Source organism: Schistocerca piceifrons, chromosome 5 (assembly GCF_021461385.2).
Source record: "Schistocerca piceifrons isolate TAMUIC-IGC-003096 chromosome 5, iqSchPice1.1, whole genome shotgun sequence".
Lineage (NCBI taxonomy): Eukaryota > Metazoa > Arthropoda > Insecta > Orthoptera > Acrididae > Schistocerca > Schistocerca piceifrons.
This window is the reverse complement of record NC_060142.1, coordinates 62,433,985-62,567,392: the sequence shown is the minus strand read 5'-3', so window position 1 is coordinate 62,567,392 and position 133,408 is coordinate 62,433,985. Positions and strand designations below refer to the sequence as shown.

General features: G+C 39.8%; 1 protein-coding gene across 3 annotated transcripts; it reads left to right on the top strand.

Moving 5' to 3' along the window:
* The first annotated feature begins 81,364 nt into the window (after window positions 1-81,364).
* On the top strand, window positions 81,365-131,111 carry LOC124798293 (thioredoxin domain-containing protein 12-like). 3 transcript variants are annotated; one of them, XM_047261619.1, is made up of 4 exons: window positions 81,365-81,512; window positions 91,997-92,110; window positions 130,482-130,625; window positions 130,793-131,111. In XM_047261619.1, the coding sequence occupies exons 1-4, from the start codon at window positions 81,380-81,382 to the stop codon at window positions 130,948-130,950; spliced, it is 549 nt and encodes a 182-aa protein (XP_047117575.1). In that variant the 5' UTR covers window positions 81,365-81,379; the 3' UTR covers window positions 130,951-131,111. The 3 variants fall into 3 exon arrangements, with proteins under 3 accessions (XP_047117575.1, XP_047117576.1, XP_047117577.1); XM_047261620.1 differs by lacking the exon at window positions 81,365-81,512 and adding an exon at window positions 83,509-83,606; XM_047261621.1 differs by lacking the exon at window positions 81,365-81,512 and adding an exon at window positions 121,648-121,879.
* The last annotated feature ends 2,297 nt before the right edge of the window (window positions 131,112-133,408 follow it).

The following is a 133,408-nucleotide window of genomic DNA, read 5'->3' as shown; positions in this document are numbered from 1 at the left end:
ATTTAAAAAACCATAGTTTGGTATATGTGGAAGCTCTATTGGATGGTATTATGGAGATTAATTAGAAGTTAAAAACCAAAATTTAGGTAGGCTGTTGTTCACAAAGTGTTCTACAATTACATAAAACAAGTAGCACTTGATTCCCAGTAAATTCATGCCAGTAACTATAGAGAGAAAGGAAGAAGACTTAAATAGTCTGTCCATACTATGCATGTGTGCGAGACATTGCCCACTTCAGAGAAAGGAAGGAATAAAGGTAACAATTCGCCAAATAATTCAGGTACGAAGTCATCAGTATGAACATGAAAAAGACTAAGAACATTGTTAGCTTTCATACCAATCTTCATTCAGAGCTGTGAGTACATAAACTATTTGTTCACTCCTTGAAGACACGGCCACTGTGGGTGATTGGTGCTAGCTCATGCAATAAAGGTCAAAGGTATTGAACCAGCTTTCCTTCATTATGAAACTAGTCCAATTTTGTTAGCATGTGGCACTGAGATTGGCAATCTGATCATGTATACAAAAAGTGAGAATCACAATTGAAGTAAACTAAGCACAATTGCCACAACACTGCTAGTGCAATTGCACTGTCTGCTGGGCTATGGTTGGTTGGCAGTCTGAAAAATGAGTACTGATCCAAAACTGCACACCACCCCGTGGCGTTTGTTGTTTCTATCTCGCACCATGCTGAGTGTGTTCTTGAAGAACACAAATGACAAAAATAAAAACACACACACACACACACACACACACACACACACACACACACACACACACTAGTTACCCAGCCCTGCTTCACACAAGTAGCACTAAGTCGAGCACAATAAAGAGTGTGAAATGCAAAGTAAACAAAGGGCACAGGCCTTTGATTATGTATCCTATGTTCTTCTATAGTGTCTCCTACAGATGCAAAGTTAACAGAAAAACCAGCCCTTAAACTATTCTGATGCCATACCTGCATTCGAAATAGCTCCATAAATTGCAGGAAAATTTAAAATGCCTTTAAACGTTCTTGGGTGTTTGTACTTGCCAATAATATAAGGAGTTAACATGTGATAACCTGAAGCACTGGAACAATAACTGTCAACCAACACACCTCCCTCCCCCCACCCCCCCTTTTCTTTGCCAAAGTAGAACTATGCAAACAATAAAGTAGACCCATGACCCATTTCATTGGCATTGTAGATCTGACTAGGTATGGTATTTTAACTAAATTGCAAAAAGTTTTTGTATTTTTCAGCCGCATTTTTATGTGATGATTAAACTCCCCATGTACACCAAGCTTCCGAATTCCACGAAGAGTTTTGAATCTGCAGAGCCAACTGCAAGAAAAAAACACATTTAGTTTCTGGTAAGCCCAAATAATCATGGAGCTGTTTACATTTTTCCATTATCATAGGCCCAGTTGAAGATTTTCCTTCAGAACTTTTGGCACAGAACTGCTTGAACAAAATTTTATGCAACTGTTCTAGTTTGGGCTTTTTCAAAGTTTCTCATGATTCAGTGTCTTTTAATGTGATTGTCTGTGAGGCAGACTTTTGAAGTTAGCCTTTATTTATTTTTAATGTCATAGATTGTTGATGAACCAACTTCATATTGTTTCATAATCTTATATCTATTCTCACCGAGTTACTGATGTCAGGCTTTTGTCATATTGTGAGTGTAATGTGTGCACATTTGACTTTCCCTTTCTTTTGAGAAGTGCTTGGTTGAGAAGACTCTCCCACAATACACAGCACAATTGTAATTGTAATATGGAACAGCACTAATCGTTCTTCCACTGGAAAACACAATTTTTTAATCATTAGACAACTGATGCATTATAGAAGCTGTCTGACAGGTGACTGAAACAACTGTTGGCACTACAAGACTCAAAATTGTTGACTACTGCCAAGCATGAATGTGTTCTGTCAAATGCATCTGAACTATTAAATAGATATGAAGTGATACTGGATTATGAGGCTTTTACTGTATACTGGGTTTACGTTTCTTTTTAACTTTGTAGTTATTTTAAAACAATGACCTGGAAAAAATATTAGGTTATTTCAAATTGTCTTACATCACAGCCTGATGATGTGATAGTTGTCTTTTTGTTGCTCGTCATATGTATTCAACTCACTGCTGCCCATTCAAAGAATTTGCAGTGAATTAAGAGTGCTGATCAGAAGCAGGCAGAAATTGGCAGTGTGAAGATTTGTTTGATCCCCTCCCCCAAATCAACCAACTGAAAAAAGAATGAAACAGCTGTTAAGATATTAGCTGCTGCACACTTAGTGATTGCTTTTTCCCTGGTGGGCACAGTGTGTCAGGCATGAATGAGGCTCTGATGTGGCCACCAGTGGGGATACGGCATGAGGCTTCACTGAGGCCTTGTGGCAGTCAGTGTGTTAAAGAGGTGGGAATTTCAAGCAACTGATAGCAACGAAATTATTTGCTGGACACAAAGATATAAGAAAAGACAATGAAGACCTACTGGAAGGTAAGTAGACAACATCAAAAAACCTAGCTCTTCATATCTGAAGATACTAGTCTGGAAAAGCCTCAAGTGACACTTTTCATTCACTGAATGTCAAATTTCTAATTTTATTATTCCACTAATATTGCCAGGTTGTTCGGAGATTAGCAGTATTATGAAGATTAGGATTACTGGAATACATAGTTGAATCATCTGCAGAATGAGTGCTGCTGCATTTTGGAATGTCATTCGTGTCAATGTAGAAGATTGGTCCAAGTACCATGGTATGGAAGATGATATTTCAAGAATATTCTTGGTGTTGTTACTTTGTCAAAGATAATTATTAGAAAAAGCTGAATGTTTTATTCCAATTTGAATAATTAAGAAACATTTTTATAGAGTACATTAGTTCTATCTAAACTAACAATGTCTGCTTGTGTCTGTATGTGTGGATGGATATGTGCGTGTGTGCGAGTGTATACCTGTCCTTTTTTCCCCCTAAGGTAAGTCTTTCCGCTCCCGGGATTGGAATGACTCCTTACCCTCTCCCTTAAAACCCACTTCCTTTCGTCTTCCCCTCTCCTTCCCTCTTTCCTGATGAGGCAACAGTTTGTTGCGAAAGCTTGAATTTTGTGTGTATGTTTGTGTTTGTTTGTGTGTCTATCGACCTGCCAACACTTTTGTTCGGTAAGTCACCTCATCTTTGTTTTTATATATAAACTAACAAATGTTGTTACTTAGTAATGAAGCTGTTGCTCTAATTCATGCATCCTCAATTGAGCTTCATGCTCTAGATTTATGTTCTGTCACTTGGGTTCTAATGTTTTTGAAATTTCTGCAGAATGGAAATAATATATTTTCAGAATTTTGCCAAGAAAACTTCAAGTTGAGATGTGTTAATATGTTCGGAGAAAGTGGAATTTCTATTAAGTTGAAGGAGAGTGTTTCTATTTCACAAAAATGGTGTGTGTGTTTAGGTGTGTTTAAACAAGCATTGCAGGAGGAAACTAGAGTGTAGAGGATAACTGAGGGAGGGAAATTTTTAAAATCCAGGGGTTTCATGTCATTAGGATGAGAAATGTCACCAAGAGGTCTGACAAATCTTTGTAGGAAATTTGGAAGCTTCTGCAAGCAAAGAAATGCTTCAGAAACTGTCGGATTGCATTCCGGCAAACAGGAGAAATAGCAGCATAGCTGAATTCAGTAGTGCATGCTGGTTGCAAAATGTGTCCTGAATTTGGATATATTAGTACAGTGACTGTATTTGAAAACTTCCAAAAGAAGTAGGGACCGATAAAGCACTTGACTAGAGAAACAACTGCTTATAATGTTCTTGTATGTAGTGTTGACATCTGACTATACACGTGGGAATCTCATTCATTGCTGAGACACACAAGAGTTAACATCCCAGCAAGCTTAAGATGTGGCAGTACACTTTTACTGTTGTATCAATAGTGTATTTAGGTTCATCTGTTTCTTGTTCTTACTTGCAGCTAACAAATTGCTAATAACAATTGTTTAAGTTGCTGGGAGATTGTTCTCTGTGACTATAGTTGAAATGGAAACTAGGGGTCATCTGTGGCATTGCATCATGGCCATACTATCAAGCCAGTTGTGACTAAGATCTTCATCAACAGTGCAAATTGCAGCCCAGTGTAAGGTGATACTCTTGAAATGTGCTTTGAAGATCACTGTCCACAGAATTGTCAGAGGAAGTAGAACATCATTCATTGCATACCATTGTATGATCTCCAATACACAGCAACCAGCAACATAACTTGAGATGCAGATCACCGTCTTCACAACAGCTTGATGATGATGATGATGATGATGATGATTGTGTGGCATAGATAACTGGAAGTCCTCACCTGGCAAAGTTCAGCCGCCAAGTTTCAAGTCTTTCACTCGGCGCCACATTGGGCAATTCGCATGTCGGTGGTGGTGGTGGTGGTGGTGGTGGTGGTGGTGGTGGTAATAACACAGCACCCAGTGGGCAGCATACTCCAACAGCTGGATCGTAAGCAACTCTTAGGGGAAGTAATGTGTTCCTTAGCAACAGGAAATATGCTAGCAGGGATAATACACAGCAGTTAAGACATGGATCCATATGTTGTATTTGTAGAGGGAGAAAGTTACAAAGTGGAAAAGTTATATCCCTGGGAAGAATGTTGTTTTTTGAAAGTATCAATTTACAACATGAAATTCTTAATATCTCAGCTGTTGGCAGAAGCAGGTACAAAATTGAAACTAAAACTGGGCACTCGGCAAATAAGTTGCAGTTGCTTGATACCTTTGTGCAGAAGAGTGTGAAGGCTTGCATTGCTAATTTTCTCATATAGAGGTGGGGTGTTATTTGAGATGTTGATAATGGGACATTCTTGCCAAAATAGTGTGAATTTTTAGGTACCAAAGTGAGAAGATTCCCAAAGAAAGTGATTTGAAGACAGACAGATGAAATACGTTTTCACACCTAAACACATTGTAACATTGAAATTTCAACCACTTCCCCAATAAATATGTGTTTGTGCCTGCACGCGCGCGCAATATACGCTGTCCAGTTGCACTATATGTTCAATCAGTTTTGCAATGCCGTAATGGCCTTACATATTTCCATTTTAGTATACAATGTCATAGTGGTGCCCACTGTGCCAAGTGTACAGGAGCCTATGAACCTTGAGAGTGCTCGTGTAGTAGAGCAGTCAGGTGTTTGCATTGCAGTGAAATCCTACTCCCACCAACCCGTTTCCCTATTTATTAGCAGCACATGGAAGCCATGTACAGTGAATTTTACAGCACTTCTTACCCATTTGATGTTCCATCCCAGTGTCCATCATTTGTGCAGGTTACTGCCAATGTTCCTACAACTCGAATGCTCTCCCTAGTGAATGGCCTTCGGTATGTGAGAAACCAGGTGGTGTGAATATGATGGAAAAAAGGCTACTGCAGGGGTGTAAGCAAGCAGTTATGTCAATTCCAGCTTCCATGTCTTACAAATATAAACATCACTCGTATTCCATACCAGCATGGCTGTTCTGACATGTTAGATGAATTCCAGGGTCCACTGAGTCCCATATACGAAACTATCCAAATCTTCCCATTCCTCTGGCCAAATTTCAGCCAGACTGAGAAGCTGTTATTAACAGCTTTTGTGCTTTTAATGCTGCAGATCTTTATTTCATTAAAAAACGAAACAGATATGGTAGCATCACAGGCTCGTAAACATAATGCTGTTGAACACTTCTGCAAATCTGACAGGGGCTTTTAAAGTCCTCCACTGGAATGTACAATTGGCTATCTCGGACAGAGAAAGTTTTTATAGGGAACTTAGCAGCAACCGCATATCCATATCTTGTATTTGTGGAACTTGATTTAAGCCATCCCATTGAATATAATTCAAAGGTTATGCACTGTTAAGATGTGACTGAGAGGACGGAAAAGGAAGCGTAGCCATTTTAATTAGGGGCACAGTTCACTTTAAAAAATATGACACCAATCTTAGGACAACAGACTGCCAAGCAGTGGCCACTGTAATTTACCATTATCACCATTTACAAACCTCATTAGTGAAAATTCAGAAACATTGCTCTGGATCAGATTATTGGCCAGCTTGAAACTTTATTTCTCCTTTGTGCAGACTTCCAATGCATACCACTCTGTATAGGGTTGCGAGACAGACAACATAGATGACAGTGAGGAGTACAACACTCTTTTAATGTGCTGGGCTCACTGGGGGATGACTGAGATGGTGACAGGTCCAGGGCAAACACTGTTAAGTTACAAAGAACCTTATTGATTTTGGTACATGTAATAGTGAGATAGGCAAGCTCCCTCGCTGACCCTAGGTAGGGCTGATGGATGGGCAGCAGCTTCCACCTGGTGCTGGTGAGCTGGTGTGACCAGATGTCCCAGTTTTGCCAGGACAGTCCCAGTTTTCACATAAATATCCAGCTGTCCCGAGAAAATCATTGAACATATAATTGTCCTGATTTTTAATCTAGAAACAAAATATGTGCAATAATATTTCTCATTTAATTAAATATTTGTGAGAAACAAATATCATAGAAATAGACTATAGAAATATGTGTTTCCACAATACCTCCCAAAAGTCTGCTGCATTTGGTCTAACTTGTCTTGTGCCTTAAGAAAGAGTTAGAGCTTTATCCCAGCCTACAGTCTGCCAACTTTCCACTTTATGGCCCTAGAGACAAGTGAAATCAAAACCATAGTTTCTAAAGGAACATCACTTAGACTATTTCTTCTAATAGGACTGCCACCATATGCAAGTTAACTGTGTGAAGAATATGAGCAGTGCGATATGTGTTGGCAGTGCTCGTAAAATATTATTTAGCATGTGTGCACACTTGCCCTAACAGTATGCAACCAAACAAAATATTAAATTTTAGTGTGAAATCTATAATTTATATCTGATCAGTAATATTACAAAGATTTTAGGATTAACAAATTTTAGCCAAGTACCTAGTAAGTAACTAAACATTTTAGAAAATAATCCAGGCTATTAGAGTATAAAAGGTATAAAATAGTCTTTTTATGTATTGAGAAAATAGTTTTATTTGTTTGTATGTTCCTACATGTTCCTTTTCAGTTCACAAAATGAAGTTACATTCTTGCTGTGGCATTTTCAGCTGCTGCATCGTCATAGGCCTGTTATTGGTCTCAAAAGTATCAGAATAATTGTCAAGAAAGGTAAGTGAAATTGTAGTAATGTAGTTAGGTATAAAATATAAACACAAGTTTCCCAGGTTTTACTCTTTGAAACCTGGTCAACCCATGCTGAACTGGCACCTCATGGTGCAGAGGCCAGCAGCCTCTGTAGGCTATGGGTGCTAACGTCAATGTCATGTTTTCTGGTGCTGTGATGGTGCCACACTCAGGAGATGGCTCCACATGTGGCCATGATGGCAGCATGTGGAATCAGCTCTGTGCTACTTCTCTCAGTATCATTTAGGGCCGACAGCTCCTCATCCCACTTGGGTTGTCGCAATGGAACGCGAAGACACTTGTGTGTGGGGTACAACTCTCTGTTCTCGGAGGCAGTAGTCAGCCGGTGTTGTGGCACTGAGTCCCACTAGGAACTCAGTGTCAGAGCCGGTAGATCAGCAGGGTTGACATATCAAGTCCAGTGAGTGCAGACAACAGGCACAGCCCAGTCATGGCTGCAGAAGGCGGAGCCCAGTCGTCTCACTGCATGGCATTGTGATGGTGTTGCTGGCTTTTGGCCATGACAAGTGATTCCTACCTTAAATCCAGACTTGTTTCTGTGCCTCCGGTACCTATATGTTTCAGTAAAGTCACATTGCTAAAACGAGACTTGTCCCAGTGTGGTGACACCATCCCACTTGCTACACAGTTATAGCTGTAAAACACTGTTAACCATTGAGCTCAGCTATCCTCATTGCGCAATCCACTGGCATGTCTGTTGTAACTCACATGTTGTCACACAAGCGGCTACTGATCTGTAGCTGTTAAAGCAACATTCTGTGGCAGTTCCATGCTACTTTTCCTTATTTTTGTTAAAGACAATTAAATTTCCAACCAGATATTGGGTCACAACACTACACTGTCCTCTGCTGTGGAGACCTAGTCCCTCTGGTCTTACCCTGGCCCAGAACTCAATTTTAAGTACTTCTACTCTTAATCTCTAAAACAAGTACCTAACGCTAAACAAGCTATTCTTAACTACTACGCAAATTAGTGTGTTCATTCCTGACTCCATAAATCTATCTTTCATCTCCCGCTTGTGGTATCCAGTTTACAGAAACCTGTGTTGGTCTTCTGGACAGTTCTTTGTTTCAAATACCTGAGAGCTGGACAGAACAAATTCAGAGTTGCCACAGCCCTTGGAATTTCAACACTCAGTCACAGTTTCTAGACACCTACCATTCCCATACTGTTGCACATGCTGCAACAATTGCTCCACAGTGATCTGCTCCTCCTGGGCTGCTATTATTCGGCTTAGTGAATGGTCTAGACTAGGTTCCCAGGTGTTGTTAAGGAAGGTAAGGTTTTGTTTGCACTGCATCTCTAAGGGTTTGTGTAGCCAGTACAGCTAAATGTGTCACATTTAGTAGAGTAATCCCTATCATAGTGGCTGGCAAATGAAACCTGAGTCCCAAAACATAGTGCTGTTGATCAGTAATCCAGTGCCTCATAATTCCACATGTCTCATTCATATTAATTTCCCTTGTTCATAACAACTGTCACTATCTCATCGTAAACCAAGTACTCCAATGCAAACATGTTTCCGAAAATATGGTTCCATTTTAATCACACCTTTCAGGCAAGGACATTCCTCTGTTTTACCCCTGAAGAGTTGAATGATACCTGTACTCCTGCTCGTCACAATTTCACACATCAGGCATATAGTGACTACCCCGCTCTGGCATTGCTGGAGTTCCCCTCAGTCATTACCATGTGTTGATCCCCTTCTTCCGCTAAAAGCAGCACCCCTTCCTCTCTTACTTGCATGAATTTCCCACATTCCACTGACTTCATTGGATAAGTGTGCACTGTGTAACCTGTGAACACCGTGTGGTAGCACGCTACCAGTACCTTCATCAATAAGGGCAATCGCACCATGGTGGTAAAATGGAAAATTCTGGCTGCCCAGCTCTACCACTAGCCATCAGTTCAGTGGCAATTCTCCATACACCTTCCTCAATCCTTTCAAATACTATTCAGGTGACTGCAAAACAGGACTTAACTGCCCACTTGATGGATTGTTTCCTGCAGACTCATTAACTCCACCCTGGCGTCCCTGACACTACCCCCAGGGATTGCAGTAGTCCTATTAATGTTAGTCTTGCATCCAGTACCCACAGTCAAGCTTGTACTGCTTCCAAATCTGGGTTAGGAGTGCTATTTGAGGCCCTGGCATGGTCCGCAACTTCCTTAGTTTATGGCAGAATATGTGTGTGTTGTTAAGTACGCAACTTTCTTGAGTTTGTGATCTGCATAGAGTGCCACTCCACAGTTACTTTATTTGCCTCTGCTAATCTCCTTGCGGTCTCTGCTGTTTCACTCAACTTGCTTATGTCACTTGCATCTGCCATCCTGAAGATGGTCTTTAATATTCTATTCCCAGCATCTATCTGTCCCACTTTTACTCTGCTGGATTTGTGCAGAACCACTCCACCTGCACCTGCTCCTTTTATCATCCATATGTCTCAAATTCCCTTGCTCCTTCGAGACGTCTCACAGCCTCCCACTGCTGACCACTAAACACTTCTTTCAACCTCCAAATTTCATTCTGCAACTCCCGCACATTAAACACAAAACCTAATGACTGCTGTGGCTGTATAACACTGTGTCTGGTTACCTGGAAAATGTAACTCTGCCCAGGTGATGATACTGCAGTGTGCTCACTCAACCTCAAGCCAAGAGGTACAGCACTTCCAAAACTAGCATCCTTGTCCTTCACTATCTCCTGTATGGCAAACTGCGGACAGGGCCTAGTATCATCTCTGCTCACCCAGAAGCCTGATGTCTCTGAACAGCAAGTCTCATTATACTTATGATAAAACCGACCGTACACAAACATATAATGTTATCCGAAACAACAGTAATACCCTAGCTATACTAAAGAAAAATGTTCAGTAATTGCAGAAGTCACACCCCATATCAGTTAATTTCTTGGCCTTAAGGCAAATGAGCCTGATGTTTCTGGACCTCTCTCTCCTGTCACTCACTCTTGTACTGCTGCTTTTTTATTTCTCTCCTCGCCTTCATTAATGCCTCTCGTGAAATTGCCTACCACGCACATTTGAATGGTCATAGGCACCCATCATGCACAGTTGTTGCCCTTGTTGGCAGCTGCAGCTTCACATTTACTGGTGATGTAGATTCAGTTTCTTGGTATGGGCACTTGTACCGGGTTACAAATTTCATCATCTTTCCCTTCAGGGTATATAGGCTCGACAACTTTATATTGAAGTAATGTTCCCACCCATTTCACTGCCTTTTCCTCTTTCTCCAATGCCTTACTATTTGCTCAGTGGACTTATCTCCATACTTCCCTTCCCGTTGCAGCAAACTCGCATACTGCCTCTCCTTTCATGCCACCTTCTTCCCATACATCACTTCAAATGCTGACAACCCTGTACTAGTGTGTACTTCGGAGTTGTATGCGCTCATCAAGTAGAATAGATGCATATCTCAGTCCAAATGGTGAGTGTTCACGTAATAACTAAGCATCTTTCCAACTGTTCAGTGAACTCTTTCAGTTCTCCCATTAGCTTGTGTGTGAAGTGGACTGTTTCTCAGATTTTTCACTTTTAGTAACTGACACATTTCTTACATCAGGTCTGACAAGAAGTTCGCCCCTGGTTCGTAATTATCATCTCCGGCATCCTGAACTTCAATAGCCATGTATTTACCAACGCATGTGCACCGTGACTGCCTGTTGGTCCAATATCAACATCATCTCAATGTTGCAAGAAAAATGGTCTGGATGGTCAGCTTAAAACAGTAAACTGCTGGTGTTTCGTTGAATTAAACGGAATAGTTTCATTGCTTCTGGCAGCCTCTGTAACACTACCTGCATGAGATTCAAATCTGCTCACTGTGCACAGTCCATGCAATTCCTGAAATAGTCAAACTCATCTTTCCTTCCCTTCCACCAATATTTTCTCAGTTCATCGCCCTGCATCTCCATGGCCCGATAAAATGTGACCATACATATCATACTCCATTTCTAGTTTGGTCACCACCACCACTTGTGGTCCCAGTTTTCTCTCTACATAATAAGCCAAAAGTTCATGCTAAACCACTGTTGCTTACACTCTTCGTTTGCACTTAGTGCCACTTGCCATTCCGCAAGGCCCCCCAGGGGGGCCACAGTCCTTTTGTGGGTACGTGTGTGGCGCGCACGGGGCCCCGAGCTATTGCAGTCTCCTTTCCTTTCCAGGCTGCATTACCATCGCTGTTCCTCTCCCTCCCTATCCTTACTCCTTTATCCCTGTCCCCTCTTTTCCCTCTTAGTGGACTTCTTTATGTTGGCCTGGCTATCGTCCTGGCTTTTTTTTTTTGTCTGTGCTATTGTTTAGAGTGTTGTTCCCATCTCTTTTTCAGCGTTTTTGGTCCCCTTGGGGTTTGACCTCCATTCCCAAAATTTTCCCTTCAGTATGAGCCATTTGGGGATGAACTCCCTACCTAGCTTCCATCGTGCAGGTTCCTCTACCCCCCACCGCCCCCCCCCACCCCCCCTGTTTCCCTTTGCACCCTGGCCCCCCTCCTGCTAGGTCACCAGCACAGTAGCCAGTCCGTGTGGTGGGGCTGTTACGTACCCACTTGGCTGAGCCACCGGAAACCACAGGGATCACACTGCTAGTACCTGAGCTGTTAATGCCTCGTGTATGCCCAGGAGTCGATGCTCATCACTTTGGGGCACCAGAACTCCCGGCAATGGCCGCCATGCCAGACGGCCCTTGCTGTGGCTGGGTGGCGCCCACGGGGTGAGCCCCTGATTGGAGTGGGTGGTACTAGGGCGGACGCCTCGCGCATGAAGCAACAAAAGCTTCACCATCCTGGCCATTCTGTGGCCGTCTCTAAGAGTGGTAGCAGACGTGACACTCCTTCTGATCCTTCGGCCTTCTCCTCCCTGGCCGCCCCCTGGGAGGAGGGTCAAGCTTGCCAGCTTGGGTTGAAACCTTTCTCTCGGTACCTGGTTTGTACCAGGACGGATGACGGAAGTTTTGCCACGACCAAGCCTTTGTTTTTTGTGGAGACGATTGAAGATACGTATGGCGAAGTGGAATCAATGAGTAAAACGTGGTCCGCTGCTTTGCTCATAAAGACATATTCTGCTGCCCAATCTGACACCCTGCGTGCTTGTGACCGTCTCTGTGACGTCCCAGTCTCTGTCACACCCCACCAATCTTTGAACTCAGTACAGGGCATTATTTTCCATCAAGATCGTCTTCTCCAAACTGACGAGGAGCTCCATCCTCTGAGCGAAGGTCAAGGTAATGGTGTATCGGTGTGATGTAAAACCTTATATTCCACCACCAATGAGATGCTTTAAATGCTTACGGTTTTGACACGTCTTCCTGTTGCAGCACTCTGTGGCTCCCCCTCCCTCGCTGGAGAAGTGCTCCCCTCCTTCGGCGGCCGCTGGTACTGGAGCTCCCTCCAGGGATTCCTCTTCCCGGCACCCCCCCTGAAAGGCGATCTACGGCTCCACATTGGCAGCACGATCCGTGGCCGGCTGGTACCAAGATTGCCCGGTGTAATTCCATGCCCGCCCTTGCTGAAATCTGCCCTTCTGTTCCTTCCCATGAGAAGAAGCAGAAACATAACAACAAGGGCGAGGCACCTCCGGTACCCCCTGAGGTGCAGCCTTCCCCTCCTCCAGTCAGTGAACCATCAGAGTCTGACCCCACCTATATGGATATTACCCCATCCTTATCGGTGATGGATGACAACTCGGCAGCTTGGCCAACTCCGGTCCCTTCGCTTCCCCTTTGGACTCCAGCTTGAGAATCCTCCAGTGGAGTTGTAATGGCTATTTGTGTCACCTCCTGGAGTTACAGCCCCATCTTTCCTTCTACTCTGCCGCTTGTATTGCGCTCCAGGAGACCATTTTGTCAATTCTTACTCAACCGCCCTTTGTGCTTTCCACGCTTTGTCAGAACTGAATTGGCCCTTTGCGGGCTTCTGGTGGTGTTTGCACCTTGACCTGCAAGGACATTGTTAGTAAAAGGGTTCCCCTCCATACCACTCTGGAAGCCATTGCTGTCAGGGTCCATCTGGCCACTCTACTCACAATCTGTGATCTCTACCTCCCACCTGACAGGCCGCCCACATCCCATGCCCTCACCACCCTCCTTCAACAACTCCCTTCCTGTTATTAGGGGACTTTAATGCTCACAACGCTCTTTGGAGTTGATTACTGGCCTGGGCAGGACAGTTGAAGCTGTTCTGGCAGGTCTTGACCTCTGTTTTCTAAAAACAGCCACTCCCACACATTTCAGTGTGGCACACGGCACGTTCTCTACCACTAACCTCACCATCTGCAGTCCTGGCCTTCTTCCCTCCATTCAGTGGTGAGTCCATGATGACTTATGTGACAATGACCATTATCTGATTGTTTTGACCTTCCTTCAGTGTCTCTCACTCCATCCCCACCCAGGTGGGCCATATCTAAGGCTGATTGGGGTGCCTCCTCCTCTGCTCCCATCCCCCCTGTATTGCCACATGGGAGTGTTGATGAATCTACTCAGACTTTGACTGCTGCCATCTTTTCAGCAGCTGTTTTAGCAATCCCTTCTTCCTCAGGTTCCCCACGCCAGAATATGGTCCCTTGGTGGGCTCCGGAAATTGCTGCATCCATAAAAGACCACCACCGTGCTCTTCAACACTTCATGCGGCACCCTTCTACTGCTGTTCTTGTGGTCTTTAAACGACTCCGCGCCCGGGCCCACTACCTAATCAAATTTCAGAAACGGATTTGCTGGGAATATGCAGCTGCCATAGGACCACACACCCCCCCTCTTCACAAGTCTGGATAAAACTCAGGCGAATTTTTGGCCACCGTCCTCCCCCCAGGGTTGCAGGAATTTCTGTGCATAGTGTTGTACTTACCAATCCGGACTTTGTAACAGAAAATTTCGCTCAACACTTTGCTCAAGCTTTGGCATCGGCTCAGTATCCACCCACGTTCCTCCTCCTGAAAGAGCACTCGGAATGACTGCCTTTGTCTTTTGTTTCTTGCTGCTCGGAGCCATATAAAGCTCCATTCAGCGAGTGTGAATTTGCCAGCATCCTAGACCCCATCCACCACTGTGGGGTCCGACTTGCGACTGGTACCTTCCAGACTAGCCCCGTACTTAGCCTTCTGCGAGTTTTGCGCCATTAACAGCTGATATCTTATGTGCTCTGCATTCACTGCACCCCAAAGCACCCTAATTATGGTCTCCTTTATCCAGAAATGGAGATCACCCTGCCGCAGCAGCGGCCACTATATGGGCTTATTCATGGCTGTCCGCATTCAGTCGCTCTTTTCTGTACTCCAGCAATTCCCTTTACCACCTCTCTTCTGTGCACACGCACATACCCCTCCTTGGTGCGTCTCTCGGCCCAGCTCTGTCTTGATCTCTCAATCGATTCAAACGATTCTGTCCCTCCAATGGCTCTTTGACACCAATTCTACTGTCTCCTCAGTACATTCCAGGGTTCAGAAATGATTTATACAGATGGCTCCATGGTTTCTGGACACACTGGTTTTGCTTACACCTATGCACAACGCACAGAACTTCGTTCCTTGCCAGATGGCTGTAGTGTTTTCACTGCAGAATTGGTAAACATCTTGTGTGCACTGGACAATATCTGCTCCTGCTCAGGACCATCCTTCACTATCTGTAGTGACTCATTGAGCAGTTTGCAAAAAAAAAATGGCTCTGAGCACTATGGGACTCAACTGCTGAGGTCATTAGTCCCCTAGAACTTAGAACTAGTTAAACCTAACTAACCTAAGGACATCACAAACATCCATGCCCGAGGCAGGATTCGAACCTGCGACCGTAGCGGTCTTGCGGTTCCAGACTGCAGCGCCTTTAACCGCACGGCCACTTCGGCCGGCTAGCAGTTTGCACACTATCAGCCAGTGCTTCCCTCGCCACCCGTTGGTCATTGCTATTCAGGACTCCCTTTTTCTCCTTGCTCATCGTGGATGCTCGTTGGTTTTCATTTGGACCCCAGGCTATGTTGGGATTCCTAGCAATGAACTTGCTGATCGACTGGCTAAGTTAGCTACTACCAGGCCATCTCTGGCTACTGGCATTCCAGAAATAGACCTCCACTCAGCATTACATCGTCAGGTTTTGGGCCTTTGGGATGCAGAATGGCACACTCTTTCTTCGCCGAACAAGCTCAAGGCGATTAAGGATTCTACAACTCCGTGGCGGTCCTCCTCCTGTGCCTCTCGTAAGGCCTCTGTTGTTCAATACCGACTCCGCATCGGCCATACTTGGCTGGCTCACGGTTATCTCCTCCGTCATGAGGACCCCCCTCTCTGTCGTTGTGGATTGATGTTGACTGTGGCTCACATCTTACTGGACTGCCCCAACTTAGCCACCCTGTGACGGACTTTTAGCTTTCCAGACTCGCTACCCCTGGTGTTGGCTGACAATGCCTAAATGGCAGATCTCGTTTATGTTTTAATCGTGATGGAGGTTTCTATCGCTTTATTTAAGGGAGGGACCTTCCACCTTATCAGTGAGTGGAAGGGATGGCAGGCCCCCTTCGCCACGACTGAATTGGCTTCAACTGGGCTTGGTGGTTCAACCCGACCCTCTGCCTTCCCACTCCTTTCCTTATGGGGTCTGTTACGTCTTGAGCATCTCTCTTGTCTTCTGTGATTCTTCCTTCACGCCCCTGTCATTAGTCACTTTCTTTCCCTCACCTCTTCTTTTGTCCTTTTCCTTTCCTTCCTGTCAATAGTTTATCATTTTGTGGATATTGTAGTTCCCTCTTTTTAATGTGGGATTTTATCGGTTTTAGTTAATCTAACGTCAGAGGGACTGACGACTGCGTAGTTTGGTCCCTTCTCCAACCAACCATTCCCCAAGGTTGTGACCTTGTGCCTGTATAACAGCTGTTTTTGTGCTTAACACATCTGTTTCTTTTCTGGTTTGTGGATTACTTTGTACTCAAATTGACTGAGTTTTAATGCCCACCTTGTCAATCCACTGGATGGGTTCTCCAGACCAAGTGACTACTTCAAGCTGGCATGGTTTGTCACTACTTTGAATTCCTTCCATATGGGTAACTCTGGAAGTACGTCTACATCTACATCTACATGGCTACTCTGCAAATCACACGTAAGTACCTGCCAGAGGGTTCATTGAACCACCTTCACAATAATTCTTTATTATCCCACTCACGAACAGTGCACAGAAATAACAAACACTTGTGTCTTTCCGTGTGTGCTCTGATTTTCCGTATTTTATTATGATGATCATTTCTCCCTGTGCAGGTCAGCATCAACAAAACATTTTCACATTTGGAGGAGACAGTTGCTGACTGAAATTTCGTGAGATCCCGCTGAAATGAAAAACGCTTTTGTTTTAATGATTTCCACCCCAAATCCTGTATCATGCCTATTACACTCACTCTATTATTTCTCAATAATACAAAACGCGCTCCCCTTCTTTGAACTTTCTCAGTGTATTCTGTTAATCCTCCATGGTAATTATCCCACGCTGTGCAGCAGTACTCCAAAAGAGGATGTACAAGTGTATGTAGGCAATCTCTTTACTAGATCTGCAGCATCTTGTAAGTGTTCTGCCAATAAAACATGATCTTTGGTTCATCTTTCCCTACAACATTTTCTTTGTGTTCTTTCCAATTTAAGTATTTAGTTGAATTTGTGGCCTTTAGATTTGACATATTTATTGTGTAATTATTTTTAGCACTCATGTGGATGACCTCACACTATTCATTATTTAGGGTCAGTTGCCAGTTTTCACACCATACAGATATCTTACGTGAATCATTTTGCAATTGGTTTTGATCTTCAGTTGACATTAGTAGACAATAAATGACAGTATCATCTGCAAACAGCTTAAGACAGCTGCTAAGATTTTCTCCTAAATCATATAGAAAAGGAACAGCAGACAGCCTATAACACTGCCTTGGGGAACTCCAGAAATCACTTCTCTTTTACTTGATGACTTTCTATCAATTACTATGAACTGTGACCTCTCTGACAGGAAATCATGAATCTAGGTGCATAACTGAGATGATATTACATAAGCACCCAATTTGATTTCAAGCTGCTTGTGGGGTATGGTGTCAACAGCCTTCTGGAAATCTAGAAGTATCAAGCCAATTTGAAATCTCTTGTCGATAGCCCTAAACACTTCATGTGAGTAAACAGCTAGTTGTTTCACAAGAACAGTGTTCTCTAAATCTGTGTTGACTATGTGTCAATGGACCATTCTCTTTGAGGTAGTTCATAATGTTCAAACACAATATATGTTCCATAGCAACATTATTGACATGAGCCTGTAATTTTGTGGATTATGCCTATTGCCTTTCTTAAATAGTGAAAATAAAACATCAAGTTTTATTGAAATGTGTGTTAGAAACTGTAAAAACTGAGTCTTACTGTGATTTAGCGTTATTTTATTTTCTACAAGCCATGAACTTGGTCTAGAACTGCACTATTTGAAACCGAGCCATTGTTGCACAGAACATCCTTTACTACCAACGTAGTGTCATGAGCAATCAAATGTTTTAGAGTTATCCGTAATAATAGAGGGCATATCATTTATATAAATAAGGAACAGGAGTGGCCCCAACACTGATCCCTCTGATCCCTGGGGCAACCCTCCCCCCCCCCCCCCCCCTCCCAAACACTCTCTTCAACTCGACAAATGCTTCCCCTTCTTTAGAAACTGTGTAAGCAGTCTGGGAATATCAGCAAAACCCTTCATGAATTTTCTATAATAATTTGAGAGACCGATAAAAGATTTTAATTCCCGGGGTGGTATTAGAAACTCTTGTACCAGCTTTGTTAAACTGAGATCAGTCCTAACGCTGTCCCTACTAATGATATGGCCCATATAGTTAACCTCGCCCAGCACAAAGTTACATCTTTCTGTGCTGAGTGTCAGGTGGGCTGTTCGTAATCTTTTGAAACACTTCCCTCAGACATTGTCTGTGCTCTTGCATATCCCTTGAAAAGACAATTTCAATCCCTTCAAGAGTCTGTCCAGCAACTGTGCATTCTTCATCCCATAAGGCATCCACATATTTTGATGCTGAAAATGCCATTTTCAGTCTGTCTCCAGCAGCAACTTCCAACTGATGATAACCAGCCCGTAAGTCCATTGTCAAGAAGTACTGGCTTGGCATTAGGTTATTTATCATATCTGTAATGTTTGAAAATGGGTAAGCATCTGTCATAGTCATACTATTCAAACAACAGTAATCGCAACAAAACTGAGATTTATTTGAGATATCCGTAGCACCATCACAACTCCTGCCCCACAGGGTCTCTTCCATAATTCATCAAAAACTGCTTGCAGTGATCATGGGGTTCTGTAGGGCTTCCAATACAGTTGTACTTCAGTTCCTGTCAGAATCCTGTGTTGTGTTACTGCTGTAGCAGGCAATGACCCTTGTGAGAAAAACAAATCTTGAAATTCTAGCAACAGGTCATCCATCTGTGTCATATCCTTTACCCTTAAATGCTTCAATTTCTCTTGAAATGCAATCCTAGCAGCAGCCTGTGCCTCAATGCCCCCTGTTTGGCAATCATCCACATCTGCTTGGATGGTTGATTTGGGGGAAGGGACCAAACAGTGAGGTCATTGGTCCTGTCAAGTTAGGGAAGGAAGTCAGCCATGCTCTTTCAACGGAACCATCCCAGCATTTTCCTGAAGTGCTTTAGGGAAACCATGGAAAACCTAAATCAGGATGGCCAGATGTGGATTTGAACTGTTGTTCCCCCAAATGCAAGTCCAATATGCTAACCATTGCGCCACCTTCCTCGGTCCCACATCTGGAATCTCTAATGTACCCAGTAATATTCTCTTTAACAACTTAACGTCTTCGCCCCCAAAATTATCCACATTGACTGGTACTACTTTGCCTCTGTCACTCTCTTGTACATGCACAATAATACGTCTCACCGAATAACATGCTGAATCCAATATTTCATTACCCTCTAGTGGTTCTATCACACATAACATATCAACTGATAACCCACACTCCACATTCAACTATAGTGACTTCCTGATGCCTCCTGACACACAATCATACAAATCGAGCGTTAATGTCATTGCTCACAGTTTAACTGGATTCTTTTGTACTTTAGACATTCCCTGTGGCAGATCAACACTGACAACAGTTTCTCCTAGTTGGAATATCTTTCCGCTAAGTTCTACTACACATTGTTGAAGGTTAATTATGGCATGATATTGATGCAGAAACTCCAACCCCAGGATCATGCTGTAGCCCTCACTTACATGAGACACGACTTCTACAAATTGCTTAAAACTCATCACTTTGACTCCAATGGTCGTATATCACTATCTGCTACCCCACATAAATTATAATGTGGGGGGTTCCAGCACCTTCTTACCAGCAGCCCTCTTGGAATGGGTCACCCTCTGGGTCTGCCAAGTGCTGTTGGCAAGCAGGGTGCACTTAGCCCTTGTGAGACCAATTGAGGAGCTGTGACATGGGTCACAAAAACTGACAACGACCGGGCAAGAAGTGTGCTGACCATATGCCCCTACGTATCTGCATCCAGTGATGCCTAAGGGTTGAGGATGATGTGGTGACTGGTCAGTACTGTTGGGACTTCAAGGCCTGTTCAGATGGTGTTTGTTTGTATCACTCCCATGTGGTACATTTCGCCTCTGCATTTGTTTTCACTGCATTTATTTTTACTGGGAACTCCTGCCAGTGGCCGAGCGGTTTTAGGCACTACAGTCTGGAACTGCTACAGTCGCAGGTTCGAATCCTGCTTCGGGCATGGATGTGCGTGATGTCCTTAGGTTAGTTAGGTTTAAGTAGTTCTAAGTTCTGGGGGACTGATGACCTCAGAAGTTAAGTCCCATAGTGCTTAGAGCCATTTGAACCATTTTGAACTCCTGCCAGTGGCCATAGGGTTCCCTCCTAAGTTTAACGGACCCTTTTTTTCCATCTGGACCAGCTGTATTACCACCACCATATTCTTTTTCATGACATACACCTCCCCTACTACCATTCCCATGGTATTGTTGGCCACCTCTATTAGATTCATCTCTCCTTGATTATTGTTAGCACTGTCTCTGCATATGACCTGTTTGTCCCCAACTAAAACAGTTTACATTCAATGCAAATGGATGTCCTTGATTCCTCACCCCCTTTCGATCTATCAGTTTCCTTTTATTCCAGCACTAAGCTAATCCCAGCATGAAGCTCTTTAGGTGCCCCCATATATGCCCTCCAAGACATCTCTTGGTACCAAATCCCTCAGAAAAGCATTGAGTGTTCACTGCTCAGCATCCTGCAGCACCACTTTGTACACTTCATCACTGTAAAATACCTCATAGGGGCGGACACTTAACTTCCTAAGCCTGTCCATGAAATCATCCACTGCCTCATTATCCCTTCTGGACACAGTACCCAACAGCTTTTTTTTATTATTATTTTATTTTTTTTTTAGGAAAAAAAACAACTGCACACTATTCTGCTTCCTGTACCATTGTTCCAACCCTTTTCTCAGTTGATCAAAAGTCCCTGCATCACACACTGATTCTGTGCACCTTATGAACAGCCTCACTCCCCACCCCCCCACCCCTCCATAACCTCGCAGTCTGCAATAACTGCTTATCCAATTTACCCTGAAAGTTAGACGATGACTTGAGATCTTCCACAAATCCTATCACATCCTCTGACACCCTGCCAGAGAAGGGAGGACCAATTCTATTTTATGATCCATCTCTGACAATATATTATTTACAACCACATTATTTGCTCTCAACTGAACTACCTTATTCACTAATGATTGATTGCAAAGCCTCCTAACTGGCAACACCTTCTTTATGTCTTTGACTTGGCCTCTGCCTCAACCATACTTATTTTTGTTACTCAGACAAATACAGAGAAATAACAAAACTAATGTAAACAGAAGAGGTAGTCGCAGAGTATTCTATCAGCCTGCTTCTTCTGTCTACGTGGACTCCCTACTCTCAATTTTTGTGCCCAAAATGATTAATTTTTATAAAAGACTTCTCAATAAAATTTATCCAACTTTACATGTTGGTTTGTGAGCTTTTTGTTATAACATCAAGTTGAACACATATATTTCAAAACAACACAACACATGTAAGTCACTGAGCAAGTTGACAAAGCAAGACATGTGAGCACAGTAACATTTGAATGTGCACTGAGTCAGTCTAGCGGCCGCTGGCTGGCTAGCCGCTTAGGTGGCGTGGCTGCTGCATGGCTGGCAGACAGCGCCGCATGTGGAGGCTGCGCGTAATTGTGCGGCGGCTCTTTGAATGATCAGCGAGTCAAAACACATTTCCCCCCTTTGAAATTTTTGCACTGGTCTTGATGGAGGTGGCCTGCAGATGGCTAACGTCCATAGGTGTTGTTTGACTGGCTGTAAAGTCTCGAGGAGGAGGTTTCCCGTACGGACGGAAGTGTCCCCGATGATAACAGGTCGAGATGACAGGATACGTAGGGGTCAAATCTGCTGGGGCCCCGTGCACCAATCTGCCCATTGCGGCAAGTTCGGTTGATATAACAGGAGACATGGGCGATGTGTCGGCGTCCGTAGGAGAAGGAGGCGAGTAGAGTTGCTCCGACAGATGATGGTCATCTGGTTCCTGCGTGGGCAAGTCTCCTGGTGGCGTCCGTTCTTGGAATGGCCCCGAGATGACGGTGAGAGGGCTGTGTTGTGAGTAGTGAGAGATGCCAAGATCCCGAGTGTCAGGTAGAGCTGAAGGTGGTGTAGCAGCATTTGAAACAGGCGTTGCCAGCACACGAGGCCGAAGCTGGTCCGAATGATGCACTGCAACACCCGTGTCCATCTGGATTTCATACAGGCGTCGGCCACAGTGTCATAAGATGCGGCCTGGACTCCATTTTGGCTGCCTGCCATATCCCCGTACCCATACAAGGTCGTCGACGGTGAACCGGCCAAGCGAAGCCACCCGCGGCCGTAAGGTGGAAGGCCGCAGAAGTTGAAGTAGCGTGCAGGGCTGTTGGCCATGTAAGAGCTCAGCTGGGCTGTGGTTGCCCATGGGGGTGAAACGGTATGAAGCCAGAAATTGGAGAAGCGCATCATCAGCAGCAGAAGAAGTCGGGAGTTTCCTCATCCGAGCCTTAAATGTGCGGACCAGTCATTCAGCCTCGCCGTTTGATTGTGCATGGAACGAAGGGGCCGTGACATGCATGACACCGTGACGAGCACAAAAATCCTCAAATTCGGAAGAGGCAAATTGCGGACCATTATCAGTAACGAGAGTAGAGGGAATATCTTCCAAAGAAAAAATGCGGGCGAGAGCATTTGTGGTTGCCACGGTGTTAAGCAACGTGCAACGGACAATGAAAGGAAAGTTAGAGTAGGCATCAATTACGAGTAGCCAAAAAGTACCTAAAAAAGGTCCCGCGAAGTCGGCATGAATGTGCTCCCAGGGCGTCTCAGGCGAAGGCCACGGTGACAAAGATGACTTCGGGGCGGCGGCCTGTGACGCACGAGGGCCGCAGCCAGCGACCATATGTGCTATTTCAGAGTCGATGCCAGGCCAGTATACATGATGGCGTGCCAGAGATTTTGTGTGAGACACACCCCAGTGCCCTTGGTGAAGGAGGCGCAAGACCAAAGCATGCAAAGACGCAGGTACCACAACACGCGGCGAAGCATTGTCAGTGGAAAGAAGGAAAACACCATCCCTAGCTGTGAGGCGGTAGCGCAAAGTGTAGGAGTTCCGCAGCAGATCAGAAGTCTTAGCGGGCAGATGATCTGGCCAACCCTTCTGAATACAGCGTAAAACCTGGGAGAGGGTAGGGTCAGAACCCGTAGCAGCCGCCAACCGGTCTCCGGTGATGGGGAATCCGTCCACAACCCGCTGCTCGGCAACATCCAGGTGGAAACTCAAAAGTTCATCCCTATCGAATGCCAGATCAGGACCCATGGGAAGGTGAGACAGTGCATCAGCATTCGCATGTCGGGCCGTCGGCCAGAAATGAATTTCATAATTGAAACGAGACAAGTAAAGAGCCCAATGCTGGAGGAGGTGTGCAGCCTTGTCGGGAAGTGATGTTGATGGATGAAACAAGGAAACAAGTGGTTTGTGATCCGTAACAATATGAAATTTGGATCCATAGAGAAAAACACCAAACTTATGAAGAGCATAAATAATGGCCAAAGCTTGTTTTTCAATTTCAGAATACTTTTGTTGGGCAAAATACGGGCAGCTTTCACCTATGTCGTACCTTCCAGAGAATTGGGCATGTTATAATGAAATTTATACTGATTACTCAAAAATGGATGCTGCATCTTATTAAGGGATGCATTTTCTTTTGCCCACAAACTGTGGAAGAATGAAAGTTTTAGCTAGCAGATGCTGATTCCATATTCCTCACTGAAACATTCGCTGTTCTGCAGGTGGTACAAAGCCTAAGCTCTCTCCAAATTTCCATAGCAGTAATAATCACTGACTTGCAAAGCATTCTGAAATCTTTTAGCTACCAGAATCAGAACAAAGGAACTTGTAAATACATCCTCAACCCAGTAGATCACTACTCTCAAATGAAAAAGTCTGGTCACATTATATAATTAGTTCGGATAAAATCACATTCTAGCATTGAATATAATGACAAAGCAGATCAACTAGTGAGAGAAGCAATTACAGTAGCAGTGGAAGGTCTGTGGTCATAAGACTCCCATACACAGGCTACCTTTTGCATGTAAAACAAGTAATACTTTTGTGGCACCAAGAATGGATTGACAGTCATAAAATAAGGGGTAAAAACTACGCAGGTATACAGTCCATCATACCAAGAAAGCTGTGGTCTGTACAGTCCAAATACTCAAGGAAAATAATATTGTTTGTTGTGCGAGTGCGTCTCAATCATGGGTCTTTTCCTGCCGACATACGTCAAATCGGCATATCAGAGACAACCTACTGTCCATGAGGTGATGTCACAATTTGTGATATCAGTCATGTTCTGTTTCAGTGTAAGTATTATTAAACTGACAATGGCAAATTTTCACAGGAGGTTATGAGACTTGCTCACTGCCAACTCCTCTGAACATCGCGAGTTCTTGACGATACAACCAGAATGACATGTGATGCTGTAGCCCAGTTTATAACTCAAGAAGATAAACAAATCTAAAAGGAATGATGACTGTTGGTCTTACTACAAAAACTGAATTACCTGCTTCCTTGCAAAAAGGTGGTTTGCTGTGAACTGTATCTAGTGCTCTCATTGACTACATCTCACCATTATGGAAATTGGTAGAGATGATGTACATGTACAAACGAACAAATTATTACAGTTTCAGAAAAATTGGATGATTTATACAAGAGAAAGAACTTCACAGATTGAACAAGTCAATAATGCATTGGTCCACCTCTGGTTCTTATGCAAGCAGTTATTCAGTTCAGTATTAATTGATAGTATCCCTGAAGGATACGGTGCCAATTTCTGTGTAACTGGCACAATAGATCAAAAAGTCTCAAGCTGGCTGGAGGCCCTGCCAATAATGCTCCAAATGTTCTCAGTTGGGGGGAGATCCATGATCTAGCTGGCCAAGGTAGGGTTTGGCAAGTAAGAAGACAGCAGTAGAAACTCTCACCATGTGTGGGCAGGCATTTTCTTGCTGGAATGGAAGCCCAGGATGGCTTACCATGAAGGGTAACAAAAAGGGAGTCACCAGACATGTCTTTGGCCTGGAATCACATTGATTGGAGTAGAACTGTCTTCAGTGATGAGTCCCGATTTGAATTATGCCCTGATGACCAGCAAAGATATCTCTTGAGATGCCCTTCACTGCAGGGGGACACCAACTTGGCTGTCACACACTACACGGCCCAGCTACCAAGAGTGATGATCTGGTGTGCCAGTTCTTTTCATAGGAGGACCCATTTGGTTCTCATCTGCAGCACCTTTACACCACTGCAGTATGTCAATGATATTCTATGGCCCATTTTGTTGTCTTCATGGTAAGCCATTCTGGGCTTATTTCCACAATATAATGCCTGCCCACACATGGAGAGAGTTTCTACTGCTTGTCTTTATGCTTGCCAAATCCTACCTTGGCCAGCAAGATTGCTTGATATCTCTCCAACTGAGAATGTTAGGAGCATTATGTGCAGAGCCCTCCAACCATCTCAGGATGGTGAAAATCTAATACACCAATTGGACAGAATTGCCATCATATCCTCCAGGAGGACATACAACAACTCTATCAATCAGCTGACTAACTGTTTGCATCTCTGGAATTTCCTGTAAACTGTTATCAGTCAGCCTGCTCCTCAAAACTTGTAAAGTTAATCCTCATATCATTATGTCCCCTTAACTTTGATCCCATTACTATTACCACACAACAGCAAAAGTAATCTCTCTCATTCTAATGATGACACTGGGGGCCATAGCTTGGATGATGCACTGTCCCCCTCCACTGCTAATTAAGACAATGTCAGCCGTCCTGACATCACTGAAGAGTGACTCCACACAATAGTGTGCTGGGAACACTGGGGGATGGGTGATTGGTTATGACAGGATGTGGGACCCAGGGCAAATGCTGTTAACAACTACAAAGAACTGTATTTAACTTGGCACATGATATAGAGAGGCAGGCATGGTTCTCCTTGCTGACTCCGGCTGGGGCTGATGGAAGGGCAGCAGCTTCTGCCTGGTGTTGCTGGGCTGACACATGCTGCTGAAGCCATTAGCCTCTGCAGGCCCTAGACATTGATGTGTCATGTGATGCTGCAATGACACCTGACTTAGAGATGGCCCCTCAGCTCTGGACATGGCCAATGGGGCAGCATGTGGAGTCTGCCCTGTGCTACTTCCCTCAGTGTTGTGTATGCTTGGCTGCCCCATGACCCATTGCATCTCCATCATGGAACTTAGGGGAGGCTGTGCATGGGGTACATCTCATTGCCCTTGGGCTGTAATCAGCTGGTAGCTGGCGTTGTGTTGTCAAGTTTCACTAGGAGCTCAGAGTTGGAGTCAGCAGGCATGGGCAGGAGATCAGCTGGGCTGAGATACCAATTCGCTTGAAAGACTTAGTGTAGATGGCAGGTACAGCCTGGTCTTGGATTCATGGCTGCAGCTGGCAAAGCACAGTTGTCTCACTGTTCGGTGTCGCTTTGGTGTCATGGTGCTACCTCTGTCATTCATGTTCGACCAACATGTAATTAAACTGCTCAATTTGTGAAGCTCTTTCTCTTGAATAAATCATCCTATTTACCTGAAACTGTAATCATGTGTTTGTCTGCACATGTACATCTCGTCTACCAATTTCCATCCCATTTGGATAATTCCTTCATGGTGTTTCCTTGTCTTTGAATGTATTTTTAATCAAGATTAAATATTACCTTTCTATAACTGTCATTTATTAAAGTAACAAATACTAACAAAGAGATAGAGGGGCTGGCCAGTACTTACCTCAGCTCAGTACAGCCGATAGATACACATAAAACAGAACTGAAAATTTACATTCCTAGCTTTCGGAACTTTGTTCCTTCATCAGGGAGGAGAGAGGGGAAAAAAAAGGGAAGAAGGGAAAGTGGATTCAGTTACTCACAACCCAGGTTATGAAGCAACAGGGAAAGGTAAACAGGGAGGGTAGCAAGGATGGAGGCATGGTTGTCAGAGGGAAGCCAAAGATATTCTACTGTAAGTACTGTGCCAGCTTCAAACCAAAGAGGATGCATACAGAAGTAAAGTATAAAGATAAACACAACTATGTAGGATGAAAAGATGCGTGAATGGCTAAAGAGGAAAGGGAAAGAGGAGAAGACTGAAGAGTGAATGGGAGTGAGGTTCTTTAACGTAGGTTCAGTCCAGGGGGATGGCGGGATGAAAGGATGTGTTGGAGTGCAAGTTCCCATCTCCGCAGTTCAGAGGGACTGGTGTTGGGTGGGAGAAGCCAAATGGCACATACGGTGTAGCAGGTTCCTAGGTCCCTAGAATTATGCTGGAGGGCATGCTCCGCTACTGGGTATTGGGCATCTCCTAGGCGGACAGTTCGTCTGTGTCCGTTCATTCGCTCAGCCAACCAAACAACAACCAAACTGGCTGAGCGAATGAACGGACACAGACGAACTGTCCGCCTAGGAGATGCCCAATACCCAGTAGCGGAGCATGCCCTCCAGCATAATTCTAGGGACCTAGGAACCTGCTACACCGTATGTGCCATTTGGCTTCTCCCACCCAACACCAGTCCCTCTGAACTGCGGAGATGGGAACTTGCACTCCAACACATCCTTTCATCCCGCCATCCCCCTGGACTGAACCTACGTTAAAGAACCTCACTCCCATTCACTCTTCAGTCTTCTCCTCTTTCCCTTTCCTCTTTAGCCATTCACGCATCTTTTCATCCTACATAGTTGTGTTTATCTTTATACTTTACTTCTGTATGCATCCTCTTTGGTTTGAAGCTGGCACAGTACTTACAGTAGAATATCTTTGGCTTCCCTCTGACAACCATGCCTCCATCCTTGCTACCCTCCCTGTTTACCTTTCCCTGTTGCTTCATAACCTGGGTTGTGAGTAACTGAATCCACTTTCCCTTCTTCCCTTTTTTTTTTTCCCCTCTCTCCTCCCTGATGAAGGAACAAAGTTCCGAAAGCTAGGAATGTAAATTTTCAGTTCTGTTTTATGTGTATCTATCGGCTGTACTGAGCTGAGGTAAGTACTGGCCAGCCCCTCTATCTCTTTGTTAGTATTTGTTTCACATCTTATATGAGATTTTCCATTAATCATTTATTAAAGTAATGGAGGCTAAATAGTGTAATGCTAGAAGCCAAAACAAAAAATTATTTTAAAAAATGAGAATGTTGTAAGATGCACTCACTTGCTGGATGTGGTCCATGTCCTGCTACTACTATAGGATCAATTATAGGTTGACTTGGATCACCAGAGCGGTTGCAAAGGAGCTGGAGGGGAAGACTATATGAGGGCTGTTCAAAAAAATTCTGGAACATTCATAATTTTGCACCAATGGTGTGTTGAGCCAAATGCGGTTGGCATGAAGAATGAGAGCAGTGGTGTTAAACATTAAAGCATCTATGTGAAATTACAAAAATTTGTTAAAATACCATGGGCAAATATAAAGGCACTGGGTCTGAGCTAAAAAATAGTGATAGGAACACGAAACACATCCAGAGAAACAGCACTATGTTAACTAGATTATCACTACTCTTAATTAAAATGAGTACGTGTAAGACTTGAGGATTATTCTGGTTGTATTGTTTTGCTGCATGGTCTATATTGTTTAGTGCATGTGTATATCAGCAAATAATTTTAAGAGAGCTTTGTTACTAGTGTAAAGACCTGTTTCCACAGGCAGTAGTGGAAACTTGCACATGCCACATGCATCCTCCCCCCCCTCCCCCCCTCCCCCCCCCTCCTCCTGCCCATTCAGCACTACTCAGCCAATCAACTGGCCTGTGGAAACACCCTACTGGCTCACTGTCATCATACCATTTGGGCTGACAATCAGAGAAGTTGAAAGCCTTTTTCACACCATTCAAAAGCTTCAGCAACTACCACTAGATGGTTCTGCTTTCATGCACTGAACAGCATATGTCTTCAATTGTTTGTGTACATGAATAGCAAGCATATGTGCAAAAATGGACTTTGTCCTCAACTAACTAAATAAATGCTTTGCAAAGTAGCAAAGTATTCTTAAACCTTGTGATAGGAGTCTCATTCTAGCCACCAGAAATTCCATAAAATCACTTATTACAATAATGTACCAGAACAATGTTATGAAAAAGGGTAGACTGTTACTCACTGTAAAGGTGACATGTTGAATTTCAGACAGGCACAATGAAAATACTGTTACATATTGAGCTTGCAGCCAAAGATTTCTTCTAAAAGGAGAACACATGCACACACATTCACACAAACAAGCACACCTCATGCACACATGACTGCTGTCTCCAGCCGGAATGAAACTGTGTGTGTGGCATCAACAGAATCAGTAATCCAGAGTGGGGCTGGGAAGGGGGAGGGATGATAGTGTACAAGTGAGAAGGGGGGGGTGGGGGCGGAAGGAAGTCAGGGCTTTGATTATCTGTCATCATGGCCTGATGGCCTGAAATGTGGTACATCCTACCAAAGATCCTTCCCACTCCACCTAAAGTGGTGATATGTTGCCCACCGAATCTCCACAATGTTGTAGTCAGTGCTTATGCCACTTCCAATCCCATCCCTTGACACAGGGATCATATCCCTGTGAGACACGCAGATATGAGATCTGTACAATCCACCCACCCAGTATTTCCCATTTTTTCCTGTCACATGCTTATCCTACCACATTAGAGGCCACGCTACCTGTGAAAGCAGCCATGTCATGTACTAGCTCTGCTGAAATCACTACACAGCTCTTTACACTGGTATGACTGCCAAACTGTGGTCAAGAGCAGAGTGGGTCACCCTGTGGCACAACAAGCAGTTGAACATAACATCCTTGGTTTCAGTAGCTGCTTCACATCCCCAGGCAATATTGATCCTCTCCTCCATCACTAGGTTTTCTGAACTGCACAGTTGGGAATTATCCTTACAACACATTCTCTGCTCCCGAAATCGTCCTGGCCCTAACTTATGGTCTACTGTCCCCACCCCTCTGTCCCATTAACTCCTCCCAATTCACATCCCCTCACCCTCATTGTGTGCCACTCTCTGCCAATACACCCACCAACCTTTTCCCCTTCTCTACTCCTCTCCTTTTCCACTCCTCATTCCCCTCCTGATAATGTGCTCGGTAACCTCACCTTGCGACAATCTAGTTCCTTAACCCTGTATGCTCCACTAGGCTGCTCTGGCTTCTCTCCCACCAGCTGTACCCTTTTATCCCTAACACTTCCCAGCCCCACTCTGGATTGCTGCTTCTGCTGATTCCACACATTTACTTTCTGTCAGTAGAAGGCTTTGGCCAAAAGCTCAATGTAACAGTCTTTTTGTTGTGCCTGTCTGTAACTCAGTGAGTTATCTCTACAATGAGTAACAATCTATCCTTTTCGTAATATTTCTGATATTCCAACCTGGGCTTTCCATTGTTTGAATAAAGTAACACAACCTTATTTTAAGTGATGCAGTATATTCCAAAAGTATTGAACTTAGAGCATGGACCATGAAACCCTTCAGCTCCTAACGTTTCGTCCAGAGCTGCGCTGGACATCTTCAGAGGGGTGTTTCTCCTCCGGTGAGTCTTGCAAGAGTCGGCAAGACTCACCGGGGGAGAAACACCCCTCTGAAGATGTCCAGCGCAGCTCTGGACGAAACATTAGGAGCTGAAGAGTTTCATGGACCACGACCTTACATCCCGGAAGGTTTACCAGAAGCTTTTATACTATGATTAGCGCATGGGCATGCTAAGGTTCATATTTCTGCTGAACAGGCAATATTGTAAAGATGTTTCAGAATAATAAAGATAACTTTTTGCTTTAATTATTAAGCATAAACATTGTGAGGAAGTACAAATAGAAAATTTATTTGTGCATTCTGATATGTGAATCTACTCATGGCCTACTTAAAATTCCATATATATACAATAGTTTAATAAAATATACTTACCTCATATCTGTTTTTATATGTTTTTGTTAAACTATTATTTACAGTGCTTTAAAAATACTGAATCAGTCAAGTACACACAATTCTAAGTAGCGTTCAAAGTGGCTAACATTTAATTTTACTGGGAAAAAATAGGCTGTCTGGTGTGGGACTCATGATGCCACAGGTCCTATAGCATCTGCTATGTGTATAAACTGCCCCTGAATGCCAGTAGACATTTGGCAGGAAATTCTCCAACAATCAAAAACAAAATAACTCATTAGGCACTCCTTCCCCAATTTTTCAGAATGTTTGGACTCAGGGATGTAAATTTCACATGACTCTAATGCTTGTATTGAACAGAAAGTGTTAGTTTAAGGGCAGCTGACAGTGGTCTGTGTATAGTAAATGCTTTGTTTGAAGTATTAGATAAAAACAGCAACTAAGTCATATAAGAGAGGAACTGATGGCTATTTATACATATAAAGTAATCTAGAGCTGCGATAATTATCAGTATGAGTGGAATAGAACTAGTCATAATTTATGGTTGTTATACTTTACAGAAGCAGCTTGGTGTGACTTTTCCTTCCTTTTAAGGTACCACATCACGTAACGCCCTCCTTCATGATGAGATTTACGGAACACAGTGTGTAAGTGGGTCAGAAATTAGGCTTATATGTTCTGTGGATATGTTCATTGGAGCTGTTTATTTTCAATGTATTATAATGACAAATCATGTATTGGACTGAAATTATCCCTGGATGAATGAATGAATGAATGAATAAATAAATAAATAGTCTATGTGCAGCATCTTGAGAAGTCTTTCCAAATTAAATGCATCCATGACATCTATCTATCATTCACTGTTTTGCTTTTTTACTTTTCATGTTGTTTCTGATTTGCCTTTATTGTTCTATTCACTTTAAATGTACTCACATTTTTGTTATTTATTTATTAATTCCAGTATCTCACCTCTTTTCTGTATTCTTCAATACTACAGTGGAACTTCGATTTTATGTTCTCCGATTTTACATATTTCAAGATTCTATACCATAAATTTGTAGCCCCTGTGAAAAACTCATAAGATCAATGCTAAAAATTCCCTGATTTTATATTTCTTCCTAGTAAAGTTTACCTTGATTCTAAGTCCTTATTCGACATCCCATTTTCTTCCTATGGAAATCTAATGTGACTGAACAAATTATAAGTGCCACAAAAGGCAGATGGTTTGCACCATGAGTGATGGTGAAGCCACCATGAGTGGTGGTGAAGCTAAGGGAATATTTTAGCCATTGTGGGGAAAGGAAATGTGAGAGAGGAAATGCTTACATAATCCATGATCGGTGTTGCCAGCACAGCTTGCAACATTTAGCTTTTTAGCTTCACCATGCAGTTATGATACAACTACTGCTAGGTTGCAGTGATAATGGAAAAACAAGACAGATGACATTAAGTGTTCCAGACCGAGCCAATACATGATGAAGGGGCCCAGTCACAACCTTTTCTTGTGTCCCTTATAACTCAATCTCATCTTGTTGCATGTATTTCTGATGTACTGTATTCAACAACAATATCAATCATCAACCTTTTAAATTAAGACTCTGAGTCTTGAAGAATATGCTCACTCATAATCGAGGGAATGTTGCCCATTTTCGGCAAGTCAACTCATATTGGCTGGTGACTTGTTAAGTCACCCAATAGCCAGTGCAGCCACCACACCACACTAACACATGTAAAATGAGCTTGCCTACTGGATGTTTGGGGATGGTGAGTGTCCCCTTGAAGCACAAAATTAAACTATATTAAATTTCCTACAAAAAAGGTCCTATTCATTTTTTCTCTAGAATTAATTGTTTGTGCGCAGAGAGCATGAGAATATTGAAAAACTTGCTCTACGCTGTAGCTTACATAATTTTTGTAGGCCAATTTGAGGTAGTTTCCCGACTTGATAGACCACAAATGTCCCATATCAAACTGTTCGTCTCAACTTGCTACCTCAATATGTTACCTCAAATTGGCCTACAAAAACTACTTAAGCTACAACGCATGAATGTAGAGTGAGTTTTTCAACATCCTCATGCTCTTTTCACACAAACCATTAGTTCTAGAGAAAAATGTGAATAGGACCTTTTTTGTAGGATATAATATAGTTTAATTTTGTACTGCAACACGTTTTTGCTGAAGGGTGCAATTTTTGAGTTATTCAAGAAAAGTATACAAAAGTGGTATTAAATGTGTTCTATTTCAGAATCGATTTGGGGTATGGCATATGTCCATATGAAGATTTTTGTTCAGAATCACTAATACTATCACCCCTCAAAGCATGTACCTTTCCTACTGACTCACCTTGTATATCTGCCAAAGAGACTGATGTACTGTGTGACATTTGTATATGTAAGGACAGTGTACTTTGCTTTTTTTTCGGTCTGTTTTAAGGTATGGGTTAACATTCTCAGAAAACAGCAAAAAAAAGTGAAATTCTGATGACTCAGAAGAAAGCAATCAGAGTAATGGCAAAAGGCAGATAGTAGTACACATTGTAAACCATTGCTCATTAAATATAGAATATTAACAGTTATTAATCTATATATTATTGATACTGTTAACTATATACTTGCTGAACTTCCAATTTAGGTGTAACAAATCAATGGCACGACTACAATACAAGAATCTGTACTTTTCTGTTCTTGCCACAAAATAAATTAGCAAGAACTAACAATAGTCATAAGACACAGTGATTAAAATACGTAACAAATTGTCTAAACATGCCTCAACATGCCAGTCAGATTATTTAAGGGAAAGTTACACAACTTCTTGTTAACTAGCCCTTTATATTCATTTTAGACATACCCAATATCAACTTAAATATGTAAAAATGTATTTTATAAAATTAATAGATTCCCATGAACCATACAGGACTGGAACAGGAAAAGTGGGAAGTATAGTGGTGTACAAAGTACCCTCTGCCAGCCACCATAAGGTGACTGGTGGAGTACAGATGTAGATGTAGATGTAGACAGTCAGCAAGCAGTTATGGCACACTGTGATGTTCTTCTTTATAATATGGTCCGGAGACAACATTTGGATGCCTGCACATGGGGAAGAATCATGGGGAAACTGGAAGAAGGACAAAGTGTCATAACTGTAGCCCTGGAGTTTGATGTTGCTTTGCTCATAGCATTGTTCCATGTCAATGGGGAACATTTAAAACCACAGGCACTGCTGACTGAAGGAGAGGAGGTGGTCAATCATGGTCAACTAGTAGATGAGCGCTACATTGTGCAGCAGGTCAAATAAGACCCGCGTCAAAGAGCAGCTGCAATTGCAAAACACTTTTAACAGGACTGTAAGACATGTAATCTCACACTCCACAGTAGCACAGTGATGACCATAGGTTGTGTTCCATTGATACCTGCAGCAACCAGTTGCAATGGCATCAAGAGCAGAGGGATTGGACCAGCAAGAAGTAGTATCACATGCTCTTCCCAGATGAAACCAGATTCAGGTTTAGTGGTGATTCTCGATATACCCTCACATGGTGAGAGGTGGGAACACACAGTGCACTCAGGAACATTGCCAAATGTGATGGTTTTGGTGGTACAGGTGATATGGTGTTGGGAGGCATAATGTTGCACACAATACATTCACTGGTCAATGTTATTGTGACACTTTACTTCTTCCCCATGTGGATATTTTCTGGATGCTTTCAGTCCTGACTTCATTTTCCTAGATGATAATGCATGAATGCATCAAAGAATGCAGGTGAAAGAGTCACTGGAATGAGAGGATATTCAGTGAATGGACTGGTCAGCACATTCCACTGACTTAAATCCCATTGAGCACATGCGGGATGCATTGGTGAGACATACTGCAAACATCCACACACACCAGTGACCATCCAACAGCTGTCAACTGCACTGGTGGAGGAATGGGACTCCCTACCGCACAAACTCCTCGCCAAACTTGGGGCCAGCATGGGAACATGTTGCAGAGCATGCAGTGCTGTTTGTGTTGATCATATATACTGTTAAGAACCATATCCCTCCATTTGTAACATCCAGGGGACCATCCTAAATCATGTTGATTTAAGAGTAATAATTGTCTTTCAACAAATGTGCCATTCTTGTTTGTCACATGACATACTGACATTTCTTTCAGTTACCTTTTGTACTATACTGTCAGAGTTCTTTCTATGTATGTTCCAAGTTTCATCAAGCTATTTTACTTGGTAATGACACATCATATGAAAGTTACTCTGTCCTTAAGCTTTGTGCACCAACTCATTTCAAGAACCTTAGATAAATGATAAATACTAAATAACAAATAATCGCTGAGGGTTGGGTTTGAAATGGCAACCCACAGTATGTCAGCCACCGTCACTGACCACTATGCCACAACGTACGAACCACAAGTTGCAGCGTTGCCCCCTCTCCATGAGAAACAGCAACCTGCTGTTTTAGTTTTTCAGCATGTTGGAATGGATCTTGTCAATGGTCCTATGTATGGCAGTGCTGGCGCATCCTACCATTCTGTTTGTTGTTACATCCTCTTCACTATAATGAACTACATGAAAGTAGGCTCTCCTGTTGATGCTTCACAATCATTGAATGGATCTTCAGTTTCCTTGAACCTCTCATCAGTGATCAGTGATTCTGAATTGTAGTAGAGCTTCATACAGAGGCATGGACAATGTCTCTGCACTTTTGTCTTCTTGATGAAGGGGTATAATCCTCATTTTCATATGTGAAGTATGACTGTTGTGTATAGCTTTGTACACAATGGTAAGGAGAGGTGGGCTGCAGAGTGGTATGACAACTGTCATCATAGGAAATTTGGACAGAAGCCAAAATGAATAGTGAACAAGTTAACATAATAAACAGAAGATTTGCTTAACTTGTATTTCTCCAAATGTACAAAGACTCATTACAACTTATGCAACAGGAAATAGAGTCCAGCTATCACAATGTCCACGAGGAAAAGTCTTTCTGTGCTAAAGCACAAATGATAAAGACAGAACTGCAACCAGGCAGTGTTTGCATAACACCATGCTGCAAAGCAGCTCCAAGCATGTGTGGGCCATGTTGCTGCCACCGGCTGCCCTATATTGTGGTGGCAGAGGGTGCTCAAAGTACAGAGACACTGTTGGTGTGGCACAGTAGGCATGCACCATTGGGTCTGTCAGATCCCGGGCAACTGCTGTCAGCGTGTCATGGAAACTTGCAATTCCATTGCTATGATGCCCGTGGGGTGGTATAAATATGTGATACCACACTGACAAGCAACAAAGAATGTGATACAGCCCAAAATAGCACCTTAATAACTTTTCCTATAGTCCCGCTCTCTGCACAGATATAAACATTCATAGCAAGTCTCCCAGGTGTATCTCACTCGCCACTGCCTTGCATTATAGTGCTCTCAGTCTTTCTCTTGGGTCTCCAGGGTCCATATGTGAGCCAGTTGCCTTACTTCTTTAGTGCTGGTGATCAAGTATTTCACAGTCATTCTGAATATCATCTGCTTAAAATGGGAACAGTGCATCCATTGCCATACTGGGCACATGACTGTGGAGCAGAAAGAACAGTGTGAAGCTTGTAGTGTTCTGCTTTGCTGTGTTGTATGAAAATGTCACAATGGGCAGTACTGTATCCCAATTTCTCTGTTTGACATTAGTGTACACAAGAACATATCTATCAATGTCTGTGGATGGTAGATAGTTGTCACCCTGTGGGTGAAGTCAGTGTGAAATTATCTCTGATACTAGTTGCATCTGAAAAACTTTTCCACAATCATAGATAATCACACACGATGCTCCATGCTTCAAAATGACTTCTTCTACAAGGGACTATACTGTTTCCAGAGCTTCAGCAGTTAGCATAGCTTTAGTGACAGCATAGCGTGTGAGGTAGTCAGTGCAGATTATTATCCATTGATTCAGTTTATTAACTTTGGGAACCTCCTCAAGTGGTCAATTTCAATTCAGTGGAACGGTGCTGTTGCAAGCAGAATTGGCACCAGGTGCCCCTTAGATAATCATGGCATGTGCTTCTGTTGTTGGCATTCCTTACCATGGCTAAAATAACTTTAAAGTGACCAGACATCCTGATTTGGCCGGGACAGTTCCGGTTTTTGGAGTTTTGTCCTCCTGTCCTGACTGGTTCAGCTAGGTTGCCTAAATGTTCCAGTTTTTACAAATCAAGTCCAAGTTTCAGTCATAGGATGTTTCAACATGTAACTTCTCACATTTTTAGCATTGTAAAAGTGTTTTACACTTTATTTTCATATCATATCCAGAACATAACATACCACATTATAGAATGTGTTTATGCGACCTGTCTGCTGACGCGTTCAAGTTCAAGACCTTCAATAACACTTTCAATGAAGTTGGTATTACTGAGCTGGATTTCCCTAGTGGTAACCCTTTCGTGATTGTTTTGTTGGCATGAGTATTGTAGCATGTACAGATTGTAACCAGCTTTGCAATGCCCAAACAACTCTGCATTTTCAGTTCCGAACTTCACAAGAGGTAAGTAACATATTAATAATTCAGCGTCATAAGCAGTGTGGTAACTCTGCTATTAATGACTATGAATTAACTACTACGGATCAGTTTCTATTGAGATATAGGACACACCCACACAAATGGAAGTAGGCTCTTCCTACTGGATGTGATGCATGGATGTTAGAACTTTAGACTATTACAGCACTTTTTTCCTTCTTAACTGGCGACACGAACAGAGAGGTGTTACATGTTTAAAGTGTGCTTGCCTCTGTATGCCAGTGGCATCATAACTTCCAAACAAAAGGTCTGATTTTAATGCAGTTTTTTTATTTGACATCTGGTTTAATTAAAATGGATCTTAGCTATGCTCCATGAAAGTTTGTACAGCTGTTCAAATTTCACAAGGTAAATTTTAAGTAAAAAAGTTTTATGCTAGCTCCCCTGACAATACACTATATAATATGATTCCCTGCCGCCGTTGGATAAGCAGCTGCAGCAGCAAGTTGTATACTCTTAGCTCACTTATTTGTTACATAGTTTAATTTTTAATTTCTTTGCGTGTTTTTGGTATTTGCGTTGTTTAATTCATAAATTTCTGGCATATTGTAGTATTTGAGAGTTGTAGCATCGCGTTTTAGTACCTGAATAGTGTAAATTCGCGTAGTCGTCTGTCTTCTGTTTTTGTTTTGAACGGCCAGTGTCAGTTGGTCACAGCCAGTGTGCTCCCTGCCGCCGTTGGATAAGCAGCTGCAGCAGCAAGTCATATACTCTTAGCTCACTTATTTGTTACGTAGTTTAATTCTTAATTTCTTTGCATGTTTTTGGTATTTGCGTTGTTTAATTCATAAATTTCGGGCGTATTGTGGTATTTGAGAGTTGTAGCATCGCGTTTTAGTACCTGAATAGTGTAAAATCGTGTAGTCTCCTTCCGCCGCCGAGCAGTGTGTCAGCAGTGCGCAAGTAACAGCATTACTGCATTTACTAGGCAATCTTGTATTTTAATAACCATTTAAATTTTGTGTCGAATTGTTTGTGCTCTCTGTAGATTAGTTCAGACGTTCTTTGCACAACAGTTTTTAGCATGGATAGGGACTGCAACTGCTGTGTTCGGATGCAGGCTGATTTGGAATCCCTTCGCTCCCAGCTTCAGGCAGTGTTGGCTTCGGTCACACAGCTTGAGGCTATTGCCAATGGGCATCACTGTGGGGGTCCGGACGGGGGTTTGTCGGGGATGGCCAACTCGTCCCACGCATCCCCCGACTGGACTATGACTGTGGCTTCCCAGGATACTGCCCACATTGAGGCTGATCCCTCACCTGTGGTAGAGTGGGAGGTCGTCTCGAGGTGTGGCAGGGGGCGAAAGACATTCCGGAGGGCTGAACGGAAGGCCTCTCCAGTTTGTCTGACAAACCGGTTTCAGGCTCTGTCTCAGGCTGATACTGATCTTCGGCCGGACATGGCTGCTTGTCCTGTTCCAGAGGTTGCCCCTCAGTCTGCAAGATCCAGGCGATCGCAGAGGATGGGCTTACTGGTAGTTGGGAGCTCCAACGTCAGGCGCGTAATGGGGCCCCTTAGGGATAGGGCAGCAAGAGAGGGGAAGAAAACCAATGTGCACTCCGTGTGCATACCGGGCGGAGTCAGTCCAGATGTGGAAAGGGTCTTTCTGGATGCCATGAAGGGTACAGGGTGCACCCATCTGCAGGTGGTCGCTCATGTCGGCACCAATGATGTGTGTCGCTATGGATCGGAGGAAATCCTCTCTGGCTTCCGGCGGCTATCTGATTTGGTGAAGACTGCCAGTCTCGCCAGTGGGATGAAAGCAGAGCTCACCATCTGCAGCATCATCGACAGGACTGACTGCGGACCTTTGGTACAGAGCCAAGTGGAGGGTCTGAATCAGAGGCTGAGACGGTTCTGCGACCGTGTGGGCTGCAGATTCCTCGACTTGCGCCATAGGGTGGTGGGGTTTCGGGTTCCGCTGGATAGGTCAGGAGTCCACTACACGCAGCAAGCAGCTACACGGGTAGCAGGGGTTGTGTGGCGTGGACTGGGCGGTTTTTTAGGTTAGATGGCCTCGGGCAAGTACAGGAAGGGCAGCAGCCTCAAAGCGTGCGGGGCAAAGTCAGGACAAGCAGGTGCCAAGCAGCGATCGGTATTGTAATTGTTAACTGTCGAAGCTGCATTGGTAAAGTACCGGAACTTCAAGCACTGATAGAAAGCACTGAAGCTGAAATCGTTATCGGTACAGAAAGCTGGCTGAAGCCAGAGATAAATTCTGCCGAAATTTTTACAAAGGCACAGACGGTGTGTAGAAAGGATAGATTGCATGCAACTGGTGGTGGCATGTTTGTCGCTGTTAGTAGTAGTTTATCCTGTAGTGAAGTAGAAATGGATAGTTCCTGTGAATTATTATGGGTGGAGGTTACACTCAACAACTGAGCTAGGTTAATAGTTGACTCCTTTTACCGACCTCCCGACTCAGCAGCATTAGTGGCAGAACAACTGAGAGAAAATTTGGAATACATTTCACATAAATTTTCTCAGCATGTTATAGTCTTAGGTGGAGATTTCAATTTACCAGATATAGATTGGGACACTCAAATGTTTAGGATGGGTGGTAGGGACAGAGCATCGAGTGACATTATACTGAGTGCACTATCCGAAAATTACCTCGAGCAATTAAACAGAGAACCGACTCGTGGAGATAACATCTTGGACCTACTGATAACAAACAGACCCGAACTTTTCGACTCTGTAAGTGCAGAACAGGGAATCAGTGATCACAAGGCCATTGCAGCATCCCTGAATATAAAAGTTAATAGGAATATAAAAAAGGGAGGAAGGTTTATCTGTTTAGCAAGAGTAATAGAAGGCAGATTTCAGACTACCTAACAGATCAAAACGAAAATTTCTGTTCCAACACTGACAATGTTGTGTGTTTATGAAAAAAGCTCAAGGCAATCGTAAAATGCGTTTTAGACAGGTACGTGCTGAGTAAAACTGTGAGGGACGGGAAAAACCCACCATGGTTCAACAACAAAGTTAGGAAACTACTGCGAAAGCAAAGAGAGCTTAACTCCAAGTGTAAACACAGCCAAAACCTCTCAGACAAACAGAAGCTAAACAATGTCGAAGTTAGCGTAAGGAGGGCTATGCATGAAGCGTTCAGTGAATTCGAAAGTAAAATTCTATGTACCGACTTGACAGAAAATCCTAGGAAGTTCTGGTCTTACGTTACATCAGTAAGTGGCTCGAAACATCATATCCAGACACTCCGGGATGATGATGGCATTGAAACAGAGGATGACGTGCGTAAAGCTGAAATACTAAACACCATTTTCCAAAGCTGTTTCACAGAGGAAAACCGCACTGCGGTTCCTTCTCTAAATCCTCACACAAACGAAAAAATTGCTGACATCGAAATAAGTGTCCAAGGAATAGAAAAGCAACTGGAATCACTCAACAGAGGAAAGTCCACGGGACCTGACGGGATACCAATTCGATTCTACACAGAGTACGCGAAAGAACTTGCCCCCCTTCTAACAGCCGTGTACCGCAAGTCTCTAGAGAAATGGAAGGTTCCAAATGATTGGAAAAGACCACAGGTAGTCCCAGTCTTCAAGAAAGGTCATCAGGCAGATGCGCAAAACTATAGACCTATATCTCTGATGTCGATCTGTTGTAGAATTTTAGAACATGTTTTTTGCTTGCGTATCATGTCGTTTTTGGAAACCCAGAATCTACTCTGTAGGAATCAACATGGATTCCGGAAACAGCGATCGTGTGAGACCCAACTCGCTTTATTTGTTCATGAGACCCAGAAAATATTAGATACAGGCTCCCAGGTAGATGCTATTTTCCTTGACTTCCAGAAGGCATTCGATACGGTTCCGCACTGTCACCTGATAAACAAAGTAAGAGCCTACGGAATATCAGACCAGCTGTGTGGCTGGATTGAAGAGTTTTTAGCAAACAGAACACAGCACGTTGTTATCAATGGGGAGATGTCTACAGACATTAAAGTAACCTCTGGCGTGCCACAGGGGAGTGTTATGGGACCATTGCTTTTCACAATATATATAAATGACCTAGTAGATAGTGTCAGAAGTTCCATGCGGCTTTTCGCGTATGATGCTGTAGTATACAGAGAAGTTGCAGCATTAGAAAATTGTAGCGAAATGCAGGAAGATCTGCAGCGGATAGGCACTTGGTGCAGGGAGTGGCAACTGACCCTTAACATAGACAAATGTAATGTATTGTGAATACATAGAAAGAAGGATCCTTTATTGTATGATTATATGATAGCGGAACAAACACTGGTAGCAGTTACTTCTGTAAAATATCTGGGAGTATGCGTGCGGAACGATTTGAAGTGGAATGATCATATAAAATTAATTGTTGGTAAGGCGAGTGCCCGGTTGAGATTCATTGGGAGAGTCCTTAGAAAATGTAGTACATCAACATGGGAGGTGGCTTACAAAACACTCGTTCAACCTATACTTGAGTATTGCTCATCAGTATGGGATCCGTACCAGATCGGGTTGATGGAGGAGATAGAGAAGACCCAAAGAAGAGCAGCGCGTTTCGTCACAGGGTTATTTGGTAACCGTGATAGCGTTATGGAGATGTTTAGCAAACTCAAGTGGCAGACTCTGCAAGAGGGGCGCTCTGCATCGCGGTGAAGCTTGCTCGCCAGGTTTCGAGAGGGTGCGTTTCTGGATGAGGTATCAAATATATTGCTTCCCCCTACTTACACCTCCCGAGGAGATCATGAATGTAAAATTAGAGAGATTTGAGCACGTATGGAGGCTTTCAGACAGTCGTTCTTCCCGCGAACCATATGTGACTGGAACAGAAAAGGGAGGTAATGACCGTGGCACGTAAAGTGCCCTCCGCCACACACCGTTGGGTGGCTTGCGGAGTATAAATGTAGATGTAGATGTAAATGAACTACATCAAGTAGTGCCAGATTGTAGAGCTTAACATGTTGCCTACAAACTATGAGTTATCTCGTACAAACAAACTGGCCACTGGCGCCAACTGCGAGTTAATTCATAGGAAACAAGTTTCTGCATAAAGCCAGATACGAAAACATTTATAACAAATATGTGTGAGTTACAGGTTTTGGGCAACAGGAACAGGTATAGTAAGTCATCTGGATGTGGTGAAACAGAATTTTTATTTTCACCCTTGGAATAAATTGTTAATGTGTATTAAAGCATAGGTTCCCAATTTTTTTGGTGTGGCCCTTTTTTTTGCCTTCCATTTCTGAGCCAATGAAATTTTTTTTTTTACTATACAGCAGAACATTTGAAAGAGCTACTGCCCCCACTGCTAGTTGTTCTCCTGCCTTTCCACACTGATGCCAACACTTGCGAGAGTACAATCTTTGTCACAGAGGAGATACATTACTGAAGTGCGTGAGCTTTGCATGAGTAAATGTTGTCGGCCCTACTGCATTGCCCCTTCTCCCTCACAGCCTGTGCAGGTGAACTTTTGAAAAAAGCGATTTAGCATTTCAGAGACTGTTATTTTCATATACAGTACTGGTAACAAGCAAAGGATATGAAATTAAATTCAACCTGTTATTGTAACAACACTTTGCCACACAGCTGTATTGCAAAAATTGTTAGATCTAATCATGTTGGCAACAATGAGAAAATGAGCACAGCTGACATGATTAACATTTCTAATTATGCCACCCAGACCCCAGCAGCACTTCTGGAGGCAAAAAGCTCAAATTCTCGTGTGGCTGATAGTGAACCAAATTAGAATTCTTTCTGAAGTCTACACAGTATACAATGTATTGCAAGCATCAAATTTTAACAATAAAATGATAATTACAGTTTAACAGTTTCACAGTTTACTTTAGCTGTCCTCTATTAGTGAGAAGTATGTAGCTCTTTATTTTTAACTATGAATTCCAAATTAGGTTCAAAAGACACTATTTGTATTCTTAGGACTGGTTCAACTTCCAGTCTTTTTATATAAGTCTATTTTTTCAGGGACACCAGTGTTGAAAATCCTGATGTATCGAATCCAGAGACATTAGAAATTTTATTGCTTGTTCTGCTAAAACGGGATCTCTTGACTACAAGATATCGAAAAATCTGTCACATGACAGCACAGTTAATGAGTCAGCATTTGAATCTGACAAATTACAGGATTCCAAATTGACTGAAAATAGGTTCCTTATCCATGTCCAGTTACTGTTGATTGTTGTAAAATATTATTTCAGATTAGTGTCCACTATCCAGTCCCAGCAAATGCTCCTTGATAGGAGTTAATGTATCATGCAGGAATAAACCTATGTTGTACTCTCTTTGAAATTCTCTTAGCTTTGTGAGCCTCAGTGTCAGGCCAAATGCAGGACGATTCATCAGTGAAGCAGTATCTTGATGACGCAGAATTTCATTATTTACTAGAATGAGTACAACTTCTGTGTAACGTAGAACTTTCATACGATTCCCTTCAGAAAATAATTTTTTGAACTGACCTACTATTACTAAAATGCAGTTATTTGATAACATATGCAATTGTAAACTGTCAATTATGACAAGGAGATTTTAGTGCGACTTGGTATTTTATTTTCATGTAGGAACATTTAATAAGTACACAGACATATAGAGCTCATCTGGAAAATGTGTTTTCTCCTTCTGCTCCATTTCTTTAAGGTGTACAATGATATTATCGCGCATCTAAGCTGAACTTTCCACTCTTTACACCAACTATGAGATAATTCACAGGCTCTATTTTCTCATCAATAATTCTTTTTAAAAAATTTTGGGGACAGATGGAGCACAACTGAGATGATGAATCAAACTTTATGAACAGTTTAACATGGATTCTGGGAGCAATTCACTCATTTTGGCCATGGCTGTCAATGTGTTAAAAAGATCTAAATTAAAGTCTTCAAGAATGTATGTCTTTCTTATACGCCTGACCAATGAGGATAATTTCTGTCATTTGAAATTGCTTGTTTCCGTACTTACAATGCAGAAACAAAACAGGAAATCATAAACATGTATATTCACCTGAACAATTGTTTTACATAAAAAAATAAAAAAATAAAAAGGAAGTCTGTTAGACCCCTATGTAGTAATTGCGTTCCTGTAGACATCCATAGATAGTAGATGGGTTAAATCAAATTTAAGCAAACAAACCCTCGTACACTGCCATTTATTTACTTTTAACCCAAGTATCCATTCATAATAAAAAGAGGGAGAACAGACCATGATATCCATTGCACAAAATGTGGAGGAGAGTTTTCTGTTTCTCATGGAGGGAAGTATGATGTAGAGTGTCACTTGAAAATAGCCAAACACAAGTCATCAGATACCAGTGCCGCATCTTCGAGAAGTTTAACAGACTTCTTTCAGCAAGTTGTTCCAAGTAACCATGAACTTAAACTAGCTGCAGTGGAAGGCACATGGGCCTTCCATATAGTACAAGACAACCATAGCTTTCGTTCAAGTGATTGTATGTGTAAACTCATCCAGAAGTGCTTCGAGTCTAAGTATACTTGTGGCCATACAAAATGCAAAGCCATTGTTATTAACATGCTTGCTCTACATTGTTGTGATGAGTTGCAGCGAGAAATGTGCAAAGCAAATTGTGTTACTATTCTTTCTGATGCATCTAATCATGCAATCACAAAGTTCTTCCCTGTACTTGTTTGATATTTCTTGCCTCTTGAAGGCATATATGTGAAAATTCTCCAGTTTAAAGAGCACCGTGGTGAAACAGCAGATATTGTTGGAAACTATCTATGTGATAACCATCACAGAATAAGATTTGAATGATAAGGTTGTAGCTTTCTGCAAGGACAATGCCAACATAAACTTCAGTGGATGGTCTCGAAGAGGGACAAACAATATTTTCCACAAGTTAAAGGGTTAGCTTTGTTGTGACATCATCAGTGTAGGATGTGCAGCACACATAGTGGATAATACTATAACAGGTTGTTTACCAGTCAATCTAGAGTGTGTCATTCACAAGATTTATTATTACTTCAATATATATTCTGAGAGTGTAGAAAGCCTAAAAATATTTTTTACACTTTTAAACACAGAGTACAAACAATTACTTGGTTACAGCAGTACCAGATGGCTGGACTTGATGCCAGCCATTGAGAGAGTTCTACAGCTCTGTGGACCACTAAAATCATATTTTTTTGAGTGAAGAAAAATGCCCAACAATACTAAGGAAATTTTTTGAAAACCTATGCTCTGATGTCCTCCTTATATTTTTACATAATGAAGCATCAACTTTTCATGCAGCAGTTTGAAGATAGAAGGCCAGCATGTTACATATACAGAGGTTGGAGGAACACTGCATGATTTAAAAGTGAACATGACAGAAAAACAAAAAAAACCATATTCGTGTCACACGTTATAAGAAGTGCTTTAAGCAAATTCGAATCTGAGGGAGACATAAACATTATAAATTCACCACAACCATCTCTAAATTTTATGATAGCAGTGCACAATACATTGAGCAGTCGACGATTATTTTAATGTCTTTCTGAACTTCAAATGGGTTCTTTTAAATGATGCACCTACAAGGGCTAAGGTCCAAAAATGCCACAAATCTCTCATAAACACATTGCCAAAGTGTAACATCAATGACAATGAGTTATTTCAAGCGTGTCTTAATATGCAGCAGTTTGTTACCCCTCAGAAGATAGACAAATGTTACGTAGAAAAAATTGACACTAATAAGTGTTGGGTACAGTTGTTTCAGCACTTCACATCAAAACAAATTCCTTAAGAGAATATTTTAAGGATTGTGGAATTTGCATTGCTTCTTCCGAGTACAGATGCAGCAGTTGAGTGTGTCTTTTCTTTGATGAATAAGATATGGAGAATCTGAGAAAACTCAAATGAAAAGCAATTCTGACGGTTAAAATTAATCAGAAGTGCAGTTGTTAAGAATTCTGTGAGTTTCTTAACTTAAAAGAAAGCAAACATTTGTTAAATAAAATTCATTCATCAGAGAAATATGTGGGCATGAGCAACTGAATTTGTAAAAGTTGTCTAGCAAATGTTTTATTAACGTTTAATATTTTGGTGCATCATTATTGTACAGTAACTGTGAATGTGTCTTATGTTTTATATTACATTTGTTATATTGTCATTTGATGCCTGTTACTTATTTCAGTGTAAACTTTAATAAAGTATAACAATTATAGAACACTGTTGTATTCCAAGTAGTGAATAATTACTGTATAAAATTGGTCCCCAGTCTACTACTGTCACTGATAGCACACGTTGTTGACATACCTACCTTACCTCTGAGCAACTGGACTCACCCATTCCAAGTCACCAGTGTGTGCACAGTCAAGGGAAACACAGTCAGTTGTGAGTGAGCGGTCTAATGTAACAGTGTCACTATGATTTCCAAACACGAACAACGCAGTTGGATCAAGATTGAATGTGCCAGAGGTCGTACAGCATGACAGTGTCATCAAGGTCTTCAAGAGGCATGCGGGGAATCGGCATTGCCATACAGAACAGTGGCACATTGGGTAAAAGCCTTCAACAAAGATTGGCAAACTGTGGCAGACACACATTGGGCAGGTCATCCTAGCATCTCTGAAGAAGAAGTGCATGCTGTTGCCACGTCAGTGGACAGTGATTGATGCCATACGATTCATGAGCTCATCCACGAAACCAGATTAGAGCATACGACTGTGCTTTGCATCCTGAAGGAATGCCTAGGCATGCAAAAAATTGCATCACGATGGGTTCCGCATGACTTGACGGAAATGCAGAAATGTATGTGTTACGACGCTGCTCAGATGCATTTGGAGCACTATGAGCATGAAGGAGAGGCTTTCTTATGCCATATTGTAACACTGGATGAGACCTGGGCCACATCGTATGAGCCAAAAATGAAATACCAATCCAACAAATGGCATCATTATGGGTTGCCGCGAAAGTTGAAAGTGTGTCAGAGCCCCAGTATGGTGAAAGTTATGGTGATTCTCATGTACGACTGTGATGGTGTTATCCTAATGCACTACGTTCCTCCACAGCAGACCATCAATGCACAGTATTACTGTTCATTTTTGGAGCATCACCTGCACCCAGCTCTGCGAAAGAAGCGGCGACACTTTCTGCACTACCCACACATCATTTTGGATGACAATGCACAGGCACATACAGCACAAGCTGTGGCTGCTCTGTTTGGTCAATGGGCCTGGAAGTACTGTACCATCCACCATACTCCCTGGAGTTAAGTCCTTGTGACTTTGATTTGATGCCAAAGATGAAGGAACCACTTCATGGCATTCACTTCAGAACTGTTCCAGATATTCGACAGGCAGTAGACCACTCCATTCGCACCAGAAGAGGCTCTGCTAACAGTATACTACACCTTCCACATCGCTGGCAAGGGGTTCTACACAACACTGGTGACTACTTTGAAGGACAGTAACAGGTGCAAACATGTAACTTTATTGTATTGGTTGTTAGTAAATAGTTGCCATTATTTAATTTGCAACCCTCATACAAAACAAACTTTTTAATGAATTTCTTGAACTAAATTCATGTGACTACATCATATTTTTTCCTTTCCTTGGAATATGGGGGGAGGGGGGGGGGATGGGGCTCGTCCTCCCTTGCTCCCCTGTATGGGCACCCATGTTAGTCCCAGCTTCGGTTTCCAAAAATATGGTCACCTTAACATTGTATCTAATGTATCTGTAGATAGAGACATGGACAGTAGTTCCTGCATCTGATCCTGTCTAGAGACATGAATTTCAGGTGACCAGATGTTGGAGCCTCATGGGAATACTTCAGACAGTTAATAAAATTTTCTTGGGCTGCCAGCCATGTCAGGTGGTTAAAATCCCATGAGCTTTTGACCGAGCTCTCCCCAGTCATTTTCAAGTGGTAAGACTGACTGCTGTGTCGCCGTGGTCGCGTTGTTATATAGCCAAACTGCTGGCTGTGACATCACTGGTGCTCTCTTCCTTGCCGTATATGGTAATGTTTTCATCCCGCATCCATCGCCCCCATTGTAACATCGCGATAGCTGGGTCCCGTCCCAGGTTGTGCTGAGCTGCAAACTGCTATCCTTGTTGATGGTGTTTTCAGAGGTTTTTATTTCAATAGCTTCTTTTATGACACTATCCCAAATTTCCTTCAATTTCATAACGACAGATGTTTCGTTGAACAGAATTCGATGTCCATTTTCTAAGTTGTATTCTGCCACGGCTGATTTTTCTGGATAGCATAGGTGTAAGCATCTCTCGTGTTCTGTCTGGCATTGTTCCACAGTGTGTACTGTATGGCCGACGTAGTAACAGCCACACTGACATGGTATCTTGTACACTCCAGGCGTTCTAAGCCATAGATCATCCTTCACAGGCCTCATGAGGTGACAAATTTTTGCTGGGGGCCTCAACACAAATGAAATGTTATATCTCTTCAGGACTCGGCTAATCTTTCCCGACACTGTACCACAGAAAGGCAAAAACACAAGTTTCTTGCTTTCTTCTTTGGTGGTGTTCTCTTCTCTGTTGGTGTTTTTCTTGCACGTCACACCAGATATAGCCTGTGACACCTGTCTGTGGCTGTACCTGTTTTCCTGGAAGACTTTTCAGAGGTGGCTCAGTTCTAGTGGCAGACTTTCTGTGTGTGAGACGACTTTAGCATGATCGACAAGGGTATTCAGAACGCCACGTTTTTGTGTCGGATGGTGGTGACTGAGAGCGTGCAGATGCCGATATGTGTGTGTCGGTTTCCTGTAGACACTGTGGCTGAGGTGCCCATTGGTTTTCCGTCAAACGAGGAAATCAAGGAAGGGCAATGCACCATCTGTCTCGATTTTCATCATAAAATTGATGTAGCCATGAATGCTGTTCAGATGTCCTAAAAATTCTCCAAGTTTTTCACAACCATGGGGCCAGATGATAAAGGTGTCATCGACGTAACGATAAAAGCAACTTGGCTTAGCCGGAGCCACGTCCAAGGCAATGTCTTCAAATTTTTCCATAAAAAGGTTGGCTATGGATGGAGCTAATGGGCTTCCCATAGCCACGCCATCCAACTGCTCGAAATACTGGCAGCCATGTAGGAAGTACGATGATGTCAACATGTGCTTAAACAGTCCCACAATTGTGCTATCAAATAACTGGGAGAGGAGATCTATACAGTCTTTGACTGGAACATGCGTAAACAGGGAGACCACATCAAAACTAACCATTATATCTCCTTGACTAAGATGCACTTGTTTAATTCTGTTGATAAAGTTGTCGGTGTTCTTGATGCGATGTACACAACGACCCACATGTGATGCAAGGAGGCTGGCCAGGTGTTTTGCCAATCTATAAGTGGGGACGCGATGGTGTTCACAATGGGATGAAGAAGAGAATCCAGTTTGTGGATTTTTGGCACTCCATAAAGCATAGGTGGTCTTGGCACCTGAGGGAGGAGATTCTTAATAACACCCTCTTCCAGTGTTGACTGTTTTAGAAGCTATGATGTCTTCCTCATTATTCTTGATGTCGGGTCCCACGGCAGTTCCTGGTATGTATCCTCTTCAAGAATCAACTGAACATTGGCTTCGTAGTCATCTTTATACAGAATGACAGCTGCATTGCCCTTGTCAGCTGGCTGAACCATGATGAGGGGGTCATTGCAGAGTGCGTGAAGACCACTGTGTTCAGCCAAAGTCAAGTTAGACCTCGATGGTTTAGATTTTGAAATGATGTGACACGTTTCGCGACAAATTTCGTCAGCACTCTCACTAGGCATCTTACGGATTGCTTGTTCACCCGCACATAATATCACAGATAGGGATGCTCCAAGGCACTGGTGCGAAGTTAAGACCTTTCTTAAGCGCCAAAATGGCACCTGCATTGATCTCTTTTTCCCTCATGTTGATGCCCGTTCATTGTGTTGATTTCCGTTCTGCACCGTGCTGTTGTTGATATAGCTGCGTGAACTTACCTTTCTGTTTCTCTGTGGTCTTCTTTTGCGATGACACCTGTTGTGCTGTGGTGGCTGCATCAATCCACTCCCAATCTACTTGTGAGTGTACCTCTGTTAATTGCAGACAGATAGTCAGCAGCTCGTGACCATTTAAATGCAGCTGCCTCCTAGTGTAGTGTATCCTTTCCCGCAACTGGGCAGAGCTGCACGATGGTAGATTCTTCTGGCTGCTGAGGTGTTGATGTGATGGCTCACCATGGCAAATCGAGGAATCGTGTTCTCATCTCGGCAGTGTAGCAGGAAGGATAGAGAGCTTAACAGGTTAACCTTCTTAACACGCAGGTCCACCTAGGCGTTTAATGCTGCACCACGTTTCCTCCCCATAGAGGTACATATTAAGAAGGCTAACCTGTTAAGCTCTCTATCCTTCCTGCTACACTGCCGAGATGAGAACATGATTCCTCGATTTGCCATGGTGAGCCATCACATCAACACCTCAGCAGCCAGAAGAATCTACCGTCGTGCAGCTCTGCCCTGTTGCGGGAAAGGATACACTACACTAGGAGGCAGCTGCATTTAAACGGTCACGAGCTGCTGACTATCCATCTGCAATTAACAGAGGTACACTCGCAAGTAGATTGGGAGTGGATTGATGCAGCCACCACAGCACAGCAGGTGTCATAGCAAAAGAAGACCACAGAGAAACAGAAAGGTAAGTTCACGCAGCTATATCGACAACAACACGGTGCAGAACGGAAATCAACACAACGAACGGTCATCAACATGAGGGAAAAAGAGATCAATGCAGGTGCCATTCTGGCGCTTAAGAAAGGTCTTAACTTCGCACCAGTGCCTTGGAGCATCCCTATCTGTGATATTATGTGCGGGTGAACAAGCAATCCGTAAGATGCCTAGTGAGAGTGCTGACGAAATTTGTCGCGAAACGTGTCACATCATTTCAAAATCTAAACCATCGAGGTCTAACTTGACTTTGGCTGAACACAATGGTCTTCACGCACTCTGCAATGACCCCCTCATCATGGTTCAGCCAGCTGACAAGGGCAATGCAGCTGTCATTCTGTATAAAGATGACTACGAAGCCAATGTTCAGTTGATTCTTGAAGAGGATACATACCAGGAACTGCCGTGGGACCCGACATCAAGAATAATGAGGAAGACATCAGAGCTTCCAAAACAGTCAACACTGGAAGAGGGTGTTATTAAGAATCTCCTCCCTCAGGTGCCAAGACCACCTACGCTTTATGGAGTGCCAAAAATCCACAAACTGGATTCTCCTCTTCATCCCATTGTGAACACCATCGCGTCCCCACTTATAGATTGGCAAAACACCTGGCCAGCCTCCTTGCATCACATGTGGGTCGTTGTGTACATCGCATCAAGAACACAGACAACTTTATCAACAGAATTAAACAAGTACATCTTATTCAAGGAGATATAATGGTTAGTTTTGATGCAGTCTCCCTGTTTATGCGTGTTCCAGTCAAAGACTGTATAGATCTCCTCTTCCAGTTACTTGATAGCACAATTGTGGGACTGTTTAAGCACACATTGACATCGTTGAACTTCCTACATGGCTGCCAGTATTTCGACCAGTTGGACGGCGTGGCTACGGGAAGCCCATTAGCTCCATCCATAGCCAACCTTTTTATGGAAAAATTTGAAGACATCTCCTTGGACGTGGCTCCAGCTAAGCCAAGTTGCTTTTATCATTATGTCGATGACACTTCTATCATCTGGCCCCATGCTCGTGAAAAACTTGGAGAATTTTTAGAACACCTGAACAGCATTCATGGCGACATCAAGTTTATGATGGAAGTCGAGACAGATGGTGCATTGCCCTTCCTCGATTTCCTCGTTTGACGGAAAACCAATGGGCACCTCAGCCACAGTGTCTACAGGAAACCGACACACACAGATCTGCACGCTCTCAGTCATCACCATCTGACACAAAAACGTGGCGTTCTGAATACCCTCATCCATCATGCTAAATTTGTCTCAAACGGAGAATGTCTGCCACTAGAACTGAGCCACCTCCGAAACGTCTTCCAGGAAAACGGGTACAGCCACAGACAGGTGTCTCAGAATGTATCTGGAGGGACATGCAAGAAACATACCAACAGAGAAGAGAACACCACCAAAGCAGAAAGCAAGAAACTTGTGTTTTTGCCTTTCTGTGGTACAGTGTCGGGAAAGATTAGCCGAGTCCTGAAGAGATATAACATTTTATTGGTGTTCAGGCCCCCAGCAAATATTCGTCAGCTCATGAGGCCTGTGACGGACGATCTAGGGCTTAGAATGCCTGGAGTGTAAAAGATACCATGTCAGTGTGGCTGTAACTACGTCGGCCAAACAGTACGCACTGTGGAGCAACGGCGGACAGAACAGAAGAGGTGCTTTCACCTATGCTATCCAGAAAAATCAGCCATGGCAGAACACGACTTAGAAAATGTACACCGAATTCTATTCGACGAAACATCTGTCATTATGAAGATGAAGGGATTTTGGGACAGTGTCATAAAAGAAGCTATTGAAATAAAAACCTCTGAAAACACCATCAACAAGGACAGCAGTTTGCAGCTCAGCGCAGCCTGGGACCTGGCTATCGCGATGTTAAAATGGGCGCGACGGATGCGTAATGTAAACATTACCATATATGGCAAGGAAGAGAGCACCAGCACCAGCAGCCAGCAGTTTGGCTATATAATGACGTGGCCATGGTGACACAACAGTCAGTCTTACCACTTGACAATGAGCGGGGAGAGCTCGGTCGAAAGCTCATGGGATTTTAACCACCTGACGCAGCTGGAAGCCCGAGAAAATTTTATTAATTCATATCACCACGAAACCATGCATTCATACTTCAGACAGTTGGTTGTAGATGATCTGGGATGCCAAGTGACCATTTCTATCCCAATAGATCATAGTTCCTCTTATAAAATATTGTATTTATTAACTGGAATTCATATTTGGCCAGTTTCTCCATCTTCAAGTCTTCTGTGATTTTCAACAATGTTGGATCTTCCCTCTGTTAAACAACAATGTCATCTAATGCAGGAATGACTGAGATTTCGTCTACACTGCTGGTTTCCACCAAAGGATTCCTTACGAGGCAGTCAGCATCCGTGTGTTTGCGCCCAATTTTGTATTCCACTGTGAAGATGTTCTCCTGAAGCCTCAGCACCCATCTCACTAGTCAAGTCAACAGATCCTTCATGCAAATCACCCAGCAAAGAAAATGATGGTCCATCACAATGTTGAAAGGTTACTAAGTACACATGGCCATAACTTCCTGAAGTCCCAAACAATTGCAAGGCATTCTTTCTCGGTTGCAGAGTAATTTGTCTTGGACTTCTAGAGTACTCTGGAAGCATAATATATCACCTTTTCAGCACCTTCCTGAATTTACACTAGAACTACACCAAGTATAGTTCTAGTTATGGGTAACTAGAACTATACCTCTCCCATAAATGCTAGTGTCAATTTAAAGTTCTGTCTCAGCTTTCTCATCATACACTACTAGTCCTGGAGAGAAGATGTTATTCTCTCCTTAAAATCAAAGAGAAATCTTTCTTCCATTTCTTTCCAGAAAAATTTGACATCTCTCTGCAGTAGTTCTTGCAAAGGAAATGTCTTGGTACAGAAGTCCTTAATGCCAGTAGAATGAGCACATTTGAAGAAAATTTTCCACGTCAAGAACGAGTCGAGGAGTCAGAAAATCTGTGACTGCTCTTATTTTCTCTGGTTCAGGATGGACTCTACTGCCATTTACTAAATGCCCCAAGATTTTTATTTCTGTGGCTGTGAAGAGGCACTATTTCAGATTCAGGCAGAGGTCTGTAATCTGAATACACTTCAACACAGTTGCCAGTCGGTTTCAGGAAACGACGACATAGTGTCCCCGTAAGATCTTGAAGCAGGTTATCTATCATGCATTCAAAGATGGCTGGAGCATTCCATGGTCCGAATGGCATAACTTTAAATCCACAAAATCGGCCACGAGTTATGAAGGAGTGTGTCCCCCATCAGCTTCATCAACTGTGATTTGCCCATAGCTTGTCTGCTTGTCAACTGTTGAGAAATACTTTGCTCCTTTTAAGAAGTCTATAGTATCATCAGTGAGTCGCAATGGATAGATATTTTACTTCATGGGTTTGTTAAGCTGCCAGCAGTCAATGCAGACTTGCCATGTGCCATGCTTTACCTCACAAGGACCACAGGAGAGAACAAAGGATTTTTGAAGGTTCAATGACATCATTTTGCAGCATCTTTTCCACTTCTTCTTAGATTACTTGTTGTTCATCCAGTGAAACTCTAAATGATTTTGGCTACTTGATGGGTGATACCCATTGTTGGTCTGTCTTTCTCCACTCCAGTTTTAAAAGAATCTAAAAACTTTTCCTCAGTCAAGCCGGATCCTATTGGCTGTTTGATAACAGGTTTCTCTCCTGTGTTGTCTGTTGTGTTAGTGGAGTGCAGTTGCTTGTTGATGACACTAAGCTGCCCTTCCTGGACTGATTCAACTTCCCTACACACACATCTTTAGGGATGAGTTGTTGCTGCTGGTGACCATTAGTGATCCAGATTTCTCCTTGACCACATATAAGGTTTATGATCATCACTGGCATGTAGATTTCTTTTGTGAGCCTGAATAGCTTTTTGCAATCTACAAAAGGTTCATAATTTAACTGAGTATCCTGATTGATGACTGGAACTTGTCTCACTGGTGATGTCTTCAGTCGAAAATAGCCAGCCAAAATAATTTTTATTATGTGTGCTTGTTGGAATAGCTTCATCAATCTGGAGTTCTGATCTTTCACAGTCTATTATTGATTATGATCCCTGCTAGAAGTCCCACCTGAGAATAAAATGACCTCATCTTCTGCGAAAGTGATAAATTTGAAGGGCTGTGTTCTGCCATTGTTGCAGTAAATGTTCTTATCATCTGGACATATTTCCCATTTGTGACAATGTGTCATGGGTATCTGCAATGGAAAAGCACCACCATGTTTTGCTCTTCTTCTACGAGACATTATACTTAGCATAGGAGTTGGTTGTATCTGCATTGGTTGAGTGCTGGGTTGTGATTTGACAGCTGCACTCTATGTCAAAGTTGGCCAAACCCATTCTTCCTGACACATTCACCTGATGGCAGAGATTGGTGTTAAAGATTGATACACCTCTTCGTCATCATCCTCTTTTACCTTCTGATACGATGGGCTGCTATATTTCACTTACTCAGTATGACAGTTCTGGCCCCATAATGGTGGTCTCTGTTCTTCAATTATTCTCTGTTAAGCACATTTGCTGTTGATTGTCACCAAATGGTTTCTACCATTTGGTATGGAATTTATCCCAGCTATTGAGCTTCTCTTCTTCACTCTCGAACCACTGCTGGGTTGTGCAAGCCTAGTAAGGGATACATTTGCTAAACATGTCACCATGTTTATGGATGCAACAGTTTTTGTGTTACCTGATTGTATCCCTAGTGATGTACAATATGTACTTCGAAGGTAAGTGGCATCTCCATCAAACAATGTCACATTGCAATAACATGGAAGTCCAAACCTGAAAGCAAGTCGTCAATGAAATACAGCACTTAGCGCAGTGGAAGCATTTATTATGAACACTCATGTACGGCACACACATAACTGACCTCCCAGAAGGGAATGCAGCTATTTATACAAACAACAAATATTCCAAAATATGAATAAATGATAAATACTAAATAATAAATAATTGCTGTTGATCAGGTTTGAACTGGTGATTCATTCACACCATCTCATGACACTAACCATCACACCACACTGCATGCAACACAGTTTGCTTCAATATGATTAAATTCTCATCTCTGATGACATATCTGCAAATGTAGTTGACATGTATACTAGTTTGAGTACAAAATTTATTGGATATCATACGGTGTTATCATCAGTGTTGTTTCCATCAGTTTCAGCTAACCTTTACTCCAAGGCCAATTTCCCTATACATTACTCTTCTTGCATAGCTTTGTCCAGAAACCTGAAAACTGATTTGTTGTTGTTGTGGTCTTCAGTCCTGCGACTGGTTTGATGCAGCTCTCCATGCTACTCTATCCTGTGCAAGCTTTTTCATCTCCCAGTACCTACTGCAACCTACATCCTTCTGAATCTGCTTAGTGTATTCATCTCTTGGTCTCCCTCTACGATTTTTACCCTCCACGCTGCCCTCCAATACTAAATTGGTGATCCCTTGATACCTCAGAACATGTCCTACCAACCGATCCCTTCTTCGGGTCAAGTTGTGCCACAAACTTCTCTTCTCCCCAATCCTATTCAACACTTCCTCATTAGTTATGTGATCTACCCATCTAATCTTCAGCATTCTTCTGTAGCACCACATTTCGAAAGCTTCTATTCTCTTCTTGTCCAAACTATTTATCGTCCATGTTTCACTTCCATACATGGCTACACTCCAAACGAATACTTTCAGAAATGACTTCCTGACACTTAAATCAATACTGGATGTTAACAAATTTCTCTTCTTCAGAAACGCTTTCCTTGCCATTGCCAGCCTACATTTTATATCCTCTCTACTTCGACCATCATCAGTTATTTTGCTCCCCAAATAGCAAAACTCCTTTACTACTTTAAGTGCCTCATTTCCTAATCTGATTCCCTCAGCATCACCCGACTTAATTAGGCTACATTCCATTATCCTTGTTTTGCTTTTGTTGATGTTCATCTTATATCCTCCTTTCAAGACACTGTCAATTCCATTCAACTGCTCTTCCAAGTCCTTTGCTGTCTCTGACAGAATTACAATGTCATCGGCGAACCTCAAAGTTTTTATTTCTTCTCCATGAATTTTAATACCTACTCCGAATTTTTCTTTTGTTTCCTTTACTGCTTGCTCAATATACAGATTGAACAACATCGGGGAGAGGCTACAACCCTGTCTTACTCCCTTCCCAACCACTGCTTCCCTTTCATGTCCCTCGACTCTTATAACTGCCATCTGGTTTCTGTACAAATTGTAAATAGCCTTTCGCTCCCTGTATTTTACCCCTGCCACCTTATCCATTGTTATTCAACTGATAATTCACAAACTACTGAAATTTCCATATTTATGCTGCCTGTGTTGAGAAACTGAAATCATTTTGTGAATTTACTGAAACAAGAGTGTGAGAGATAACTATATCACAGTAAAACCAGGTTGTTATATCTTTTACCAGCAATTGAAAGAATCATTGCTGATTTTCAAGCTTCAGATTCTTATTTTCACTCCCTTCATGAATGCTCTCTCAGTCTGAAGATTTTTTAAAAAATGCCTCTGTTCTTCATCATCCTCCAGCTCCTTATTATTCACTTAGATAGTGTATTCACCAACATTCTCAGTATAGAGGAAGTGAGTGCAACTGCAACTAAAGTCATTTATTACCACTGAACAAATCAGAAGCCAGAAAATATGAAAAACTTTTAACAACTACAATAAAATAGCAATTACAAAAATTGGAAAGTGAGTGAATTGTGAGACTGAATCTGTTGAAAATTATTGTTAGAAATATCTATCATGTTTACAAGTATGTTCTTGAAAGATATGAACTATTTCAGGAACCTCTTCAATCAATGACATAGAACACCCTAGACAAAAAAATTATAGTTTACAAGTTTAGCCTCAAACTTTACTGTAGATAGCCAAAACTGGGTACTGGTATCTAAATATTGTGAAGATAAACTTTTGGATTTGAATAGCAATCAGGAATTATTATTAGCAAATATGATAGGACATTTCTGCTCACTTTCACAATGAACTTTCTGGTCAAAATTGACTAGTTGCGATGGGTGTGCATCATGTGCCTGCTGGTACATCAGCTACCAGCCATGTCATAAGGGGGTCAGTGACATCAATGATCAATTGATTGCAAAGTTCTAAAATCCATAGTGTGACACAGAATGTGCATGCCCCAAAACAGAGGACTACAGATTCATCAACTGTAGTGGCTTGCACGTCAAGCCTTGTTTACTATGGGGCAAATGGAAGTGGATGAGCATTCACATACAATTCTCCAGTGTTCACTACTGTTGGCTTGTAACTGTAAACAAGCTTTTACACTGGAGAGAATGGAAGCGGACATGAAAGAACAAGCATAATGTGCTGCATTGTTATTTTTTGGGCACTACTCAGGCTTCACTTGATAAATACTAGTTATAACCGTGATTTGAAGCTATTATATTCAGAGAAGATTATTTGACATGGTGAGAATACTGTTTCTGACAGAGCATGCAAACTGTCATAGGAAAAGGAGGACGTTGTAGGAGTCTGAATTTGTATGCAAGTATAATACTAAATTGTTGCCTCAGACTTTCTTTTTTATTCTAAAGCTTTCCACATATTTTGGTGGATGCTTTTGACTGTCTTTTCAGTGCAACTGAAGGTGAAATTTAAAAGTAGAATAATAATAATTACTGATTATGAACGTTACCTGAAGATGGGCTGGCATTTACTCTCTGGTTATTTTTGTTTATTTACCCATTGTCATTATTGTGCTTGTTATTGATGACATCCGTATTTGTACACAGTAAGAGATACCGTCATGATATGCACACTAATGTCAATGCACATTTGCATGACAAGACATCCATGTTATCGACATATTAATGTAAATAAGCTACATGTAATAAAAGTGCATAAAACAGCACACTGCTAGACAAAACCACATTAGTGACCAATTGGTACAGTGTAGTACTAGAAAATTGACACAATGAATTCATATCAATAACAATAATTGGAGACATATACTGATGAGTCAAAACATTATGATCACCTGCTTAATATTGTGTTGGTCCACCTCCAAAATACAATACAGCAGCAATTTTGTGTGATCTGGCTTCAAGAACTCCTTGGTAGGTTTCCAGAGGTATGTGGTAGTCTGCACAGAGATCATACAATTTCTGAAATTGTGGGCCAGTGGTTTGACAGTGTAGAGTATCCCAGGTGAGTTCCACAGGGTTCAGATTAGTCAAATTTGATTGCAAAGACACCAGCACAGGTTGACTATGCTCCTCAAACCACTGCAGCATGATTCTGGGTTTGTGACACAACCATTTATCCTGCTGGAAGATGCCATCATGGTCAGGAGAGACATCAAGCATGGAGGGATGCAAGTTCTTCACAGTAATGTAATGTTAACACAGTCCATAGCTGTCATGATGCCTTCAGTTACTACCACAGGTCCCATGGAAGCCCAGATGACTGTCACCCACACCATAATACTGTCCTCAATGGCTTGCATCTGTGATGTACATCTTTCCAGCAACCAGTCATCTGACTGACAGTGTATGTGGACATAACCATTGACCTGATGTAGCATGAAATATGTCATCTTACCAGACAACATACTTCCATTGATCACCTTGATGATGCCTATCCTAGTGATGTCATTGTGTGAATTTGCGAACACATGGGGGTGCTGTGGAGCCTCGTGGTTACCATTGTGTGCTGAATAGTGTGCTCTGAAGTGCTTGTGGCTACATGATTATTGTACTCTTATGATCAAATGTGCCACAGAACATTGCCTATTCTACGTCGTAGAGTGGGTCAGCCTTTGACTTCCACATTCCGAGATGACACATGTGCATCCAATACCTTGCTGACTACTTGTGGTTTCACAATCTTTCAATCACTTTCCATAATTTCTGCAACACCAGTGTCGAGCAGGCTACTACCATGGCATGCAGAAAAGCATCATCACTCAATGACTGTCTGCTGTTGCTGCCATCAGCATCAGTCAGATTCAGTCAATGGGAGTACTTTCCTTGCAGACTGAGGATCAAACCAGCATCCTACTAGCCACTGCCAACTCAGTGAATGCCATTGCTGGACACCACCACGTAGATGTCAATCCAGTATTTGATAGATCAAATTGCTCAGATGCATGCAAGTAATATTGAGTTAGGCAAGCAATTAAGTGTGTTAAAGGAAGAAAGATCAGAGCAATCCACACCCACTGTTTCTTTGCCCATCCTAGATGCCACAACTACAACCCTAGTGGCTTCTTTTTCTGGTAAGTTGGGAGAGGACATTCTGGTATTTGAGACAGCCACAAAGCTGGAGGCTGTTTTGAGAAGAAAACACTCCAGATTTCCCATGTAAGGTTACAGTTGATGCTAAGTATTATCTCATGTATCACGAAAAGCTGAGGAATGACAAGATATTTGAGAACCTAGGCAAAGGTATATTGGAATGTTACTGCAAAAATAATACTTGTAGATACTGTAGGGAACATATGATATGTGAGAGGCAAAGGGAGTCAATAGAGAGTTACGTTGACAGAAACAGGGAGTTCATTGCTAACACTGATGAGCTCATGGACAATGATTGTGGTAATAAGGACCTCTTACATTAGGTAGAGCAAAGGGCATTAAAGTTGTTCCACAGGGATTGGCAATTACAGCATCCAGGAAAGTAAGAAATGAGTTTCCAAAGATAATATCTGAAGCTATAGCAACCATAGTGGCATTAGAAAAAACTTGATGTGGTAACTGTGGTATCATAGTGCAGTAACAAAGTCAGCAACTTACATTAATACCACAGAAGGTAGCGATGTCTCACTGCATACTGCAACAAGGTGTGGGAGACACTGACAAAGCCACATCCTCTCTCCCAGCTCCACAATACCACCACACAGAGGTTGATGTGTGGGCGAGCAGATGAAGCCGCAGCTTAGCTCCTGACCTCCAACCAATCAGACGACATCATCTAGTTAGGACACATGTGTTACTCATGTTTTAGATTAAACTATCATTATGAACTTTGTACTTCAAGCGAAGTGTTTTGTAAAGATGTGCATGAAGTGATGCTTTAATATTTGGCACTTTCCTGCAACAATGGATTGTATAAAGCAAACTAATTTATTTTATCATTCTTTAATCAAGTGAATTAGTATTTTACGTGTTCTAGTTTCCACCCATTCTCCTCTCAGAACAAGTAAAGAACTCATAATTGTACTGGTGACGACTGCATTTTCATCATATACAACAGTAACTCAGCCAAGGGACTAGAAGGGTTTTTCACCTGAAAACCACTTGCAATTGGGGTGGTTGACTGTGCCATATACAGTGGTAATGCAGGGAAACCAACTGATGACCTCAGAAGTTAAGTCCCATAGTGCTCGGGGCCCATGCAGGGAACCACAGCATAAGAAATGTGACAGGATAGGGTTTTTGGAATGAATCACCAAGGATCTATGAGAGGATGAAGTAGGTGGCTATGAGATGGTAATGACACTCTGCCAACAAGCAGCAATGGGAGCTCTGCAGCCATTGCATGGCACTCCTTTTAAACATTAGTATGATTAAACCAAGTGTGACAACAATGGTGGAAATTAACTTAATTGGGCTGGTCAGGGAAAGAAAGTATAAATTTTTATTAGACATGTGATTACAGATGTCCATGGTTAGGGTGGGCATTAGGGAAGCTACAAAGTTGAATCCACCACATTGCAGGTTGAGAGGGGTAGGTAAGGATAATGTACACATGAGTTTGAAAATTTGGGTAGCAGAGAGGCACTTCTGGGCTTGCCTCATGTAGGTAACAGCTACATTGTGATACTGGGACTAGACTTCCTGCTTAAGCATCATGCCAAAATTGACCTTGAATTGCATATAGTGGAGCTCAATAGAAACTTGTTCAACTTGGTGGACAACTGCCATACGTACTGGACTTCCATATGGTTTACCTAGAGGCTAAAGGGAACCATTTGAACTGTGAGTACAGCCACTGGAGGTTGATATGTGCATAATGTACATCCAGACACACAGAAAGGTAGTCTGTGTAACACAGCCTCTAGAGGAAAATGATGAATTTGATGAGATGCAGCATTTCATGTGCCAGAGTGTGTGCAGTGTGTGTGCAAGAGTTTTATGGGAATTAGGTACTGTCCATCAAAGTAGTTAATTTTGGAACCATGGGTGTGAGGTTATCTGAAGGATTGTTGGTCACTAATTTAGAGGTTTTACAGAAAGAAAAATTGGCAGAGGACATTTGGACCCCAGGATGAAGCAAGCCTTGTATTTCTCCTCACTGTGGGGAAAAGTAGCTCATTTAGAGGGAGCAGAAAAAATATGGAAAAATTTCTGATAAAATATGATGATTTGTATACTAACCTGATGCTTTACTATTAACTCCAGTAACACAGCACAAAATATCAGCTCTGAATGAATTGCCTGTATATCACAAACCTTATCAGGTGCCCCATCATGTCTAACCTCTGGTGGAGGAGGTTATCAACCAGTGATATAATTACAGGTACCTTTATAAATGGACAGTTATCCCAAACACCAAATAAACATTTGATAAACTTGGGATAACACAGGTACTTTATGATAATGGCTCTACAGAATGGCTATCATTTGGTGGAAATAGTACCTGAACATGATCTAAAAACAGAATCTACTGTTCCATCAGGTAACTACCAGTATCAGGATATGCCATTTGGGTTAAAGAATATATTAGGCACATTTTAGTGTTTCTTAGATGGATTATTGTGAGGAAAACAAAACAATGTGCATGGTTTATATGGACAAGATAATCATGTTTTTGAAAGACTTACAGGAAAAGATAGCATTGGTACAGGAAGTATTCAGCATGTCTTATGCTGAGTCTTAAGAAACGTCATTTTATATTGTAAGAGCACTGTATTTGGGAAATTTGATCAGCCGAAAAGGTGTGTGGCCAGACAGCAGGATGAAGGCTGTAAAGAATTTCCCAGCACCATGTACAGAGGTAGAATTGTAATCTTTCCAGGGCCTACAAAAGCAAACTATTATAGGAAATGTATTTTTAAGTTCGCAAGACGGTGTCGCCACTCAGGCAATAAAATTTAATTGCACAACAGAGTGTGAAGGAGCTTTTAAGCAGCTGAAGTATTTATTGACAATGGGCCCCATGTTTGCATTTCTGGACTTCCAGAAATAATTTATTCTGTCTTTCAGTGCATTTAATCACACATTAGGCTGCATATTAAGCAATGAGGGTGATGAGGCTGAACATCATGTGATGTATGCCTTGTGTCAGTTGAACAAAATAGAGGAAAATTACACCAACACATAAAGATATTAAGCCTTATTTACGGGATAATTTGTTTTGCTGCTATTGATATGGAGGGAGTTTTAAGGTCACAGTGGACTATGCCTGTGTTCAAGGTGCTAGTGTGTCTGGAAGGCCCATGGTGGGCACTTAAGATCAGCGAGTGGGTAAGATGTACAGTAATATGGATGCCTATAATCTAAAATGTATGCAGAAGAGCATATAGGTGTTCTGTAATCAGAGCGGAGAAGGGTCCAAGCTGATGAGGACTGCCAACAGTTTGCATCACAATCGTAACCTGTTATTGACAATGATCTGTTATGTAAGCAGTCTAGGTGGGAGATGCAAATAGATGTATCAACTGTTTTGCATGGTGCAGTAGTCAGTCAGTCATGCGGATGATTTTGTGTTGGCAAGTCATGGAGTGCATAAGGACTCAAAGCAATAGGCTGCTGAAAATAACTGGTGGCGATAATGTGGATCAGTACCTAAAGAACCATATATCACACACTCAATGAATTTAGCTGAGCCATAAGTGAATACAACTGCACAGGTTGTCTGAGCTAAGAGTCCATTTCAAATGATTGAAATGGACATTCTTGATCCTTTTGGGCAACTCCCAACAGATAATCAACACATTTTGACAATTATACGCTGAAGAGCCAAAGAAACTGGTACACCTGCCTAATATCATGTAGGTCTACCATGAGCACGCAGAAGTGTTGCAACATGATGTGACATGGACTTGACTAATGTCTGAATTAGTGCTGGAGGGAATTGACACTATGAATCCTACAGGGCTGTCCATAAATCTGCAAGAGTACATGGAAGTGGAGATCTCTTCTGAACAGTACATTGCAAGGCATCCTAGATATGTTCAGTAATGCCTGTGTCTGGGGAGTTTGGTAGCCAGTGGAAGTGTTTAAACTCAGAAGAGTGTTCCTGGAGCCTCTCTGTAGGAATTCCGAAATTACCCAAGTCTGTCAGAATGCATAATGGATATGAATGGATGCAGGTGATAAGACAGGATGCTTTTGTACATGTCAGCTGTCAGAGCTGTACCTAGACATATCATTTCTTGCAATGACTGCCATTCCAGTAGTGCAGGCATGGTCAACAGTTGGGTGTCAAAGTTGCCAGCGGTGCAAGCTGTGGTTAACAATTGGATATTGAAGTCTGGAACCCTGGAAGTGCTAATTATGGAGGAGCCATGTTGTGTGTTCAAATCAGATTGGGTCACCAATTGTGGTAAATGTTAACCCACAATAAGTTCAGTATGTACTCACTAAAAGTGAGATTACACACTTTATTATAACTCACTTTTGAATATGTGAAACACAGAACAGTACACTATATAAAAAGCATGTCACACCCCAAAAAAGGTGGAGAGGCAGACACAACAGAACAAAAGATATTCAGCTCTTCAATGAGTGTTTCAATGTTTGATTTGGTGTGTCACCACAACAACAACAAAAATCACATGAGATTAAAAGACACTTTTTGAGATCAGAAAGTAGGCAACAAAATTAATTAGACATACAAAGAGGCTACACATGAAAGAACAAATGAACTCTACCGAAAACACCACGAAACCCATGACTATGACTTTAACAGAACATTCAGAGGAAAGATCAGTAGATACAAAACAAAAAACCTAAACTGGCTCTGAGAAATAATACAACTATAGGGAGATAGCTCAATATTTCTCTGATCTATTCAATGGCCAGAACCATCTTCATTAATTCCCAGGGAGAGACAGAATCTCAACCATATACCAAAGATGAAACCTACAAATATAATCTTAGGCTCAAAAGCAATAAGACATCATGGGAATTATCAAAGGACATAGAGATAGACACATTCAAGGAACCTTCACAAATCATCATAGGTATTTGGCACAGAAAAAAGCAGCCAGAAGACTGGACCTCCACACTCATCAGTCCACTCCACATGAAAAATGGCAGGACATACATCAATAACTACAGAGACGTCTTTCTTCTTCAAGTCACATACAAGGTATTCTCCGAATTAGAGCCCTTATGTGTAGAACAATCGTTAACCTAAAACCAATACTGAAATATAAAGCAACAAGAAACAGTCTAATCAGCTGAGATTCTACCAATTTGAGGAAAGCATATGACTTGGCTGACTCTCAGTTCTAGAAGGGCAGAGACTAAACTCAAGAACGGTAATCCTCATCAAGCAGATACTCATGGATACAAAGTCCAAAGCAAAATTTATGAAGGAATATCAGAGCCCTTTGAAATTAAAACCCTTGTTCACCAAGGACATGGACTGTTGCCATTCCTCTCCAATCTCACCATAGATAAAATTATTGGAAAATGCAAAAAAGTTAAACAACTAAAATCACTGGAAGTCTACTCAACTTGTCTGAATAAATGACAACATTAAGATCTCTTGCTTAGATTTCACTGACATTTTTAATGATACTAGTGGACAGCAAAATTCATGGGATATGCTGGTCAAAAAAATATTCTGGAGCACATCACAGTTTTATGAGTTGCTCTATCTTATGTACAAAATTTGGAATTTTACAGTGTTAGAACCTGGCTTATTGTATTGTAGTACTTGTTGATACTGTTCTAGAGTTGCATCTACATCAGCGTGGTGTGAAGCACTGCACATAAATGCATGGTGTACAGCAGTGTAGACTGGCACAGAACTATACAGAACAGAGCAGTGTGTTCATAGATGTGTAGCATAGTTACAGAGCATGTGCACACTTGTGTCAGTAAAAATGGAAGACAAAACTCTGAAAATTCCATGTGTTACTTTCATAGTTTTTGTCATGAGCTGAAGAGAGTAAATAAGCAGGAAGTATTGTCAGTGGGTAACACCAGTACTGAAAAGTCAAAAGATATATGGCAGAAATAATCTCTGAGGTAATTTACATATCAGTAGGATATCAATATTAAGATGTGCTGATAAAATTGCTACCCTCAATGGAAGAGAGGAAGACTTATAAAATGTAATGAATGGAATAAACAATCTACTGATCACAGAATATGGATAGAGAGTAAACCTTAGAAAGACAAAAGTAATGAAGAACAGCATAGATGAGATTAGTGAGAATTTCACCATCAGACTTAGAGACCATGAAGTAAAAAGAAAAAATGTGACAGACAAAGCAAGGAGGACATAAAAAGCAAACAAAGAAGGTATTCCTGACTAAAAGAAGCCTACTGGCATCAGAAATAGGCCTTAAATTGAGGAAGAAATTTCTGAGGATGTATGCTTGGAGCACAGCTTTATATGGAATTCAGTCAAGGAGTATGGGAAAATTGGAAAAGGAGAAAAGTATGAAGCTATTGAAGGAAACTGAAAATTATGTCGACTGATGAAGAAATGAGAAGGTTTTCAGCAGACTTGGTGATGAGAGAAATGGACGGAAAACATTTAAATGAAAAAGGGGTGTTGGGACATGTGTTAAGAGATGCGGGAATAAATTCCATTATACTATAGGGAACCGTAGAGGGTAAAAACGTAGGGGAGGGTCGATTGGAATATACCTAACAAATAATTGAGGACGTTGGGTGGAAGTGTTACCTTGAGATGAAGAGGTTGGCACAAGAGGGGAATTCCTTGTGAGGCACATCAAACCAGTTGGAATCAGATGCTCACAAAAAAACTGATGGAATTTTGAACATTTTTATCACATGTCATTGGAAGACTTCTAACACTCGGTCAGTTTGAAACTTATTGACAGATGGAAATTGTGAGCTTCAGCGGAGGAAGAGATTAGTGTTTAATGTCCTGTTGACAATGAGGTCATTAGAGACAGAGCACAAGCTCAGATGAGGGAAAGACTGAGAAGCAAGCAGCCATGCCCTTTAGAAGGAACCATCATGGCATTTGCCTCAAGCAATTTAGGGAAACCACAGAAAACCTAAAGCACAATGGCCAGATGCAGGTTTGAACCATTGTCCCCCAAATGGGAGTCCAGTGTGCTAACAACTGTGCTACCCCACTTGGTACAGCGGGAGTGTAACTCAAACCTGGCACCTTTACCTTTCACAGGCAAGTGCCCTACTGACAGAGCTATGCAAGCACAACTCATAAACCACACACACAACTTTAAGTCTGCTAGAGCCTCTTCTGTCACTTTACAAATCTGGTTAGTTTGATTAAGTCTGATTGGTCCCATAGGCATCCACAAGAGGGAGAGGGGACACTTGCCTCCTCTTGAAATCTGGCGTCCTGGGATTTTAATCGTTACAAAGTTCTCATGTACCTTGGTCCCCCAACCCCCATCGCCACCCAACCCAGATACATTTCTGCAAACAACCATGATTGAATCAGTAATAAAGAAACAAGACACTAATTATAGAGATGCAGTATCTTCCAAAGAAAGAATGGCAATAAGACTGTGTTTTTTGGATTCATTTATAAGTTTAATTCATTGCTTCAACATATCCAAGCAACGCATCTCAGTGATTGTTCTGATTGTTCATGAAGTGTGCAGGGCTCTTAATGATACAATGAAAAATTATATGGTCTTTATTTCAAATTTCCCTTATCACTTAGGAAGTAAAATTTCTAACGAATTCCTGCAAAGAGTCACTGTACTGACAAAGAAGCACATGTTGTCCTTGAAAGGGCAACTGGGCTACATGTTGTGGAGAACGTAGAGGTCAAGGGGTGATTGGTAGGCTGGTGGTTCAGAATTTTATTGAACATTATTATATGGAGGAGTATTATCAGCACCATGCTTTTTTAATTTTTTTATTTGGTATCCATTATGTGATGGACTCCATAATTTGGGCTGTTCTCTATGCAGATCTATTAAGTTTCCTATTTTCTGAAGATTTTACTCTAAACTTGTTTTGAGATACAATGTAAATTAATTTACCCACCTCCCATTCATTCTGGGTCAATAGCAAGAAGCATCATCCAAACAGAGTGCACATAAAAAACCATTTCTTCTGATGTACCAATGTTGTGCACAACTTTTTCAATGTTTCTTGACACTGCACAGAATGGCACAGCTTGCTACCTACACCAGATACACTGCACTCCATCAAACCTCTTTTCTTGGTATTGCACAGCATGGCACATCTTGTTTGGATATGGCTTAGGTAGTATGTCAGTGTGTAGGAGGGAGGGCGATGCTTTAGTTGTCACGCAGTCTATGGTTCTGGCCTTTTTATTTTTTACTTTTTTTTAAAAAAAAGCCTGGAGTCATATATGTGATTGTTGGAATTTGTGCAATAAAAGACCTTAACACATGCTTCAATTTACAAGTGGAATGAAGAACAAATAGTACATGTGTAGGTTTGTTAGGTGACTGACAGACTTATCTTGTCTGGTGGTTGGTTGGGTGTCATTACCTGATAGCTGTTATCCCCCTCTCACTCCCCCCCCCCCCCCCTACACACACGCACACACACGCATACACACGCACACACACTGCCAAATTTTCTCATTGGGCATTTGGTTGGGTATGATCAGCTACAGTCAACCTTTCTAACGCTTCCCCTGACCTCAACCCCCACTTCACCCAACAAATTGTGCCATTCAAATGATGTGGCACAGCAATCAGTCCTTTTCTTGCAGGTTTTATTCAGCAAATCTAGATTTCAGCTAGTGCCAATTTGACATTACATTTGTGTTTTAAAGAATAACAAAACAATTGACTCACAAGGAGAGAATCTGGGATTTTTTTTATATATCCTATGTTTACTGTTAAATGTGGAAATATGTTGGACAGCTACATAAATAATTTTACTTGTATTTTATTTTGTGTTATTCCTATGCAAATTTGAAGTTTTTTACTAGGGACCGTAGTTGCTTTCCTTTGAGTGTTATATGTTATGCAGTTCATACAGAGGGCACCATACAGCCAATCAACATGTTCTCTGCAAAGCCTACCTTCATCATACAGCAGAACTGAAAGAACTGTGACAGATGCCCGAACAACAGGGGACAGACATACTAGAATATGCATTGATACTATGAAATGTTGGTATGTAATCTAACATCTAAGCCATATAGGTTATGCCATGAGTGGTTATTTTTTATAATATTGCCTGATTATGTAAGTCTTGTATTTTTTTTAGCATTGATACTGGTTGGCACTATTTGAAATCTAGATTTGCCAAATAAAACCAGCAAGCAAAGGATGACTGATTGCTGTGCTCTATCATTTGAAAGTTGCATCACAATTATTGAGTGCACCTGTGTTCTTAATGGTAGGTAACCCAATGAAACTGTTCCATATGTAGTTATCTCAAGCTGATCCCCTGCCCCTCCCCATCAAAAGTTTGTCTTCTGTGAGTCCCCACAACAATAAACACTGCTCAAATGTAACTAAAATGATAGACTGTGAGGCAGATGAAACTTTGATTACTGAGTTTCTAGAGAAGTATAAAGACTGAAAATGTTTGTGGGACAAATGGTGAGGGCAGTATTGCAATAGAGTTGTGAAAAATGAAGCACTCACTTCATTTTTTAACAAATGCGCAATGCTTTCATGTGGAACACAAATGCAGTAAGAATATAAATATGTTGACTAAGCTGTATTTTGATTTTTAGACTTTATTTCCAATAGACTGACTGTCTCTTTTTCCGTTTTATTCCCAACATGTATTTATTTTATTTTATTTCTTTATTTATCCATCCATAGACAATAAATATTGTATGGATCTTGTCCAAAAGTACATGTAATTTATGGGAAACAATTTATGGTAAAGGAACTTACAAAATTTTACATTAAATCATACAAAGAATAATACATACAAAATTGTACAAAAAATACACAAAGAATAATACTTGGTCATACAAGACATGGTAATACAACTTTTTATACATGTATGCTAACAGTATTGTAACTGCATAGTCTGTTTATCCTAAGCCTTTACTTTTGTCTTCCCTAAACAGGAAGCCCTTATATTCACTACAATAGTTCAGTAAATACTTTACCACACTCTACAGCTGTCCATCAATATATAAAATTAACAGTAACTTTGGGGAATGAAAGACAGTGTTTTTAGTTTTGCCTTAATATAAACATTATCAGAATTATTTATCGGCCAAAATAGTCATTTACTGAGTAAAAACATTGTTCAAGTAGAAATTTATTAATTCTACTTTAAATCTCTTTTCATGTTCTAACTTTCTGATGTTGGCTGACAGTATGTTGTAGAGTTTTGTACCAATATGGCTAACATGCCTTTGTGTGTGTGTTCTTTTTCTTCGCTGAATATTGAAAGCTTGTTAAATAAGGGTTTGCGTTGTGTCTGTGGATGACTGTGTGTTATTATTCAGTTAGCTCACTTCTGTAACAGAAAGATTTGGTTTAGACGGCAAATGGTGGAGCCCCAAAATATTATTCTGTATGTACTGGAAAAAATCTAAAATGTGGGATACAGGCAACTGATGAACTTTAATTCATAAAATATACTTGCTTCATTGTTAGAAGTGTTAAAAAATGTACAGGTAAATGCCATGATAACTGATAAGAAGTTCAAAGTGTAGTACTGAACATTTTTTGTGCTTCTAACAATCCAAGTTTTTGTTTTATCAAGCAACATTTTGACATACAAAACCTCAAAGAACATTAACATAAATAACAAGCAGCCAGTGATGGGAACTGGAAGGCACTCTGATTTCTGTGTGATGTTGGTGAAGCAGTGTGGAGGCTGCCACAAAGTTCGTTGATAAATCATTGCTTGTGCTGTAAGACTAAGTACTGTTTGTTTTGTGAGTAATAGGTTTTTAGCTAGTTGACATTCAGAGACTGCCTGGGGCAGTCTGAAGTCTAGGAAGACAAAGTGACCTTTTCAGTGGAGAAGTCTGTATCTGCTGCAGAGCAGATCAGTACTCAATGATTCTCATTAGATGTTTGCACAGTTTCAGCTGAGTTTGGAAGTGTAGGAAAGTTGAGCTGACATAATTACAGTTTTCTACACCTACATCAACATCTACATGGTTACTCTGCAACTCACACTTAAAGTGTTTATCGAACTATTTTCATACTACTTCTCTACCATTCCACTCTCGAATGGCGCGTGGGAAAAAGCAACACCTAAATCTTTCCATTTGAGCTCTGATTTCTCTTATTTTAGTATGATGATCATTTCTCCATATGTAGATGGGTATCAAAAAATATTCTTTGCTTTCAGAAGAGAAAGTTGGTGATTGAAAGTTTGTAAATAGATCTTGCTGCAAAGAAAACCGCCTTTGTTTCAGTGACTGCCACCCCAACTCGCATATCATACCAGTGACACTCTCATCCCTATTGCACGAGAACACAAAACAAGCTACCCTTATTTGCACTTTTTTGATGTCCTCCATCAATCGTACCTGATAAGGATCCCACATGGTGCAGCAATATTCCAGCAGAGGATGTACAAGTGTAATGTAGGCTGTTTCTTTAGTGGGTTTGTCACATCTTCTAAGAGTTCTGACAACAAAGCACAGTCTTTGTTTTGCCTTCCCCACAATATTATCTATGTAGTCTTTCCAATCTAAGTTGCTCATAATTGTAATTCCTAGGTGTTTAGTCAAATTGACAGCCCTTAGATTTGTGCAATTTATCGTATACCCAAAATTTATCAGAGTTCTTTTAGTACCCATGTGGATGACCTCGCACTTTTCTTTGTTTATTGCCAATTGCCACTTTTCACACCATACAGAAATTCTCTCTAGATCATTTTGTAATTGGAATTGATCTTCTGAAGATTTTACGATGGTAAATTACAGCATCATCTGCAAACAATCTAAGGGGGCTGCTCAGATTATCACCTAGATCATTTATGTAAATCAGGAACAGCAGAGGGCCTATGACACTACCTTGCAGAACACCAGATATCACTTCTGTTCTACTCAGTGATTTGCCGTCGATCACTACGAACTGTGACGTCTCTCAGAGGAAATAACGAATCCAGTCACACAACCGAGACAATACTCCATATGCATGCAATTTGATTAATAGTCACTTGTGAAGAACGGTATCAAAAACCTTCTGGAAATCTAGGAATATGGAATCGATCTGAGATCCCTTGTCGACAGCACTCATTACTTCATGGGAATAAAGAGCTAGCTGTGTTGCACGAGAATGACATTTTCTGAATCCGTGTTGGTTATGTAAGTCATTTTCTTCAAGATGATTCATAATGTTCGAGTACAGTGTATGCTCCAAAATCCTACTGCAAATTGAGGTCAGTGATATGGGTCTGTAATTCAATGGGTTACTCCTATTTCCTTTCTTGAATATTGGTGTGACCTGTGCTACTTTCCAGTCTTTAGGAACACACCTTTTGTCAAGTGAGTGGTTGTATATGATTGCTAAGAAAGGTGCTATTGTGTCTGCATACTCTGAAAGAAACCTGATTGGTATACCATCTGGACCGGAAGACTTGCCTTTCTTAAGTGATCTGAGTTGTTTCACAACACCTAAGATATCTACTTTTATGTCACTCATGCTAACAGCTGTTCTGGTTTCAAATTCTAGAATATTTACTTCATCTTCTTTTGTGAAGGAATTACGGAAAACTGTATTTAGTAACTCCACTTTAGTTGCACTATCATTGGTAACATTTCCATTGCTATCACACAGTGATTGACTGTTTTTTGCCACTGGTGTACTTTACTTATGACCAGAATCTCTTTGGGTTTTCTACCATATTTTGAGACAATGTTTCATCATGGAAACTTTTAAAGGCGTCTCGCATTGATGTCCACACTAAATTTCGAGCTTCTGTGATACTGAGCCAGTCTTGGTGATTTTGGATTCTTCTGAATTTGGCATGCTTTTTTCGTTGCTTCTGCAACAGTGTTCAGACGTATTTTGTGTACCATGGTGGATCAGTCCCATCTCTTATTAACTTACGCAGTATGAATCTATCTATTGCTGTTGATACCGTATCTTTGAATTTGAGCCATATCTAGTCTACACTTACATAATTAGCTTGAAAGGAATGGAGACTCTCTCTTAGGAAGGCATCAAGCAAATTTTTATCTGCTGTTTTAAATAGATATAATTTGTGTTTATTTTTAGTAGTTTTGGTTAATATGGTTTTGGGCCTTGCTACAATGGCCTTATGTTCACTAATCTCTGTATCTGCCATGATGCTCTCTATTAGATCAGGATTATTTGTGGCTAAGAGGTCAAGTGTGTTTTAGCAACCATTTACAATTTGTGTGGGCTCATGAACTAATTGTTCAAAGTAATTCTCAGAGAAAGCATTTAGTACAATTTCAGATGTTTTCTGTCTACCACTGGCTTTGAACATGTATTTTCACCAACAAATCGAGGGTAGATTGAAGTCTGCACCAAATACAACTGTATGCGTGGGGTACCTATTTGTAATGAGATTCAAGTTTTCTTTGAACCATTCAGCTATTATATCATCTGAGTCAGGGGGTCAGTAGAAGGAGCCAATTATTATTTTGGTACGGCTGTTGAGTATAACCTCTACCCATAGTAATTCACAGGAACTATCTATTTCAACTTCAGTACAAGATAAACTACTACCAACAGACACAAACACACCACCACCTACTTTATTTAATCTATCCTTTCTGAACACAGTTTGTACCTCTGTAAAAATTTCGGCAGAATTTATCTCTGGCTTTAGCCAGCTTTCTGTTCCTATAACGATTTCAGCTTCAATGCTTTCTATCAGCGCTTGAATCTCTGGTACTTTTCCAACACAGCTACAACAATTTACAACTACAATACTGACTGTTTCTTGGTCGATTCTCGTCGTTTCTTTGCCCTGTACCCTTTGAGACTGGAGCCCCTTTTGATCTTTCCCCGAGACTGTCTAACCTAAAAAACTGCCCAGTCTATGTCACACAGCCCCTGCTACCCATGTAGTGACCTCCTGTGTGTAGTGGACACCTGGCCTATTTAGCAGAACCTGAATAGGGTAATGATTTCATTAACTGACAGACAATTTACAGTTGGTTGCTTCTGCATCTGTGGTTTAAAATGTGATATGATTTTTAATTGACAGAAGATGAGTTTTAGATAAGGAAGGCTTGAACAACAACTTTGTTGTCCTTAATTACTGGGTTGTGGAACTATCAATTAATTGTGTAATATAGGCTTGGAAGTTTTTTAGTGAGTAATCTACACTTTAAGTGGTTAAACATTTTTTAGTAACATTAAGTTTTGGTAGCACATAATTATTTTTATTTCTTTTTTGTGTTGAGAACCAAGCCAAGATTATAGGAAAGAAGGTTTCAGTTGATGGTTCACATGTCCAAGAGCACTATAAGAAAGAAAAATAAACAGTTTTACTATGAAGTGTATGAAAAGAATTACCTGGATATTAATTTATCAAGGATCCCACAAAAAGAATATGTAGTATTGTAGTGTTTGTGAATGGGAGGGGGGAGGGGAGAACAACAACATGTAACAGTTGAAGTGCCCAGGTAACAAAAAAACAGTTGTTCTTTACTTGGTGGCACTTGAAGATGAAGCCGTATGCTTTGAAACCAGTCATGGAATAAATTTTGAAAAATTACTAGCAACTGAAGTGCAGATGTTCACCTGATCAAATATTTTGTGTTACAAAACTCTCGCAGGTCTTTGCAGAGGACTGTGTAACAGGATTAAAGTTTCAGCCTTGTAAGCTGCAAATGATTCAACAGTCAAAGCTGGGAAATAAAATGAGTAGGCACAATTTCTGTAGAACATTTTTGTACAGAATTGACTGGGATGATGCATTTCAGACAAATCTCATGATGCCTTAAGAGCAAAATTTACTCTGAATGGGTCTGTCCTATATTTTTCAGACACAAAGCATGGCTGGTGGGATATTCCAATCTTTCACTCCCTGATTTTCCTGTGGAATTATTTCAAGGTCAAAGGCTCCCCCCCCCCCCCCTCCCCCACCTCCCCCCTCTCAGTGACACCATAATACCGAGATGGCTGCAATCCAAGAAGAGATAGAGTCCATTTCTGAAGAAATGATTGAGACTGTAATGTGGAGCTCCTGCAAACATTTTCAGCAATGCATAGTCAGTTATGGAAGAAATTTGTGTGCTTTACATTTTAAGAAATGAACTTGTGTTGGGCTTTTCAGTGAAGGCAGTGTGTGTAGAACAGTTGTTTACATGGTATACTGCTGCAGATAATGCTAAACTTCATACTAACCAAATGAAAATGTACTACACCCCATTGGCCACCCTGTAGTTTGATGGATTTTCATCTGTAGATAATAAATATTTTAGTTTATATAAAAGACTACTTTGGACCAGTACTCACATCTTATTGTTGGTCACTACCAATCTTAGCTCAGCAGACATTGCAGCGTATGTGGTAATCACCACTGGCAGAGTAAACTGCACATTGTATTTTTGTGTACCTTGGAACAGAGAATTAGTCTGACATTGCATTTAGCATTCAAGCTAGATATTACTCTTTGTATTTTTGTCATTTGACAGTTTATGTAAGTTTGTAGGTTATATATTAATAAAACTCATTGTAACATCCAAAAATGTATTTTAGGTAGATGATGAACATGCAGGATAGTTACAAACTCGTGATCCCAAAAACGCAGAAAAATTCACAGACAGCAAAGACTATGCAGAGTCACATGTATTGTCATGTCAAGAAGCTAGTCAAGCTCAGGCAGAGTTGCAGTTGTTAAAACTACAAGAAGACTCATGGAAGCAGATTAAAGATCATCAGGCTGCAATAGCAATGCAGGATAACAGAGATATTTGTGCACAATTGTTGAAAGGTGACATAAATTCAATAAGCAGGCAAGCCAACAAACACGAGGTAAGAGTGAAGCCAAGTATAAAAGTGCAAACTCGAAAGTTCTTGCCAGAAAATCTGTTATTGTGGTTTGCAATGTTAGGAATAGGATTTGTACAGAACAATATGACTGACAATCACACAAAATTTGTGATAAATGGTAAACAGTTTGGATGGTAGGGTAGCTGCTATAGTCATGGACTGTAGATTGAAGTGCTGCATAGCAAACACATAGCTGGTAGAATGCCTTCAGAATTCTGCAAACATTTGCAAAGCATCTTTGAAGAAGAAGAATTATTGGGAATGGTGCTACAACATGTATGGATGGTGCAGCTGCCAGAAATGGTAAAAGCAGCTGAAATTACATATAAAAGAACCAACATCAACTCGGTAATCATTATTGAAAATGAGGTGTATGCAGCATTGGGCAAAGCAAATGTGTCAAGTGTAATAACAGTGGCTGACAAAAACAACACACAAGAGACTGCAGGTGTCTGAAAAGAGCAACATACGGACAATGGTAAACACTTAAGCTACCTGAAGAGCAAATAGAAGTGTTACAGAGGCAAGTAGCCATGCTGGCAGAAGGTAAAAAGAATAGATTCAGACAAGATGCTCGAAGTATGAGTAGATGGTATGATAAGAATCAGCAATATTCCATGTGTTGGTACATCAGCACTTTGGTGAGCAGGGCACAAGGTGTACCTCTCCGTAGACACACCCAGATAGTGCCAGTGGCTGGCAGTAGACATGGCAGACTGCAGAATTCAACAAAAGTGTCATGATAAGGAAGCTGAAGACAAAGTGGATCCAAAAAAACCAAGCAAGCCCCCTAACATTGTCACGAAGATTATATATGAGAAATGTTAAGGCAGATTGTTACTATCCCATCAACTAAGGGTCTGATGTGACATTACTGGTTGGTAAAAAAAGAAGTGCAACACCTGCCAAGCACACTTATGTCATGGCAATAAACAATTCGCCCATAGCAACATACAGAAATCATGCTGTTGAGGAGGATTTTGGATTTAGTAGGAAATCCATATGGAATTTAGTACTAGAAGGTGTGAAACAAATACTAACAAAGAGATAGAGGGGCTGGCCAGTACTTACCTCAGCTCAGTACAGCCGATAGATACACATAAAACAGAACTGTTTCACATCTTATATGAGATTTTCCATTAATCATTTAGTACTAGAAGGTGTAGCAGAGCCCATTCTGGGAGCAGATTTTATTTGGCAGCGGAAGATTGAGATAAATGTAAGAGTGAAACAGACAAAGATGGATGGAGAGGTCGTAACAGCACCTTTAGGCCAAAGTGCTGTTGAGCATCATGGGTACTGAGGAGCAGATAAAATGAGTGTTGCATAACACAGTGCACAATATCAAGACGACCAGGCAAATCAGTCTCACAATGGCAGAGAGGATTACTGTCCAATTGTTTCCAGTGGCAAAGGCAGAATTTGTGGAAATATGGCCATTATTCACAGGTGAGACCAGTGGCAGAAGAAGACATACTGAAGAGTACTGTGATAACTCTATTCAGGTCGTTCAAGTTTTTACAAATGCCATTTGGGTCGAATAATGCTGTGCAGACATGGGAGCATTTCGTGGACAAAGTCCTACGAGTGCTAGATTTCTGCTTTATGCATCTGGATGACTTCCGCTATTTTCCAGGATTGCTGTAGTGCACATTGAACACCTCAACACAATGTTTGGCTGGATTCACAAGTACAGCATAGTGGTCAACTAAGTGAGGCATACTCTGAGGCAGAAGCAAGTGAATTTTCTCAGCTATGCAAGTGCAGTGGACGGTATCCAACCCTCAAAGAGCAAAATTAGTCATAAAGAATCTACCTCATCCAAGAGACTTTCATTAGTTAAAACTATTCCTAGGAGTCATAAACTTCTACCATCAGCACCTACCAAGAGCAGCTGAGGTACAAGTGCCAATGATGACAGTGTTAGGGGGTAAAGATGCCACAGGTCGACGGCCACTGCAGTGGAGATGTCAGATGTAACAAGCCTTCAACCAGGTAAAAGCCAGCTTTTAGAAAGCAATTCTTTTAGCCTGTCCCACACATGATGCTCTGTTAACAGTTGTCATAGTCTCAACCAACAGGCAATTGAAGCTGCACTCTGCCAGTGTGTGGAAGGTTATTGGTAACCCTTCAGCTTTTCCTTGCAAGCTCACGGCATCTGAGGTTAAATGTGTCACATTTGATTGCAAACTACTAGCTGTGTGTGAAACAATGTAGCACTTTTGCTGATATGTAGAGGCCAGACCATCCATAATATACACTGAAGTGCCAAAGAAACTGATATAGGCATGCATATTCAAATACAGAGATATGTCAGGCAGAATATGACGCTGCGGTCAGCAACACCTATATAAGACAACAAGTGTCTGGTGCATCTGTTAGATTGGTTACTGATGCTACAATGACAGGTTATTAACATTTAAGTGAGTTTGAACGTGGTATTATAGTTGGTACACAAGCGGTGGGACACAAGATCTCTGAGGTAGTGATGAAGTGGGGTTTTTTGTACAAACATTTCATGAGTGTACCGTGAATATCAGGAATCCGGTAAAACATCAAATCTCTGACATCACTGCAGCTGGAAAAAGATCCTGCAAGAGTGAGACCAATGACAGCTGAAGACAATAGTTCAACATGACAGAAGTGCAACCCTTTTGCAAATTGCTGCAGATTTCTATGCTGGACCATCAACAAGTGTCGGTGTGTGAACCATCAATGAAACATCATTAATAAGGGTTTTGTGAACTGAAGGCTTGCTTGTGTGCCATTGATGACTCCATGACGCAAAGCCTTATGCCTCGCCTGGACCCGTCAACACCAACATTGGACTGTTGATGACCAGAAACATGTTGCCTGGTCGGGCGAGTCTCATTTCAAATTGTATCGAGGAGATGAGCGTTCGCAGGTATGGAGACAATCTCATGAATCTGTGGATTGTGCATGCTAGCAGGGGACTGTTCAAGCTGGTGGAGGCTCTGTAATGGTCTGGTGTATGTGCAGTTGGAGTGAGATGGGACCCCTAATACGTCTAGATACGACTCTGACAGGTGACAGGTACATAAGCATTCTGTCTGATCACCTGCATCCATTCATGTCCATTGTGCATTCTGATGGACTTGGGCAATTCCAGCAGGACAATGTGACACCCCACATGTCCAGAGTTGCTACAGAGTGGCTGCAGGAACACTCTTCTGAGTTTAAACACTTCTGCTAGCCACCAAACTCCCCAGACATGAACATTATTGAACATAATTGGGATGCCTTGCAACATGCTGTTCAGAAGAGATCTCCACCTCTTCATAGTCTTGCAGATTTATAGACAGCCCTGCAGGATTCATGGTGTCAATTCCCTTCAGTACTACTTCAGACTTTAGTTGAGTCCATGCCATATTGTGTTGCTGTGCTTCTGCATGCTTGTGGGGGTCCTCCATGATATTAGGCAGGTGTACCAGTTTCTTTGGCTCTTCAGTGTATGTGGACCACAAGCCTGTAACCTTCATCTTCATCAAATACAAGAACAACTGGTCCCTAAGACAATTCCAACAACTCAAGTTTGTTAGTTTACTACAAATATTAGACATATTAAATGAGCCAGAAATCTAGTGGCTGATTTTTTTTTCATGAGTTGGATCTATCTCATACATGGTGGACAACAGACAGCTGGCAGCCCGACGCTCATCTACGGGGATTTACAAAGTGAATCATGATATATCAAAAGGCAAACCCATATCTTTTGTATCTGAAGGAAAGCAGTTTTTGAGGTAATTTATAACTATCCCACCCTACCACAAACATAGTCACTAGGCTTATGACAGAACAATTTGTATAGCACGGTATAAGGAAGGATTCTCACAGATGGGAAAAAAGTATGTGGTGTGCCAAATATGTAACGTGGGCAGAAACATCCACAAGCAAGTGGGAGAATTTCCAAAAATGATAGACCATTTCTCTCATATATATTTGGTCATTGTACAACCATTTCCCTGTTGGAAGGGTGCCGATACTTGCTAACAGCCATTGACTGATTTACTTGTTGGGCAGAGTCAGTCCCAACCAAAGACATCTTGGTGCAGACTGTGGCAAAGTTTTCTTTAACAACGTGGATCCCATTTTTTGGCTGCCCAACACACGTTTCTTCAGACCAGCACTGTTCCTATAACTGGGTAATCTGTGTGGTTTCTGACATCATCATGCAATCAGCTACCATCTGGCGAGTAACAGATTGGTGGAACACTGGGTCAGGACTGTGAAATCCACAGTCATAAGTCACAAACACAGTTGGATCTCCGCACAGCTAGGTCTAGACAATGCATATAAATAAGGTATAGGAGCTTCAACAGCATAGATGGTCCAAACAGAGAAGTTATGCCTACCATTCTTTTTCCATGTAGACAGAACCAAAACTGACCAGTCTGCCGTACTTGCTACACCAAGTACAAACCTAAGCATGCAAGCTACATCCATTACCAGTCTAACGGAATGTTGAGGACAGATGTGGTATGTCCCTGTCTGCAACCACCATGTGCCAGACTCAACAAAGTACAAAAACGTGATGAGTGCATGATACAAATACAATGTAATGGCAAGCAATAGACATTTTCCATAGAACGAGTTAAGTCCGTCATCTGGATGAAGAAATGGTTTATGAAAAGAAGGGGGCACAGCGCTGGGGTTGTGACGCGGGTTGGGTGAAGTGAAGAAGGGGGCACAGCGCTGGGGTTGTGTCGCGGGTTGGGTGAAGGGGGGGGGGGGGGGGGAAGGAGGGGCATGGAGTAGCTGCGCAACAGACTTAGTTTGACATTACGTTTACTCTTTGGAGGTAGAGATTGCACTTTGTATTTTTGCCGTTTGACAGTTGGTATAAGTTCGTAAGTTATGAGTTACTAAAACTCATTGTAGCACCCAAAAGTGTCTTGTAGTTGGCTTACTATGACGATGAACATGCGGGTAGCATTGGCATTGTTGTGGACATTTTGTGTTGTTTTCGTCGTGCCGAGGTTTGGGTCTCGTGTCATTCACTCAGCGTCACGTATTTTCTCGTATGTAGAAGCGTACGATATGCTAAACTCAATGATGTCTTTTAAGGAAGTGAGGCCAGATTAGCAGCAAGGGAAAGCTGTTAGTGCTGATTCAGGTTTCTAAGTTCTTGATATAAATCTGCTCAGTCACAATAACGCACGCAAGTGTTATTTTGACGTTAATGCAAAAACTCTTTAACAGTAAAAAAGCTGAGCGGTATTTGGAAACACTATCAATGCTATACAGGTTGCAGGGGATCCACGTGCAAGTTTTCAATGCTTGTGAAAACGCAGATTTCTGTAACATAATGTAACATCTTTGATTGTATTGACGTTTACGTCACTGCGGCGGCAATGACGGCGTGTAGTTCAAAATTTGTGGTCATTGCTAACTGTTTTTTTCTTCTTGGAATTAAATACGTCGAAGCGAAGAAAGAACAAAAACACCCTCCTCCTGTAGTATTTCCGCAAGCGAATGATGGAAGAGGTAAATAGATGTATCTCAGTTTTTACTCGTACGCTCATATATTGCCAGCGATAGGTTATTAAATTCTGTTAGGATTTCTGTCAAGCTGTCAAAGATTATAAATTAGGTATACAATAATAACACCAAGAGTACAACTCCTGGCTGCACCCACCGAGAGTAAAGTTTGACGTCTCAAATTTTGTTTGGTACACCATTGGTCGCGGCGAATTAAGATCGCGTCCTTCTCCTGACCATATACGATACAAAGGAGAGCTTCAGCAAAAGGAGTTGTAATATCACATACAGCACAAAAAAGTTATCTGTTGTTTTCATTTTAAAAATGCCGATTGTATCATGACCGTTGTCACATGCTTTCCTCGGGTGCAAATAATGTCAGCAGAGAATCGTTTCACAGATTGCTTCAGTTGGATATTGGAGAATATATAAACGACGAATTATAGATTCCTATTGAATTACATATAAATAATAATTTGGAGTACAGTGACGTGCAAATTAGATGTGAGATGAATGTAATTATATCATTAACACCATGTTAACAGGGCTTGTCTGTACATAACTGCATAGTTCGCGTATTCCTTTCTTTTAGTAGTGGGCATTCACACGAAAAAGAATTTGCATTCAACGAAAAAAAAGTTGATTTTCGAAAATTCGTAATGTCTAGTGCAATCCCTACAGACTGAAAGTCGTTACTGGATATTGTTGTCTTCTGCCTGAAGATTGGTTTGACACAGCCCGTCACAAGAGTTTAACCTGTCCAACCCCTTTCATCTCTGAAAAGCTACTGCAGCCTACATTCATTTGAACCTGCCTACCGGTGACACTGTGTTCAGCTCTTTTTTGCCTTCATATACAATTGTTAGCCCCAGACTTTGCTCCAGTATTAAACTAACGAATTCTTGATGTCTCGGGAGAAGCAGTCCTATCAACCTGTATTAGTCAAGTTGTGCCACAAATTTCTTTTCACTTCGATTCTGTTCAGTAACATCTCATTAATTATACGATCTGCTCATCTAATCTCTTGTAGCACCCTATTTCAAAAGCTAGGATACATTCCAGACAAATACTTCAAAACATTTCAACCATCAAATGGTAACAGAGCAGTGCGCTAGTATTGTATTGCTATCTGTGTGTTCATATTCATTTTCTTAGGTGGGAAGCAGCACTATTATGGTAATATATTTATTGGTTTATCACCATGAGTGAAATGAAATTATTACCCATTTTGATCAAAATTGTTAAATGTATTTCATTTGTCTTAGGCCTAAGTGAATAGTGAATACTGAATACTTGGATTTGAGACCCACATCAGCATTCTGAGTTGTAAGAGATTGGTACATAATTGCACCATAATTTTCTATTGCTTGCATATTGATTAGTAATCAGTTCTGTCTGTAGAAATGTGAGAGAATTTTGCAGTGATTAATTTTATAGACACGGGAATGTTCCTTAGTATTGTAAGTTCATGGTTGAAAACTTAATAATTTATCTATGGGTGAAGCAGTTAAAAAATGCCACTCATTGTTGTTTTTCAGTAATGGTAAAATTAAACTAAAGTGGTGTAATATCCTTTATCAGTTAAGGTGATGTAATTGTTAGGGCAGTAGACTTACATTTGGGAGGAGTGTTGTTCGTATCCCTGTCTAGGCATCCAGATTTAGGTTTTTCCTGGTTTGCTTAACGATTAAAATGCCTGTCAGAATAGTTCCTTTTAAAAGAAATGAAGAGTTTCATTCCTTATCTTTGTCAAATCCAAGCTTGTGCATGACCTCATCACTTAAATTCTTTCCTAGGGCTATATTCTCTTGTTACTCATAATGCTGTCACCATTTTCTTGCTTGCATGAAAACTAACACATCCTACTTTCTAAGTGATTAGTGTGAGTAACATATGGAACATAATTAAAGAAACAAGAAAATTAATTTGCATTTGTCATTACATAAATTATTATTTTTTTCATAATACTATTTAAGCATAAATTCACTAGTGTCAGTATTGTTGACATTATTGGAGAAAAATGTAAAAATACAAGGAGACTGTATGGCTGACTTAGATTTCAAAGTACTATTGACAATATGGGAATTTCGACTCCTGAAGGTAAGTTATGGACAGAAATTCAGTTTCCTTGTAATTTTATATACTAGTTATTAAACACTTGTCAGGCAAAGCAGTTATGGAACTCAGATGATTTGATGGTGGGGATATGATATTCATTCTGTGCAGTGTGACACTAGTATATAATTTATAGTTTCATCATCCTTTACTGTCTAAAGATTTTGACAATATGGTGATGTTCTTGCATTAAGTGCTGCATATTCAAGATGTAAAAGTATGGTATAATAGTGTTCCATATTATTTTGGGAAAAGTGTCTTGTCCCTAACTTGTTGCGATAATTCTTAAGTGTAGTGTTTCCTGACGAATTTTAAGTGTAAACTGATGATCAGGAGTGTCTGAAACAGAATGTTGACAGCAAGCTATAGAAATAAATAGTGTGGAAGTGTCAAAAAAGTTTGATGCCCATATTGATGAGAATTTAAATGAAAAAAAAAAAAAAAAACCATATTAATAGAATCTTCCATCAGTTCTTGGTAGAACAACATTATAATAAATGAAAAGCGCCAGTTTGATTTTGTTCTGCTGTAAAAACATATATAAAAAAAATTTGTAACTTCTTTAGAAGCTTAGTTCAGCCACATTCGCACTTTGAATCATTACAAATTTGGGGAGAGAACTCAGTAAGCTGACTTATTTTGCACATTTTCATTCAGTAATGTTGTATGGAATATTGTTCTGGGGTGACTCATCTTTAAGAAAGAAAGGAAGTCTTCATTGCCCAAAAACTCGTTCTAAGAATAATATGTGGTGTTAACCCACAGTCATCTTGTAGACATCAGTATTTTAAGTACAACTTTGCAGTCTATTTAGTCCCTCATGATGTTTATTGTGAAGAATCCACTGCAGTTCATAAGAGAATGATGTACATAATTACAATACTATAAGATAAAATGACTTTATTAGTCCATTAGCCTGTCTGATAAACTTATCTATAGAAAAAGGAATATTTCAAATGTGCCCTATACATAAAGGAGGCTGTAAAAAAGGCCCAGGAAATTACGGACATGTAACTATTACATCTGTACTCTCGAAAATATTAGAAACCATTATAATAGACAGAATATTAAATTTTATACAAACATGCAATATTCTTAATAATGAACAACATGGATTCAGAAAGGGCAAATCTACCAAACCAGCAATAGCTGAATTCGTAACACTTGTAACTAAAGCACTTGATGAACAGAAGAAAGTCTGTGGCTTGATTTGATTTTGTGTTACATAGGTCCAACTGTGTTGGGTTCACAAGGACATGGAATGAGTCAGTTTTTTTACAAATACCATATGATAATCTTACAGCATATACAGACGTTTGAGTAGATAATTATATAAAAATTTACACAGTACATTCTTTGAGCAGCGATACAGAAAAAAAGACGATACATATTTTCTTAGAATCATTAAAGCACTATGGAAAAACAGATACAGAGCTCAAGTTAGATAACATTCTTAGTGGCATTATGTCTACTTGTATTATATAATATTAAAATTTTACAATTTATTTATTTAAAAATTCATCTAGACTGTAAAAGCTTTTTCTGGCAGAAAATTTACTCTCGTTATGAATCTGTCTTTATTTAGGAGGAAGAGCACTGAAGAGTTTTGTTCCAGTGTAGTGGACACCCTTTTGTGCCAAGCTCAAATTTCTATGCTCGCTGTGTATGTCATCCTCTCTCCATGTGTTATGCTTGTGATAATTACTGTTTGTTTGAAATATCTTTATATTTTTACAGACAAAACACATGAGAGAGAAAATATATTGGCACGTAGTTGTGTGTATTTTAAGTTCTCGAAAGCTATTTCTACATGAGTCTCTTGGGCGCAGTCCACATATAACTCTTGAAGCTCGCTTCTGAGCAATGAACACTTACACTTTCCTTGCTAATGGCTGGTTGCCCTGAAAAATAATGCCATATTCAAGAAGTGAGTGAAAATAGCCATAGTATGCCACTTTTGCCGTGTTAGGTTCAACACATGTAGCGACAGCTCGTAAAGCATATGTAGCAGAGCTAAGCCTCTTACAAGATCTATAATATGCGAAGACCAGCTTATTTTCTTGTCAATGTGCACTCTAAGAAATTTTGTTGTTTCCATTCTTTCTATTGGCTGATTACCACATGTCACACTTATCTCTCTCTCTTTTTCTGTTTTTGTACAGAACTGAATAAATGAGAGACCATTCACCTTGAACCAATTGACCACATCTGAGAGTATGTGATTAATGGATTCCTCAAGATTACTATCTGTTATACTGCTCATAAAAATTGTGGTATCATGAGCAAAGAAAGTAAATTTACGCAGCAGGCTTGTACATGGTGGTAGATCATTTATAAAAATCAGGAATAATAGTGGCCCAAGAATTGAGCCCTGACGCACTCCACATGTAATGGAACTCCATTCAGAAAGTGAGGAAACATCACATACTCCACCTGAGCTATTCAACACAGAACAATTCACAGAAGACACAAAGTGCTAGCACTTTTTCATTAAGGATTTCTAGGACTACTTTTGCAAGTGCGTAGATTGCATCTTCTGTTGAACAGCCCTTTTGAAACCCAAATTGGCCCTTGCTGATAACTCCATTCTTCATGAGATGATCAGTAATTCTTACATGTATTAGCTTTTCTAGAATTTTAGAGAAAGCTATCGGCAAAGAGATAGGTTGATAGTTAGTTCAGTATTATCACCCTCTTTGTACAGGGGCTTCACAATGGCATACTTAAGTCTACTGGGAGCAACACCTTTCTGAAGGGAAGCATTGAAAATATGACAGAGAATGTCCCTTATCCACACACAAGAACATTTCAATAAATTACTAGAAATATTATCAACCGCTGCAGAGTTCTTACTTTCTAGAGACATGATGATTTTTTGAATTTCATCTACAGTGACAGGATTAAGGTACATTTCTGAAATTGTGTTTGATATACAGATTGACAAAGAGTTACAGCTTCATCAACATTGGGTTTGCAACCAGTCTGTTGAGTTACTGTTAGGAAATGTTTATTAAAAATCTCAGTCACATTTTCGGGTTTATCTACTAGGGTACCTTCATATCTGATTTTATTTACATTTTCTTTGCTTGTTGTATCTCTTCCTGTTTCTTTTTTTACAATGCTCCAAATTGTTTTTATTTTATTGTTAGAATTATCTATTTTCTCCTCATAATAAAGGGATTTTGATTTCTGTATTAGTTCCTTTAAAATTTTACAGTATAATCTATAGTTTTCCCATTTTTCTACATCTTTTGATAATCTTACTGCAGCATAAGTTTCCCTTTTTGTTTTACATGACTGTTTTATACCTTTTGTAACCCAAGGCCTACTTACAGAATTGTGGTATATTCATGGACCTATCTAAAGCATCTGATTGTGTACATCATGATATCCTATTAGAAAAGCTTCATTGTCATGGTATAAGGGGGAAGGCAGTAGATATCATTAAATCTTTTTTGGAAAATAGAAGGCGGTGTGTAGAAATAAAGCAAAAGTGAAAGATAATATTACAGGTGCCTTTTCAAATTTTGAAATTGTGAAATATGGAGTTCCTCAACGATCTTATCTTGGTCCAATACTATTCATTTTGTATGTCAATGATATGACCAAATCAGTATCTAAGAGTATAGTCATGTATTCAGATGACACTTCATTTGATGTTACCAGTCCTACAACAGATGACCTGCAAGAGAAGGCTTCGCTAAATATGAAAAAGTGGAAACAATTATTTCAGGGAAAACAATCTCTTTATAAATGGAAACAAAACAACATATATGCAGATACATGCAAACAAAAACACACTTTGGACAACATCACAGTCGGGCACATAGTTGCAAGCATATTCCTGATGAGAAAAATGTCAAAGTCAGTAAACACACACACACACACACACACACACAAAACAATGTACTATGGACTAGTCCATCCACACCTCTCATATGGCACCCTGGCTTTGGGAAATGCTGCAAATGTGCACACACAAAGGGTATTAAGATTACAAAAAAGAACCATATGGTTCATCGCGAAAGTATCACCTAGAGAATCCTGCAGAAATAAGTTCAGGTAGCTAACAATTTTAACAGTAGCATCAGTATATATATAAAACAATTATCTACTTATAAATTAACTGCACTGCATTGCTAAATGAAAAATATCACGAACATAATACAAGAATAAAAAATAATTATCATATTGAAGGAAGTAGGCTAAAATTAACAAAGAAACTGTAAATGCTGGGTGCATACTGTACAATGGATTACCACAATGTATAAAGATGATAGAAATTATGTATCTTTTAAAAAGAAAATTAAAAGGACATCTAATCAATATTTACCCTTACAGTGTTAAAGAATATCTTGAAATAAACAATTAAATAGTGTGTCAGTATACATGTTTTGCAATGTAGTTTAACGACATTTTCTGTGAAAATTCTATTAAATATATGTGTATGTACTATCTTTTTGTAACTAGCTATGTATATGCAAGATTTATGTAAACATGAAGTGTCCAATATTATTGTAAGAAATGATCCACGGACAGATAAGGGGTGCACAGTTTTGCCAGCAAACTTTTTGATAACTTATCCAATGATACAAAATGTCTGACAGACTGCAAAGGTAAATTTAGACAGACTGCAAAGGTAAATTTATAAACTAAAAAGTTTCTCCTTGACAGCTTCTATTTCATGGAAGAATTTCTAATTTTGTGATGTGTAAAAGGTGACGTTAGGAATTATTACTTCATAACACTACTCAAAAAATAAGTAAGTTGTAACCATATATTTAAAAAGATTGTGTAATGTGAATGTAGAATGACTCGCTTCACATCATTATGATCAATTACCGTTTATGAAAAGAATCCGTGAGAGTAACTCGGAATCCCTCATGTTACAAGCAAGATTCTGTGATTTAAAGTATAAAAGGAGGTTGATTGAGGTATTACATGCCAATTTTCAAACTCTCAGCCAAACTGAAGTGTTTTTATGGTCAGTTGCAGAGAAAGTTTTTGATAGAGCAACACTTCTGTTTCTCCAAGAATTCCCAATTTCTTGCATGCTACTGAAGAAAAAAAGGTGGACTGTAGTGCAGAGATTGTCTTTGACTTATTGACAGCTACATTGTGTGGAAATTGTGTGTACTTTGTTTGTTACAATCCACTGTTCCACATTTCATCCAAATCTGAAATTTATTATGTTGCATTTATTTTATAGTTTATGCACAGCATACGTACAGAATATGCACCTAAAGATTCATTGGGTTTGTTTATTATGAGATACAGCTTTTCTCAATGTACCTTGTAGTTTTAGTTCTTTTTACTGAAAAGTGCGCAAACATAGTGCTCAGGCTATGCTATAGATCAAGGCTAACAAAATCTTTATTTTGTATTCACATCTGTTGGTTACAGTAACTGATTAAATTGTGACCTCTGACCTTATGTAGACACCAGGCTACACTGCAGATCAGTCTGTCATCACAGCTAAGACTTTAAGGTGCAGTACTTTATCGCACTAGAGCTGGCTATAATGTGTAAATGGTGTGACACAGTCCCATAGCTCCATTTTCGTGTTATATTGGGGGATGGTGGAGGTTACCATTGGTATCACAACTTCTATTCACTTTTTGTTTCTTTCCTCTACTTCTTTATCAAATTAAGAATCCATGTGCTCAGTGTAAAACATGAACATAGGTGTGAGTGAAAAGATTTTTGAAGACTCATGCTAGAATTTTTCAGAAGACACTTTTACTGTATAGTAGTATATTTTATTTATTTATTGTTTGATGACAGAGAAATACAGACAACTATTTACTACAAATATATACATTTCTGCACAGATACACACAATCTTAAGTTCAGTATGGGTTCATAGCTCTTAAGTCGAGGCTGGGAATCGGGTCATAAGCTCCTGCAGACAAATTGTAAAGGTGTTTCATTGCTCCTTTGAATGCTCTTAAGGAACATTAAAATGTTACATAACTTTCTGTTTGGTGCTCTTCACTGCAGTGATATTCCATGGAGGACTTCCATCCCCATTGGTGCAGCAGTGCTGCACATCTGCCTGACTCTGTTCTGATCTAATTCAGGATGCACCAGTGTTGTTGGGTAGGATGTATTTAAATGTTCTTTGGCCCTGTTTAATGTATATACAAGGGTGTGCTGAAAAGTAATGCCTCCAAATTTTTTATGTGAAAATTCTTAAAGCTTTTGAAACAGAACAAACATTATTAACATCTATACCTTTATTCTTCATGTCTGTGTCTTTATTTTGCACCGTCACAATGGACATATTTCTCCCAAGAGACCAGTTTGTTGTTACTGTCATTGTAGAAGACTTGACTTCATTGATGGAGCCACAGTCTCCTTCTGCTTGCACCGCTTCACTACTATGAAAGTGAAGTCCTCAAAGGTGTCCCTTAACTTATGTAACAGATGAAAATTGGAAATTGGATGGGGGGGGGATGAGGCCAAGTCGGAAACGTATGGATGATGATCGGCGACTGTGAACCCCAGGCGTTGGATTGTTGCAGATGTAGCGGTGCTCGTGTGGCATTGTCAAGCTGAAAAAGAGGGTGCTCTATTTGTGGATGAACTCTTCAAATTCGAAACTTGATTACAGCACACTGTTTCTCATGCATTTACCTTACATTCTGGCATGTTATGTGCTACAATTTGGTGCTCTATCGACACAGGATTATAGATATGTAGGCATAAAAAATAAGATTTATAGTGTAATATTTTTTTTATTTAAAAGAAGAGCAGAAGCATTTGAGATGTGGATTTAGAGGAGGATGAAAGTGATAAAATGGGTAGACAAAGTGAGAAATGAGGAGGTGTTGAGAAGAGTTGGGGAAGAGAGAAAAATTTTGAAGGTAATCCGGAAGTGGAAACACAATTGGGTTGGACATGGATAAGAAGATTGTTTTCTGATGGGTGCTATGGAAGGAATGGTGAATGGAAGAAGGAGAAGAAGAAGAAGAAGAAGAAGAAGGTGCCAGATCTTGGATAGTATAAAGATATTTAACAATTATGAGAAAACAAAAGAGGTTAGCAAATGATAGAACTGTATCCAGAGTTACTTGTGAAGACCTGCCCCAGGGAAGAACACAGATGGTGATTATTATTATAAAAAAAAGGTGTGTTCGCATAAATTTGGAGGTATTACTTTTCATCTAATGCCCATGCTAACATTCATACTTGTGGTACAATCACTCTAATATACATTTTGTATCAGGCCATACCAGAATAGCAGTTGGTTTTTAAGACTAAGGAAATATGAAAAGTAAAAATTGAAGAAAATGGAACACAACAGTTGTAATTGGACATTTATTGGCAGCAGGTGTCAATCACTTTTTTGTTGTTGTTTTCAGTCCAAAGACTGGTTTTATGTAACTTGACCTGTGCAAGTCTCATCATCTCTGCATAACAGAGAGTCTATATGCATTTTAACCTGCTCACAGCATCACATTGGTTATAGATCTGTAAAAATGATATTCAGTAGAAACTGTCTCGCAGATTAAAACAGTTGTCTGGACTAGAACTAAGGACTGTAATTTTTGCTTTTCACGTGCAAGTGCTCTACTGACTGAGCTATTGAAGCCTGATCTACCTTCACAGCTTCACTTGTGCCTTACCCCCTCCTAACTTCCAAACTTCATATAAGTTCTCCTGCATACCTTTGAAACTAGCACTCCTGGAAGCAACATTATAATGGAGAATTGACCTAGCCACAGCCTAGATGATTTCCACTCTGCAGTGGAGTGTGTGATGACTCGATACTTTCTGACAGATTAAAACTGTGCACTAGACTGAGACTTGATCCTGGGTCCCTTGCCTTTCGCATGCAAATATTCTGCTCACTGAACTATTCAAACATCACTTATTATGTATGGCAGTGTTCAAGTTTTGGTTTGGCACAGTTTTGATCTGCTATGACATTTAAAATCAGCACATACTGTCGTGCAGAGTGAAAATTCATTAATGAAAATTTCAGTGACGTGGACAATGATCGTTTAAGACAAGTAAATTTTTAGTTCTCTTTTTCTATCTCTTTTGCAGTTTTAGCCATATTCGTCACCCATGCAAATTGCAGGTCTAGAATACTGATAATTTTTCTAATATACGAAGTACAGGTATAGTGTGCCTAATGACCAGTTACAAAAGATGAGTTTGTAAAAGCTATCAAATATCTGCATCTACCTAAAAATGATTTACGGAACTAATAAAGTATGTAAACTGTGTAAGAGAATATATATCAATCCCGGAATCACAACATTAAGGAAACAAAGTTTGAAGTGCAGAAATCATTAAGTATGTTTTCTTACTGGCTGTGAATCTCATTTGAACAAATAATACAAATAATTGTCTTTTGGTTGTTTCAGGATTTGGGCCTCAATATCAGTGGCTAGATTTGGAAAAGGCAATAGAAGTTTCAAGATTGACCCAGAAACCAATTATGGTTATTATTCATAAATCATGGTGTACAGCATGCTCAGGTATTTGTAGTAACATAATTTCTGTAGAAGTTGCAAAAAAATTGATTCTTTGGTTTTGCTAATTACTTCAATCTATATGCACTCTTGGATTTCTCAAATTCACATAGTAAATTCTGTAGAACATTTGAAATCAGTTTTAAATAACTGACATTACAGAAATATTGAACCTACCAATACCACTCATGAGATAATCAAAATAGCAGACGTAAACTGCTCATAAGAATAAACTGTAGAGAAAGACTGAGATTGGAATACATGCAGCAAATAATTGAGGACATAGGTTGCAATTGCTACCAAAATAACTAGACCTTGTGTTACACTTCAGGTCTTTGTCACCACAACCTACATATTTCAAAAAATAATGTAGAATCAAAATGTACATTTTCATTATTATGTTCTGTCTCTTTTCATGTATGATGTCGCGCACGACAATATCATTGTTCACAGGGCAAAGTAGACATCTGGTATCGTAGGTTCATCTGACACCATACTACCAGCAGAAAGTATTGTGTTGTGCTTTACTGAACCTTTTAATCATTTCAGTAAAAAATTGATGGGCTGTCAACACTTTTGCCGTGAAACACATATTGCTAATGTTTGCCTCAGTGGATGGCTTTTTATTAACATTACCCATCATTTCTTGCATGTAAACAATATATTATTGGTGCAGCCAGCTCCATTTACAGAATGTGCATCGTTGACACTGACAATATTTTAATAGCAAAAGATTCAGATATTCATCATGTTATTTCAATTTTTGTACATAACATTTTTGCTTGCAGTTCATGGTTACAGTTGTAAATCTAATATTTAGATCTTTGTTCTTCTGTAATGGAGGGTTGTTTTACATTATTAGCTAATATGTTAGTACATTGTAACTGGTTTTTGTGTGTTTGTAATCAGATTGTCTCCAGAAAACCGATGTGTCAGATTCACTTTTTAATTCCATTCAGTAACTCTTGGATATTTTCTTAGAAATTTCGGTCTTTTACGAATTTGGTGTATATGTGGCATGGAAGGTTCTTGGTCACCTACTTTTCTGTGTAGTTGGAATGTTTTTTTCTTCTTAGAGGAGTTCAGCTATCTATTCTCTGTTTTGCAGATATGAATTTGTTGTCTGTTCTCTCACTGCTAACATATTCTAGTTTGATACAAAGATAGTGTAGCCTGAGAAGTCAAATGGCTGTGAAAGGTATAAAAATTAATATTAATTCTGCTCTTAATTGTCAGTTACCTTTAAATTTTCATTCACAAACAAAAAATGGCTCTCTTGGTAAATTTTGATATATGGAAGTTACATTGAGTTACAGAAGTAACTAGACCTATTTTTTAATTTTTTATTTATTATTTATTTTATGGCCTTCATTGGACCACTGTAGTCAAAAATACAAAGTTCTAAACAAGTTGTTACACATGGATACAATTTGGTTCGACAATAACTTAATATATTTAGGTAATATAATTATTAGAGGCTATTCTTATATGAAAGGTGTTTTGCTCTTCTGTCTGCCCAATATTTCTTCATTCTTTCAGATATTTTCTTTCTTTCTTCATCTGAGACAACTCTTCCTGTACTCCTTTTATTGATTTTCATTTGTAGTCTGGTTTCCGGGTCTTGCAGTATTCTGGTTTTCTCTGTCTTGTTTTTTAGGTCATCTACTGTAATTTGAAGTTCTTTTATATCTTCCTTAATTTCTGTGATCCATTTAATGTCGCTCTTGCTATTCCACAATTTTTGTATTATTTTTTTGCTAATTCTGTTTTCTGGCGTTCTCATCAGATGTCCAAAGAATGAGATGCGTTTCTTCCTGATTGTGCTCATGACTGGTTCTATTTTCTTATATACTGTTTCATTTGATGCTATTCTCCAATGTCCATTTATTTGATACTGTTTATTTATACATGTCCTAATTATTCTTCTTTCTATTTTTAGTATTCTGTCAATTTCTGCTGTATTAGTTGTTTTGAAGATAGTTTCGGCTGCATACGTTATTTCTGGTTGTGTAACTGTTTTATAGTGTTTTAATTTTGCATCTATAGATAGGCTTTTTATGTTGTATGTAGTTTTGGTAATGTAATTTGCATAGTTCAGTTTTTTTATTCTATTTTGCCATGATGGCTTCTCATTTAGATTGTATGTTATTATTTCGCCTAAATATTTAAATTTATCAACAATTTTGATTTCCTGTTCTCCTATTGTAATTTTGTTTGCAAGTGGTGGATCAGTTAGCATAATGTCCGTTTTTTCAAATGATATTCTAAGGCCTACTTTCTCTGCTATTTCTTGTAGGGATTTCACTTGTTGCCTGGCTTCTTGAACGGTGTTGGCTAGGAGAGCAAGATCATCAGCGAATCCCAAGCAGTTTAAGCTAATATCATCTTTTGCACTTCCAATTCTTATCCTCTTTGGATTGTCCTTGTACCATTCTCTCATTATGTATTCCAGTGCACAGTTGAAAAGTAATGGTGTAGGCAGTCACCTTGTCTTAAGCCTGTTTTTATGAGGAATGGTTCTTCTAAACTTCACTTTTGATTTGGTGTTGGTTAGAGTGACTTGTATTATTTTAATTAGTTTTGGATAGAGTCCTAGATTTCTTAAAATTTTTAATACTGAAGGTCTGTGGAGACAGTCATATGCCTTCTTAAAATCTACAAATGTTATTGCCAGAGGTTTGTTCCGTTTCTTGTAGTATGCCATAATCAATTTTAAACTAATTATCTGCTCTGAACAGCTTCTCCATGGTCTGAAACCTCCCTGATATTCCCCTAACTCCTGTTCTAATTGCTCTTTGATTCTTTCATATAGGATCTTGGATAGAATTTTATATGTGCAATCTAGGAGAGAGATTCCTCTGTAGTTGTCTGGGTTGCTCTTATCTCCCTTTTTGTGTAGTGGGTGGATGATAGCTGTGGTCCAATGTTCGGAAAATTGTTCTGTTACCCAAATTTTTGTTAGAGCCATGTGTAAGGAGGTCTTGACTGTGTCACTTGCATATTTCCACATTTCAACAAAAACCTGATCTTCTCCACATGCCTTATAATTTTTTTGTTCTTTAAGAATTTCTTCTACTTCTTGGAAAGTTGGAGGGTCTAGTTTGTTAGGTTTGGTTTTTATTGGGGTATTTATGTTGATTTGTAAGGGTTCTTTGGGTTCCTCGCAATTCAGAAGTTTGTAAAATGCTTTTGCCATGATTTCTGCATTTTCCTTGTTACTGTGTGTCATTCTTCCATCTTCATCTTTCAGTATTAGTGTAGGGGCCTCATATTGTTGTACTTGTTTCCCAAAGATTTTGTAGTAGTTCCTGGAGTTGGTTTTATGATAATTACCTTTTATAGACTTTATAATATCTTTATGAAATCCTCTCTTGATTCTTCTAATATTTTGAGTGAATTTTTTTATTTCATTTTTTAGGTTGATGGCATTTTCTTCAGTTTTGTGTGTTTGAAACTTTAACCATGCTTGGTGTCTATCTTCATGGAATTTGTCACATTCTGATGTCCACCATGCATGTTTCCTTCGTGGGTTCAAGGGAACTAGATTTTCTGCTTCTTTTTTAAGACTAGGCACTAGTTGTTCTAGATCATCTGTTAATTTGATGGTTTGTGTTATTTGTTGGTACTTATTATTTTTAATTTGCTGATGCGGGTCAAACCTACTTTTTATTTTATTAGTTTTTCCGGTCCTCTTCTTTAACGGTGTGAATTTGATTTTAATTTTAACCATATAATGATCTGAGCCTGTGTCTACTCCTCTCAGTACTTTAACATTGTGGATCTCCTTATGAAAATTTTTGTCCATACAGACATGGTCTAGCTGCCACTCGCCCTTCCTCCAGTCTGGATGTTTCCATGTTTTAAGTTTACTTGGCTTCCTCTTAAAGTATGTTGATTTAGATATAAGGTTGTGTTCTCTGCAGAGTTCTACAAGTCTTTGACCGTTTTTGTTTGTAAATTTATGTGGACTCCATTTTCCAATTATATCTTTATATTTCCTTTCTTTTCCCAACTGAGCATTGAAATCTCCCAATAAGATTTTTACATTCTTTTTATTTACTCTGTTCACAGTTTGTTCTAGAAGGTCCCAAAATTTATCTACCTCTTCCTTTGTTTTTATATCTAAAAAGAAAGATGATGAAACTTACCAAACAAAAGCGCTGGCAGGTCGATAGACACACAAACAAACACAAACATACACACAAAATTCTAGCTTTCGCAACCAATGGTTGCCTCGTCAGGAAAGAGGGAAGGAGAAGGAAAGACAAAAGGATATGGGTTTTAAGGGAGAGGGTAAGGAGTCATTCCAATCCCGGGAGCGGAAAGACTTACCTTAGGGGGAAAAAAGGACAGGTATACACTCGCACACACACACACATCCATCCACACATACACAGACACAAGCAGACATTGAAAGCAGACAAGCAGACATTGAAAATGTCTGCTTGTGTCTGTGTATGTGTGGATGGATATGTGTGTGTGTGCGAGTGTATACCTGTCCTTTTTTCCCCCTAAGGTAAGTCTTTCCGCTCCCGGGATTGGAATGACTCCTTACCCTCTCCCTTAAAACCCATATCCTTTTGTCTTTCCTTCTCCTTCCCTCTTTCCTGACGAGGCAACCATTGGTTGCGAAAGCTAGAATTTTGTGTGTATGTTTGTGTTTGTTTGTGTGTCTATCGACCTGCCAGTGCTTTTGTTTGGTAAGTTTCATCATCTTTCTTTTTAGATATATTTTTCCCACGTGGAATATTTCCCTCTATTATATTCACTTCCTTTGTTTTTGTTAGACAATTTTTTTCATTTGTTGGGGCATGAGCATTTATTATTGTATAGGTTTTATTCATTGTTTTAAAGCTTAGAGTCGCAATTCTTGGTGATACTGCTTGGAAATCCGTTACTGAATCTATTATTTTTATGTTTACTAAAAACCCTGTTCCAAACTGGGGACATTGTTTCATTGCCCTCGGTCCTGGTTTCCCATTATAAATTCTGTATCCTTGTGATTCGAATGGGTCCTCTGTGGTGTTTCTCATTTCTTGGATCCCTGTTATTAAAATTTTTTGTTTATTTAGTTCATCTGTGAGCTCCTTGAGTTTTCCGGTCTGAAGTAGTGAGTTTATGTTGTGTGTTGCTATATAATTTATTTGCTCATGTTTAATCTTCTTTTTGTGTTTTAGTGTGCATTTGGATGGTTGCAAATGCTCCGATTCGTTGCGGTCTTCTAGTTGACTACCCACTGAATCCGATGTATCCTTTTCCTGCTTCTTTGAGCAGGACGGTGGAATTTTTTTCCTAAAAGACCTTTCCATTTTTGACTGTCGAAGGTTGTCAACCTTAGTTGGAGCAAGCTCCGATTTACAACTCCGGTTGTTAACCGCAGAGGGTGTGTTTGGTCCATGAGAGCTATTTTATTTCACTCAAGTCCACCAGTAAACCGGTGAGGACTTCCGTATCCGCCACCTGGGACGCGCCACACAGGAGTATCACCTCTCCTCCTACTATGACAGCATAGTAGACCTATTAATATCAATAGGCGTAACTATTGTGTGAAAGGTTTTGTAGAAACAGCGTGGTTTGAAGTCATTGTTGTGGTCTTCAGTCGGTAGACTGGTTTGATGCAGCTCTCCATGCTGCTCTATCCTGTGCAAGCCTCTTCATATCCGAAACTGCTGCAATCTACATCCTTCTGAATCTACTTACTGTATTCATCTATTGGTTTCCCGCTATGATTTTTATGCCCCACATTTCCCTCCAATACTAAACTGATGACCCCTTGACATCTTAGGATGTGTCATCATTAGTTACATAATCTACCTATCTAATCTTCAGCATTCTTCTGTAACATCAAATTTCAAAAGCCTCTTTTTTTTTCTTCTTGTTTAAGGTGTTTGTTGTCCATACATGGCTATACTCTAGACAGATACCTCCAGGAAAGATTTCTAAACATTTAAATCCATATTCAATGTTTACAAATTTCTCTTCTTCAGATATGCTTTTCTTGCCATTGCAAGCCTATGTTTTATATCCTCTCTACTTCGGCCATCATTGGTTATTTTGATTTCCTAATAGCAATCCTCATCTATTACTTTTAGTGCCTCATTTCCTGACCCGATTCTCCCAACATATCCTTGTTTTGCTTTTGTTGTTGCTCATCTTATATCCTCCTTTCAAAATGCTGTTCGTTCTGTTCAACTGCTCTTCCAGGTTTTTTTGTAGTGTCTTTCAGAATTACAATGCCACTGGCAACCTCAAAGTTTTTATTTCTTCTCCCTGAACTTTAATTCTTACTCCAAATTTTTCTTTTGTTTTGTATACTGTTTGTTCAGTGTACACAGTGAATAACATCGGGGATAGGCTACAACCCTTGCTCACTTATATCTCAACCATTGCTCCTCTTTCATGTTCATCAACACTTATAACTGCCATTTGGTTTCTGTATGAATTGTGAATACCGTATCCCCCCGTGTATTTTACCCCTGCTACCTTCAGAATTTCAAAGAGAGTATTCCAGTCAACATTGTCAAAGACTTTCTCTAAGTTTACAAATGCTATAAACATAGGTTTGCCTGTCCTTGACCTATTTCTAAGAGATGTAAATGTTATGTTTCGATTTTCTTGCACTGCGTCATCTGACAGCAAATAGTTGGAGGTCTAAAGGGTCTTTGCTACAGAGATAGCATGTTACTTTAAGCTATATGTCATGGAATGTTGTCAATGCGAAAGGAGAATTTTGGTTTAAGGTACTTAATTGTAGTCAGTGTTTAATTCACATTGTTAGATTATAGAAAAATAAATTTACTGTTAATTACCAATGGATCTTGAAGTTTTGTATGATTTTCAGCTATGTCTTTAAACTGAATTCACAAATTTCAGGGTCAAGTTGGATGTTTCAAATAATAATAATAATAATAATAATAATAATAATAATAATAATAATACACACTAGGCAGAGATCAGAACCAACCAACACACAGAAGAAACCCACAAAACCAGCATGGCAACACAGGCTACAGATCAGAATAGAAAAACTGAGAAAAGACATCGGACAGCTAACACAATTTATAAGAAATGAAATATCAGACAAAAAATGAAAAAGGTTAGGTAAAATCTCACAACAAGAAGCTATAGAGCAGTTAGATGAAAAGAAGCAGAAATTACAAGTATTGGCCAAACGACTTAGAAGATACAAAAAAAGTGAAAATAGACGGAAACAAACCCAAACATTCAACACAAACCAAAAGAAATTTTACCAGACAATAGATAACACACACATTAAAATAGACAATCCACCAAACATAACAGACATGGAACACTTCTGGAGCAACATATGGTCAAACCCGGTACAACATAACAGGCATGCATGGTGGATACAAGCTGAAACAGACACATACAAGATGATACCACAAATGCCTGACGTGATAATTTTGCAACATGAAGTCACCCAAGCAATTAATTCTACTCACGATTGGAAAGCCCCTGGAAATGATAAAATAGCAAATTTCTGGCTAAAGAAGTTCACCTCAACACATTCACATCTAACTAAATTATTTAACAATATGGTTATAATAGAGGGAAACATTCCATGTAGGAAAAATATATCTAAAAACAAAGATGATGTGACTTACCAAATGAAAGTGCTGGCAGGTCGACAGACACACAAACATACACACAAAATTCAAGATTTCGCAACAAACTGTTGCCTCATCAGGATGAGGCAACAGTTTGTTGCGAAAGCTTGAATTTTGTGTGTATGTTTGTGTTTGTTTGTGTGTCTGTCGACCTGCCAGCACTTTCATCAGGATGAGGCAACAGTTTGTTGCGAAAGCTTGAATTTTGTGTGTATGTTTGTGTTTGTTTGTGTGTCTGTCGACCTGCCAGCACTTTCATTTGGTAAGTCACATCATCTTTGTTTTTAGATAAATTATTTAACAGTTACATTGCAGACCCATACACATTCCCTGATACACTTACACATGGAATAACTTATCTGAAAGCTAAAGATCAAGCAGACACAGCAAACCCAGCTAAATATCGTCCCATAACATGCCTACCAACAATATACAAAATATTAACTTCAGTCATTACACAGAAATTAATGACACATACAACACAGAACAAAATTATAAATGAAGAATAAAAAGACTGTTGCAAAGGAGCACGAGGATGTAAAGAGCAACTGATAATAGATGCAGAGGTGACATACCAAGCTAAAACTAAACAAAGGTCGCTACACTACGCATACATTGATTACAAAAAGCTTTTGATAGTGTACCCCACTCATGGTTACTACAAATATTGGAAATATACAAAGTAGATCCTAAATCGATACAGTTCCTAAACATAATAATGAAAAATTGGAAAACCACACTTAATATCCAAACAGATTCAAATAATATCACATCACAGCCAATACAGATTAAGCGTGGAATATACCAAGGAGACTCATTAAGTCCTTTCTGGTTCTGCCTTGCTCTGAACCCACTATCCAACATGCTAAATAATACAAATTATGGATACAATATTACTGGAACATACCAACACAAAATCACACATTTGCTATACATGGATGATCTAAAACGACTGGCAGCAACAAATCAACAACTCAACCTATTACTAAAGATAACAGAAGTATTCAGCAATGATATAAATATGGCTTTTGGAACAGACAAATGTAAGAAAAATAGCATAGTCAAGGGAAAACACACTAAACAAGAAGATTAAATATTGGATAACCACAGCGACTGCATAGAAGCGATGGAAAAAAACAGATGTCTATAAATATCTAGGATACAGACAAAAAATAGGAATAGATAATACAAATATTAAAGAAGAACTAAAAGAAAAATATAGACAAAGACTAACAAAAATACTGAAAACAGAATTGGCAGCAAGAAACAAGACAAAAGCTATAAATACTTACGCTATACCAATATTGACCTACTCATTTGGAGTAGTAAAATGCAGTAACACAGACCTAGAAGCACTCAATACACTTACACAATCACAATGCCACAAATATAGAATACATCACATACATTCAGCAACAGAAAGATTCACATTAAGCGGAAAGGAAGGAGGAAGTGGATTTATCGACATAAAAAACCTACATTATGGACGGGTAGACAATTTAAGAAAATTCTTTATAGAATGAGCAGAAACTAGCAAAATACACAAAGCAATCACTCATATAAATACATCGGCTACACCACTACAATTTCATAACCACCTCTACAACCCTTTAGATCACATAACATCAACAGATACAAAGAAAGTAAATTGGAACAAGAAAACACTACATGGCAAGCACCCGTATCATATAACACAGCCACACGTAGATCAAGACGCATCCAATACATGGCTAAGAAAAGGCAATATATACAGTGAGACGGAAGGATTCATGATTGCAATACAGCATCAAACAATAAACACCAGATATTACAGCAAGCATATTATTAAAGATCCCAATACCACAACAGATAAATGCAGACTTTGCAAACAACAAATAGATACAATAGAGCACATCACAAGCAGATGTACAATACTAGCAAATACAGAATACCCCAGAAGACATGACAATGTAGCAAAAATAATACATCAACAGCTTGCCATACAACATAAACTAATAAAACAACACGTTCCCACATACAAGTATGCACCACAAAATGTACTGGAGAATGATGAATACAAATTATACTGGAACAGAACCATTATAACAGATAAAACAACACCACATAACAAACCTGACATCATACTCACCAATAAAAAGAAGAAATTAACACAACTAATCGAAATATCCATACCCAATACAACAAATATACAGAAGAAAACAGGAGAAAAAATTGAAAAATACATCCAACTGGCTGAGGAAGTCAAGGACATGTTGCATCAGGATAAAGTTGACATTATACCGATTATACTATCATCTACAGGAGTCATACCACACAATATCCACCAGTATATCAACGCAATACAGCTACATCCAAACTTATATATACAACTACAGAAATCTGTAATTATTGGTACTTGTTCAATTACCCGAAAGTTCCTAAATGCAATGTAACATATACCGTACAGTTAAAAGGAAGTCACGCTTGATCAAGATCCGTGTCACTTTCCATTTTTAACCAGACATAATTTCTGAGAAAGAAAAGAAATAATAATAATAATAATAATAATAATAATAATAATAATAATAATAATAATCTTTGTTTGCCCATAGTAGCTTTAGAATCATGGACAATATCATTATTTTGTATATTCACATTAATAAATCATATCACTAATACTGAAATTTAGTAGGTTTGAAATAAAGCAAGAGAAAAACACGTTACACGTAAGATATCAGTAAGCGAACATTACCTACTGATAATGTTCTAGACCTGCATGCCGGCCACTGTGGCCGAGCAGTTCTAGGCGCTTCAGTCTGGAAAAGTGCGGTTGCTATGGTCGCAGGTTCGAATCCTGCCTCGGGCATGGATGTGTGTGATGTCCTTAGGTTAGTTAGGTTTAAGTAGTTCTAAGTTCTAGGGGACTGATGACCTCAGATGTTAAGTCCCATAGTGCTCAGAGCCATTTGGACCATTTTTTAAACCTGCATAAAAATATAATAGAAAGTGAGTGTATACATTTTCCAATGAAAACTGTTTTGAATTGCCTTTTTGATTTTCGTGAAGGTGCTGTACACAATGTGGCATCCCATTAGTGAAATGTCTTCCAGCAGCAAATGGATTACAATGCTCTTTCGTTACCCAGTATGATATGATAATCATTGTGACTCTCCTCACAAACCACGGACTGTAATGTGAAAGGGGGGGGGGGGGGCGGTGTTGGTGCACCTCAGTGATACAGATGGTTGTAAGATAGTTGCAGCCATATCTGAGGGGTGACTTATCTGACTTTGAAACATTAGGCAACTTGGCTTTGCTATGTTGGTACTATGCTCAGCTGAAAGCAAGGGGATTTACAGCCATTACATTTCCCAAGTGCATGCATCTCCACTGTTTGGATTAATAATGGTGACATTCTCTCGGATAAAATATTCTACAGCTAAAAGTCTCCCATTCAGATGTTCGGACAGGACTACTCAGGAGAATGATGTCATTAGAAAAACAAATCTTTCATTCTTGCTTGAAGTATGAAATGATAGATCCATTAACTGGGCAGTTAGGTTAGACAACCTGAAAAGAGGACATGTTGAGTTAAGTTATAACATGAGTTAGTGTAGCACAATGGGAGGAAGAACAAAATATCTGGTGAGCTGAGTAAAGGGTTATCAACAAGAAATTATGTGGGGGTAATGCAGGAATAGGTCTAATATAATGAGTAAGCAAAGGGGAATGCAGGTGAACTATAGTGACAGCATAGTGAACACATTATTATTGCCAAGATGGACACAAAGCCAAAAACCACCACAATAGTAAAAGTGTGTGCGCCTATCATGCTCTGATTAAAATAATTTTGTGGTGACAGATGTCAGTGATGGATAGTCAAATTGCCAGCTAGCACACAACATGCTGTGTGGTCATGTAGTCAGTATGTGCACTAGCACCAGAAAAAAGCAAGTATTTACGCCCTGTTGTCATTATCTTCATTGTTAATGGGGAGGTCAGTGGTCGGGGCTACAGCAGCTTTAGGAACAGCAAAGCATAGTACAATGCCATAATCACATGTTTGAAGGTGAACAACAACTGTAAAATGAGCATTAAGTCACACCTGTGTTGCACAGTAACAAGATCTCTAAAGACGTGGAAAAAAATTGTAAAAAGTGAATGCAGTTGCAATTGAATTTTTGTTGACACTGTACAACAAATGGAAGCACACCTGTTATGTCTGTATCACTTTCACATTGTCTGTGTGCAACTAGAACTGATGTCAGAATTTAATAAAATATAATGTAAATAATTAAATAAACATTATAGCATAATAAGTTCTTAATTATTGTTTTCCATTATACATTAATTCTTCTATGCTTCCATCATTACTTCCTTTGTGTTGCTTACAACATTATACCAGTGCAAATTTGGTTCACAGCACCACTTGTCAGTCTTCACATTTCTTTCAGCATGCATTGTTTAATTGTTCCTTGCCACATAACTCTTAACTTGAACTCATATTAGTTCAATGCAATTAAAGTGGCAGTTATGTGATAGCAGTCTGAGGATCCTGTGGCTGTATTGTTTGCTGAATCATGTACCCCACATTGTTGATATTACTCTGAAATTAGATGTATTTTCTTTGGTAGCAGTAAGACCTACAGAACGATTGACTTGTCCAAATTCTGTTTTCTTTTAGTCAAGACAAATCTCTGTTTCATTTTAGTGCAGCAACCAATAACTAAAACAGAAGAATAATATTGAAAGGATAGGTTGCTACTCACCACGCACAGGAGGTGTTGAGTTCTAGACAGGCAGAATGAAAAAGAATGCTGGATGTATTCAGCTATCAGACTATCTCCTTAATCAGATGAAGAAAACTCTCACACAACCCCAACTCACACACATGGCATCTATAGTTTCCGGAAGCTAAGTCCCGATTTTTTTTTTTTTCTTTTTATTTTAATTTGCTTTAGTAATGGAGTATTGGGAGTTATAGAAGCAATATGGGGTGAGGAGAGGGAGAGATAGTTGGGTAGGAGTGGTGGAAGTTGCAGGGATGTGTTGGAGACAGGACAGGGCTGATAGGTGCAGCATTGGGAGGCTCTGCTTGGGGGTGGGGGATGAAGTCTGTGACTCAATGCTTCCTCTGTGGGGTGAGTAGTAATCTGTTCTTTCTATAAAATTGTTATTCCATCCTGGATTTTCAATTGTTTGAAAACCAAGGAATGCAATATTTATGTAAACTATCAGTTTTTGTATGTTCATTCAGTTTAAGTAATTGTTTAACTGATAAAAGTTTAATACTAACTAGAATGAGAGCAGTCCATTTTATGACCATATGTCATCAAGAACATAATTTACTTGGAGAAAAATAAGAATGCAAACTTAGATTGTGGCTATGACTGATCTGATAAATTGCTCGATGAAAGGAACACAAAAAACGCAAAATGAATTAAGCAATACTTGCGGAACAGCTTCAACTATGGTATGCAGCTGCATACCATGACTGTGTGAAATATATTTATTCCACATTTTTCAGCCTTAATTTTTGTGTATAATGGCTGCATTTATTTATTTATTTATTTATTTATCTGTCCAAGAATAATTTTATTACATTATTTGTACATGTGATATAGAACAGTGGTAAACCTAATTAATTTACAATACAGTAGTCATTTTGACTACATTGTTGACATAATCAAAATGCATAATAATGTAAGTTGGTGTACTACATTGCTTCTACATGTGATATAGCAGTTATTAAGTGAGATGACAGGATAAGCACAACGTAAGCTATATTATGAATTGACAGTTAGTAAAATTTGGGAATGAGCTTTACTTATTATGATGTTTCATAAATTCAGACAAAGAATAGAAGCATTGGTCAAGCAAGAACTGTTTTAACTTTATTTTAAATGCATGCAATGTTGGTATGCATTTTAGGTAAAAAGGCAAGTGGTTATATAACGTAGCTACAGTATGATACACTCCTCTTTTGCATAAGTTTGTATTTACTGTGTTCATGTGTAGGTTCATCTTCTGCCTAGTTTCATATGTGTGTAAATCGTAGTGGTGTCTGGAGAGATTTTCTTTTTTTAAAATGCTCCTTTCTGTGAAAATCAGCATTTTGTATATATACAAGCAAGGCAGTGCCAATATTTTTTTAGAGTTTTCAAAAGCGGTCTACAGGAATCCTTGCATTTAGCCTTTTTTATCACCCTGATAATCTTTTTCTGTATTTTAAATGTTTTTGTACAATTTGTAGGATTCCCTCCAAAATTATTCTGTACATAAGTAGCGACTGTACACTAGAATGGTACATTGTCAGCACTGGTGTGCAGCTTGTATTCTGAGTGAGGATCGTAACAGCATATGCTAGTGAATTCAGTGTCTTATGTAAATTGTTTAAGTGCACCTCCGACTTCAGACCTGCCTGAAAATGAATGCCTAGAACTTTTGTATGACTGACCTTCGGCACATTTTTTCTTTCGACAGTGAAAACAGTTTTTGCAGGATGGAGGTTTTGTTTGGTATTGAAGTTAACTGCCACAGTTTTTTCAGAATTTATGATGAGTCTATTGGTCCTGAACCAGTGCATGAAGGTATGCATAACTGATATTGCAGCCTCCTGCAGATTTTCCTCATTCTGTGATTTAATTAGAATATTGGTGTCATCTGCAGAGAGTACAATGGGTACATCATGTACTTTAGTAGTCAAGTCATTTATATAAAGCAGAAATTGGACAGGTCTCCTTGTGGGACTCCATACTTGATTTTCTCCTCATCACTGTAAAAACTAGAAATTTTGCGAGATTCACTGTCTTTGTGTTTTATTTCTGTAATTTGCTGACGATTGCTGAGGTACGACTGGAGCCACCTTTCAGGCTGGCCTCTAATTCCATAATTATTTAATTTATGCAAGAGAATGCCATGATCAATAACATTGAAGGCTTTACTTAGATCCAGAAATATCCCAGATACATATTGCTTATCATCCACTGTTTTTAATACTTCATTTAAGCAGGCAATATTTGCTGTCTGAATTGACTTTCCAGCTCTGAATCCATGTTGGGTGTCACTTATCAGCCTCTCTGTATTTAAGAAAACTGTTAATCTTCTAAGGAACATTTTTTCCATACTTTCGCTGGAGCCTGACAATACTCAAACTGACTATAATTAGCAATATCACTTTTTGCACCCTTCTTATGCACAGGTGTTTCTTTTGCAGTTTTTAGATTGTTTGGAAACACACCACTCTCAAAAGATGGATTTACTATGTCTGTTAGTGGTTTCACAATAGATGTTGCGCTAACTTTGATAATAGCACCTGGTATTTCATCAACACCCACTGAATATTTATTAGGTAATTGTTTTAGGATTGATGACAGTTCCTGAGGTGTTGCTGGATACAAGAATAATGTGTTTGGATGAATTTTTTGATCTGAGTGACTGACTGGCTATTTGTCAAGGTGTATATTTATTAACTGCCGTGCTATATTAGAGAAATAATTATTGAAAGCAGTAGCCACATGTTTGGGGTCAGTTAGTGTATTTTTATTCATAATCAGCTCTATATTACTGCGATTAACTGGGTTGGTGCCCATTTCTTTCCTTATAATTTGCCAGGTTGCTTTAATTTTATTCTTGGAATTACACAATATTTTGTCATTTTCTAGTTTTTTTGCTTTTGAAATAACCCGTGTTAGTATTCTTTTGTGTCTTGGAAATATGTAATAATGTCAGGATTAGTATTTTGCTTGGAGTACTCATACAATGTCCTTTTATTTTGACATGATATCCTTATCCCTTTTGTAACCCAGAAGGATGTAGGTTGCAGTAGGTATTGGGAGATGAAAAAGCTTGCACAGGATAGAGTAGCATGGAGAGCTGCATCAAACCAGTCTCAGGACTGAAGACAACAACAACAAAAACAACAACAACAACCCACTTGTTTGGTTCTTGAGTAGAATTAAACATAGTTATTTTCTTGGGAAAACCCATTTCAAAAAAAGTTAGAATGTAGCCATAAACTTACCATATTTCTCATAGGTATCATTAGTCATATACATCTTTCCAGCTTTCACCCTTTAGGAGAGAACAAAAATATTCCACATTTTTTGTACTGAAATTCCTTACAGTGTGTCGTATTCTACTGGGAATATGTGATGCAAGTATTTGAGCATTGTGATTACTAAAACCCACGTTTACAACTTGTATGTTATAGGCATATTTACACATATTTATCAAGATCTGATCAAAATAGATGCAGAGGTTGGTGTTTCTCGAGTTGGTTCAGTTACCGTTGCACTGATGTTGAACGATTGTAGTAGATTTATAATGTCATCTTTGAATTTATTGGGTTTCAAGAAATCAATGATAAAGTCTCCACATATAATTATATTTTTCTTGGGAGAGTGAATTTCTTGCAAGAGTTCCTCCATGCGATTGTAAAACACTTTTTTGTCTCCAACTGGTGACCTGTATACCCAAATAATAACTGTATTTTGCCTTGGTAGTTCAACTATATCTTTTTCGCAGGGCAGTTTATGGTGAATTCAATATTTTCTCTAACATATACGCAGGTACCCCCATGACTCGAATATTTTCCTACAAAACTTGCTTGCAAGTTTGAACTGAGGAATGTACGTTTGCTTTAACATATCTTGTTTTGAGCCAGTGTTCTGTAAACCGTAGTACAGAAATATCATTTATGCCATCTAACACTATTTATATTTCATTTAGTTTATTTGAGTTACCTCACTATTTGACCTAGTGTATTTAGTAGGGAAAAAACCTCATGTTTTCCAGAGACGGTATTCATGGTGTTTGACGTATGGCTTGCTGGTGCACCATATGTGGGTTCACACCTTCCTTCTGTTGAAATATTCCCAATTTCCACTTTTTTTCATCCTTTTTCACTCATCTGTCCATTAGCGACTGCCTTGTTGCTACATTTGATGGCTTGAAATTTAACCTAGTAAGTGTGACTTTCTTTGAGCTTATTTTCTGTTATATACTTGTCCATAACTGTCTGTTTTTTTGTGGGTTGCACTTTAATTTCAAGAACTTTGATACTGGCACTTTTTATCTGATTGTCCATTTGCATATGCTTTTTCCCTGTACCGGTACTTGTTTTTTTTTTTTCAATTTTTGCCACGTGTATGAAAGAAACAAGCCTGTTACAAATCTTTCCTTGTTTGTTTAGATGTAAGTCATGAATTGTATATTCATTTCTTCTTGTATATTCATTTCTTTCACAGATAACCTTTTCCTACATGTGCCTATGGCAGTGTCGATTTTTTCTAACATAATACGATTCAAAGATCTGATTTTTTCATTCAGACCTTGTGCTTCATGTCTAAGCTTTATTGGATGACTTATTACATTCGTTTTGTATGTGAGTTTAAGTATATATTCCAAAGAATTTATCATGTTCTTCTGAAATTCTTCCAGAGGCTTTTAAGTGTCATTTGTGCCACCAATAACAATTAATGTATTGTTAATGGACAAGTTATCAGTTAATTTGTCCATGTATTTCACAATTCCCTTAATTGGTGCACCAGGTTTTATAATACTTTGCACACTGAATTTTTTACCTAATTTGCCTCGCAGTATGCCCCCACAGTTTCTGCCATGACTGTCATTTATTGTATAGTAACACATGACCTAAAATCCATTGATCAAACAGCCATGTTTTCCACTGCAAATTCTCTGAGTGAAGTGCTGTAGGTTTCTTAATTTTTAAACATCATAATAACTGTGACCAATAAAGGAAAAATAACCAATTCATTATCATGCTGTAAAGTGAGACTATAAGAAGCAAAACAAAGTTTTTAAACACATAGTTTCTTTATGATGATGTTTTTTTTCTTTCCGGAGATTTGTTACAGTGTCGTAATAAGAGTGGTTAAGAAAAGATCCTTGTTCCTTGTGACACACATTGTTCCACCACCATGTGGTGCTCGCTGAAGCATGCCCAAAGCTTATGGTGACAGAGAACGGATGGCACTAACCGGGCCCAGCCCAGGAAACTCGGGTTCGCAAAGCCCATACCCAGTAAAAAAGTACTGAGCTTCCTGGTGTGCTCGCTATTTAGAATGGCCCTGGGGCTTAAGTGGCTGGGGTGGGTGAGGGGCAAATGATGCATGGCGGCAATGGTCGGGCGAACCATGTCAACGCAGACCTCACTGCTGCTCCAACCTGACTGCACTAGTGCCGCGTCGCAACTCCCCGACTTGTAGGTCCGGACTGCACTCCAGGCGTGTTGGGGTCACATGCGGCTTTATTAAAAATACCACAGGTTCAATAAGCATTAACCACAGATTTCTGTTCTGTCGTGTACAAATAGCACTGTACATTACAGCATGTTTGTGGGCAACAGTCTTGTTTCTATGTGTTTGACAAAACAGGCACCAGTTTCTTTAGAACCTATAGATCCAGTCACTACATCTCAACAGAACATGAATCTTAACACTGATGACAGTTTCTGGCAACCCAACTTGTAGGCATGTAGATTACTTTTGTACAATCTATTTGGCATTTCAGTCAACTTTATATTTTTGCTAATAAACTCAAGCATTCAACAGATGGAAAAGAAAAGACACAACTTCAACGATACCATGAATCACATCTATGTAAGGCTAAAAAAACTTGGTAGTCCACTGAAAAGTCTGCTTATAATAACTCCTAGTATGCCTGTTCTTTTGATTTAGAAAAGCCTCTATCCTTTCCAGATCGACATGTCAAATAGCTTATTACAAAAGTAATCTATATATTAACAGTTTGGGTTGCCACGAACTGTCATCAAAATTAGGATTCATGTTCTGCTGATATGAAGTGACTGGACTTGTATGTTCTAAAGAAACTGATGCCTGTTTCATCTAACATATTGAAACAAGAGTGCTGCCCACAAGTTAGTTAGTACTCATTAAGTCTGTGGTACGTTTCATAAAGCCACATGTGCCCCCCAGGGCCATTCTAAATTGCGAGCACATGAGGGAGCACAGTGTTTGTTTGCTGGTTATGGGCTTGGTGAACCCGGCTTTCCTGAGCTGTGGACTGACTGGTGTTGCCAGTTGTGTGTCACTATAAGATCTTGACATGCTTCAGTGACTATCACATGGCAATGGAATATTGAGTGTCACAGGGAACAAGGATCTTGTCTTAACCACCCAGATCATGATAGTGGTACAAGCCTCTGTTTTTTTAAGGCAACCTCAAGATGTGCTAGGATGTTCTGGATTACTGTTGAGGCAGAACAGTCACTAGTGGGCGACTTTTGGGATCCTGCTATGCCGCAGTTGTATAAAGCAAGTGTGGCTTTATTTGGGTGGATTGTTTGTTTCCTTAGCTGGTCATGGGAACACCCTAGCAACTACGACTTCTTGAACACTAGATTCTGATGGCTTGGATAGTCCATTGGGCAGTAACAACACCCATTCTACAGAGTGTGGGTTTCATCTAAGGTTAAGTCAATAATTCATAACAGGGGATGCCCATCATCTCAAAATATCTTTCTTGTGATGCTAAGAGAGGGGGGTATATACAGAAAGGGCTCCATGCATTGACTGGAATCCAACAAACTGTTAACCGACTACTTATTGGAACATTACTGGTTAAAACAGCAACATCACAGCAAGGCACCCAGCTCCTGAAGTCAAAACATGTGGGTAAGTAAGCTATTGCATTGAACTGCACCATACCTTTAACTACAGTCGAGGACTAGTAACTTGCCGTGACATCATGCATGTGGATACTGCAGAGCTTGAGGAGGACTGGGCTGAAGAATGGGTCATTGAAATGTAAAATGTAATGCATTGTGTGCATGAAACACTGGAAAAATTGGGATCGCTTGCATGATATTCAGTTTGCCAATTCTGCCAGATAATATTAAAGGTGGATATTTATGGCTAAAAGCCAGACCATACTTTCCAACTCCTGGCTGCCCTTGTTGAAGGAACTACATGTACCTCCCCTGACTTCAATTTCAATTGCTCATGTCAACATCCAGCGTGGAGCAGGGAGTGCAAGATGTTAAAAAAAAAAAATCCACAAATTGTAGGTGACTAAATGCAAACCACATGCTGAATTGAAGGAGGTGTACCCCACAATAAACATGAGTGGGTTCAGAACACATGTGGAGGAGGTGAAACTGTCTACAGGAAACACACTTTAAACATAGTGATACACTTTGCTCAGGATGTGGCCTGCACCAAAAAGACGACCTGAGTGAGGACAGGGTTAAAGAAGTAGTAGCTGTCTTTGTACACTGACACTTATCCTCAACATCTGCCCCTTTCAGAACAGCTATTCATTCAGTTGCTACTGACATGCACATGCCATTCGATATTACAGTTTATAATGTTTATCTGTCACCAATGAAATTTTTGTTAGAGTGGCTTTTTTTTTTACATGATTTCACAGCTCCCCCAACCGCTCCTACTAGAAGGAGATTTTAATGCACATAATGTGCTAGAGGGATCTAAATCAGCCTGCCCCAGGGGATGAGTTGCCAAAAGCCTCATTGTGTCTGAAGAGCTATGTCCTGTTAACTCAGGTAGTCTGGTGTCTTTCATTCAAGTGACCACTTTCCTATCCCACCTTTCATACAGAGCTATCCCTGAAAGGTAGCCACCACAGTGGATGCTCAGCAGAGCAAACTTGATACTGCACAGCCAACTAGCTGTGCTTGAACACTGAGATAGCAGGCAGTACTGGGTGGATCACATTACCAGCATGATCCACTGTGCTGCAGGTGCATGTATTCCAAAGTCTGCAAACCAACTGTAGAGGCGACATGTCCCATGTGGAAATGATGAGGTTAGATATGTGGCTTTGCAGCAGTTCAAATACCAAACATCTGCTACGATCCTCACAGCCTTTCAGGTCACAAGGGCAAAGGAACAAAGGGAAATTAAATAGAGCGAGAAGAGGACATGGCACTAGCTTTTCAAAGAAATGGGATGCTGTAAGGAAGGTATCTTACAAATGTTTCAGATACTTATAACTGTTGTACTGTTGTCTCCATTGTACACATGGGAACATCACACAGGCAATGACAGAGTAACTCAGTATCACTGCTACTGTAGACCAGGATCCAGCTTTCCACTGCCATCTGGCACTAATGTAGAGGAGTGGTTGGAATTTCCATTCCAACACCACCAAGGACTAAAATTGCCCCATTTCTGTGTGGGAGCTTGAGTGTGCATTGTCTCCAATCAAGGAGCCTGTACTAGGTAACAATCAAATCCTGTACAGCATGTTACAGTACCTCAAACATTATTCAAAGGAAATCCTCCTATCCATTTTAAATAAAATTTTGTTGATGGAGGATTTTCCTGATTCTCGGAAAGAGGCAAGTGTCCTTCTGAAACCATGGGAGGACCACACGTTGCCCAGTAGTTATCATACCATTGCCCTCATGACCTGAATAGGAAAGGTGATAGAATGGGTGGTCAACCATTGTCTGATTTACATCATAGGATTGTGGGAACTACTTGGTAAATCTGAGTTTGGTTTGCGAGGTATCATTCAACCCTCGACAACCTCACCCTGATGGACGTGGAAATACAACAGTCTTTTCTATGCATACAGCACTTGATAGATATCATCTTCTTTAGTCGTGAGAGTGCCTATGACACTACTTGGAAACACATCAAATTCTTAGGTGATTACATATATTCATATAGTTCTTCCTTTCAAGGCGATATTTTAGATATGACATTGATGATGCTCTTTCCAAGTGATTCGAGTGAGAGAATGATGTCCTTCAGGGAGTGTAATCCGGTTTGCTATTGCCATCAGCAGTATTACATCAACAGTTAAGTCTCCTGTTCAGTGTTCATTGTTTGTGGGTGGTGTTACCATATTCTGTTCCTTCTCCAACCTTGTAACAACCACTCGCCAGGTGCAGCTAATGATGAGACACTTTGAGCAGTGGACAGATAGCACAAGTTTTAAATTTTTCTCAGAGAAATGTAGTTTTGTTTATTTTAATTGTCTTGTTCTTTTAACATACCTGTCCTTTTAACGTGCCTGTCCTTAAAATGAGGGACAATGTTCTCAAGTTCTGTGAGGTTTCTGTTTCACACATTTGAAGAGTGGGTGACATGGTTACCATGTCTGAAGCATATAAAGGCGAAAGGCCTAAAGGCATTGAATATTTTAAAATGACTCAGCCACAGGTCATGGGGATTAGACTGAACACGTCTGCTCCAGTTTTACAAGGTGTTTGTGCGATACTGCCGTGACTATGAATGCACAGTTTGTGGCTCAGATAGGCCATCTTAACTGAAAATCATCGAAGCTGTTCCCCAGAGGGGACTGGATTGGCAACAGGAGTATGCAGGACAAGTCTGATTCCTAGTCTCTTTGTTGAGGCTGGTGAGCCACCTCTCCTCATCTGATGCAGAGCCTCATGATGCACCATGTACACATCCTCCTCCCAACCCCACAGTTATCGACATCGTCCTCCAATGGAGCGACTACTTGGAAATAGACTGAGAGCAATGAGGCTATTTGGAATTCATGAGTAGGAGACCTAGTGGCTCTTAGTCTGGTATTTCTGTGCTTCGTTGAGACTGGAATCATTTGCTGTCCTGTTTAATGATATCTGATCACTGCAATTATTTTAGGTTTATCAGTGTACATAATAATTTTTAATCAGTGTTTTACAGAATTTTATCTGAGCACAATGACTGTGTTGTAGTTTACTCTGATGGCATAAACAGCAGAATTCCATTGGCTGTACTGTATTATTTCCATTCTCAAGATTTGGTTACCTGATACATTCACAGTGTGTGATGCTGAATTACATGTGACCTTGAGGGTGCAGAAGCAGATGCTGTGTCTTCCTGGTACAAAATTCCTTATCTGCACAGGCTCCCTAAGTTCACTTCAGGCTATACATCACATGTACACAGCATAAAAGCATATTCAGCTGATCCACAACACCTTTTTCCACTTACAGAGACAGGACAAGGAATTATTCTGTTGAGTACCAGGGCATTTTGGAATTCAGGGTAATGAAGGAGCTTAGAATGCCTGCTCAAAAAACTCAGTTTCCGAATGCACTGCATGTGTACATGCAAGTACCTCACTGTTGAAGCATAAGATAATGCGTCTAAGTGGGAGGAGGAGTGTTTATGACTGAGAAACAATAACCTGCAGTCAATGAAACCAATGACAATAGCAATGGAGTTCCTCCTCCTGGCACTGGGGTGAGAGGAAGTACTCATAACGCACATTCGGGTGGGGAGCTGTCCTCAGACACATGGATTCCTTCTCTCACTGGAGAATCCACCAGTATGCAGTGCATATGGTGTACAGATATCTGTACACTCCATTTTAACTGAATGTGTTTTGTACCAAGCTGCGAGGGCTGTGGAAAACTGATCTGCCCTCTTCCCTCCATTTTAGGAGACAGTGAATGGTGAATCAAATGTGAAGGTTTTTTTTTTTTAAATAGATGAAGATTCTGTGTGATGTCCAACATTCTCAATAATTTCTTATGTTGAAGATTTCATTATGTTTCCAGGATAATTGAGTCATATTTCATTTTCCAATTTATGTGCCAAGTCCTGTTCTCTGTTACATTATTTTAGATGTTGTTTTTTATTTTTTTTATTTACATGTCAAGTGTAAATCTCCAAGGTCATGGAACGTGTCAGTACATGAAATTACAACATAAAAGTATAAAAATAAATGTTCATGAACCTGAAAAAAGTCAGTCCATAAGTTTAAGTAAACACTATCAGCGATACAATAAGAATCAGGAACTCCATGACAGAATAGGAGTGACCCATGAGGAAACTCTTCAGTTTTGATTTGAAAGCGCGTGGATTACTGCTAATATTTTTGAATTCCAGTGGCAGCTTCTTGAAAGTGGATGCAGCAGTATACTGCACACCTTTTTGCTCTAGAGGAAAGGAAGTCCGATCCAAATGCAGGTTTGATTTCTGCCGAGTATTAACCGAGCTGCTTATTCTTGGGAATGAACTAATATTGGTAACAAGAAATGACAATAAGGAATATACAAATTGAGAGGCAAATGTCAAAATACCTAGACTCATGAACAGAGGTCGACAAGAGGTTCGTGAACTCAAGCCACTTATTGCCCGAACCGCCCATTTCTAAGCCGTAAATATCCCTGTAGAATGGGAAGAGTTACCCCAAAATATAATACCATACCACATAAGCAAATGAAAATAAACAAAGTAGACTAATTTTTGTGTCAAAGTATAACTCACTTCTGATACTGTTCAAATAGTAAAAATGGCAGTATTAAGTCTTTGAACAAAATCTTGAACATGGGCTTTCCACGACAGCGTACTATCTATCTGAACACCTAGAAATTTGAACTGTTCAGTTTCACTAATCATATGCTTGTTCTGTGAAACTAAAAATGTCAGGTTTTGTTGAATTGTGTGTTAGAAAATGCAAAAACTGAGTCTTACTGTGATGTAACATTAGTTTATTTTCTACAAACCATGAACTGAGGTCATGTGCTGCGCTATTTAAAACCGTGCCAATGTTGCACACAACATCCTTTACTACCAAGTTAGTGTCATCAGCAAACATAAATATTTTACAGTTACCTGTAATACTAGAAGGCATATCATTTATATAAATAAGGAATGGGAGTGGCCCCAACACTGATCCCTGGGGAACCGCTCACTTGACAGTACCCCACTCAGATCCCACATCACAGCCGTTATCAACATTGTGAATAATGACCTTTTGCTGCCTGTTACCAAAGTAAGAGGTGAACCAATTGTGAGCTACTCCCCGTATTCCATAATGGTCCAACTTCTGTAGCAATATTTTGTGATCAACACAATCAGATGCCTTAGTTAAATCAAAAAATATGCCAAGAGTTCGAAACTTTTTGTTTAGCCCATCCAGTACCTCACAGAGAAAAGAGAATATAGCATTTTCAGTTGTTAAACGACTTCTAAAGCTGAACTGTACATTTGATAGGAAATCGTATGATATAAAATGATCAATTATCCATACATACACAGCATTTTCAATAACTTTTGCAAACACTGATGGCATAGAAATAGGTCTAAAATTATCTACATTATCCCTTTCTCCCTTTTTATAAAGCGGCTTTACTACTGAGTACTTTAATCGCTCAGGAAACTGACCATTCCTAAGGGAAAAATTACAAATATGCCTAAATACAGGGCTAACATGTGCAGCACAGTACTTTAATATTATGCTAGACACTCCATCATAACCGTGATTGTTAAATACTGTACATAACCATGAGAGTCCTTAGTCTTCAGTGATTTAAGTATTGACTCAATCTCCCTCGTCTGTATCACAGAGGAGTATTTCAGACATCAATTTCGGAAAGGCATTTGCCAAGTAAGTTGTATGATTTCCTGTAGAAGCCAAATTTTTATTTAATTCACCAGCAATGTTCAGAAAATGATTGTTAAATACTGTACATATATCTGATTTATCAGTAACAGAAATATTTTTACTGCGAACTAACTTTATATCGTCGACCTTGTGCTGCTGACCAGACACTTCCTTCACAACTGACCATATGGTTTTAATTTTATCCTGTGAATTAGCTATTCTATTTGCATACCACATACTCTTTGCCTTCCTAATAACATTTTTAAGCACCTTACAATACTTTTTGTAATGGGCTACTGTAGCTTGATTGTGACTACTTCTAACATTTTGATATAATTCCCACTTTGTTCTACATGATACCCTTATCCCACTAGTCAGCTACCCGTGCTGCCCATTACTGCTAGTACCCCATTTAGAATGTTCTAATGGAAAGCAACTCTCAAAGACCATGAGAAAGCATTGTATTTATCATCTATGTTATTGGCACTATAAACATCCTGCCACTCTTGTCCCTTGACAGTTTTTAAAAAACACTCTATTGCTGTTGGATTAATTTTCCTACATAGTTTGTAATTAAGTTATTTAAATTATTTAATAGTTATTGTTTGTGTACTTTAATCACAAATTGCCTTGAGGGATTCATTTTTTGAAGTGTCATTATGAGTGAGAGATAGAATAACAGGGTGATTGAGCATTCCATTTTATATTTTACCGTTGGTGCATACTTTTCACTGGATGGTGCATTATCAGCTCTTCAGTTATCAGGACTTGCATTGATTTTCCCATAGATTGCAATTGTGCTTTGAGTATACTCAAGGCTGGATCCAAAGCCTTACATAGTTGGGAATCACTGTCTTTGTTTATAAATTCATTGTTTACTTGAATCTATAAAGATTATTGTTAGATGTAATCACAGAATGTGGTAGCTTGTTGTAACAGGTTGATGTCATCATAAGTCACACTATGTCTTCTGTAACAGTTGACTTTGTTGATTGTTCTTTATCCTTGTGATGCTTATACTCTGTGCGTCTTTCTTATGCAGTATGGTTCACCTGCCCTACATACATTTTCCCACACTGGCATGGTAGTAGCGACACAGGGACTCGGGAATGCAGTTCAAATCCCGCCATGTACTTCCCTCCTCAATCTTACATTTGAGCTGTGCCCACACAATGCCGGCCCATGATTGACAGCAAGGAGGAGGGGATGTTAAGAAGGTGCTCAACAGAATTAATCGGGGAGTGGAACAAGTCAGTTTGTCAAAATTTTGCGCCATCTGAATGATGCCATATGGTTGAATACCAGTGAGGGATACAAAATAATTATATGCCAGGACAATCTAAAATCACAAACCTGAAGGTGCTGCAGTGTGTTACTAGACAATGCTCTTTTTCTTACCTTCTTGCAATCTCTGAACTGACTTATCCAGCCAGTATGGGGGGATGTACAGTTTGATGTGGATTCTGAACCACAGTGCAGTTTGGTACTTTTCACACTAATGACTGATAAAAATCATTGAACTAACTGGGTATTGAGCAACAGATTTTGGATCCAGAGTCTCACTTAATCACTGAGCCACACTTCTCTGTACAAACACATTTTAAAAAACCGCTTCCTTCCTTTTATATTTTCATGTGATACTTTCTATGCATTTTTCTTGCTCTTTTTTTAAATTTATTAATCTACTAGATCTGTAGTGAACTGATTCTGACAGTAACTGCATTATTCCCAATGCGATTACTGCCCTTATTCCTATGCTACCATCTTTATTCCATTTTTCTGTGGTTTTAATAAATAGCATATTGTTTTTTACCTATTCTCTGCCAAATTAGGTAGTGCTCCAGTTCTCATGACTTCATTTTGAAAAGTATGTCTAACTCCAACCTTCCCTCCCTTTTTAATGTCGCAGTACTGCAGTCTGATTCATCACATACATGCTAGTCTAGTAATTACCCTATACTAGTATAATATTTGCAACGGTCTAGCCACAGTGGTAACACCGGTTCCCATCTGATCAGTGAAGTTAAGTGCTGTTGGGGTGGGCTAGCACTTGGATAGATGACCATCCAGTTTGCTGACTACTGTTGGCAAGCAGGGTGCACTCATCTCTTGTGAGGCAAACTGAGGAGCTACTTGATTAAGAAGTAGCGGCTCTGATCTTGTAAACTGCCATATTGCCAGGAGAGTGATGTGCTGACCATATGCCCTTCCATATCTGCATCCAGTGATGCCTGTAGGCTAACGATGAATCGGTGGCTGGTTGGTACTGTTGGGCCTTCATGGCCTGTTTGGACAGAATTTTCTTTAGTATAATATTTAAGTGTCAACCAAATGGTTGACTATCCCTTTAGTGCAAACTGGGGTAGGTGGGCATTTAGGCATACAAGATAGGTCGCATCTCCTCACAAATTCTGTATTCATTATGAATGATTGAAGTTATAAATGAAGATGAGGAATATGACTTGTAAAAAAATTTGGATCTAATTTTGTGTATAGCACAGACCAAGTGTACTGTGTGTTCTGTATTCATATATGGGGTGTCTCATATATCTTGCTCACCCATATCTAATTGTTGTGTATAGCGCAGAGCAAGTTATGTATTCTTATGCAATATCATATATATCTTGCTCACCGAAAATAACTTTTTTCTAATATGTTGAATGAAAAATTGTTTCAACCAATGTTTTTTAACATCATTGGGTAGTTCTTGCTGAGGGTATATATTTTATGTAACTCCACAGATATAGGCGATATGGGGTAGAGGTTAAATTTTTTAGTACAACCATGAACATTTTATTGCACAATCGACTCTCCCTCTCCAAGGGCTATTCAAAAATGTATCACACTGTACCATTTTATCCACAAAACTAGTATTAAGGAAATGATAAACAATACATAACTTCTCTAATTTAAGTATCACTTCAGTGCATTTCATTAACTAAATCACTTAACCTTTTCAAGGGACATTTGAACATTTTACAAATTACCAATAAACAATGAATGCAACAGTACTGCACTGTAGAGTAATTGGGTCTTGATATTGTACAGTACTGTATTACAGTACTTACAACAATGTGGAAGTAACATTGCCCTTTCAGTAACTTTTACTGTGATACTATCTTTACATGTAAAACAGCGTTTACAGTGCATGCTCAAAATAGTGACCATTGGCATTCATACACAGGGTCACTCTGTAGATGAAGGATGCCCTACATTGTGCTACTGCTTCTTCTGTGATGGCTGTACAATCATCAGTATTATGTTGCTGCATGTCTTCTGGTGTTGTTGGAACATTTAGGAAGACAGCATCCTTAACTGCCAATCACAGAAAAAAAATCCATTGGTTTAAGGTCCAGAGATGGGGCAACCATTTAATTGGCCCCATATGTCCAATCCACGTACAAGGGTGTGTACAGTCCAGAATTTGTTGTGCTCATAAGGCATTATGTGCAGGGCATCCATTGTGCTGATACCACACGATCATACTCTGATTTAGAGGTTCGGTGTCTAAAAGAGCAGGAAAAATGTGTCTTAAAAAAATCAGGCATATTGTCTGCCATATTAGTTGTCATTCACAAAGAAAGTTCCAATAACAGTATATCCACTAATTCTGCACCAAACATTAATGTTCCATGGACATTGAAGCTCTACCTGTCAGAGCTGTCATGGATTCTTGATGGAGCAATAATGCACATTTCTCATATTGGCAATTCCTTTGTTGGAATTCCTCATATTGGAAATTCCTTTGTTGGAGAATGGAAAATGGAAATGAGCGTTTGGCATCATTGGCCGGGAGGCCGCATGCGGTGCAGGTCCGGCCACCTTGGTGCAGGTCTTATTACGTTAAATGCCACAATGGGTGACCTGCTCGCCGGATGGGGTGAAACGATGCTGAAGACAACACAACACTCAGTCCCTGAGCAGAGAAAATCCCCGACCCAGCCAGGAATCGAACCCAGGCCCTTAGGACGGCAATTCGTCATGCTGACCATTCAGCTATCGGGGTGGTGATGGAGAATGATGCCTTGTCACTAAAAAGAACATCTGAGAAGAAAGTAGGATCAGTCAGAAGTTGTTGTGAGCCCACTGACAAAATTGATCCCTATTGTTGAAGTCATTTCCATGAAGTTCTTGGTGTAAATGAACATAGTAAGGATGAAACTTATGGCATTGAAGAATGTGATGTGCACTTGTTTTCAAAACAACAACTTCATGTTGAATTCATCATGTGCTGACTTGAGGATTCACATCTGCAGCAGTGAGCACAGCGACTTAACAGCTTTGTCTGTTCAAGTTCTAAAACAGTTTTTAGAACTTGTATTAAGCTTCCTGTTTTACGTAGATGAAAAATGATATCATTGAATGTTCAGCAAGAAGGCGATTGGTTGTCAGGGAGTCATCTGCTGTATAGTATTTGTGCCTGAAAAGAATTTTGCCTGCCCACAGCAAATTACAGTTCAGGTATGTACAGTAGTGTGCAACATAGACGTAATAACATAATAATCACAATGTTCTGTAACAGTAGTGAACGTAAAAATGCAAGTTACTAAATCATTTCTTATGAACGTATTTCCTCCGTAGATGAGCAGCATTTCTACCTTATCAGTATGTGTGTGCATCATACACCTTTACACAACAAAAACTGTATTCACAATGTGTACTACTGCCAGAGCAGCTACTAAGTTACTCTGATGCATGACAACACTGGTTTGCAGTGTACTATACACTAAACCAACAACAAATGAGGTGCGTGGGGGAGAGAAGAGTACCTGTGCTGACATGAACCCACACCTCTACTGCAGCACTACAACAGGTATGTAATGTGTACAACCAAAGCAGTAGACAGCTCAGTTTCTTCACAACCTGTGTACTCTGTATAGTTTGCATATTACCTTTTATTGACAGAAATGATACAATGTGATACACTTCTGAGTAGCTCTTGGAGGGGATAAGTGTAGTCTTGAATAAAATGTACATGGTTCCATTTAAAAACTTTAACCTCTACCCTAAATCTTCTACACCTGTGGAGAGGCATAAAACATAAAAACTCAGCAAGAACTACCCAGTGTTGCTAAAAAACATTGGTTGAAACAATTTTTCATTCAACACATTAGAAAAAGTTATTTTGGGTGAGCAAGATAAATGGGACACCGTGTATATGTAACTTTTAATAACATTAATTTTTTGTGCACACTATTTTTGTTGCATAATACGTATTGCAAGGGCTCAGTTTGTAAGTTAATGTTGTTAACTTTATGGTTACAGTATTTTTTGTGTGTCATTATACAGGGTGTTACAAAAAGGTACAGCCAAACTTTCAGGAAACATTCCTCACACACAAATAAAGAAAAGATGTTATGTGGACATGTGTCCGGAAATGCTTAATTTCCATGTTAGAGCTCATTTTAGTTTCGTCCACCTATGCTCAATGGAGCATGTTATCATGATTTCATACGGGATACTCTACCTGTGGTGCTAGAACATGTGCCTTTACAAGTACGACACAACATGTGGTTCATGCACGATGGAGCTCCTGCACATTTCAGTCAAAGTGTTCGTACGCTTCGGTGACCGATGGATTGGTAGAGGTGGACCAATTCCATGGCCTCCACGCTCTCCTGACCTCAACCCTCTTGACTTTCATTTATGGGGGCATTTGAAAGCTCTTGTCTACGCAACCCCGGTACCAAATGTAGAGACTCTTCGTGCTCGTATTGTGGACGGCTGTGATACAATATGCCATTCTCCAGGGCTGCATCAGCGCATCAGGGGTTCCATGCGACGGAGGGTGGATGCATGTATCCTCGCTAATGGAGGACACTTTGAACATTTCCTGTAACAAAGTGTTTGAAGCCACGCTGGTACGTTCTCTTGCTGTGTGTTTCCATTTCATGATTAATGTGATTTGAAGAGAAGTAACAAAATGAGCTCTAACATGGAAAGTAAGCGTTTCCGGACATATGTCCACATAACATATTTTCATTCTTTGTGTGTGAGGAATGTTTCCTGAAAGTTTGGCCGTACCTTTTTGTAACACCCTGTATATGCTATGCTGACAGTTATATCTATTTTTATTTTTTCTCATAGCACTGTGACTTGGTGCAGTATTTTTAATTACATTAGTTTTTATTTAATTTTGTAATGAAATATAGAAGTGTGACTTAACACAATCGCTATTAACAACAGAAAGAGCTTTTGTTGGATATTGAACATTAGCTCCTCAATGGGGTTAATTTCTCAGGAGTAGGGAAAGAAGAGAAAAGCAGTTATCTGCAGTGTAAACACACTTTATTACACGTACAAAATATATAATGGCTGAAAGCTAGATGCCAGTTAACAAAAACTAGTCCCAAAAGTGTCCCAATATGTGCAAAAGAAATTATCATTTAGCCACATAATATCCAGTTTCCAATAACATGCATACATGTGGAAAAATGTAGACGTTGGTGCAGCTTAGCTACAAGTGAAGTTCAGAGATAGTTGGCTGTTGCCTTAAGGCACTCTATAGGCTACAGAATTAACTTACATGATTCTTCAGATGTGAGAATGTTACCACTGGTATGTTACAGATATACAACTTATGGTATGGGGCAGTTTCTTGTTACCCATTACTTTGTGTAAATTATATTCTAATTGGGATACATTCTGTAGCAGAACACAAGGGCAGAAAGTAACATGTTGTGCCATCTCTGTCAGGGTATTGGAGTGGTGATTGATGTCCAGAGTCAACTGGATCTCTAAGGCCACTAGGAGTGGAGTCATCTGGGAAACTTAACTCTTGTGGGTGCTGGCAGTGAGTCCCAGATCTTCAATGTCTTGTGTCTTGTGGGATGAGGTTGATTTCTCAGTGACCCCTCCCCACCCTTTACCACAACACACACACACAAATCAAATTCTCAGATATTTAAAAGGTACATGAATTCTGCATTAATATTATGATATATGTGGAACCACTCATTCACTGTACAGTATGCCTTCATCGAGAAGTAGTGCTGAACTTATCCCTTATAGGGCCCCACACATTTGATTTGTTTAAAATTTGGTAGGTATGTGAGGAACTTACTTTAAGCTGGAATCATATTTTGTTGTGACTGCTGCATGAGTATACTAGGCCCTGAATGTTTTTTTTTCTACATGATGACCCTACTGGACAGTAATCCAAATCACTTTTATTTGATTTGAGGATGAAGATTGTTTTCCAGGTATCTGCAAATGATGCACAGAGACTGTGAGCTCTCTGTGCATGTGTTGCTCCAATGTGAAGCTTTCATTATTGTAAAGGAGAGTGATTATAGTCCTGGCTGCAAGTTGTCTCTTAAACTTCCTTGACTTTGGTGAATATGGTTGATGCCGTTTATTGCTTGCACTGACTTTACTTCCATTTCCTAATTTTGGCCTCTGGTTTCATCACATGTGATAATTCTCACAAATAAGTCCTTTCATTCATATATATTTGGAATAATGTTATTGGTCTTGTTTCACACGAATCCCAGTTAGACGTACAACTTTACAGTACAACTGTTATGGCAGTACATTTTCATTTTGCTGCCTCATGTAGGATTATTCACATAATTTCTGTCATCGTACTGTTGTAATATATTACATTGTTATTGCAGATTTCAAGTTTTCATATAAGTGACTCTCGTATTTCAGTTAACCTCAATGTTAAGTCAAGTAGTGACTAAAAAGTCTTTGAGTATCTGCTCATAATTTTATTTATTATGGTATCAGTTTTTATGCAGTAGATATTTGATCTTATAAGTGTTAGTAGTGAAGATGATTAAACTTATTGAATTGTGTCTACCTTTGTAAACAGCTGTATTTTATGTGAGATTTAAAACTTTCACAGCATACATATTGTTCCACAAAATTTCGGAAGAACTACTGGATGTTTGTAACTTCCTACCACAATATTTCGGTGCAGTATCTTCTGGCCATCTTCAGATGATACTGGCAAAAACTCCCTGAGCTCTGGTATTTAAGGCCCCGCCGGCACATGCTTGGTGGATTCACATGGCGATGCACATGCGCTACTTGAGCGCATTCAATTCTGCTGCGCTGCATGCCCTCCGTTGTGAAAACTCACTGTGCTGATATCAATTCGATTATCTTCCTGCAGTTCCGTCACAGAACTATGCCGGCTACAGAGGCCATGAAGTTTTCGATGATTGGATTCCAGGCCAAATTCATTTGGAAACCACCGCCACGATTAATAAGAGACTGTCAGGCAGCCATATTTCCAAGGACTCATTAATAATAGAACTCCAAAAGTTAGACATATGGGCCACAATTTTTGTCTCATTGTAATTCATGACATGACCAGTGGAAATACAGTGTTCGGCGATGGCAGTCTTACAAGGCTGAAGAAGGTGAGTATGCCACTGATGTTCCACAATGCGATCCTGCAAGGTATGCATCATTTGCCCTGCCTAAGATTTGCCACATTCACACAGAATCCTGTAAACATCAGCCTTGCACAGCTCTAGGTCATCTTTGACAGATCCCAACAGTGACAACATTTTTGCAGGAGGATGAAAGATTGCTTTCACTTTATATTTTCTTAGTATTCTGCCTATTTGCACTGAAATATTACCAATGTATGGTAAATAGGCAATCGTTTTAAATGCCTCTTCCTCTTCTTTGCTCCGTGATTTACAAGTCTGCAGCACTCTCTCCACTTCCTGGGATGAATACCCATTCTTCAGAAATACAGTCTGCAAGTGCTCCAGTTCTGTTTGCAAACTATCGGTGTCAGAGATGACGTGGACTCGGTGAAGCAATATCTTCAAAACACCCTTCGTTTGTGCTGGATGGTGGAAACTAGCTGCTTGTAAGTAAAGGTCTGTGTGAGTGGGCTTTCTGTATACTGGATGACCAAGTGTGCTATTGCTCTTACGTCGCTCCAAGACATCTAAAAATGGCAGGTAACCCTCATTCTCCATCTCCAAAGTAAATTTTATGTTTTTGTGTATGGAGTTCAGATGTTGTAGGAACTCTAGCAGACTATCCAAACCATGAGGCCAGACTACTAAATTATCATCAACATATCGCCAAAATACTGTTGGTTTAAAAGCGGCTGAAACGAGTGCTCGCTCCTCAAAATCTTCCATCAAAAGATTGGCCACCAGGGGAGACAAAGGACTCCCCTTGGCACCACTGTCCGATTGCTCGTAAAACTCATTGTTAAATAAAAAATATGTAGAGGAGAGGGTGTGCTCAAATAGTGCTGTAATGTCAGTTCCAAATCTATTGCCTATGAGATGTAGTGAGTCCACAAGAGGTACATTTGTAAAAAGTGAAACTATGTCAAAACTGATCAACAAGTCACAACTTTGCAGCTGCAATAACTTAAGTCTGCTGGTAAAATCACTAGAATTCTTTATGTGATGCGGACACTTTCCTACCATTGGTTTGAACAAAGATGCCAAATACTTCGCTAAGTCGTAAGTGGCTGCTCCAGTATTACTCACAATTGGACGCAATGGCACGTTATCCTTGTGGATCTTCAGCAATCCATATAGCCTAGGTGGAACTGAACTATTTGGTTTCAGTGTCTTAATTACCTCCTTTGGTAAGGAACTGTTAGTTAGAAGTTCTGTTTTCTGCACCACTTGGGTAGCAGGATCCTTATCTATCCTCGCCTATGAAGAGGGCAGCCCTCCGGAACTTGTGAGCAGCCCCGGATACAGTGGTACTTAAATCAGACAAAGATAATGCTACTGTTTTAATGCTACAGGAGGGCTGTATTAATAAGATCAATGTTTTATTAAGCAACTCAACATACTGCAAAATAGATAAGGATCCTACTACTACTACTACTACTACTACTACGGAAAACAGCAGAACTTCTAACTAACAGTTCCTTACCAAAGGATGTAATTAAGACACTGAAACAAAATAGTTCAGTTCCACCTAGGCTATATGGATTGCCGAAGATCCACAAGGATAACGTGCCATTACGTCCAATTGTGAGTAATATTGGAGCAGCCACTTACGACTTAGCAAGCTATTTGGCGTCTTTGCTCAAATCAATGGTAGAACAGTGTCCACATCACATAAAGAATTCTAGTGATTTTACCAGCAGACTTTAGTTATTGCAGCTGCAAAGTTATGACTTGTTGATCAGTTTTGACATAGTTTCACTTTTTACAAATGTACCTCTTGTGGACTCACTACATCTCATAGGCAATAGATTTGGAACTGACATTACAGCACTATTTGAGCACACCCTCTCCTCTACATATTTTTTATTTAACAATGAATTTTATGAGCAATCAGACGATGTCGCCATGGAGAGTCATTTGCCTCCCCTGGTGGCCAATATTTTTATGTAAGATTTTGAGGAGCAAGCACTCGCCTCAACCCCTTTAAACCAACAGTATTTTGGCGATATGTTGATGATACTTTTATAGTTTGGCCTCATGATTTGGATCGTCTGCGAGAGTTTCTACAACATCTGAACTCCAAACACGAAAACATAAAATTTGCTATGGAGTTGGAGAAGGAAGATTGCCTGCCATTTTTAGACTTCTTGGTGCAATGTAAGAGCGATGGCACACTTGGTCATTCGGTATATAGAAAGCCCACTCACACAGACCTTTACTTACAAGCAGCTAGTTTCCACATCCAGCACAAACAATGGGTGTTTTGAGGATATTGCTTCACCGAGCCACGTCATCTCTGACACCAAACAGAACTGGAGCACCTACAGACTGTATTTCTGAAGAATGGATTTCCATCCCAGCAAGTGGAGAGAGCACTGCAGACCTGTAAATGACTGTGCAAAGAAGAGAAAGAGGCCTTTAAAATGACCATATATTGGTAATATTTCAGCGCAAATAGGTAGAATACTAAGAAAATATAAAGTGAAAGCAATCCTTTGCCCTCTTGCAAAAATTTTGTCACTGTTGAGACCTGTCAAAGATGACCTAGAGCTGCGCAAGGCAGGTGTTTACAGGATTCCGTGTGAATGCTGCAGATCTTACATAAGGCAAATGACGCGTACTGTGCAGGATCGCATTGTGGAACATCAGTGGCATACTCACCTTCTTCAGCCTTATAAGTCTTCCCTCGCCGAACACTGTATTTCCATTGGTCGTGTCATGAATTACAATGAGAGAAAAATTGTTGCCCATATGTCTAACTTTTGGAGCTCTATTATTAATGAGTCCTTGGAAATATGGCTGTCTGACAGTCAGTCTCTTATTAATCGTGACGGTGGTTTCCAAATGAATTTGGCCTGGAATCCAATCATCAAAACACTTCATGGCCTCTGTAGGCGGCGTAGTTCTGTGATGGAACTGCAGGAAGATAATCGAATTGATATCGGTGCAGTGAGTTTCCACAACGGAGGGCGCGCAGAGCAGCAGAATTGAATGCACTCAAGTAGCGCATGCGCAATGCCAAGTGAATCCACCACGCATGTGCTGGCGGGGCCTTAAATACCAGAGCTCAGGGAGTTTTTGCCAGTGTCATGTGAAGATGCCCAGAAGACTGCGCCGAAATATTGTGGCAGGAAGTTACAAACATCCGGCAGTTCTCCCAAAGTTTTGTGGAACAGCTGTAATTTATTCTTCTTGTGGATCTAAATTTTCATTGCTACTCAGTCAATTAAAAACAATAATTGAACTCGTAAAAATCTCTTTAAAGAGTTGGGGATTATACCAGCAAATCCTGAGTACATCTACACAACCAGTGTTATTCACAGTAAGAAAACATTAGCACTTATCATATTAACAGCTTTTTTCATGAATGTGTTTTGATGAAACTTAAAAATTAAAACAATAAATTCTACCAAGTAATCAAACTATACAATAAATTGCTTAAAGAGAAAACTAACATCAGTGTTTTAAAAAATGCATGCCTTTTAAATGAGAGATACCGTACTGTAAAGTACTGCTTAAGTGTCACAAATAAGTGATTAATAAAAATAATAAGGTTTGATAAAAATTTTAAAATGATGTGTGTCTGTCATTCTGCAACACTCTTTTAGAGTATAATCTCTGTTACTGGAAAATTGTGTATCCTAGATCTGTGATGGTCATGAACTTGGTATCTCCTATAATGTGTAGGCATGCTGACTCAGAATTGCAGACAGACAAATGAATGTGCTAAGAATGAGGCAGGAACAAACGCAAACTGGTGCTTTTAATTTATTATAATGTTGTTCTACCAAGAACTGATGGAAGGTTCTGTTAAAATGAGGCAGGGGTATAATAACGGTCCTAATGTTAGTTGAACAGCTTTGTTTGTTCAGTGTGTGCAGTGACATGTTATGAGATGTGAATAAACATGTTATGATGAGATGTGAATAAACATGTTATGAAGAGATGTGAATAAATAGTATAACATTAGTTTTGGAATTATCCAGACCTTAAGTTGATCATGTGCATGTTTAACTATTAATTAAGTTTCAGTCTATACTACTATATAAAGACAAGTTGTTGCTTAACATTTTTACGTTCATTTGGATATAGCTTCAGAGGCTAAATATGTTTTAAATATGTATGGTATATAAATATCAGTGTATTGTGTAAAGGGGAAACGTTAGGCTATGTATTTTTAAACAACAATGTACAGGTTTTCTGTTAAAACCAATTATGAGAAAGAAAATGCTGTGCCATACTATGCTTTGAAAATGTGCATTTTTGTGTTCTTTCTTGCACAGTAGTTAATTTAAAATATGTATAAGTCATACATACAAACAAAAACTGAATACACAACTAAGTGCTGTTCTGTTTTCTTTCTTGCTGTCAGTTTTAATAGAGAATGGGAAAGTTGTATCTCTGGATTATCAACTTATGATTAGAATACTACTATGGAGTCTGAATAGTCCAAAACTTTGTTATCCAGCCCATTTGTAGATTAAAACTATGCGAAATACACTCATCGAAGCTTCTAGCCTCACAAGCTCAGCTGCGGGAGAGGTCTCTCGTACCCCATATACCAATGTTCCCAACTGATTTACCCATGTATTGTAAATTATTTCAGTTCCCAGTCAAGGCTTTGTTGGGAATAACGATAAACAAGGCTCAAGCTCTGTGAGGGGTGGGAAGAGGAGATGGAAAGAGGAGGAGGGGGGGTGGGGGAATAGACAGAGAGAGGATGAGGTGGTGGTGGGGGGTAGTTGATGAGGAAGAGGTGGAGAGAGAGAGGGTGGAGAAGGTGATGGACAGCAAGAGAGGAGAGAAGGAGAAGGAGAGTAGGATGCATACCCAATCCCATACATATTTAGCAGTTGCGAAGCATTGTCTGGTTTGCTAGTAGTGTATAAAGTTGATAAGTCTAATGTCATTGTAAAATAATATGAGAGTAAATGAACAATTAATTAATGTTGTAAATAATGTATTGAATATTGTATTAGCTTTGATGTAAGCAATCACAGTCCATTTGTGAGCAATATTTTATGTTTTCAGCTTTGAAACCTCAGTTTGCAGAGTCCAAAGAAATAGAAGAATTGAGCAGCAATTTTGTGATGGTAAATGTTGGTGATGATGATAAAGTGGTAGGCAGTTCATTTGCCCCAGATGGAGAATATATTCCACGCATCATTTTCATGAGTGAGTTTATTAAACATCTTGCATCTCTCTGACTGAAATTGATGTATATGTTGTGATAACATTGATATTTGTCCACAAAACTGTACTGCAAATTATCCTTAAATTTGTAATTTTTGACTGGTTTTAACATAAATAGTGTTGTATAGTTATTGTTATTATTTTGCCAGGTCCAGATGGTGAAGTGAGGCCAGAGTTTTATAATGAGGGAGGCAGTGAAGCATATAAGTATTTCTATTCTGATATTTCGAATATAATAACTACAATGAAGAAAGTCCAGAGGGCATATAAAAAGAAACTCAAATCAAAAGACACGAAAGAACTTTAAGAAGGATGCATGATGCTTCTTTTCTAGTCACTTATATATATTTATCACAGAAGCTTGAGATTTCTATGAATTATTTAGGTACTCATGCACTGTTTTGTGAAAATATTGTAGTTAATTCTCTTGTCATTTTGTATCATTAAAATATATATATTTTGAAATTTTCTGAACTTTTCTTTAAACCTCACATTGTCTCCCACATGTAACTGAACACATTTGAGAGTCTATTTTATGACGACTTGAAAATTACTTTTTCATATCATCAGACACTTTGCCGCAGAGTGAAAAATAAATTCTACTTTTAAAAGGCCTCACTCAGGTTTATTGATGTGCTTAGTTTTTGAATTTCGTGTGTTTTATATACCCAGATAGACTGCTGTTGTGCTGACTGCTTAGTAGTATAACATGTTTTAGTTGTCTAAATTTAATCTGACTCTTTCACTAGATCATAATGACAGGTAAGGTAGGAAAGACCAAACAGAAGACTGATGACCATAGATGTTAAGTCCCATAGTGCTCAGAGCCAACCAAACAGAAGAGGAAGTAACAGGGAAATAGATATGATGGATGTATGTATAGATTTGTGTTGAATGTTATGAAAATTCTCTATCTAACTTTTAATTTTTCACTAGATATGAGTTTCCCCTCCTCCATTCTTAGAGTTCAGGTTTTTCAGCTTTTTTTTTTTTTAACACTTTACATGATCTGAAAAGTCTTGTATTAAGTTGGACTCCTCCTGAAGAATCTTAGGTCAGTACTTTGCTAGTAATGCAATGTGTGTTCAAAACATTTGGTGATTTGTATCAAATAAAATGGAAGATAATAACAAAATATACTTATTTATCTCCAGACTAATATAACTGGCCAGAGGATTTTTTTGTAAAGTTAGAAATGATGTTGGAAACTATCATTTTCTTAGACATCTCTGGATATCCATCAAAATATGACACAGGCAGCTGTGTGCTGCAACAGTGATGGTTGCTTCCACTTTAGAACAATTTGGCAATATAAACTCTTAATCCCTACTATGAAAAGATTGCAGAATATTTGGATGTGTCATGTTCACATGTTTTATACACCTGGCACGCTGCACTTCACACGCAACTCAGAATCTTCATTTTTTATGAGTAAAAGTTGGCTTGGCTTCTGTGCGGCCAATGTAGACTTGTAGTCATCACAAATAAAATTCCTGACAGTTATATGCTCACTGCAATCTCATTGAGTTTCCACCTGTGTTGATATCCTTGAAGAAGCTATTTGCATGGTACAGATGGGGAACAAATCTTTTGATTATGCAAATCCTTGTCAATGGTATGTTAACACTACACTCGTTAATGTTTAGTTTACTTTCTGTCTGGACATAGCCTGAACAATCCATCAACATCCTTTGTGCTTGTGATACCTGTTCCATAGATTTCTGTCAACATTGTTGTGTGTCTGTGTTGCTCATTTTCCAGTGTACTACAAAACTTATGTTTATCTTGCGTCATTGTTAGAATAAATGTTTCTACTTTTGGTGCTTTTTACTGACCAATGCCGACATGTTTTTGTGGTCTTCAGTCTGAAGACTGGTTTCATGCAGCTTTTCATGCTACTCTATCCTTTGTTTGCCTCTTCACCTCTGAATAACTATGGTAACATAACATCAGTAAAGATAGAGAGACTGCAGAGAATTAGACCGCACTCTGCAATGATTGTAAGTGACCAAAACTTACAGACTACAGTTAATGCAATTGCACATCAAATATATGAAAAGCACTTCTCAGGTTTCAGTCTATAAGATTAAATGGACACTCCAAATATCAGAATGACATCAACAAATCACAAGAAGTGCTTCCACCACAACATTCATCTTTCAAGTCAAGTTATGCCACAAATATGTTTTCTCCCAATGTCTATACATTACTTCCTCAGTAGTTAGCCCTACCCACCAATCTCCAGCATTCTTCTGTAGCATGACCTTTCAAAGATTTCTATTGCTTCTTGCCTGAACTACTTATTATCCTACTTTCAAATCCATACAAGGCTTCACTCCAGACAAATACCTTCGACGCAAGTCCTTCATTTTGGTGTGTTAAACACTGTATGATATTGTTTGGACACATCTTTACAGGTAATTGCACATGCATGAATTTCTAACACACATTAGCATTTAAATATTGGTTCATTCATCAGATGTTTTAGGTAAACTTTGTGTTTCCAGATAGAATATAATTTTGTAGCAAAAGTTTGACAGTGAATAGTGTATTTTTCTGAAATTTATTACTTCTGAAATTATTTTTTCAGGATATTTTTGAGTGGGGAGTATCCTGTGATGTACAAAAATTTAGTGACAGCCATTTACAGGCAAGGGTTAATATTATTTTAACACACTGCAGATGGATCTGGAATGCCAGTGCCTGAGTGAGATTCAGGTGCCATCTCAATTGAATTAAGAAATCAATGTAGTTACTGTTTTTTC

Coding starts and splice junctions, on each gene's coding strand:
- LOC124798293 (XM_047261619.1), top strand. CDS start 81,380: ATGACGGCGTGTAGTTCAAAATTTGTGGTCATTGCTAACTGTTTTTTT. Junction 81,513..91,996: donor GCAAGCGAATGATGGAAGAG/GTAAATAGATGT, acceptor TGGTTGTTTCAG/GATTTGGGCCTCAATATCAG. Junction 130,626..130,792: donor TCCACGCATCATTTTCATGA/GTGAGTTTATTA, acceptor TTATTTTGCCAG/GTCCAGATGGTGAAGTGAGG.